Consider the following 143,802-nt stretch of genomic DNA (forward strand, 5'->3'; position numbering starts at 1 on the left):
CCTGAAATCTCTCCTCACTCTTCCCTCTATGGTCCTGGTCTTGATGCAGACAGCAAGAACAGTGCCCTCTGTAGGCCACTGCCGGAAATATATCAGCCTCCTCTATTTACACAGAACAGTGATTTCGTAATCACTGTAACCATCAACCACAGTTGACGAGCTTAAAAAAAATTTTCACACATCAGAATATTTTTCTTTAATAAATTTATTTATTTATTTGTTTTTATTGGGCTGCATTGGGTCTTTGTTGCTGCGCGCAGGCTTCCTCTAGTTGCGCTGAGCAGGGTCTACTCTTGGTTGCGGTGCATGGGCTTCTCACTGCAGTGGCTCCTCTTGTTGCAGAGCCCGGGCTCTAGGCTCACGGGCTCTAGAGCGCAGGCTCAGGAGTTGTGGCGCACGGGCGTAGCTGCTCTGCGGCATGTGGGATCTTCCCGGGCCAGCGATCGAACCCATGTCCCCTGTGTTGGCAGGCGGATTCTTAACCACTGTGCCACCAGGGAAGCCCCAAAATGGTTTTATATCGCATTTAATTGGCATTTGCTGCAGATGGCAATATGGTTTTGTTCTTTTCAGACACTTTACTCCTAGAATCTACACTTTACTCCTAGAATCTACAGTTGCTTGGCGACATAAGCCGATGCTGCCATTGGTTTATTAATTTGCCATTATAAGCCTGCTGCCTTTAGAACTGCAAAATGTTCCTGACAACTTCAACATAGTGGCTATCCGGGGGGCAGCTTCTTCTGACTCCCAGGCTGCAGGAACTTCTTAATCGTAGGGATGTTGCTGATTCTTGTTTTTAATGCCTGAAATGTGAAACAGTAAAATCAGGGTCTCAAGAGCAGTCACAACCTTTAAGAAAAACCAAAACTTTGTCATGAGAGGGCGAAGCTGAGATTGTCAGCTTGTGAGGCCCAGAGTGTTGACTCCAAGTTAATCCTCAATACACATTTCCTGGGTATTCCTGAGAAGGATAATACAATTGCTGGCCTGCTTAGCATTAGTGAAATTTTCTTACTGAAGAATCATTGAGGGACTTCCCTGGTGGTGCAGTGGTTAAGAATCTGCCTGCCAAGGCAGGGGACACTAGTTTGATCCCTGGTCCAAGAAGATCCCACATGCTGCGGAGCAACTAAGCCCGTGTGCCACATCTACTGAGCCTGTGCTCTAGAGCCCACGAGCTGCAACTACTGAGCCCGCATGCTGCAACTACTGAAGCCCGTGCACCTAGAGCTTGTGCTCTGCAACAGGAGAAGCCCCTGCCAGGAGAAGCCCGTGTACTGCAACAAAGACTAGCCCCTGTTCACCACAACTAGAGAAATCCCGTGCTCAGCAACAAAACTCCAATGCAGCCAAAATAAATACATTTAAAAAAGAAAAATTGACACCAGTAGGTAATGCATATTAATAACTCTAGAAATTCGTATTTCTTGAAGTATCAATTCCTGTTCTAGGAATTTATTATAAGGGAATAAGTATGGGTATGAAATAACTATAAGAATGTTACCACAATGAAAAACTAGAAATAACCTATGTTTCTAGGAAAATATAACTGATTATATAAATTATGTTACCTCCCTGCAAGAAATATAAGTCAGCAACTTAAAATGATATTATATATATATAAAAGGAAGGAGGATGATCCCTGTATTGACAGAGAATGCAATGCATTGCATCGTTTAGTTAAAAAAGAAAAAGCCCAGGGCAGAACATAATATACACTATTTTCTGTCTTGTATGAGAAAGTGGGAGGAGGGGAGATAGGTATATATTTATATTTTCTTATATCTGCATAAATAGGAACCCTGGAAGGGTACACAGGAAACCAATAAAAAAGATTATGGGGGTGGGAAGGTGGGAGGGCAGTGGTGAGAATGAGATTCCATAATTAATGCCCTTTTTATATTAGTTCTGATTTTTCAAAAAGATGTGACTCTATTGCTTAATGAAAATAAAAGAAAATAAAATGATATCGCAGAAGAATATTGACATGTAAATAAACACATACATGTGTTGACATGTAAAAAAATGTTAGAAGCAGGCCACAGAACAATATTTAGTATGATGCCATTTGGGAGGAAAATGTAAAATAAGACGTCAGGAAGTCTAAGGCAGAAACATTTGGCTGGTAGGATTATTGTTCTTTTTTTTCTTTCTTTTCTCCTTTTGGTTTATATGAATGCCTTATGTATTTCTTTTTTAATAACTAAAAAATGCTATTCTTAAACTACAAAACCTATGGTCACCTATTAGAGAAAATGTTTGTAAGGAACTGGAATAGAAGCCAGGTAAAGTCTGGCAGTGGCAGGAATCATAGAGAGAGGTCTGAGGATGGGCGACACATCAGGAAAGAGGCAGTGCTGTCTTGTAATAAGGAGGAACAAATCTGACTCCATATTAGATCTGGTCCTTTTCCTGTGCTTAGTCATGCTGGCTTTGCACTTTTTGTAAAAGAATGTTGCCTGTGGCCTGAAATATACAGGATAGCCTATTTTCAGGGCTCTAACCTTTAAGAGTCCATTCATATAGAGATAAAGAGTTGCAGAACAGAGAATAACATTTGTCTTGTTGAAGGTTTACAGGAACATTGTGACCTGACCTACTGGACAGCTGCAAGAACAAAGGATTCCTACACCAGAAAGTTTGCAGCAACTGACCATGCCCCTCCCTCACCTTCCCTTTAAAAGTGCTTTGCTGAAACCCTTTGAGGAGTTCAGGGTTTGGGTGCACAAGCCACCCATCTCCTTGAATGGCCCTGCAGTAAACCTTTTTTTGCTCCAAACTCCCACATTTTGCTTTGTTTGGCCTCACGGTGCATTGGGCACATGAACTTGTGTTTGGTAATACTCTGAGCAGAGGCTCTGAGCAACTGAGGGGCTTCATGGGGACCCCTGGCATCAGGGGGACTTAACAGGGCAGAATGGTGTGGTAGGAGCTGGGGAGGAAAACAACACAAGCAGACCTGTCAGCCTTGCTTCTTCAGTAAAAACACACTCAAAGCACTACAAGAAACGGAAAGCACTAAATGTTTATGCTAGAAATCAAAATAATCTATTCTTTCTCCCTCCATAAGGTTTTACTTCCTAAAAATCCTATCTGAACAGAAATCTCATGTCCTTTCATCACCCTTGGTTTACTCCAATTCTGTTTGGTTGGAGCTTCCATAATTACACTTTGTTTGGGGATCCTGATTAAAATTTCGGTCCAAATGCAGTACAGCTCTAACAGAGCTTCCGTTTTTTCAGATTTCACTCTTTATTCTCATCAGCAGTAGGAAATATCACAGTCCTGGATCCTGGAGGTGGAAGAGGGGACTTGCTGCGCTGTGCACCCCCCTCCCCCAGTTCTCGTCCGCCCCTCCCCCACTGCCTCCTGGGCTGAGGGGATTGGAGGGCCCTGGGAGGCGGGGACTTGGGGGGGGCCATCTTAGATGTCAGCCCTACCCCGCCCTTCTCCCCGCCGTAGGATCCGAGCGCGCAGCTGTCACCGACCCGGAGCCTGTGCCACACCCGCCTCGGCCAAATAGATCCCTGCAGCCTACCTTTTCAAAGACAGGGAAATGCCGGGTTTTAGCTTTCTTCACTATTAAAGCTGGGTTTTCCTCTTTTTCCTCTGGGGGTTAGAACGCAGCCAGCGCCACCATCATAAGGTTCAGGATGCCATGGGCATACATGTAGATCCCGACAAGACAGGTGGACTCTCAGTCGGAGAGGAACCTTTGAGTGTGGGGTTTCCTGATTCGCCACTTTTTTTGGTGCAATTAGATATTGGGGAAATGACTTTTTTTTTTAATTGAGGTAGTTGATTTACAATGTTGTGCTAGTTTCTGGTGATTCCGTTATACATACATATATGTATTTGGGAATCTTATGTGACTCTTTGTGCTCACCGTTTTCCCCCACTTACTTCTGCTCACCCCTCGCACATTCTCAAGGCACGTAGGAGGTTGAAGGATGTAACTCGGGAATCCAGAATGGGATTCCAAGGGACAGGATCATTCCCCTCCCCGCCACCACCTCCAAGCCTTCCCTGGTGCCCAAGGTAGCCCCCAAAGCCCAGGGTTACAATGAAGGAGACCCCACTTTAGATAAACAGGACTGTAATCTGCAATCCTACCTTCCTGCCCAAAAGAAGGAGACTTTTTTTCTGGTCGTTAATAACCAGCCACTACTTCGTGTAAAAGTCTCAGCAAATGTCTGTGTGCCCCATTGATGGCTGTCTCTAGCCAGCCAGCTGCCCTCCCTCACCTCTTAGCCTGGGCTCCACAATATTCTGAATTGGGCTCCCAGGTGAACGATGGAGTCTCAGCAGGACTGCAGTCCCCACCCCAAACCCGCCCAGGAGGAACTAGAATAGCAGAGACAGAGGAGGGGCCCAATATCTTTTACAGTCTCACCCTAGCCAAGAGCCAACTGTTCCCCGGGATTCAGCACTGCAAGACCCTAAGGAGACGGCCAGCTCCTGGGAGGCAGGGATCTTGGCATGGTTCCTCCACCTCCTACAGAAGCAACCCCATGTTATCCCCGACACACAGTGGCTTTTACCTCAGTGAGCCACTTTGAGAGACAAGTTTCTTCATTTGTTAAGATCTCTGTGTTGGATCTGTCATTCTTTCTTTCAACATCAAACATTCATGGAGCTCCTTCTCTGGCTACAGCTGTAGGTTTGGACGCTCCAAGCATACAAAGATAAATAAGATGCAGTTCCTGTCATCGAAAACCTTACAAACCTTCTATCTGGTGATGGGAATATCCACACTACCAAGAGGTAAGTCAGAATGAAATAAGTGTTTAATAAAAGCATAATATAGTATTACAGGAATAGGTATGTATTACAGAATAGATATATATAAATATGTTTGGTTATTTCAGCCCCTCCCTTCCCTGCCCCATGGCATAATAGGTTAAGGGCCTAAACCAAGTCCTTTAGTCCTTTTTCCTTGACCTCTAATGAATTTAAACAAAGATTAGGATAAACCACAGCTTGGTAATACAGAGGACCAAGTTTATGCTTCAAAAAGTAAACCCAATTCTCGCTGTTAAAAAAAGTACATTGTCAAAGCTTAAAAGAACAGGTGCAACGGAAATATTCATTCTGCCCGTGGGAAACGAAGAGCCGGGAACAAAGGAGTTTTTTCTGGATTTCACCCAAAAGGCAAACACTCTGAGAACACAGCTGCTAGAAGAACCAGAACCCAGGGGGTCAAGCTGAGTCTAAACTCACGCCCACCTCTTCAACTCTGCTTTTTGTACTGACCTTGACAGACAGGTTTGTCCTGAATTAAACACACCTGGTTCTCCAAATAGGCTCCGCGCATGAAACTTTAGACCTTGGAAAATGAGACCCCCACCTCTGAAGGCTGTCGAACTTCACCTGGGTGCAGCTTTACCTGAGATGAGCAGGGGTATGCATGGCCCCACCCAGAGCCCCAGGTGCCCAAGGCAAGGTGGACAGAAAGCAGCCATAATGGCATGAAAACCTTTGGATTGTGGGAGTGTGGTCCTTGGGTAACAAACATGCCCTAAATCTTTTTTTTTTCTTTTCCTTTTTTTTTTGTGACCATAAAGTAAGCAATGATTTATTTGATAAAAAATAGAAAGCATAAGCCACAACTTTAAAAAATGCACTTATCAGTATTTAAAACTTTGCTCCTTAAAAGGCATTTTTAAGAAAAAGAAAAGGCAAGCCAAATATTGGGAGAAATTATTTGTAAAGCATATCTGATAAAGGGACTCATCCAGAATATATGAAGAACTCTTAAATATCAATAATAAAAACAAAAATCAACAATTAAAACAGTGGGCCAAAAAAAAAAAAAACAAACCAGTGGGCAAAAATTTGAGCAGATAAAATAAAAAATTTTAAATATCTTTTAGAAAATGTGGAAGAACACGTTATCTGAGTTAGGCTCTGGGTAGCAGGAAAATCAAAGACCTACATCCAAATTTCAGCTCTCCCTCTCATTTGAGCAAGTTTTTTTAACCTCTCTCAGCCTCAGTTTCCTCATAGTTCCTAATTCATTTGTTTAGTGATGGAAATGTGATGTGTGCAAATTGCTGAACATAGTAAGGAATCAAAAAATGGCACGCGCGCGCACACACACACACACACACACAAACACACACTCACCTATCTGTATCTCCAGATTGCAGCAATAGTCACATGTGAGAAAAAAGTCAATTTTGCTTCAAAAAGGAGCTGAAGGCATTCTCTAGAAGTGTGATTTTGGACCAGCAGCACCAGCTGTACCTGGGAACTTGTTAGAAATGTAGAATCTCAGTCCCTGGGCCAGATCTACTGAATCAGAGTCTGCATTTTTCACAAGCTCCCCAGGTGATTCACTTGTACACAGGCAGATCTCAGAGAAATTGTGGGTTCAGTTCCAGACCACAGCAATAAAGTGAATACTGCAATAAAGCGAGTCACTTGACCTTTTTTTGGTTTCCCAGTGCCTGTAAAAGTTATGTTCATACTATACTGTAGTCTATTAAGTGTGAAATAGCATTATGTCTAAAAAAACAATGTACATATATTAATTAGAAAACACTATTGCTAAAAAAAAATTCTGGCCATCACCTGAACCTTCAGCAAGTCATAATCTTCTTGCAGTAGTAACATCAAAGATCACTGATCACCATAACAAATAGAATAATAATGAAAAGTTTCGAAATACCCCAAGAATTACCAAAATGCAGCACAGAGACACAAAGTGAGCAAATGCTGATTGGAAAAATGATGCTGAGACACTTGCTTGAAGCAGTGTTGTCTCAAAACATCCATTTGTAAAAAGCGCAGTATATGCGGAGCACAATAAAACAAGGTGTGCCTGTAACTAAAATCGAGTTTGAGAAACCAGGTCTAGAGTGAGAACCCAACTAAACTACACCTGGGGCTCAGTGTGTGGCCCCAGGTCCTCCCAGGGTCTGCTGGGCAGGCACGAAGTGCAGAATCTGATGTTTAAAAAGCAGGCTGATGGACTTCCCTGGTGGTGCGGTGGTTAAGAATCCGCCTGCCAATGTAGGGGACACGGGTTCGAGCCCTGGTCCGGGAAGATCCCACATGCTGCGGAGCAACTGGGCCCACGTGCCACAACTACTGAAGCCCGTGCAACCTAGAGCCCGTGCTCTGCAACAAGAGAAGTCACCGCAATAAGAAGCCCGCGCACTGCAACGAAGAGTAGTCCCTACTCACCACAACTACAGAGAGCCCTCGCACAGCAACGAAGACCCAACACAGCCAAAAAATAATAAAATAAAATAAATTAACTAAAACAAAAAAGCAGGCTGAGCAAATTGTGATGTGCAGGAGTGTATGAGGCTAAGAACAGAGAAAGGGAAGGGGAGAGGAATTAGGGAGAATTATAAGTACGTTTCCGATGTTGGATCATTTATATTGACCCCCTTTAAAAGAAGAATTCGTAAGATGCGAGGACTCCTCCAATCCCCAGGTTTAACCAAGTACCAGGTGTGTAGGTTCCAGCCTTGGGCAGGTCTGGAAGAGATGTCAGTTTCCTCAACTCTAAAATGAGGAGTTGGTTCAGAATTAGATCATCTTCGTCTCCTCCAGTTTTAACAATCTTTCTGGTCTTATTTCTCTTCCCTTGTATTCATTCGCCCTGTGCTCCTATCTGCTGAACACACAAGTTGGGAAATCAGCCAGTCTTTTGGGGTGAAATTCTACTGATAATGTTAACAGTCATTCTGGATAATTTAGGCAAAACAATGCACATTTTTCTTAATTTCAGTTAGGTAAAAAGCAGGCTTTTATTGAATTTTCTAGATAACGAAAGTTTTAAGGGATTAACTTAAGAAGTTGCCAGTTTTAGCAGATGCTTGGGGCCAAAATACAAGACGCCAATTCTTCTTTTTTTTTTATTGGAGTCAAATTGCTTTACAATGTTGTGCAAGATGCCAATTCTAAATCTGTTATCACTAGAAATATCCTTGACATTTACTCTGGCTTCTCCAATGGATAAGAACTGCCTAGCTTCAAAACAACCAGCAAGATCAAAATCCGTCACCAAGACAAAAAATTCTCCGAGAGAATCCTGTATTCCCCACAGAATTTAAATATGCCAGTTTGGAAAGATGTAGCATTATTCTAGCTTTAAGTGTATAATGTTTCAGAGAAAGAATATGTTAAAGTTGAAAGAACAATATTAACAGCACAACCAAGACTTTCAGTATAGCTTTAACATTACAGCCCATTTCTTAAAAATTAATTTTTAGTGGAATATTGTTGCTTTACATTGTTGTGTTAGTTTCTACTGTACAGCAAAATGAATCAGCTATGCCTATACATATATCCCCTCTTTTTTTGATTTCTTTCCCATTTAAGTCACTACAGAACACTGAGTAGAGTTCCCTGTGCTATACAGTAGGTTCTTGTTAGTTATATATCTTATACATAGTATCAATAGTGTATATATGTCAATCCCAATCTCCCAATTCCTCCCACCCCCACCTTTCCCCCTTGGTATCCATACAATTGTTCACTAGGTCTGTGTCTCTATTTCGGCTCTGCAAATAAGATCATCTATACCATTTTTCTAGATTCCACATATATGCATTAACATACAATATTTATTTTTCTCTTTCTTACTTCACTCTGTTACGACAGTCTCTAGGTCCATCCACGTCTCTACAAATAACCCATTTTCGTTCCTTTTTACGGCTGAGTAATATTCCAGCGTATATATGTACCACATCTTCTTTATCCATTCCTCTGTTGATGGACACTTAGGTTGCTTCAATGTCCTGACTATTGTAAATAGTGCTGCAATGAACATTGGGGTGCATGTGTCTTTTTGAATTATGGTTTTCTCTGCTTATATGCCCAGTAGTGGGATTGCTAGGTCGTATGGTAGTTCTATTTTTAGTTTTTTAAGGACCCTCCATACTGTTCTCCATAATGGCTGTATCAATTTACATGCCCACCAACAATGCATGAGGGTTCCCCTTTCTCCACACCCTCTCCAGCATTTATTGTTTGTAGATTTTTTGATGATGGCCATTCTGACCAGTGTGAGGTGATACTTCACTGTAGTTTTGATTTGTATTTCTCTAATAATTAGTGATGTTGAACATCTTTACATGTGTGTGTTGGTCATCTGCATGTCTTCTTTGGAGAATGTCTATTTAGGTCTTCTGCCCATTTTTTTTTTTTTTTTTTTTTTGCGGTACGGCGGGCCTCTCACTGTTGTGGCCTCTCCCGTTGCAGAGCACAGGCTCCGGACGCGCAGGCTCAGTGGCCATGGCTCACGGGCCCAGCCGCTCCACGGCATGTGGGATCTTCCCGGACCGGGGCACGAACCCGCGTCCCCTGCATCGGCAGGTGGACTCTCAACCACTGCGCCACCAGGGAAGCCCTTCTGCCCATTTTTGATTGGGTTTTTTTTGTTGTTGTTTGTTTGTTTTATATATAACAAACCCACAGCAAACATTATTCTCAATGGTGAAAAACTGAAAGCATTTCCTCTAGGATCAGGAAAAAGACAAGGATGTCCACTCTCACCACTATTATTCAACACAGTTTTGGAAGTCCTAGCCATGGCAATCAGAGAAGAAAAAGAAATAGAAGGAATCCAAATTGGAAAAGAAGAGGTAAAACTGTCACTGTTTGCAGATGACATAATACTATACATAGAAAATCCTAAAGATGCCATCAGAAAACTACTAGAGCTAATCAATGAATTTAGTAAAGTCACAGGATACAAAATTAATACACAGATATCTGTTGCATTCCTATACACTAACAACGAAAGATCAGAAAGAGAAATTAAGGAAACACTCCCATTTACCATTGCAACAAAAAGAATAAAACACCTCGGAATAAACCTACATAAGGAGGCAAAAGGCCTGTATGCAGAAAACTATAAGATACTGATGAAAGGCCACATTTAATTGATTATGAATGATTTCTCTTCTATTTTTCTATTTATGACATATTAGCAAAATACTTATTTGGTTGGATTTGACATATTAATTAGTTGGATTTGACATGCTACCAAAGGGAAAGTATCCTACAGGGAACTAGCCCCCCGGGAAAAAGAGCTCAAGTGTTTATATGGCATTTTTTTTTTTTTTTTTTTGCGGTATGCGGGCCTCTCACTGCTGTGGCCTCTCCCGTTGCGGAGCACAGGCTCCGGACGCACAGGCTCAGCGGCCATGGCCCACGGGCCCAGCCGCTCCGCGGCATGTGGGATCCTCCCGGACCGGGGCACGAACCCGTGTCCCCTGCATCGGCAGGCGGACTCTCAACCACTGCGCCACCAGGGAAGCCCTATATGGCATTTTTAAGACACAAACAACTGAACCCTATTCCAGGGTGGGGAGGGAGTAGGGGTTACTTATGTAATAGGATGGTTAGGGAGGTAGTTCTGTTCCAAGCTCACATGCTAATAAGCCTCTTCTGTGGAGAGCCCTATATTTCAGTTATAGAAATGAAATTTCCTTTCCGTTAGGGTCTAATGGATTGATTCATATTGACATCTCCCCAAGGCTAACAAACTTACTTAAATGAAAAATACAGCTGAGCCGAGAAGGAGACTTCACCCCACGTTGCTTGGAGAATAAACAAAGTGAACCACTACATGGCCCACTGCTGTTTCAAGACTGGAGCAAGTCCTAGAAAAATCTGTGCCTGGACTTGACTTAGATACTCCTGCTTTCAAGTTGGTGCCATCCCCTGGGGAGGCAGGACCCCAGAGGAAGACCCCAGTGTCACATCATTTGGACGGAATCTTCCAAGCATCCGACGAAGGCAGGAGGTTGAGTTTACCCGTTAGGCACCTGGCACAGAGTGGGTGATGCCTGTGTTCTTTCCAACTGTGTCCAAAAACATGAGATTTGGCAGAGGAGGAAAAAAATGTAATGGCTCAAGAATTAATAAATGCTTAAGTTCTACCAAGCATGTTATCAACTGAAGCACCACCTGACTCTTACATACTTAGTTCTGAAATTACATTTAACGTGCAACACGGTGTGGGGGGCATTTTAACGTATGATATTATGCACATTTCATGCACAAGCAATGAAAGTCTTCAAAGGCTTTGTCTAGATGTACATTTGCATCTCGTTTTCATTTATGTATCGACTCGAAAGAAAAAAATATCTCTGCCTTTTATTTGATATAGACAAGTTTAGAAATAATAGTCATTAAGTTAACCATAAAGTTAAAACAACCGCTAACTACAAGTTGCAAATTTGGCCATAAAAACTATCCAACCAAGGCCAAAAAGAGTGGATAAGAACATCACCACTAACCTTAGCTTTTCCTGGCTCTTGTCTTGGGGTGCTGTGGGTGGATTAAGTGAGGGTTTATAACCTTTTCCATTCTAATTGAAATCTCCACCCCCTCAAGGGATTGGCCAATGAGCATTCCAGTTTGTACACACCTCTGGGGCTTCACTTTACATCCCTTGTTTGGGTATTTGATAGAGCATCAGGATACTCAAGTAAGAAGAAAGTAAGATTCCACTAGCTCATTCAACAAATATTTACTAAGTACCACTCTGTGCCAGGTACTGTTTTAGGCCCTGGGTCTACAATGGTAGGCATGACAGACCCAGTGTCATCGGTGGTGCTTACATTCTAGTTGGGGAAGATAGGCAGTATAAATATATAAACAAATAAATGCAGTGTATTCAAAATAATAATGGTAACAATATATCACATGATTATAGCTTATGAATAAATGAGATCTACGACAATAGTGTTATAAGTGGTAGGAGGGATGAATTGGGAATATAGTTATAAGGTACCCGCACTACCCGTGAAGTGGTATAGTGTTATTTCAAAGTGGTCTTAGTGTAGTTGCATAAACATATTGGAAACTTTAGAACAACCACTAAAACTTAAAAACAAACCAAAAAAAACAACTATAATTGACATGCTAAGAGAGGAGAGAAAATGGAATCATATAAAATGCTCAATTAAAACCAGAGAAGCACTGCAAAGTAAAGGAGCTGTTACCGTGGGGGATTACTGGACTGAATGTCAATATTATGACATAGTGTGAGTGTGTTTCGTGTTCGGTAACTGCAATCATTGTTGCTTTTGTTGTGGCCATCCATTTACAATGCTTGGTGTCAGTTTATTTATCTCTTGTAAAAATAAAATACAGTGTGTGTGAAAATAAATAAATAAATAATAATAAAATAAAACCAGAGAAGGCAGAAAAAGAGTGGAAGACAAAAAAAAGGTGGGGGGAGAAACAAAGAACCAGGGCAACAAGTAGAAAACAGCCACAAACATGGTAGAGATTAATGCAACTACATCGATAATCATTTTAAATGTGAATGTCTTAAATACACCAATTTTAAGACAGAGGCTATTGTGAGTGGCTTAAGACCCAATTCTATGTTTTCCATAAGAAACCCACTTTAAATATAAAGACACAGATTGATTAAACAGAGAAGATTGCCGGGGGGTGTCGAGTGCTCTGAAGAAAATAAAATAGGGTGGTGAAAAAGAGGTATGGAGTGTGTGGGGTGAGCTACAGAGTTCGTGATCAGAGGGTTCCCTTAGGTGGGGATGTTGGCGCTAATAGAGCAAGGAGCCCACCATGGAATCTTCTGGAAAGAGGGAACATGAGCAGGTATGAGAGCTGGGGCTGGCGGCTGTTTGCCGCAGACACTGCCCCCTAGAATTCACCTTCTGCTGACCCGTCCCCAGGAGCATGGCACCTCCATGCATCGCCCCGCCCCCCAGGCACCTGGTCCAGAGCGTCAGGCGTTCCCTCGGGCACCCAGTCCGCCAAAGCCCCTCTGAGTGGCTTAGGCTGGGTCCCAGGCTCATTAGGCGCTGCAGGTCCTCCTCTGTCAGACACCAGAGCCCCACACCCGTCCAGCTCCCCCTTTTGTCCCAGACACTGGAGGACCCACGAAGGCGTGCACTTTTACCCCGTTGGCTCAGCTGCTGTGGTGTCTAGCCGGTGAGCCTCGTGGGTGCCCTCTGCTCCGGCTCCTGTCCTCACGGGTCCTCCCTGGTTCATTCCTGAACGCTCAACACACTGACGTCTTTGAGGACAACCATCCGCTGCCTGACCGCCTGCTCTTTCACCGGAGTCCGGTGGCTCGTGAAGATGGGAGGGTGGAGGGTGTTGAGACTAAAGGGTCTGGACCCAAAACCTGGGGGACTCCACCTGTGCAGGATGGGGAAGGGGAGATTGTTTCCAACGTGCAAGTGAACTGCGCAATTTAAGGTCACGTGACCGTGAGCAGAAAGACGTGGGAACCTGTCTTCAGAGGAAGCAGCTTGGCCTGTCCTATTTATTTTCTCTAATCCTCCAATTCAGTGCAGAAGCCAACTTCCTCCCTGGTTGTTTTCTCAAAGAGCCAGCCTTGAGGGCCCTCTTGTGTCTAAGAGAATTAAAACTCCCAAAGCACTGTTTGCATTATGGCTTACAGTCTACACAGCAGGCCCTTGAGTAATAGTATCAGGCAGTGTCCCTGGGTAGCAAAATCCCGCCCAAATAGTCTTAGCTCAAATTTCCTGCCGTCCCATAAAACTCAATGATAGAGACCCCTCGGTGTAATCAAGTCAATGTCTGGTTCCCACGTGTAAATTAATCTCCAAATGAGTGTAAAGCATTTCCCCTCCCTGAAGAGTTGGAAGGAGTAATCCAAAAGCCCGTCCTCACTCAGAAACCAACTGCAGGTTCAGGGAGTGTCCCCCAAACACCCTCAGGTCTGGTAATCTGCTGGAAGTACTCGCAGAACTCACAGAAAACGGTCCTACTCACAGCTTCGGTTTATTACACGGAGAGGATACAGATAGAAATCGGCCCAGGGAAGAGATGCACAGGGCAGAGTCCAGGAGTGTTCCAGGCTCGGAGCGCTCAGAGGTCTTCATTCTGCAGAGCCATGGACAGCGCTAACTCCTCCTGACAAGCATGTGTGACAACAGAATTCTGTCACTGGGGAAGCCCACCCGCGTCTGAGTCCAGAAGTTTACAGGAGCGCCATCGTGTGGGCATGACTGACCGCCCACGTGGCTGATCTGTCTCCAGCCCCTCCAGAGTGGAGCTGACCCCACATGACCCGGAGCCCCTGCCCAACATCATATTGTTGGTGTGGCTCAAAGCCTACACCCGAAATCATATAGTTGTTATCTGGCTGGCCCAGGGCCCCCGGCAAACAGATACTCCTATCGGGCGTGTCTCTGGATAGTAAAATCCCACCAAAATGGTAGGAGAGGTTCCAAGGCTTAGAGATCACCTCCCAGAAGCCAAGGCCAGACCTGTCTCTGGGGAAGGTGAGACTCTTTACTGCATCCCCATCCCCATTTTCTTCTTTTTGTTCTCTTGCTCCCAGGAGGCTGGCGGAAACATCAGCCGGGACCACCAGTGCTCCTCGGGCCCGCCTGGTGGTGCACCTGCTGCCCTGCCTCTGCTCCTTTAGTAGTTCTAAATATTAGAGCGACGACAGAGTGCTTGCATTGTGAAAATATGAAGACAGAGAACAATCTTCACGTCTGCGTTGCATTTTCCTCTAATAAAACCCTGAGGGGCTTGCATTGACTGGGACAGGCATTAAGGATCACCTCGCAACTGTCTGTTTTTCACATCTGGGCAAAAATCCCTCCTGTAGTAAAGAATGAGTGTGTCCACTTAATGAGACGTGGATCAAACACTTGCCTTTTTCCCGTTTTTAAATTCCTAATTATTAGACACTCTTAAAGCGGCAATTCTTTCTTTTCTAAAATTACTTCTGCTGTTGACACATCTATCTTGCCTACTGCGTGGTGAATTTTTTCTAAAGCAAAATATTCTGATCTAGGCCTCTGATCTAAGGTTTTGTCTCCTGGCACCATGCTTGGCACATAACAGGTGCTCAATTAATATTTGAGATGTAAGTCAACACATGTTTAAAGCAGTATTAATAAGCCACACTTTTAGCTCTGAAATGCAAAAAATCAGAAGCCTCCAAATAACCATTTGGGTAGTAAGAGGACAAAAGTTAAATATATTTATATTTTCTTATACTTGTGTCAAATATAACTGGAAGGATTATACAAATGATAATGATGTTTGCCTGTAGGGAGCAGAACCAAAGAAAACTGGGGGGACAGGGCTGAAAAGAACACTTCCAACTGTATAGCCTTTTATACTTTTTTGATATTTGAACCATGTGAATGTATTCCAAACAATTTAATTTAAAAATCTAGCAGCAGGGCAATGAATTGTAAATCCTTTATTTTGGCAAATATCAATGGCATTCATTACTACCATGGATCTATTATTATTATAGCTCAGAGGAGAGTTACTATCTAGTGAATTCCATTGTTATTAGACACTGAAAACAGGAAGAGACTGGAGGGGGTTGAGAATGGGATAAGGAGAGGAGAAAAGAAGCTCAGGGGACAACATGAAGTCCTACCCATCCTTGTTACCAGGAAATGAGTAGACAGAGCAGATCTAACTTAAATGCCAGCCCCTCTAAAAAGGTGTTCAGAAGAGGTCCCGTAACAATCACTCACTGGACAAAAAAGGTTGATGTTTCTAAAAGAGATCTCCTTGACATGAAAGACCAACTTAGGAACAATATACACAGCACCACGACAGAGCTGGATCACGGCAGCCTGGCTTCAATTAAGACACAACTGTGGACACAGCGATTTCTGGGGGACAGCGCTCACTCACAGCCGTGCTGCTGTCCTACGGCATGAAGATGTTGTACACGGTCCTCACGTAGATGTCATCCGGGGGAGGCTTCCTCTTGCTGCCAGGTTCAAGGAATTTCTTAATTGTAGGGATATTACTTATTTTCACTGTGAACTCCTGCAAAGGGAAAACGCAAAAGTTCAAGGCTAAAAGCAAAAGTATTCATTTCTACGAAAATAGGGCGGTGCAAAATGGCCCATCAGTTTGGGGTTAGTAGATGCAAACTATTACATATAGAATGGATAAACAACAAGTTCCTACCGTACAGCACAGGGAACTATATTCAATATCCTGGGATAAACCACAATAGAAAAGAATATAAAAAAGAATGTAATAGATATGTGTATAACTGAGTCATTTTGCTGTACAGCAGAAATGAACACAACACTGTAAATCAACTATGCTTCAATAAAAAAGTAAACAAAAAAAAAAACCCCAAAATGGTCCATCAGAATACATTCAATAAATATTTGCTATAGAGATCCAAATAGAACTGTCATCCAGCACCTGTCTAGGGTCTGATCTCTTGGTATGACCATTCATAATCTCTGCCAACAGTGGCTGGAATCTAGGCCAGGCTCTATACAAATCTCACAGTTCATACCAAGATGTGAACTCTTTTCAGAGACAGAAAAATAAAAAAGAAACTTAGGATAGGAGTATACTTGCTTAAATGAAAAAAGGAAGGATGAAAAAGACATAGGAAGTACCTCAAATGTACTGATCTCAGAAAAAATGCATTTAAATAAAAGTCACTTAAATAAAATTGTTTAAAAAATTCATCAGATAGTACAAGTTACATTTTAAGATTCAGCTGCCTTGACAGTTTTACTCCTATTAACAAATGAATCCTCTTTCTGGCTATGTGTGAAAGATGGCCAGTTGCATTTTTTTGTAGCCTAGGGCTCAGTTATCAGATACCAGATATTCACGTTAACTGTAATGGAAGAAAAAAAATCTTATTTTTCATTCATAAAGTCAAATCTTACCAATTTTCAGTAATTAAGAAGAAAAATCCATTTGATCTGGTGAAAATTCTGAACTATACAAAGAACTGTATATCCATCATATATAAGTATTCTAACAAAATCTTTCAAAATAAAGAGGTCACTTATTTAAAAAGCTACTATTTATTAAATGTCTACTATGTACAAAGCACAGCCTTAATTAAGCAGGCATACAAACATTCATACATATATCACTAATATTAACAAAAACTCTAATAATTATGTCAATTAATTCTATGTAAATATGACAATCTTCTCTTCTTATTACTTATTTGAACTATTTGTATTATGGTATTTGTATTATTTGTGTTATTACCAATAATTAGAAGCTTTTTCCAAAGGATTTATCATTTCAAGATTTACCTGGGGCTTACACATGTCATGTATACTAAAAATTTTGTGACTTTTGACTTTTTTTTCCCCCTTTAATCAATGCAAGAGTGACCCTTTAATTTAATCAGAACTGGTGTTAGATTTTGAAGTCCTTTAATATTGATACTTGACCTGTTCAGGTATTAAATTTGTTTACACAGAAGTACCTGGGATTTAAAAACAAATTGTTAGCATCATGGATGGAAAATATCCACAGGTCCTTGGGTCATTTCAGGGATCTATTGGTATTAAAGTCAAACTTTAAAATGCCCATCTCGGGCTTCCCTGGTGGCGCAGTGGTTGAGAGTCCGCCTGCCGATTCAGGGGACACAGGTTCGTGCCCCGGTCCGGGAGGATCCCACATGCCGCGGAGCGGCTGGGCCCGTGAGCCATGGCCGCTGAGCCTGTGCGTCCGGAGCCTGTGCTCTGAGACGGGAGAGGCCACAGCAGTGAGAAGCCCGCGTACCGCAAAAAAAAAAAAAAAAAAAAAAAGATCTCTGTGCCTGCAAGAAGAAAGGAACAGAGAGCTAAACTATATAATGGCTATTTGCCTTGTTGAAGATTTCTGTTCTCATTTTCTGGGTCTATGTATTTAACCGGTGGTTGCTGTCCTCATTAGTATGTCCAAATGATGTTCACTACACTTGGGAAAAGAATTTTTTTTAAAGTATATGTGTTACTACTCTTTGGAGATTTAGCATGTGTCTCTCTTGGCTTTTGATAACTTGGTCAAAGATGTGTCCATCTGGTCTTTATAGGGGGTTGGCAACCTTTCTCTATAAAGGACCAGTTAGTAAATATTCTAGGCTTTGCAGGCCATATGGTCTGTATCAGAACGACTCACCTCTGCCGTGGTGCACAGAAGCAGCCTTACACAACGCATAAGTGAATGGGCCTGCCTTTGTGCCAATGAAATGTATTTACGGACACTGAAATTCGAACTTCACATAATTTCATGTGTCAGGAAGTATCACTATTCTTTTGATAGTTTTTCAACCATTTAAAAATGTAAAAACCACTCTTAGCTCAAGAGTGATACAAAAACACGTGGCAGGCCTGATTTGGCCCAAGGGGCCAACCCACCAGCACAGAAGAAAGCCCATTGCATTTGGAGATAAAAGGCTAAGATTCTAGACAAAGTTGATATACCCATTAACGAGGCCATCAGGCTACTGACGTCTTTACCCTGGGTCTCTATTTCTTCATATGTATTCAATATATTGAAGGCATTGGATGAAACTTGCTTTTTAAAGCCCTTTTCTGCTTCTAAATTCTATGATCGATCCTGCAAGAATAACATCGAAACATAAACTGAGTCACGCACAGAAGTCTGTCCTTGGAATCTGAGGAAGAAGAATGGTGAGAATTCTCTGGGGTGATGTTTAGGGTGCCTCTTATTAGCTCTCAGAATTCAGACTCCAAAATTTCCAATTTGAGACCATGTTATTTCTGAGAAAGGGAGCCACACCCTGATGACGAGGCTGTTTTTGACGGTGACTCTCGGGTCCTCCCGTCAGCACATACAGCACAAGCAGATGAGCAGCCCCTGGTCCCTACAACTACGTCTACAGCAGGTCCCTACTGGCAAACTGTGTATGGAGTTTGTTGCAAGAGTGTAGTCATGCAACAATACCGAGGGACAACTTCTTTCACACGTAAACGATCTTTCAGCTCTAAGGGTCTGGGAACCAGAAAACCAATTTCAAGTCTGCACCTTCATTTCATTTTACTAACTAGAACCTAAAAGAATTACACACACACATGTGCACACACACACATACACAGCCTACCAAACAACAGATATCGAAGGAAGGCCTAAGAGTTCTGGGCCAATCTTCTCAAACGTTGTTTTATATACCTGGAGGTGAGGAAACGCAGACAGGATATTAGGAATTTTCTCTTCTAGAGCCAAAATGGTCTGGAGTAGAATTATGTCTGCAAGGCTCAGCTGATTACCAACAAGAAACCTTTGTCCATGACCCCGTAAAACCTGCAGGGTATAAACATTTTACATTGGTTATAATACTTGAGATGGAGAAAATGATGAAGCTGTGGAATCAGTGCAGTATCTGAGAAGGGCTGAAACTACAACCTTGTCCTTTTATCCTTTTACGAATAACATCAACTAAGAAGAAGTTCCCTATATGAGAGGGAGAGAGCAAAAAAGGTGTAGAAATGAAAGCATCCTTAAGTATCTGCTTTACATCAGAATGAGACCCTAAAAAAGGGAAGGAACTATTAATTCTAGATTTAGCATCCAGGGCTTTAAAAGGATACCTCTATTCCATAAATGTATCTACAGAAAAGAATTAGCCCTGATACATTCAGGGGAAGTGATGTAAGACGTAAGCCACTGGTCCTGTCCAAGGAGTCTCATCTCATTTGCCAGTTCTGTGTTTCTGTGTGTCAGGACTCACAGTCATAAACTAGACATGACAGTAAAAAAGCAGGCTTCCTTTCACATCTTCTAAGACAGGGAACATTAAAAGAATGAGAGTTCATCCTGACTCCCATTTTGAGAGTAACACAGGTGCAGAGATTCATAGGCATAGACGGTGATCGGGAAGGGGCAAGGAACAGTGGTAGAACAGGGAAGATGCGCTTTGCGGATGCCCATGAGTGTGAGTATGTGTTTACGTGTGTGTGACAAGGACCCTAATATGACTCCAAATCAAACAGAGTTACTGGAGCCAGACAGGGAGAGGACGAAGAGTCCAGAGTTGCAGTCCTGGCTCCTGACTTAGGCATGTCACCCAGTCTCTCTGTGATTCTATTTCATTATGGGTAAAAAGAAGGTGACAATTATTTAGCTCATATGTTCGGTGGAGCCCTGACACAGTCTGGGCCACAGGGACAGAGGAACTGGCAGTGACCCTTCTCCAAGGCACCTGTTCCTCCCTCGTCCCAGCACATTTCTGCATCATCGTATTTTACATTCACAAACTGCCTATGGGCAAGATGCCACGAAACCAGGCTTCCCTGGTGGCACAGTGGTTGAGAGTCGGCCTGCCGATGCAGGGGACACGGGTTCGTGCCCCGGTCCGGGAAGATCCCATATGCCGCGGAGCGGCTGGGCCCGTGAGCCATGGCCGCTGAGCCTGCGCGTCCGGAGCCTGTTGCTATGCAACGGGAGAGGCCACAACAGTGAGAGACCCGCGAACCGCAAAAAAAAAAAAAAAAAAAAAAAAACTAAACAAAAAAGAGGCTACGAAACCAAGGACAGAAACACTCAGAAAATATCTCTCCTCCTTCTTACATCTAATTCCACATCAATGGCCAGAGGAAGTCTGCCAATTCCAGATTTTCACATTCTCTTGGTTTTTAACTAAAGCATTTAAAATAGTCCCTCTGAGTTGAGGAAAAGAGAGGAGGAGTTTGAAGCTCAGAAAAACAGATACGGTAATGAGACAAGAAATAACAAAAGAGAAAACAAAAAGAGCACAGGGAAGAGAAATAGAACAGCAATGGTTCTTCTCTTTATACCAAACTATCAGGTAGGATGATGAAAGAATGAATGAAGTAGGTGGTTTCTTCTCTTCTGTATCGTGCACGAGGTGGCACCTGGCTAATGTAAGCAATGACAAAGCACACATGGGTGAGCCCATCTTTTCCCCAGAAAACATGGAAGACTCTGGAAGAGTCTGGGAGGCTCCAAGACATCCTGGCTTTGTGCCGATGGCACCTCTGAGCCCTCAGGAGTCCAGGAGGTTGGTCTAGCAGGGCTCAGCTTTACTCCGCCTGAGTAGAAAGGGGTGTTTGTGGTCTGGTGATGCCGTGTTCACAGGCTTCACTGCCACCTACCTTTTCGAACACAGGAAAGTATCTGATTATAGCCTTCTGGGCCATGTTCACCACTTCCTTTTGCTGATCGTCTGGTTTGAGGAAAGGATGCATGATAATCAGTTCCAGAAGATCCAGGGTCCCCTCCACATACATGTCAATCCTTCAAAACACAAAAGAGCGTTTTCTCAGTCACCCCTCTCTTTGAACTCATTGGCTTCCACAACTAAGCATCTAGAGTGTTTTTCTCTTAAGGCTCTGGCAACTTAAGCACCAAGAAGCATTCATCTCCACCTGTCCCTTTAGAGCCAAGATGCAAAGTCAATTCTAGCTGCGATTCAGAAAAATCTTTCAGAAAAACCTGTCACGCATCTCAAAGCACAAGAGGCACGAATGTCCTCTCTCCTGGCCCCTACTCCGCCGCCCTCACTCCAGCACCCGGGCTTGGGGCGGGTGGAGCTTCACATTTGTAAAAATAGTGGGTTTTATAGGATGCTTGGTGTGTACCAGGCACGGTGCTAAACACTCTCTATCCGATATTTCACTGAATCCTATGGCATTATGAGGAATATGCTGTTATTATCCCCACCACACTGGAAACTCATCAGGACACTGGAGCGTAACGCTTTGCCCTGGGTCATGATCCAGGAGGTACAGGGACCAGGCTCTGAGTTCAAATTATCATCCAGTGCACAGTATCCTGGGCCTTGAATGTCATAGCAGCTTTCTATTCCTAATACTCAGCGATAATACATTTGCAAGAAAGGTAAAAAAAAAAAAAACTATCAAAGCATTTAAACATGTTGAAACCTACACCACACCCCAGACACAGGCTCTAATATCTGAACTCAATTCCTTTCTCTCATTTTACTCAGACTCTCTGTACTGATTTTCTAACTGGTCTTGACATTTCTGGGGCTTTGTTCCCTGTTCCCACTAACGATACAGGACATGAAGTGGACGGGTGTGCTGTAGAGGACGACTAATCGGTTAAGCATCGGTAAGTGGACAAGTGAGAACACGCCAGAGGGGCCACAGTACAGGGTTCTCTCCTTGAGATCTTTGCCGAAGAGATGGTGCTTGTCTGCTATATAGTGGAGGATGCTCCGGGTCTGCACTAGCTTCATCCCATCAATTTCAACCATTGGCACTTGTTGGAACAGCAGGTGGTTACCTGGGAATGGAAGCCCAGAGTTAGAAGTGATCTCTTCCCTGCACCCCCATCAAAACATGCTCTGCTGAATGAAAAGGGACAGTGGGATCACAGCCTTAGTGTAAAGCTCCCCCAACTTCATTCAGGGGTGCAGATTTAGCCATAAAACAAGCCCGAAAACTAGCATTGATCCAAATCTTCCCTTTTGACTTGCACCCCAGGAAAAACACCTAGCTCCAGTGACAAAGGGTAGGGGAGACGTAGTGAAGACGTTGTTTTAGAGGTGCGCTGGCCAATACAGTAGCCAGTAAGCAGCGTGTGTATAGTTAAACCTAAATTTAAGTTAATCAATTTTTTGGTGTGTGGCTGCAATGCACAGCTTACAGGATCTTAGTTCCCTGACCAGGGATTGAACCTGGGCCCACAACGGTGAAAGCCCAGAATCCTAACCACTAGGCCACCAGGGAACTCTAAATTAATCAAACTTTTGAAAAATTTAAAACTCACTTTGTTAGTCGCCCTGGACACATTACAAGTGCTCAAAAGCCACATGTGGCTGGTGGCTCCTGCGCTGGCCATTGTAGAACAGAACATTCCCATCGCTCTAGAATGTTCTATGACTGCACTGCTTTGACAATCTGATCATGAAACCCAAGTCACCAGCTGATACTCATGTACAGGCGTCCACTACCACAGTCCACCTACCACCGAGTACGCTGTCACTGGTCAAAAAGTAACCCATTGCTTTCTTCAAGAAGCCTGTCTCAAACACTTTCCCCACACCAAACGTCGGGGAGAGTTGCAAGTATAGCATACGGCCCAGCCCTGGGGGGGCTCAAGGCTTGGGGGTGCATGCAGGTCGAGGGGAGATATGTACTCAGCACAGGCCTAGTGACGCCAGGCAGTGTCACTCATGACGGGGGCATCACAGCTCTGCAGAGCTGGTCCCTCTCCGAGGAGCCTTGAGTTGGGCCTCAGGATCCTGCTGATGGCCGGGAGGGAGGATGCTTACAGGGGCCTGGGTGTGGAGGGGGAGGTGTGACCAGGAGTTAAAAGGGGGCCTTTCACTGATGTCACACCTGTTTGTACTTATTTCAGAAAGCAGCCCAGTGTAAATGGTGACTTTTACCTGCGTACTTCAAGCAGGTGCAGATGCCTCAGGTAATTCAGAGGAGGTGGAAAATGAGGAGGGAGGGGATGAGGGAGAGGAAGAAAGGGGGGGAAAGGTAGAGGAGGGCGGGGGAGGAGACAGAGATGGAGAAGGGCTGCCCACTGGGACAGAGGGAGGAACTGGCTCCTTCCCTTTCGCCAGCTTGTATAGAACTACTGAATACAAAGAGACTGCCTGGCAATTTCGGCTACTGTTTCCTCTTGCTTGTCTGGTTTTAGGATACTGGTCTGGATTCTTACTGCAGCAGTATCTTTGCCCTTCCACGTAAATATGGGTTCTTAGAAAAGAAAATCAGCATTACCGACAGTAATACATTTTGATACTCACCATCCTGCAACTTCTGCAACTGTTCTTTTGTTTCTAAAAAGTCTTCATCAAACTAAATTCAAAAAGACACCCCCCCCAAAAAAAGAAGCGAAATGTCATTCCAGGTTCAGGACTGAAAATACCAAGTTAAACTGCCTCAGAAGCAGAGAGAAAGAGCATACTCAGTACCCACATCTTGTTTCTAAATATCACTGGACTCCCAGAAGCAAAGGTTGACTCTGTTATGTCAGAAAGTGAGGACGTACTCAAAGACTAACGGGTATGTCAAAAGCAAAGGCATGCGGGACCCTACCCGAGGGATTCTCTAGCCACATCTGGGACAATTTAAATATCGAAAAGAGTGATATCAGTTATGGATTAGAACACAATAAAAAAATCCCTGTGTCCATAAATGATGATTCTAAAAAAAAAAAGGGAGAAGAAAAGCTCTCTTTTACAGAATTAGCACTAATTAATGTAGAATTATTCCTAATTAATGATAAAATTAGAAAATCACCAATTTTCACCCTATAATGTAATAACTGATTCTGATAAGGATCATAATGGATGCTGAAATCATTGGGTCATGGGGCATAGAATATTCACACAATCTCAAAGTGTCACCCCACAAGTTCCTTATTATGACAAAGAAAAAACACCTCTGCAGATCTGGAGATCCCACCATCCAACTAACCAAGTGGTCAAACTCAGCTCCCCACTGGGGGACATCCTGAGATATCACGTGCTCCCTGCTGTGACACAGTGAGGACACTGCACCACTGCAGAAAGAGCTCGCCAACCGATTTCACTTGGATCAAACTGCAAGGTGAAAATGGGGCATATCCAGGATGTGGGACACTCTGTAACATAAATGGCCTGTTTTGTTTCTAAGCTCCTCCAGGATGTGCAAGGTTTGGAAACTGGTCTGGGGAATTTTCTGCCTCTGCTGTTCCCACTCTGTGGTCCTCACCACTTGTCTGGCTCCCGTTTCCTAGCCATCTATCCTCTTCCCGACCAAAAGCATGAATTCTGCTCTCAAGGGCAAACCTTTATTTAAAAGGGAATCGACTTTAGCCAGGTAGCCCTCTTCTGATAATTCTTTATGTCATTTGGCCTCCAAGTCACATAACTGATCCCTTACGTCTGTTGGCAGAAATTCATGCAAGACAGTCAATTCCTCCTTCACACATTCCTTTTCTGTTAAGTGAAGGGTAGGGAAGAAACGAACAAAATGCAGGCTCTGTTCTATTGATAGATGAAAAGAGACTAGAGAAATAACCACCAAATATCTGAATCTTGATTAGATCCTGGATGGGGGAGGGGCAGTTACAACTGCTAAATAGTTAAATAACAGTTACATAGACTTTTGGGGGACGAGAGGGAACTTCTGAATATGAATTGTATATTAGATGTTGTAAAGTTAGTGTTAACTTTCTTAGTTGTGACAATGATATTGCAGTTATTAGGACAATTATTTCTTTCTTTCTTAACAGGGAGATACATGCTGATGTCTGTAACTTACTTTCAAGTGATTAAGAATAAATAAAGCAGAGAGAGAAGAGGGAAGGAAGCAAACATGGCAAAATGTTAACAACTGGTCAATTTAGTTAGAAGGTGTCCATTGTACTATTACAACTTTTCTGTAGGTTTTCAAGTTTTCAAACTAAAAGGCTGGGTGGGGCGGGGAAAAACACTGAAAAGTTTCTTTTCTTGTGATAGATAAAACTCGTGCTAATGTACTGATGCCCTTCACATGCCCACTGTGTCCCCAGATGGTTCCCCACCAGCATCTCTCCCTGTGCTGCCCCATCATCCCAGGAGGGGCAGAGCTGACAGCATAGACATGGCCATTCTCTCTTCCGCCTCAACGGGCATCAGGATGTGTAGGCATGGCTTCTCCTACTCCCAGGGTCCTCCCGTGTGAGGAGGGGGCCTCAGTGCCCCTAGAGGCACTCCATCTGTGGCCCACGAAGCAGTAACTTCAGGGCAAGAATGTTCTGGGCATTTGTCCAAATGCCCAGCTGGTCAGGTGTGATGTTGGTGGTGTTCCCTCTGCACCACGGCTCTCACACTTTTATGACCACAATCATTTATAAAGCACATGGGAAAGTGTGTGTGTGTGTCTCTAGGCTCATCCCTCAGAGATTCACATCCAGTAGTTGGGAGAGACCAGAAATGTACATTTTAAAAAAACGAGTCCTTCCAAGCAACATGGATGGACCTAGAGATTAACATACTAAGCAAAGTAAGTCAGACAGAGAAAGACAAATATCATATGATATCACTTATATGTGGAATCTAAAAAAAAATGACACAAATGAACTTATTTACAAAACAGAAACGGACTCATACACATAGAAAACAAACTTATGGCTACCAGGGGGGAAAGGGGGTGGGGGAGGGATAAATTAGGAGTTTGGGATTAACAGATACACACTACTATATATAAAATAGATAAACAAAAGGACCTACTGTACAGCACAGGGAACTATATTCAATATCTTGTTATAAGCTATAATGGAAAATAATGTGCAAGATGTATATAACTGGATCACTTTGCTGTACACCCGAAATCAACTATACTTTAATTTAAAAAAACTTTTCTTTTAATTCCTTCCAAATTTTTCCGATTCTGGTTTTTGACTTCTGGGAACACGTAGCAAAATGCATGCTCTCTCTCACTAGAGAAGCTCTCTTCAGTCAAACTTTATAAAACTTGGTCTGTAAGAAGAATCTAGCACCGGAACAGGAGATTAGAGGGTAGGAGAGGCAGGAAGGGAAAAAGTCCCCAGGCAGAGCTTGGAGGAGCTGGCGACTGTCTGGCTGCTGCTCCGGGCTGTAAGTAAGGACAGACAGACAGCGTGTGGCTTCCATCCACGCCATCAGCCGTCTCTGTGCCCTGATGGGGTGCCGTTCCCGCTGGGATCCCTGGAGAAGCGCCCGCGTCCACACCACGCGCTCCCTCTTCGCACGCCCCCTTCTTCTAAGTGAACTGCCTAGAAGTCCGGAATGAGGAGCTTGTGGCCTTCACATCTTCTCTTTTACTGTTCATCCCCCTCTCCACAAGGAGGATCTGACCAGGTTCGGGGGGGGGGTTGTCTTTGGGCACACGAAGCTCCAAGCAGCCGAGAAGCAGCATCCGGCACAGAGCAAGGTCTGAGGACTCGAACCGCGCGTGAGATGGAAGACGCCGACGCCCTGAATTAGGCCAGGCTGTCTCTCGGCAGGTGCGAGGTACCTAGTTACTGGGATGCGTGTGCTTTACACATCAGCCTCTAACCGGCATCGTGACCCTGGGAATCATGAACTCACCCAGCGGCTGCCAGCCTGGCCCTCCTGTTTCAGATCTGTCTGAGCACAAATGTAGCTGAAAATGTCACTGGGCACAGAAAGGAGAGGGACCCCTGGTACCACCTTTTGGGAATTGTTCCTGCAAACCACGTGGTCAGCCCTCGTGAAGGAGGCCAGTCTAGCTCCCTCCACCCTGGTCAGAGGAGTGGGCTTGAGATCCACGCTGGGCTAATTATTGTACCCCACCTGCCTGCCTGGTTGAGGGTAGGTAGATCACATGACCCATGTTCCTTTTTGTTTTTCTTACTTAGGGTTGGGTTTCTATGACTGTAGCCAAGAATGCTGACTCACAGCAGAGCAGGAGGGGCAGAATGAAGCTAGGGAAGAGGAGCTTTGACAAGGGATTCTAGTACATACACATATAAGACACCCTCTTCAAAACCTATTAGATAATTGCAAACTCAGAAGCATACAGGGGTTAGACAGGTGACAGGTGATCAAAGGATCAAGAATTGTTCCGCTTTCCTCTTAACACAATTAGAAAATATGTCCTGAGACAATAGGGAATGATGGGGACTGTGCAGGCTAGAAAGGTCCATCTCTAGGGACCGTCCCTACTCAGAAGCAGCAGTTGCTGCCCTATGGAAATGAGGCCCCAGGATCATCAGATCTTCCAACTTCTCAAGAGAAGTCAGAAATCAGAATTTGTATATAAAAATGATATCGATTAATTTAGAAAACTGTAAAAACACTGTGTGGTGAGTTATAACGATAGGTAAGGAAACCAAAACCAAACCAAACCAACCATAAGAAACAAAACCCCAAACCCATCAACCCTCATTTGTCACCTCTGGAGGCTGCTAGGGTAACGACTCATTATTCTGAAAACTGATAAAAGTGGCAGAATCAAGCATCTATCCTGCTTTTCTTATTTGAAATGTACTTCGAGGTAATTAAGTAATCAGTGAACAATTACTCTTTATAAGAGTATCACAGTTAGTAAATGTAGGTGAAATGATAGAAATAGAAAAATCACCATTTTGTAACCTCTAACAATGGTGATGATCAAGGCTGCAAACGACACTTGAAAGGGTGACGGAGGAAACTTCATAGTGTGTGGAACAGGCTAAGGTCACAGGAACACACTGATCAAACTCAGCAACGCTGGAAACGAGACAGGCAGACGTCATGCACCCCGGATGTCGCACAAGAGAAATATGATCGCAGTATCACCTCTGCCGCAGTCTGGCAGGAAAAAAAAAATAGAGATAGAAAGAAAAAAAGGAGCCTGGAGTTGATCAGACTTCTGGATCCAACTAGTAGTTTACAGGAAATATAGAGAATAGAACATGTTAAAATGAGAGTAAAGCCGCCAAATCCAGAATGAGGGGCATTCTAAACGCAGTTTCTTCCACAAATGGCACCAGAAACAAATGCAGACACTTGGCGCCCAGATCTTGGCTGCTAATACCATTTTCTGATAAAAGGGACTAGGGCTCTTGGAGAAGTACTAGGGCTAGGGCAAGGAAAATACAAGATTAGCCTGGAGCATGTTGGAGTGTCAGAAAGTGAGAAAATGTTGAAGGAAAAAGAAAAAGTAAAAAGGGCTACATGGAAAGGACACCAGAGCCAACCTGAAAGAGCCTCAGTGGCCAAAGGTGGAACTATGTGAGCAACAAAAGAAAGTATTATTGAATTTTAATCGAAAGGATAAAATAAATATACTTAAATTCATGCTGATATAAACAAATGATGGAATAAATAAATAAATGGGGGGGGGACAAATCTTCCTTACATAAGAATTCTAAACGCAGATACCAGGAGGTAGAGCTTAATTCCCATCCTTGGGAGTGTGGGCTGAATTTAATGATTCTCTTCCAAAGAACAGAGGGAAAATTAGTTGATGAATGAAGGAGCCAAGTGACCAGGCTTAACTGCACCAGTGACGACTCATGATGTCCTGTAACCCCTCATATGATGTAATAAGAAGGACACTTCACTCCGTGGTCTTCTTTCCTCAAACTCGGTCTAATCATGAGAAAAACATCAGACAAACCCAAAATGTGGAGGATTCTACAAAAAACCTGACCAATACTTTTCAAGACTGTCAAGGTGGTGAAATAAAGGAAAGACTAAGAAACTGTCACAGATGGAGGAAAGCGAAGGAAACATGATGACTAAATACAATGTTGGATCCTGGAACAGTAAAAGGACATTAGTGGAAAAACCAATCAGATTTGAATAAAGTCTGTAGTTTGTTATGCACCAGTGTTAATTTCTTGGTTTTGATGTGGTTAGGTAAGATGTTTTCATTAAGGGAGACAGAGACAGTTACATGGGAACACTCTGCACTATCTTTAGAACTTTTCTATTAATCTGAAATTATTTCAAAATGCACAGTTTATTTTTTTTAATGCAGAGGAAATGTTAGATTTTTTTAAATACTGAAAGAAACGTAATCAAATGCAATGTGTGGACCTGATTTAGATCCAGACTGAAACAAGGCCTGTTTGAGACAATCAGATTGTTAGCTGATAATAAGGAACTGTTGTTAATTTTGTTGGGTGCAATAATGCTATTGTGGTTATGTTTTAAAATGCTCATCTTTTAGAGAGCAAAACTGAAGTACTCACAGATGAAACGTAAAATATTCCCAACAAAGCAAGCAGAGGGGAGGAGATAGGTGAAACAAGATTAGCATAAAGCTGATGGTTGTTGAAGCTGAGTGACAGGTACATGGATCTCATGGCAATGTCCTATCTTTGCTCGTATTTGAAAATTTCCATAAACAAGAAGCTACAAGAACAGAACAAAAACAAGACCAAAACCACTGTGGGCCAAAGCATACAGGAAGGAATGCAGACAAGATAGGAAGGCTGCCAGTCTGAAGCCACTGGAATAAATACGAAATTCACCTAGAGATTCTATATTCACAAAAGTTCTGGCTGTTAACTGGCAAATTGCAGGTTCGTTCCTTTTCTCCTCATTAATAAATATTTACTGGTGGTAGATCAGAAGCCAATGATTAAAGCTGAAAGTTAAATACAATTTCATCAACTACACTCCATTTATAAAGAGAAAAAGTCTTGAGGGGAAGGACTCTTCTGACTCACTGAAGCAGGTCTGTAATATTAGTGGGAGAGGACAGGGCTCCGCCATTGACGTTTCCCTCAAGTCTCAACGTTGTAGGACAAATCTGTGCAGAAACAGCATATAGGTAGGGTACCTCGACTCCAGCGGCAGCTAAAACCCATCGCACGGATTCCATGCGGCCTCGTCCATTTGGATAGTGGAGTTTGGGCTTCGTAGCCATCATGGCCTTTCAGGTTTTCTGAAAAACAAACGCAGCAGCTCCTCGCAAAAGAACAGCCTCAATTTCGAGTCCTCAGCCCAGAGCTCAGGCGCTAAATGAATATTCAGGATTTTGGCACAGAAAACTGTTTGGGGGGTTTTGTGGTGGTTGGAAGGGAAGGGATTTTGTTTCCGTTTTTTTAATTGCGTTTTCCCTCACTCAATAAAAACAGACCACCATTTTAAAACTTAAAAAAAACAAAACACTTGGCTTTCATACCGTTTCATATCGTTACGATTTATTACTCTGGATCTTGGGAAGCTGGGGCCATTTGCTGTAAAGACATCTATCTGTACTAGCAGCACGGGACTTCACAGAATCAGAACATCGTATACTTTGACCTTGAAATTCTGTGATTTCCCAAATTCGGCCTTTACAGTCCAGACGCCAAGGGCCGCGGAGGAGACGTACACACCCGTGGAACCTCTGCAAAAATTCACTTTCACACGCATCAGATTTGAGCCTCACAGCAACAGGGAGGTGGGGAGGCCGAGGATTACTACTGTCCGCAAGACTCGCGTCGGTGGGCAGGCCCGCGGTGGCGGCCCCGGATCCTGCACGCCCCCGCCCCGCCCGGACACGGGCCCCCAGACCCGGGTGCGCCCAGGCCACCGATCGGCGGCCGAGATAGGCTCCCGGCGCTCCGCGTGGCCGCTCAGCCCGTGAGGCCCGCCCCGGGGACCATCCGACCCTGCCTTCCACCCAGGGTTGCCGACTCCACAGAGCGGGTTAATCATGATACGCACACCGAGCCAAACAAGACCCCCACCCCAGCCCAGGGGCCCCCGTCTGCCCAGATGGGGGCGGGGGCGCAAAGGACCGGGGCAGGAAGACAGGAATAGGATGAATGCGGGGTGGTTCCGGGATGGAGAGAGAGTGAGAAGCTCGGAGCCAGGAGAAACAAGACGAGGGGAAAGGGCAGGTGGGGGCGGCAGAAGGGAGACAGACCTGGGTCCGCTCGGAGTGACCAGAACCGCACAAAGCGCCCAGCAAGCGGTCTGCAGCCAGGGAACCCGTGGGCCGCCCGAGGCGCTCTCGGTGGGCGAGGCTCCGGAGGATTTCACCAATAGACACGGCACTATTTAGCATGCCCCTCCCACCTGCAAGGCATGCTGGATAATGTGAAAACAACCCCAAATTAAGCCCGTTTTAGCACCAATTTTAGCAATTTTAGGGATTAAGTGATCATTTAAGTGTTAGTTAGGTTAAGACTTTAAAGTGACTTTTAGAGATCCGACTAGACAAACAAGTAGACCTATGCAAAAAGTTAAAAATCTCTTCAGGTTTATATACCGTATGCTCTGGTGTGTTCTTTCGGATGTGAGGGCGATCTGGCTGCGACATCTGTCACCCCATTGATCGCCAGGGTTGATTCGGCTGATCTGGCTGGCTAGGCGGGTGTCCCCTTCCTCCCTCACCGCTCCATGTGCGTCCCTCCCGAAGCTGCGCGCTCGGTCGAAGAGGACGACCTTCCCCGATAGAGGAGGACCGTTCTTCGGTCAAGGGTATACGAGTAGCTGCGCTCCCCTGCTAGAACCTCCAAACAAGCTCTCAAGGTCCATTTGTAGGAGAACGTAGGGTAGTCAAGCTTCCAAGACTCCAGACACATCCAAATGAGGCGCTGCACGTGGCAGTCTGCCTTCCTTTTGACAATGTTTTTAAAAAAGGACCAAGTAATTCATACAAAAGAGGTGTTTTTGAAAAGTAAGCGAAGTTTTATATATAGCTATGTAACACAACTCATTTTTGAAAAGTAAGCGAAGTTTTATATATAGCTATGTAACACAACTCATTTTTGAAAAGTAAGCAAAGTTCCATATATAGCTATGTAACAACTCATTATTAAATGTGTGATTATATAATTTATATATAATTTATATTTATATAAATTATATATTCATTTATATATATCATATACACATATATTTTCTATATATTTTATATATATATTATATATATTTATATATATTTATATATACATATATTTTTTTCTCCTCTCCCTCCTTCTTTCTTCCTTGACCCAGTGAATCGTCTTGAGCTTCTCCTTCATTTTGTACACTTTCGACAAAACTGCTTTAAGCCACAGGTTAAACATAGCACCTTCTTGGATGGAAGGAAGTGGGGGCCTTGGGGTAGAGGTATCAACGGGGCTAAAAAAGTAATTTGGCTGGTAGATAAGTTAGAACTTTAAAATATTTTAAAACCGTCAAGGTTAGTATAGAAAAACTCACATGAATTTTAAAGTTAAAAATATATGCCTCCAAAAGGCCTTCAGAACTCTCTCTTGCTTCTAGAGGCAGCTTCTGCTATTTCTCAGGCTATAGATGTTGTTGATTATTGTTTTCACCCAGGAGGGGTTTTTGAGAGTACCTGGCTTGAGAAGCCTGTGCTGCTGATCAATTACAGCAAATAACAAGATCAGATTTTATTTTCCATAGATTTCTCTGGCAGAAACGTGGAGGATGAATTGGGACTGTGTGGGGTGGGGAAAGAGAGACCTGTTAAATGTCCGAGTGAATTATAGTAGCATCAAAAATTTGAAGAAGATGGGTAAGAAAAGGTGAAATATTAATGAGGTGGAAAGGAGAAAGAGAAAAGGTCGAGAATGATGCCCCCCCTCCAAACACACACACATACACACACACACACACACACACACACACACACACACACTTCCTTTTCCACCTTCCTTGTTTATTTTTCATAACATTTATTGTCATCTAACATAGTGTATTTTTAATTTATTTTGTTATCTGTCTGAAATTTTGATAGAATATATATTCCAAGAGGTTAGGGGTTTTCATATTTTTTACAATATACTTTTGTATATCCTGCTCTTAGAATAATGCTTAGCACAGAGAAGGCGTTCAGAGAACACTTGTTGAAAGAATGAATGAATGAATGAATGAATGGACGATACCTTGGTTCTAGCTCCATAAAGGTTTGGGGGAAATAATCATGAGTAGGTTTGTCTTTCATTCCTGCGAGCCGTACAACTGGAAATGTCCACTAGACAGTTGAAGAGGCCGGTGGGAGGTTGGGGTGAGCAGATGTAAGCTGTTATATTCAGAATGGATAACAACAAGGTCCTACTGTGTAGCACAGAGAACTATATTCAATGTCCTGTGATAAACCATAATGGAAAAGAATACTAAAGAAAGAATTATATATATGTATAACTGAAGAACTTTGCTGTATAGCAGAAATTAACACATTGTGAATCAACTATATTTCCATAAAAAAATAAAAATAAAATAAAAAAAGAGGCCAGTGACAACTCAGAAGAGAGGACTGAGATGGATTAACTTGCCAGCAAAAGGGTGAGTTTATCCAGAGAAAATATGTAAAGTAAGAAGAAAAAACAAGAACAGCTGGGCACACCAAGAGTCAGGAAAGTCACTTTCAAATACGAAAAGCAATATGTGTTCAATTTCATTTTTCTAACTCTGACCTAACACAGAGATTACTCAAGTTGACATAGGTAGGAAGCCATATATATTTCTTTTTTTTTTTTAAGTGAAAGGAGGTTTACTCAGAGAAATACACACTCCACAGACAGTGTGGGCCATCTTGGAAGGTGAGACAGGCAGAAGCCATATTTTCCAAACCTGCTGAAGGTGGTCATACTTTATCAATTTTTTCAACCCACCTTTCTACAAAGATTCGCTTTCATTGAACTAGGTAGGACAAGCATTATTATAAACGTTGTTGATCAGCCAAACCTTTATCTCCATTTTCTTATTTCTAATTGGTTGAACCATATCAAATTGTTGGTATTTTACTAATTTTTTCTAACTTACAAAAATGGACACTTCATACGTCCAACCTAATAAATTAGGGGTCATATCATCCTAGTAATCTTGTTTACTCGAAAGAGAAACTAAGGCAGTGTCATAAGACTCTCATTAAACAAGCTTGTGGAGAAATTAAAAACTCCTGTTATTTTAATTCTGCTATTCTACAACAGGTATGCTTAGGTCATTCTGCTCCTTGGAAGCCCCTGAAATCATTCTATTCTTGGAGACCCTTGGAGTTGCTCTCAGCCTGGGACAGTCTTACTCATGGTGTCTTTCTACCTACCTGATATATATCAATATATTCAGAGGCCCTGGGAACTCATCTCAGTCTTTGACCCTTCCCCCATCCAGGTCCGTGGATGTTCTGATGGCGAAGGGCACATCACCTACGGATTCACCAATACAAGGTTAATTGGTAAATCATGTTCCCTCAAAATTCTTTTAAGGTTTCAAAGAATGTTTGGGAGAAGAATTTCCTGTGGAATTCTGTATGGAATTCATGAAGTTATGAGTTTCTTTTGAAGGTTTATATTGTACATGTGAGTGTACTATGAAAGCTAGAAAAACGCAAGGTAGGTATTAATCATGATGAAATCAGCAACAAGAAATTGTTTTGACCTGCTTTTTTTTTTTTTCAAATATTCCTACTCACCTAACTTGCTAAAAGCTAGATTTAAAAAGCCTCCACATTGCAAGATAATGCTTCCTACTGCTAGTCTAAGTGTATGCTTTCAATTTCACAGCAGTAACACTATATTAAGCGTTAAGGAGAAGTTACAGAATATCAAAATTCCAAATTAGGAAATAGTAATGTTACTGTTTGATGGGAGAACATACAAACAAAAACAGAACACTCAAATCAATTTTTCTTAAACTGTAACTTTATTTGGAGCAGAATTTTCCTTAAGTAAAGTTAACGTTTTTAAACACCTTAGGACAAACTATTCAAAAAAGGAACATTTTATTTCAGAAGGGGTTTGAGTAAGTGGTTTTCTGTCTTCCTACCTTCCCATCATATGAATATTTGCTTTATAATTAAATATATTCTTAGTTACTCCCTTGTAATCAAACCAGGAGACTAAATTGCTGTCAGCATTGAAATATCCACATCAGAAGACTGTTCAGGTCATTTTAAATTCACATTAGCACAGTGACTATAAGAAACTGATAATACAGATTAACGTGATATTTGCCCCCAGTTTGTCTTCTATGGGTTTCCATGAGAAGGTCCTCACAATAAATTATATAAAATACAGTACTTTGGTTGGAAATTGTAAAAAATAATTCTAAAAATTAACCACATATATTAAACAAACAAGTTGCTACAGTATGCTTTAAATGATATAAAATAATTAGTATGTCAAACATTTTCTTATAAACACATTGCTTTGGATCATACATTGAGCTGAAACATACAGCCCGCATTCTTTTTCTCTCCTAAATGGCCCAGGACAATGGCTTGATGCCACCTCGTGAAAAAACATGGTGCCTGTGAACTCCAACAGTACCGGTAATTCGTACTTAAAAACAAAACGATTCTTGCGTTACGTGGGTTGCCTTGACTGTATTCAACTTTTGATGACTCCAGATGATGACATAGCGTCAGTTTATTAGACGTATATAGTCCTTTAGGCAAGAGATGTGTCTAAAAAATTGCTTAAAAATCAGTTTTCTTCCTATTTAAATCATACATGAGCTGGGTGAGGGCTTAGTAATCAATGGCAGCTTATTGTCAAATTAACAATCACACCAAGAGTAGCTTTTATGCCCATGCAACTTTCCCTGCAGTTCACACACATACCCTTTGGCATACCACTGTCACTGAAACTTTGGGCACTGTACCATTTCCTGACGTCCCAGAAAGCTTTCTGCCTGGAAATGAGGTACAGACGTGGATAGGTACAGTTAAACTCATCACTCTTCTTGGTGTCTTGCAGTAGATTTTGTAAGTCTATAGTCACTAAAAATATAGGCAACAGGTAGCATTTCATTTTCACTTAACAAAATAATGGTGACTATTTGCTTCTATAGTAAACAGCTTGTATGCTCAATTTATCCTTTACCCGTTTCAGGGTGGGGGGGAAAAGAGAACTTTATAGGATTTTGCTAGTTCTTTAGAATTGACATTGTTTTTTCAGCCTTCTAGTTTGCTCAATGCAGCGTCAGCTACTTGACTTGCAAATGAATAAACATGTTTTCCTTCCCAAGGGAAGTTGTTTGCTGATAAACAAATGAAAGTGGAAGAAGAAGAAAAGTGACATATTTTCCGAATTTGGGCCCTACAAACGTAATAGAAAAACAATTTTATAATGTGTAATAACCAGGTAACTGGGTTTTTCAATTAAAAAAAATGTAATGACCTTAACATAAGCTAGAGGGCCAAGAATATGGTATTCACAATCCATCCGGTTCTCTAGGGGGTATTTACAATTTAAAACCAGCTTTCCAGCAAGCTGTGTAAGCTTTCAGATTAATTTACTTTTTATACATAATACAGAAAGGGGAAATAAATATTAACCTCATAGTAAAGGACTCATCTCTGAAAACACATTTTCTGCTGCTTGAGATAATGAGAATATAATACAGAAATGAATTCAGCTTCAAGTTGTGCTTACATATACATCTTTATTTCCTGAAGCTTTGCTGCCAGTTTGTTAACAGGAAAATATTACCTCTCAAATCCACGTCCATCGTGTGCTTTTCTCATGCCCCCAGCGATCATGGCGCTTGGTCAGGTATATTTTTGAGCCAGACTCTCCAAAGCACAAATTACTCCCTGATTTTAGGTGAGGGCCCCTTGGGAACCATCCTGATTTGTTCAAGCTGCAACATATTATGAATACGTCAAAGCAAAAATTTACCAACTTATTAGGTTGAACCATATCAAGGTGCCGATATTCATTTTAACCGACAAAGATGACAATTTCATTGGCTCAACTTGCTATATCCTGGAACCAAATGACAGTGACTTGAGCCCTGCGAGAAGGTGAGTCAATATACTCAGGAGACTATGTCGCGTTTACAGACGGTGACCTTCTCTCTTGCCTTTCAGGCGACCATGAGTGGAGGCGAGCGTGCCCACAGAGGTGGATCAGAGTGGACGTTCTGTCTTTTTCTGTCTCCAAACTAGCTTTGTCATTTTCAAAATTGCTGTAAACATTCCTCTCAATGGAACAGCCTCTGCCCACCATATAGAGTTCTCACTGTTGAAAGAAACTACACAAGGGTTAAGAGTTCTTTGAATGTGGCACGTGACAGACACTGACATCATGGTAGCTGTGACTTTCCAGACCAGTGGGACCTCTGCTATTTATCCTTCCTGCTCCCCAGATTGCCATGAAAACCGAGCTAAATGCAACATTCTGAGGGTTAGGATAATAAAAAATCTTCTGCTGCTTGAAACTTAGCTTTTGGATCATGTATCTTGGCAGGGATATAGTTTAAGTGACCGTGTTAACCTTTATGTGGAGAACATTTTGGCTTGAAAAGCTTCCTTTTTGTGGGTACTTATACAAGTTGATTTCAAAAATGGAAGAAAATAGAATATCATGGCATAGCTTGGTTTCAGCTGGATATCTCCAACCACCAAAAAGGGTGTTATAAACATTTCTAAAAATATTTACTTAGAGTTCTTTCATCTGGGGAGTAAAAAGAAAACAAAGTGAATTATGTAATAGTACTTTTAGAACAGCACAGCGGTATCAAAAAGTCAAACCAATAACACGGTATTGAGAACAGCAGATGGTCAGTTTTCTGGTGCTGAGGTCAGTCCAAAAAAGCCTAAAGTACCGAATATGCCACATTTAAAATTTAACCACTTCACAAATATCTGCACACACTGAGGGAAAAAGCCTTTATCGTGTAGCCTTAAATTGCACCCCTGTTGCAATACTGCATCATTATTATTCTATTTTTAAAAATCTGTATAAAATATTATCTGGAACCCCAAAGGAAAATCAATTAATCTTTAAAAACTTCCTTACAAAGTTGACTGTATAAAATGCTAAAACATAATCCATATATACAAAATGCTGCTGTTTAAGAAAATAATGGGACCCAGTTTTAGAATAAAATAACTTTGTACAAAAAAGGTACTGCATTCAAATCAATATTAAAAAAAAACAAACTTTAAAAATGAATATTGAAATGTCTCAGTTCAGAAGAATAACTATAAAGTGTTTGCTTTTCCACCATCTGAAAGTCTCTTGCAGGTAGAACACCAGCTGGCTGAGGGAGAGTGTCCTGCTGTCCCCTACAAAGGGCTTCGTGACAGTCATCGCCGAGATGCATACTTAGCAGCCCAGTCCGTCCGGCCATGCACGGGCTGGGCAGCCGGAGGCCGGGGCAGCGAGCCGGGAGTGCTTCTAGGTTGGGTGTGGAAAAAAGGTCGCCCAGGATGAGGTCTCACAGCCTTCAGGGAAGAATAACCTGCAATGAAAGAAAAAGGTGGGTCTGACTGATACGGGACCCATGCAAACAAAGTGCAGCAAAGAGCATCCTGGTGACAAAAATATTAGCAAAGAAGAGTTGAAGAGCAGCCGCCTTTTCAGGGTCCTCCCTCCCAGTTAAGGACAACCCCATTCTATAGTGGTCAGGCCAGAATTACTGGTGTCATCCCTGACCCTTCTCTTTTTCTCAGATCCCACTTGTAATTTTCAGCAAATCCTATTGGCTCTACCTTCCAAACCTACCCAAAACCTGGCCCAGGTCAACCATCACCACAGGCCCAGGCCAGCCTCATTCCTCACCTGGATAATCGTGACAGCCTCCTGGTTGGTTTCCCTACTTCCACCCTGCTCGCCCTTTCAGTCTAGTGACAACAGGGCTTGAGTGAGCCTGGAGATAGAAGTCAGATCCCCTCACTGCCCAGCTCAGAACCCTCCGGGGGCTTCCATGTGGCTCAGAGTCATGACGACGTGCTTACAGTGACCTGTGGGGGGCGCCCCCCATCACCTCTCTGACCTCCTCCTCCTGCTACCCTCCTCTTGTTCACACCATTCCTGCACTCCGCCTCCCTGCTGTTCCTTGCATCTACCAGGCCCATCCTACCTGGAGGCCCAGGCACTAAGAGCCTGCATTATAGGGCTTTCTTGCTCACCTCCTGTAGATCTTTACCCGATGGTTCCTTTGCAGTGAGGTCTTCTTTGGCTGCCCTGTGTAAAATGCATCTGCACCCCACACTCCCTACTCCCTGCTTTAGTTTCCCCTTAGCACTTCAGGAGCATCTTATTTGGTCTACTTATTGTCTGTAGAGTACAAGTTCCAGGAGGACAGGGAGTTTTGTGTCTCCTTCACTCGTGGACCCTAGGCCTACATGGTCCAGCACAAAGCAGCTGTTTGATAACTGTTTGTTGAATCAATTCATGAATAATAATAATCTGAAATAGAACTTACCAGGGGAAGGGTCAGGTATAGGTGCCACGTGGACCCTCTGCACAGTAGAACCGATTTCTTTTTTCAGAAAGGAAGGGATATAGTTTCCAGCCAGTCCACTAGAACTTGTTGAGGTGGAACCAACTGATTTGCAAAAGGAAAAGCTTGTTACTGCCAAGACATGCACAGGACACCAATGGGGGTAAAGGACAGCGGGGCAGGACAATAGAGAACCAGGTTTTGACTTTCAGGGGAAAAGAATTAGGATAAAAACAGTGAATTCCAAGCAGAGCATTCCACCACACTATGCTGCTGGAAACGCTGGGGGATGGCGCGAGAGTGTGCAAGACGGTGCTGACCCTGTAGCCTGTACCCACAAGGAGGCTGGTAGGTTGGTTTGCTTAAAAAAAGGGGGAAATTTGGAATTTTCTGTTTGTAATAATAAGTTTAAGCTGTTCTGGAATTTTCTTTTTCTGCTCCATAATATACAAGAGTTAGCCTTCCATGTCAGTATATACAAATTCCAGAATATGGTTAAACCATAGCTCATTTAACCATTCTCTTACTGATCAGCATACAGGTTATGTTAATTATTTAGCTATTATAAGTAATTCTATGCTAAGTATTCTTGTCCAGAACCAGAAAATTAATCCTTATTAAAATATATTAAATATGTTCACTTTTTATGTCATTTCTGTCTTGAGACAGTTTTAAGGGCAGGAACTGGGTGCTATTCATCTTAGTGTTCCAGGCGGTTCATGGACAGCCTTACATATAGCAAGTAATCAATACGTATCAGATGGGTGAATGTGTATCTATAATCAAGGTGCACACGGAATAATGAAGAATGTTATACAAATGGAAGTTATATCCATTCGGAAGAGCTCATGAGGGGGAGAGCTGCTCTCTGTCTTCACAACACAGAGCATTCTTGGCAATTGCTCAAGGCAGAGCGGGAGCAAGGGTCTGAGCTCATGTGTGAGGAGCTGTGCTGGTCAGCCGGAGCACATTTTGCAATTTTGGTGACTAGACAGATAAGAAAAATGGGAAGAGAATTTGAACAAGGAAATCACAGAAGGAAAAAGACGTAGAGTCAGTAAACACAAGAGAAGATGCTCAACCCTCATTAGTCAATGGGGCATGCGGGTTGAAGCCACAGTAAGATGCCATTGCACACCCTCAGATGAGCACCCGTTGACAATCTCAACAGTACCAAGAGGCATCAAGGGCAGAGCACAACTCCCACACCCTGCTGGACAGCAGCTGGGCAAAGTCCAAGATGAACACAGCCTTTAAGCTAACACATTTACGTCATACCCAGAAACCTCACACATGCACACCACCTATAGGGGGCATCAATGTTCACTCCGGTGCTCTAACTGTGAAAACTGTCAACAACTTCCATGTTGGTCAAGAAGAGAAGGAATGAATAAATTATGTTCTAAGTGTCCATCAACAGACGAATGGATAAAGAAGACGTGGTATAGATATACAATGGAATACTACTCAGCCATAAGAAAGAACAAAATTTTGCCGTTTGCAGCAATATGGATGGACTTGGAGGTCATTATACTAAGTGAAATAAATCAGATAAAGACAAATACCGTACGATATAACTTATATGTGGAATCTAAAACATATTAACAAAGAAACAAAATTGAGTTATTTGTAGTGAGGTGGATGGACTTAGAGTCTGTCATACAGAGTGAAGTACGTCAGAAAGAGAAAAACAAATACCATATGCTAACACATATATATGGAATTAAAAAAAAACGGTTATGAAGAATCTAGGGGAAGGGCAGGAATAAAGATGCAGACGTAGAGAATGGACTTGAGGACATGTGGAGGGGGAAGGGTAAGCTGGGATGAAGTGAAAGAGTGGCATGGACTTATATACACTACCAAATGTAAAATAGCTAGCTAGTGGGAAGCAGCCGCATAGCACAGGGAGATAAGCTCGGTGCTCTGTGACCACCTAGAGGGTTGGGATAGGGAGGGTGGGAGGGAGACGCAAGAGGGAGGGGATATGGGGATATATGTATACGTATAGCTGATTCACTTTGTTATAAAGCAGAAACTAACACACCATTGTAAAGCAATTATACTCCAATAAAGATGTTTAAAAAAATATTAACAAACTAATGAATATAACAAAAGAAAAGCAGACAGATATAGAGAACTAGTGGTTGCCAGTGAGGAGAGGGAAGGGAGGAGGGGCAGTATACGGGTAGGAGATTAAGAGGTATAAGCTATTAGGTATAAAATAAGCTACTATGGATATATTGCACAGCACGGGTAATATAGCTAATATTTTATAATAACTATAAGTGGAGCATAACCTTTAAAGATTGTGAATCACTATAGTGCACACCTGTAGCTTATATAATATTGAACAGCAGCTATACTTGAATTAAAAAAATTATATTCTAGTATGAATAATAAATCGTGGTATCATACACATATATATTGTATATGTAATACTATACATAATGTGATATATATTCTATGGGTGTAAAATTGCTGCATACGTAATATAATTATTAAAATGAGTGGAGAGCCAGGACTATATGCATATAAATTTTAAAACATGCGAAACCATACTAGGTATTTCTTGTATACTAAAAACAAAGCATGGGGCTTTCCTGGTGGCGCAGTGGTTGAGAGTCTGCCTGCCGATGCAGGGGACATGGGTTCGTGCCCTGGTCCGGGAAGATCCCACATGCTGCGGAGCGGCTGGGCCCGTGAGCCATGGCCGCTGAGCCTGTGCGTCCGGAGCCTGTGCTCCGCGACGGGAGAGGCCACAACTGTGAGAGGCCCGCGTACCACAAAAAAAAAAAAAAAAAAATACATGAACACGTAATGGACAAAGGCAGAGAGAAGAGAAGCCCAGATGTTTACTTGGCATGTGGAAGGCGAAGCAGCCCACAGCAGGGGAAGCTGTCTACTGGGCACGGGGTGTGTCTGCCTGGAGGACTTCTGAAATTCATCTGTCTATTATAAAAAGAGTAGGCAGGGGCTTCCAAACCGTCCACCTTCCAACCAGAAGGGGTTCTGATGCCCCGGGCTAAGGCTGGGCCATCAGACAGAAGGGAGAAGCCAGAGCAAGGCAGACCCAGTGAAGTGTGGCCCTGGAGGTCGCCCACCACAGAGCAGGGCCTCGGAATCCAGACCCGTAAGACTGTTTTTCCCTTGCACCAGGGAAGACTGCTCTCGTCCCCTGCTACTCTTGACGGCGGAGCCGGAGGGAACTGGCGGAGTCCCCAAGGCCTGCTGCCAGGTGAGAGAGGGCAGCACGGGCCTGGAAAAGAGGCCCAGGGTTTTCACGCCAGAGAGGCCCTCGTGGTTCCACGGCTTGTCACCCTGCCACATCCAGAGAATCTGCTTCTCATCATTTAGGGGTTAATCATCATTACTCACCTGAATTTATTTTGCTGATCACTGATACCATCCCTGAAGATTTTCCAGACAAACCAGAACTAGACCATGGGTTAGATGGAATAAAATCCTTTCCTGGATTCGGGAGTATGCCGTTTCTTATATTTATTCCTAATAGGGAAGAAATGTTTTTCAAATGCAAAATTTATATTTAATCTTGCATCACATGTCACAGATGAAACGAATGCAGAATCCAATTTGTCAAAGACTTCCCGTGTTTCAACAATCAAAGCAAAAACTGACCATGATGATGTCATCAGATAGGTGGCAGAGGAAAGATGCCATCTTCGGGGTGAGTGTGCTGTCTCACTGGTGGGTGGCCTGACAGACCTCAACTTCTACCAACAGATCTGTCCACGTCTGATGTCTTGACCACCTGGTGCAGTCCTGGGCTTCTGGGTCCCCTGGCCTTCCTACTCATCTGCCTTCGCAGACCACTGCCTTTCTGTCAGCTGCCCAAGTTCTTCTCTTGTCCCTCTACACCCCCAAGCCCAGCTCTGCAGCCCTCTGCTCTCCTCTTTCTGAATTCTGAGGTTCCATCCTCTCAACCTGACATGGACTATTGGAGGTGACTCTGGTCTGTACCAATGACCCTCACCGACTCCCTCACGCCCAAGGCTGCCTTGACCTCAACTGCAAGCAAACCACTGCCCCCCCCGGACCACCCACTTCCCACTCCTACCAGGCCTTGAAGGTAGCTTTCAGAACAGAAAACCTCAATTCATCCTTTACCCTTCTTCATCCCCTAGAGCCCAAAAGAAATAACTCTCTCTGCCTGTGCTCACTGCAGCTGGAATCTTTGCCCCCCCCCCCATACCCTGTCATCTGGGAAGTGGCAGGCCAGTCTCCTAAGGCCACAGTGCCAAGCCTGATGAGGTCTGGCAGTATTTCGGAGGCCTGTTCCCAGTCAAGAGTGGGGAACCAGTGCATCAGCAGGGCCTCCATTCCCCGCCCTAGGTCTCCACCCTGGGTCTGAGCACCACTGTCCCCACCTGGACAACAGCGACAGCTTGTGGGCCCCTCACCCATGCAGCACACAGATGTCAAAAAAAGCACGTCAGTCCACCAGCTACGACCCTTCAAAAGCTTCCAGTGGCTCATGAAATAAAATCCAAATTTCTTATAAGACACCCAAAGATGCCTCACGCGTCTAACACCTCATCCTCTCTGACGGGGCTCGGGCCCTATGCTGGCCTCTCACGAGCCAAGCCCTTTCCTGCCTGCAGGCCTCTGTGCTGGCTGTTCCCTCTGCTCAGCATGTCTCTGCGCACCTGGAGTTCTTTCCCAATCGCTGGGGCCCAGGTCGGAGTCGCTTGCTCAGAGAGGCCTTCCCCGACCACTCTGTCTAAAGTACTGCCTCTGCCCCCATTTCATCACCCTTAACGCCAGTTGTCACCATCTGTGGCTATGGTGTGTCCATTTATTTAGGGACTGTCTCCCACCACTAGAAAATACGAGGGTGAGGATACTGTCTACAGGCTGCTGGCTAAAGTCACTGCATAGCCTGTGATGTGAATGGAGGCCCTAGAGGGGGGCAGCCTAGTGGCCCCTCCTGGCTATTGTGTCCACCAGATTCTCAGTGCCCAGCATGGGACGCTGTGCAATATGGATTTACTGATGGAATGAATTTGAGAATGAACGGTTGGCTAACACTGTACGCTTAGAATACGGAGAATGCGAAGAGAGGTCTGGGTACCCTCCAACTACAATGTTTTCACTTAACCCCTGTGGTACAGCCACATGGGGTGACTAAGCTCCCATCTGCTTTCCTGAGAAAACACACAGGGCTGGTAGTTTCTGGAGAGACCTTGGGCAAGCTGCCTGGTTCTTCCTGGTTACTCCTTCCCTGGGGACTGGACCCGGTTTCCTCTACCAAATTTCTTATCTTAGGCAACTACAGAAGATAAGAATGTGAAGCCTGGGAATTCCCTGATGGTCCAGTGGTTAGGACTCCGCACTTCCACTGGTCAGGGAACTAAGATCCCGCATGCCATGTGGCCAAAAAAAAAAGAAAGAAAGAACGTGAAGCCTGGGCTTCAGCTAGTATTTCTATGGTGGTCCCACCAGTTCGGAAGAGAAGCCCCAAGCACTTGCAATCCAAAACAGGATCTTTGTGAACACGTGATTCCAGGGACACGATTTCTTATCAGTGATCAGAGCAGAGGCAGGAATGTTTATTACCAGGCAGGTACCGGGAGTGCTTCAGGTAGTGCTGCTTGGCCGCCGACCTCAAGGTGGGCGTGTCGCACCGGGGATAGGATGTCTGGGTTGGGGCACTATTTCCGGTGCCCACGGGCTCTGAGGGCTTCAGGTCCAGAACACTCTCAAATCTGAGTGGGGAGAAGATGGTTTCGGTCAGCACGAGCTGGGCAGCTCATCGGACGTAAAGATGACCTCACAGACCCCAGGTGCAGTCCGTGAACAGACAGGAGCCCACACTTGCCTGCACAGAGTCTCATCGCTCTGTCTCTTCTTGTTTTTCAGGTCAATCCTGGTGAACGATGGGCTGAAGTCCGAGTCATCTAAGTCAGCCCAGCCATCAGAATCCTTTGCTAACCTGGAAACGAGACCCCACCTTCTCCTACTCTTTGGCTTGATCTCACCATTTTTGTGCTCCAGGCCAGTGAGAATTCTCTGTGTATACAAGGAGAGGGGGGAAAAAAGCAATACTTGGCATTAACGGAGCTCACCCACGAGTAATCCCCATTCTGAACTTTCTCGGTTATGTAAAGGAGGGTTCTGGGGCGTTTCTTTCCCCAATATGCAATATACTGTTTATTGGAAAGGACAACGGTGGAAAACACAGTCCCGGACCTGTGTCATTCATCCTGCACAGATTACATCAGTTTTCATTCAATGGGGACGCTAAGCTGTGTAAGATAAGGATTTAAAAAAAGAAATTTAAGGTACTTCTCACGTATGAGGAAAGTGGCTGGATGCTGAAACAGGGCTCATCTCTGAAAGAGTTAGTGTGATTGACACTGTCCTAAATAGAATGTAAGAGAATATAGCTAAAGTGTCAGTCACCTGCTCTTTTATAGAAAACAATGCAATTAATGCCTTCTTTGCCTTCTCAGTAGACCTGGATCCTATTTAACTGCAGAATTAGCTACAGTAAGAAATTTCCAAACACCCACTGCTGCTGCAGGGGGGCGGGGGTAAAGGGGACAGTCTGGAGACACCATCCCTGTAACCTCATGCTGCCCTAGTCGGGAGCCGGCACTCACTGAGTGAATGCTAGTCGACAGGTAAAGTATTATTTTTGCATAAAGGTGTTAGAAGATCAGACTCTCAGACAGCACTATAAGGCTAATGGAAACCAGACTCCTGTGTCAGATTATTATCTTATTGACTAACACTCACTGTTTCCTTTGGAACAGCAAGAGGAAAAGGAAGAGCTGGGCTCCATCAGCAGCCTGGCATTACCAGCATCGACTGACGGCACCGATAGGAATAATGATCTACAAATATTAGTGGGGCACTTGATGATTTTCAAAACATCTTCACAAGCAGCAGGACCTTTGATCCCCATGAACAGCCCTGTCTGGTGGGCAAGGATCCTCCTTTTCCAGACTAGGACACTGAGTCCACAGGGGTCGATAATAACAATGACTAGCGCTCTCCTTATCCACCCGTTTCACAGACGAGGGGGCGAGGAGCAGAGGCCAGGTACCCTGCACAGGGTCACAAAGCTATGAAACAGCAGAGCCGAGATGCGAGACCCTAGTGATCTGGGGCCGCGTCCAGCCTTCGGCCACCACCCCACGGCCAGGCCCCCAGGCATGGCACTGTAATTCACAGGCAGAGCCAGAACTTGAACTTAGACCTTTAACTCCAAAGCCAAGGCTCTTTTCACAATTCCATGATATTGCAAAGACAGATCTATGATAATTAGACCTTATCTGCTGAAAAAGAAAATATTTCACTCAGTAAGTAGGGTCAGAGGAGGGACAGGCCAGACACAGGGCTCTTGAGCGAATCTTCCTGCTTACTGCCTGGGGATGCTTGGCGTGGAGGGATGGCAAGAGCAAAGGGCTTGGCTTGTCCTCTGGGAGGTGATCCGTCCTGGAAGCCTCGGCTTTGTAGGGGTATGTGAGATGCTGAGGGGGTTGGCTGGCTTGCTGCTGTCTCAAAGAAATGCGCGTGTGTGGCTTGGTTGGGGGCTGGGCAGGAGGGACCGGCTTTATGTGAGGCGGTGGGGCTGCCTTTTCCAGACCGTCCTTCTGTGGTCTTCCTGAATCCTGAAGGCTCTGTGTGGTGCTGCCCAGGGGGTGCCCAACCTGGAAGTAAGGATATCGAAGCGCCTGGAACGACACATAAGGCTGTTTTAGGAGAAGAATCTGGCCAGGAAGGTTGACACCATTCAGGGTTGCTGGCTAGATGTCACGAAACCGGTTTACTACAGTTGCTTAGCCCAAACCAATTATAAAACAGCAACCTGAATCTGTAACACCCTTTGTGAATTTCCTTGTCTAAAATAGTGTAAAATATACGGACTGGTTGCCACACTCAAATTACTTGGGTAAAGCACCCAGGTTCACTGCTATGCCCTTTGCTACTTCTGCCAGTATCCTGGCTTTGTAACTTATTTGCTGTGTGTCTTAAATATAATATTTCACCGTTCTGAGCCCATTTCTTCAGTCCATAGAAAGAAAAAAAATAAAATGGAGAGAGCCAAGTATAATGATCCAGGAGGACTCTGAAAAATCAAATATAAAATAAGCAGGTACAGATAAACAACAAGGGTTTACTGTATAGCACAGGGAACCATGGCCAGTATCTTGTAATAATCTGTAATGGAAAAGAAATGTATATAAAACTATCACTTTGCTGTACACCTGAAATTAACACAATATTGTAAATCAACTATACTTCAACTAAAAAAATAAATAAAATAAGCAGGTGCATGTGCTTTAACACCAGAAACGCCAAGAGTGTAATGCATGCTACAGTTAAACCTTGCCCATCAAGATAATCACGCTCTCTGGATCACCGAGGGATAAATCTTAAAGTGCTGGGTTTGCAAGTCTTTCTGAAATATTCCCTAGTCTTTTTGAGTGGAAGTCATTGAATACAACATAACCTTTCTCGATCAATCTGGGACATAGCTATAAACACCTGTAATGATAGTAAGTGTAGATACAGAGGCAAATAACATGGATACTCCCATAGTGGTCCTGGACCCTGATATCTAACTCGGAAAGTCTTCTCTGTAGTCCCAGGTATTTTTGCAAGTCTCAGCTGACTTGGGGGTATTTTTAGCTTTTCTGATACTATGCTTAAAAGTACACATTCCTCTCTTGGTTCCTGGGTTCCTTACAGAATCTTTTTCTTTTCATCTCTAAAAAACTTTACATTGTAAAAAACTGGGTTCATCAGAAAGCTTCCTTCCTGCCCTGAAACCATTTGTTTCTCCAACCTTCTTGAGCCACCCAGGGTCTTGGCGGTTCCTTCTTTGAGCCACTGGACAGCTGCTTTTCTCCCATTCCTTAATCCCCCCAGCCGTCAGCTCTCAGCTCTCACAAATTCTAACGTCATGTCGGCCCGATCTTCAAGTGCCCCTGTCACTGTCGCTCAGCCAAATCACTGACTCTGATTAGAACTGGTCACCTTTTTGATTCTCTGAGCAGTGGGATTATCAATGAGACAAGCTGAGAAGGGGCCAGGTACAACTACCACAAAAAGAAGCTGGCAGGAGGCCTGGCGGTGTTTGAAGCCCATGGCACTACATGTCTCTTTTGGGTGTACTTTATAATCTAAGTCAAAGTGGCCTTGGGGGAGGGCGGATTGGGAAAACAGGAGGTATGGAATTGGGAAAACAGAAGATGTGTCATCCACGTGACAGAACTGCCATTGATAGCACACTATCTGTACTAGTTACTGGTAGAGTTATTAAGGCAAATCACTTAAGCTTTCTTTTCTTTTTTTTTTTTGCAAATCACTTATACTTCCTGAGATTCAGTTTTCTCATTTATAGAATGAAAACAGTAACACCTATCTCATGGAGACTTCACAGCGTTAAAATCACATAAAAACATACTAAAGCATGTGCAAACTATAAAGTGCTATAAAATGCTAATTACATTTATTATCCTAGCTCTCTCTCTCTCTGTCATCTGTAAAATGAGTGATTTGGATCTTACAAGATATTTTCACTTTGAAACTGCCTTTCAACAACCAGTACTGCCTTATAAACAAACTGCTACATCATCTTAACTCATAGAGAATATATTTGAAAACATCTGCCAAAGACAGGTGGATATATGTTTATTTTCATTTTCACGTATACGGTGATATATGACGTGAATTGTACGGCAATCTTCAAAGCAACTATATTGTTTACACCTGAACTACTTTAGACACAGACAGTTTCAAACTATTTTAAGTTCTTATACCTTATATAGTTCACCATTAGTGGTATTCAATACTAGTTTTCACACATAATGCCTAATAAAATACTTCCCATGAGATTTATAGGAATTATTCACAGTTAGACATGAACTTCGAGAGAAACGCATCTGAAGAAAATGGAAGGAAACCTGACTAGCTGTTGGCCGTTTCTTGGGATCCCACTGCAGCATGTCTCTCAGGAGATGAACTGCTTCGCTGCTGGCATTTGGAATCAGGGTCTTCAAGTTATTGGGCACACAGTGGGGCCAGCGGAAGTTCATAGCACTCGACAGTTGGTAGCCTTCAGGCCAGTCAGTCTGAAAGAAGGAAAAGGTAGAAAATCTTGCTCAGCCAATCGCTGTGATCGGACTTTATAATCTGGCGTGTATGACGTGTCACTGCCACGTCCATACTAACTATGGTGGTGGTGGCACTGTGGGTACTGAAATGCAGGAGGATGCTAACAGAGAACAGGAAGACTGGGGAACAGTGGGAAAGACACTGGATTTGCCATGAACTTTTTTTTTTTTGGCTGAATCGCGTGGCTTGCAGGATCTTAGTTCCCTGACCAGGGATTGAACTTGGGCCACGGCAGTGAAAGCGCCAAGTCCTAACTACTGGACTGCCAGGGAAATCCCCATTCCAACTTATTTTATAACTTTAACACAAGACAGTTCACCTCTTGAGATTTGGGGGTTGAACCAAATTAGTATTTTCCCAATTGCGTTCCATGAGGCATAGGTTTTAGAAACTGCTAATGAGATTTTTTTGGGGGAAAAAATAAAACAAAACACCTTGTTCTTGGTCAAATAAACTTGTGAAAGCCTCCATATTACTATATCCCCATCTTGGTGAGTCAAAGTACAAACACTTAGAAACCCAGCAGTCAGGATAGCTACTAGTCTCAAGTCCTCCACTTTTTCATGCATCAGACCTACGGGGCACTCAGCGCTGGAGCGAATGACGGAAGGTGCTGAGCAATCAGTCTTTAAGATCCCTGTTAGCTCCAACAAACTCCTGTTTTATATGACACATTCTGATGTAATTGCTTTTTATTTTTTTAAAGTGAAGTGGCAGAATATATAGCTTGTATCATTCATTCACTTAGAATAGTTGCCGAGGGCCTCCTATATACTTAATGTTGTTGGGTAACCAAAAAATAATCCAATATAAATCCTGTCCTTAAGGATATTATGGTCCGAAAGAGAAAATAAGACATTTATTTTAAAAGCACAGTAATACAAAATAAAAAGTAACAAAGGTCACAAGAGAAGTAGAGATACAGTCATCCAGAGGAGGGACAGATTCCAGCAGGAGAGTCTGGAAATCTTGAAGAGGTGGCACTAATGATTCCGTCAGATAATTTTTCTTTTTTTGCGGTACGCAGGCCTCTCACTGTTGTGGCCTCTCCCGTTGCGGAGCACAGGCTCCGGACGCGCAGGCTCAGCGGCTATGGCTCACGGGCCCAGCAGCTCCGCAGCACTTGGGATCTTCCCGGACTGGGGCACGAACCCGTGTCCCCTGCATCAGCAGGCAGACTCTCAACCACTGCGCCACCAGGGAAGCCCCCGTCAGATAATTAAAAAAAATTTTTTTGAGGGTCTGGTTTGTACCAGCAATGGTGCTAGAATGTGTGAAATAAATGCAAAAAGAAACACGAGACAAATCTGTTCCCTGAGTGAGCTTATGGTCCAGGAAACAGATTATGTACACATGATATATTAATAACACAGAACACAGCTGAACATGAAGAGATTAGAGGAATAGGGAGGAGAAAGAGTACGAGGGTCTTGGAAGAAGAGTGGGATTGGGGCACATGAGACATGCACTTGGCAGAAGCGGGAGATTCTAGAGCACAGAGCCAGGAGGGGTGCAAGTGGCGGATAAGGGATTAGAGTTAGGGGGCTGGGCAGTAGATATTTTTAGGAGGGGAGGACAGTACCAGAGCTGTTCTTTAGGGGAATAAGTCTGGCCACAGACTGGAAGAAACGCTGGAGGGAAAAGACTTGAAGGCAGAAAGACTGGGGAGGTGCCCCCCTCCCCAGTCACAGGCAGGGCTTCAGTCTGAGATACCGGCTGGAGATAGCAGGATCTATGGGCCAACTGCTTGGATAAAGGGAAAGGGGAGCAAGGGAGAGAGGAAGAAGGTAAAACTGAAACTCAGCCTCAAGGCTAGGCTCTGGGATGTGATGGGACCACAGGCAGAAGTGGGGAATGAGCGAAGGAGGCTGGTTGGGGCGAAACAAAAAGCAGTCTGGGGCTCCCCTCGTGGCGCAGTGGTTGAGAGTCCGCCTGCCGATGCAGGGGACGCGGGTTCGTGCCCCGGTCCGGGAGGATCCCGCATGCCGCGGAGCGGCTGGGCCCGTGAGCCATGGCTGCTGAGCCTGCGTGTCCGGAGCCTGTGCTCCGCAATGGGAGAGGCCACAACAGTGAGAGGCCCGTGTAAGCAGTCTGGGTCAGACGTGCTGAGTTGGAGGTAAGGGTGAGGGTGTCAGGGAAACATCCCAGAGAAAGATGTAAATTTGTGACCAGAGTTATAAAGGAAAGGGGGAGGGCTACAGATCACATTAGGAGACGTCTGCACGGATAAGAGTTGTAGCCATGAGAACGCAGAAGCTCTGCAAGGGAGCGGAGAGGACGCGGGCAGAAAAGCAGAGGAAGCCAGGACGTCTTCCACTGCAGGGTAGGAGAAGGGCGTGGAGGACTACCCAGGGCGAGGAAGATCCAGAACGAGCCGGTGCTGCCCAGGGCGGGGGGCAGGGAACACAGGAAGCTGCAGCTTTGTCCCACAGGCCTTTGTCCCACCTCATTACCTTTTTGGGTGTCCCCAGCACTTGGCAGATTTTGAAGATTGTGTCGATCTCACTGGCCCCGGGGAAGAGTGGCCGGAGGGTGTACACCTCTGCCATGATGCAGCCCACGGCCCAGATGTCGATGGGGGAGCTATAGTTTGTGGACCGCAGGAGCACCTCCGGGGCCCGGTACCTGCAAGACCAAGGAGAAGCTAGTTCCACACCTGCCGGTCAGAAGCAAACTAAACACACACTCAGCTCCTCAGAGCGTTTCTGTATTTCTGTTTTCTGTCTAGTTCAGGGCGGTGCACGGACTCATCAAGCAACAGCTGTAGCTGCAGCGTAAAGCTGGACTCCTCTGCTTCACAGCGTTTTCTATGGAGCATTTCTTGACAGGCCTCTGCTCTATAGCATTTTCGAGAAATACAGACAGTAAGAGAGAAGAGGAAAAGAGCGAGTGAGAGAGGAGGGAAAAGGAGCGAGAGAGAATATAGAACTAGTCGTCTGTAGGCTCTTCTTGGTCATGGCCAACTGCTTAAATCAAATTCTTAGGGCCTGAAAGTTTTAATAACACCAACTGGCTGATTTTCAGACAGGTCTTTGGAGAATCTTTCACACAACTCTTTTAGGAAAAGGTCTTCTGGAAGCTCTATATACAGAATATTATTTAGATTATGGAAAAGCACAAGGGACTTCCTTTTTAAAAAAGTTTTTTATTGAAGTATATTCGATTTACAGTGTGTGTTAGTGTCTGTTGTACAACAAAGTGATTCAGATACATATATTCTTTTTCAGATTCTTTTCCATTATAGTTTATTACAAGATATTGAATATAGTTCCCTGTTGGACTTCCTTCTAAAATTGTTTACAACACAAGCTTTTTTAAAAAAAAATAAATTTATTTATTTTTATTTTATTTATTTTTGGTTGCGTTGGGTCTTTGTTACCACGCATGGGTTTTCTCTAGTTGCGGTGAGCAGGGGCTACTCTTTGTTGTGGTGTGTGGGCGTCTCACTGCGGTGGCTTCTCTTGTTGCGGAGCACGGGCTCTAGGCGTGCGGGCTTCAGTAGTTGTGGCTCAGGGCTCTAGAGCACAGGCTCAGTAGTTGTGGCGCACGGGCTTAGTTGCTCCACAGCATGTGGGATCTTCCCGGGTCAGGGCTCAAACCCGTGTCCCCTGCACTGGCAGGCAGATTTTTAACCACTGTGCCACCAGGGAAGCCCCTGTAATAGCAGCTTTTAGGCTTGTACAATGCCAACATTCCTACACATATGTGTTTCAAATGGTGTTCTTAGTGGAAAATTAGTATTTGTGACAATAATATTATCCTCAGTATAATCACATGGTCTTTAAATGGTCTTTAAAAATAAGAAATGCAGGGCGTCCTTGGTGGCGCAGTGGTTGAGAGTCCGCCTGCCGATTCAGGGGACGCGGGTTCGTGCCCCGGTCCGGGAAGATCTCACATGCCGCGGAGCGGCTGGGCCCGTGAGCCATGGCCACCGAGCCTGCGCGGACGGAGCCTGTGCTCCGCAACGGGAGAGGCCACAGCAGTGAGAGGCCCGCGTACCGCAAAAAAAAATAAGAAATGCAAACATTAATATTATCCTCAGTATAATGGTATATTTTTAAAGAAGTGCAATTAAATCCTTTGAGGAAGATGGTACTCACCATCTGGTAGATACATAGTCTGTGTATGGAGGTCTTGATCGGATTTCTCGGGCCAATCCAAAGTCTGCAATTTTCACGAGTTCGGGTCCCATACAGAGGAGGTTCTCCGGCTTTAAGTCCCGATGGAAGAAGCCTGCGGAGGTGGTGGAGAAGGAATTCAGAGGCAAGATCGTGCCTGCATTACTCTTTGCAGCTGTATTGCTCTTTTCATGACAGTGATAGTCTGGTATGACACTGAAGGCTCTGTACATTCATCCCAATGGTAATGCAGAGCCCTTTGGACCATTCATCTCCCCTTGACAAATATAAAAATGTCGAATCATTCAAAAGTTGATCTTCATAATTTTTTTCCAAGAGAGCAAACTTCTTTTAAAATATCAAAACTCCATTATGGGCTGAGATAACTTGGCAAAAAGAAATTGTCACTCAAAGAAAAAAATATCATGCCTACCTTGCCCCAGTCAGCCAGAAAGAATTTGAGATTAAAACCATTTCAAAAGACAAGTCTTATGGCTACTGAGAGTTTACAGCACAGCAAAAACACAATCACATTTTTGGTTTAAGAAACAAGGGATTTATGAATAGGACCTACTCGTATATGAGATTCTGGTGTGTGTTGCAACAAATGTTTAAATGTCAAATACTGATGACTTTGCCCAGTAAAGAAGCGCAGGGGTGCATCTGTAATTCGCATTGTGAAAGGCAGAGCTAACTCACGGGATGGGAAGCCTGTCTCAGCTACCGCAGGGCTTTGGGGGTACATGTAGGAGAGACTCAAACACCCACTGATCAGTATCACATGCCTCTGAAGACCCCAAACCTTCCTCTTGCAGAGAGTACCACTGACAGACATCATTCTACCTGAGTCTAAGTCTCAATGGGTCATCAAAACCGGAACTACAACTGTGCCAGCGCTGCTGATGGGGTTACTGGTTACCTGCCACCATCACCAATGTTGTGAAGCTGGATTCTACGAGCGCATTTACGGGAGGAAGGAAGAGCTCTCACTGAAGACGCCGGCTATTCCTCACCCACCTCTGTGCCGATGTGCTCAAGGCTGCATCTCTAACGTGCCTGCTCAATCCTCTCCAGACCTGTGTCTCTGATGGGACAGCAGCTGATGTCACTGTCACCCTTGCACTGACCTGTCCCAAACCACTCTTCTCCTCTCCCAAATTCTCTCTCCTTCTTGAACGTTTGATATGACATCCAGGTAGCTTGTAGTTATGCTGGATCCATCTGTCCCCAGACAGTAGTGGAGCTGTGTCACATTTTCCATCAAAATACCTCCTATCTGTCCTTTCTGCCCAGCAGTTATGAGAATGGGATCTTTTGCCAGTGCATCCAGCAAGGCTCCCATGGCCCCTAAAACATATGACCTGCGAGACCGATGGTCTCTCTTCCTAAACACTCAGAGCATCAAAAGCATGAAAAAGAGAGATGGCAGACATCATTTTCTTACCGAACAGATGGGAAAAGTGAGTCGTGGGGGTAGCGGGGGATGAATTAGTCACAATCCTACCAAGAAGTGTGTCAGAGCTCTCGCCCTATCCGGCTCTGTTCTGTCCCTGTCGATCCAGACAGCCAAATCTTGATTTGTGGTGCTGGGCCTCTCAAGTCCACATTCACCCTGTCTCTCCTCTTAGACTCCCTTTTTCTCCTCTAGTTGGGCTACACTGTTGTTTCCAAACGTAAGTGGCATTTCTCTGATAATGAAATGTCCTCCACCCCCAGGCCCCACTGCAACTCCCCCTGCCACCATCTATATAACACCCACTCAACAAACCTGCATCTTCTTCCTGTTCAGTTCATCCTATCACATCAACTATACTCAGATACAAGCATCATTCTTGGACTCCAGACCTCGGACCTTGCTTCCACCCAGGTCACGCTCCAGTACACACTGACCACCTCCTCCCATCGGTCAAGCTTTATCCTTTCCCTGCTAACTCATCTTTAATCCTACTTCCACAGAGAACATGGGCACTAATGAAATGAGGAGAGAGAAGCTTCTGGTTCCCCATTTATCCCTCTAAGCAGCTTTCCTTTCTATGGCTCATACTTCAGGCCCAATATAAACTATCAGAGGGAAAATGGCTAGGAAAAAAAGTTGAACTGCAAACAGACTCTTTAAAAGTGACAGATGAAAACTGTATTTGTCAGTTGACATATGTCACCTGTTATACTGTATTCGAGGATAAGCCTTTATAACTAGGAAGCATTTGTGAATATGTCTGTAGAATATCTGGCCCTCTGTTCTTTTCATTACTGAATAATAGCAATAATTATTATCAGCCTTATACCCATGGGTTCTATTCCTTGGTAATTTAAGGTATAAGACCCTCTTGTCATGTACCTTTACTTTTCATCTCTATTTTAACAAAGCATCACGATTTTATCACTATGAGAGGAAACGCTGCACAGTGGTTAAGTGTGTAGACCGATCGGGTTGCCTGATTTCAAATCTGGCTGGAAAATCACTTAACCTCTCTGTGCTTCACTTTCCTCCTCTGTAAAATGGTGAAATAACAGCATCTACCTCATGGGTTTGTTTTGCAGGATTCAGCGTGTTAATATTTGTAGAGCTTTCAGTGCAGCGCTTGGCACATCTGCACCTTGCAAGAGCTTGTCACTGTTAGTAGTACGAATCCTCTCATTTTATCTTCCCCACAACCTGGCAAGGGGGACAGGCAGACACGGCTCCATTTGTTGCAGATAAGAATTAAGGCTCGCGAGGCCGGTGACTGCCCACCCCCCCTCACCCCCCCCGGGGCCCCCCCGCCTGTGAGGAGGTGGCACTAAGTTCTGATCTGACTCCTGGCTGGGCACGTGTTCTGCTGATGTGTGCACTCAGGCTTGTAACAATGAGCCCACGTCACCCTCTGAGCTTCTGATTCACAGTGGAAACCCTTATTGCTGGGTTATTCAGAGATCAGGCAACAGCAAAGTGCTGTTAACACAGAATCTTCCTGTTCGAAACTGTTTGGCTTTCAGAACACAGGAACAGACCTCCAATTTAATTTCAGGGTACCCCATGCCAGTCGAATAACAGAGGGATTTTCTCTTCCATCCTGGCAGAAAATGCGTTGTGCTTCGTTTTTTTATTAACAACCCTTGGGCAAGAAAAACATCAAGCCACAAAGAAGGCTTTCTCCCCTCCACATTCTGTTCATGAGGAATCTGATAGGAATATATGGAAATAACCAGAGAATACTTAAACATTATGAATTTCTGTAGCACAACTTCCTGCTAGGGAAGTTGTAATTTCACAGGTATTACTGAATTTAAACCTACAGTGCTTTTATCAATAAGGCCAGGAGGACAGCAACACATAGAAAGGCCAAGGGCTGACTCAAGGTCACGCACAGCAAGACAGTGGTGAAACGTGGTAGCAGAGAACCACCTCTTGGGGCCAAACATTGTCCTTTAAGCCACCTAAGGCATTCTGGATTTCCTGCATGGATATTTGTAAGGGCAGGGCAAGGATGAAACACGGTTTGCATTAATTATTTAATTCCTGCAAAGTATATCTGCTTTGGCATTGCTCGATCAGCACCAAGTGGAGCTGAGTTTTCATTCCCTGTGGGGGGGAAGTAGTCACTGACATGAACCATGGCCATGGCAACCACCTGCAGCTCTGTTCTCTGCTCCCAAAGGAGTCCACTCCCAGGGACAGAATGCACCTTCTCACAGTGAGAACCAGACAACAGGGAAGAGCCTGACACTCACAAGACAAATCTGCAAAGTGCTTTTGATTATTTCTCTTCCGTGACTGGAGGAAAAGAACAACATTAAGCTCCAAAGTTAAGTCAACACCGTATGAAAACCATTCAAAGCTTTCAAAAATCATTTATCAATGAAAATGAGATAGAACCTGCAAAATGAATATCCATCCCACCTCCAACTACTATCACCACTTTCTTCACTTCTTGTTCTCTGTTCTCTGTGAGAAGAGACAGGTTTTTCTAGAGAAGTGTAGCAAACGGGCACAGATACGGGAGCTAATCTCCGCTCTACCGCTTTAATGCAGTGGGGTCTTTGGCAGGTCTTTAAACCTCCCTGAACCTCAGTTTCCTCTTCTTTGAAAGGAATAGATACCATCTGTCCTCTCTACCTGAGAAACTGGCAAGGAAACAAATAAGGTAACGGATGAAATAATATTAAGCTCAGACTGGGACTGGCACTTAGCTGGGGGAGAGTGTCCACAAGAATCTTAGGGAGAAGCATGGTGCTGGGGTTAGAAAAGCGAAGGAGGTCTGACCGTCCTAAACTGAGCTTTCCCTTCCACCATTTCTGAACACAATCGGAGTATGTAAGGTGTGCAAGGAAGACTGACAGTGCAGAGTTTCAAAGAGGTGTTTTGACACAATAATTTAGGGATGCTAAATTACTGGATACGAATATGTACTCTGTGTGTGTGTGCATACATGTGCATTTGTGGGTATTGGGGGGAGAGTGTATGTGTAGGTGCACATGTGCATGTGTACACGCAGATGTGTGCGTGTGTATGCCCAAGTATGGGTGCGTGTGTGTGCGTGCGCGTCTGCGTTGATTTGATGGGATTTGGTAGAGACCTGGATAAAAGGATACAAGTTCTTTCTGGCAACAACTATCTGAGTCTCACAAAAAGCAACAAAAAGGAAAGGAAGAGAAAGCCAACACGTATCAACTTTCTTATAGATCCACCATGCCGTTCCCAGTACTGAGCAAAGAGCCCCAGTAACTGAGACACTATGACGGGTCCCTATGTGAAAACTTCTGGTTGGCCTTTCTCTTTGGAGAATCCCTTTGATTTCTCACTATTTCTTTTTCCTGGGCTCTCAAATCTAGTAAGTGCCTCTTCTCCTCCTACTTGTCCCTAATGACACCATACCAGAAGTTTTCAGCATTTTGCAGACTCATACCATCCCTTGGGAAATTCTTGTGGCAAAAGTGCTCCTTCTACCCGTGTCAGTGGAATCAGAGATACCTTTTACTGAAAACTTTTTACTAGAATTGGTTCACGGGCTTGCATATCACTCTCGAATTATTCAGCACATGCCCGCAGCTTCCAAGAACTTGTACAGACAGCCTCTGTTTGGCCTCTACATGTGATGGTTGCTTAGGGGTCACAGAGCAGGCTGGGAAGGGTCCCAGACGTACCATGCAGCACAGTGTCTTTTCCCCTCACTGCCAATTTGCGTCAAATCTGAACTGACTGTATCATCAAAGGGCTTCCGCCCAGTTTCCTTATTGGGTAATGAAACTCATTTGTTGGTGCAATATTTGCAATGGCAATGATACCCTTAGACTGGGAGGGAACAGATTTCTGTCTGTGCAAGATCAGCTTGCCATCTGTCTGTATGTCAAAGCAACCTCAAATGGCCTTCTGAGGGACTCCTGGCTCCCCTGGTGGACACGTCCATCCCGAGGCTCTGCGTTCATGAGAACATATCGACCCAACCCAAGTTGGGTCTGTGGCCAGTTAGTAACCCAAACTAGTAATGCCTCAGGACTGCTGGAAATATAACCTCAAATGCATTGCTACTCAATACTGTTCAAAAGTTCAGCTAAGAACAATAGTGATGGAGGATTTCCTGAAGGGTATGTGACCATCCATACCTCTGGATGCCTTAAATCTCTCCCTGGACTCACCAGACCATCCCCAGAGTGGATCATACTGGGCCCCAGTAGGACCATTTTCTCTGATCAGGTGATGTAATTGGCCTATATTGAGGAAGATGACCTGAAACTGTCCCATGTAACTTGTCACTGTGTTTACCATAAAGTCATGTTACATAAGGATCCATGACAGAAACCTCTCTGGTATCAGTACCAAGAAAAGTTCTGCTTCTCTTGGGCAACTGAACTGTTTTTACCTTGGAGGGACCATGTAGGTTGTAATTGGTCGTGTTTCACGTTCTGCATTGTCTGACAGCAAACTCAGGCTCACATCTGTAGCCTGCTTCTTCTACTTAAGTAAAACTTGCTGACATGTATTTTGTCGATTGACCTCACCCCGGCTATGTCCGTGCCTTGTTTTGCCTTTTTCTTTGCTTATTTTAAGTGTATTTTATTTTCCTGGATTGCATAGATCTTGTTAGACCACTTTGTACCCTTCTGAACAAGCTGAAATTGAAATACATTAAAAAAATGAAAAGCCACAGCAAAGCAGTGTTAGTTAGTAGGTTAAACATCATATGTGAAGCTTCTATGAATTCTAATCGTAGGTTCCTGATTAATACACCAGTTAATGGTCAGGAATAACTCTTAGATCTGTAACTAACAAGCTTCATGTTAAAGCCTAATGAATAAGAACACACAGACATGATAAATAATGAGGGAAATTCAGAAATCAAGCTACAGAAGATAACATATTCCAAAATCCATTGGCAGCCTCTCAACTCTTCAATTTTTTCTGAGAGTCGATTACAAAAGACACTGATGCTTCCTACATCTTCTACCTGATGACAGCATTTCACTGCTATTCCAAAGCACAAAACTCCAAATCACCTACCGTGTTTGTGAATAAATGCAAGTCCTTGCAATATCTGATACATGATATTTCTTATTGCAGATTCAGGAAACAACTTATTTCTGTATAGGGCAGAGGAAAAAAAGTTATAAGTCTAGATTTATGAAATTTGTTAATGAAAACAAAGCCCCTGTTTTCATGTTCTTTTGGTTATACAGTAAGAATTTAAGAAAACACTTGCTGACATGCTAATTTGACTAGATCCTCTGATAATAAAGATCAAAGAAAAACAACTGCTTATCCATGTAAGAGAGCCTACCTTATAAGCACCAAATCAGTTATGTTACAAAAAAGCAACGATCAAACATTTAATAACAAACAAAAAAATTCCCTCCAAGGTATCATATAAAAGTCTCCTCTCTCCATAATATAATTAAAGCTTAAAAATTTTTGATGGGGAAAATCTGAGGTCTTTCAGATGAAGGGCTTATGAGATGCAGTGGATAGTGACATTTTCCCTGGTTGCGCAAACCACACAGCTTCTCTGCTGTTATTGACAACGGAAACGATATTTGTTCACTGAAATCACTCAGAAGGATGCTCAGAATGGCATTCAACTGCCACCAGGAAAATGTGCCCAAGAGGTTCCACATGGTTTACTTGTCAAGTCCAAAATGACCATCAGAGGTAAGTTTTTTTAATTAGTTTCTTTGTCTTCCCAGCATGCGAGCCCTGTGCACTGTAGTGAGAAAGGCACTGAAAGGAACCTGGAAGTTCCGATGGATGGCTCAGAATGAATGAAGCTGCTACACCCCTCACTTGTGGTCACTCTGCCCATACAGTCCTGTTGGGAAGGAGAGCTGCAGAGTATCTGTTAAATCTCTGAGCCTGTTAGGGTGAATAACCCATTAAGACATTCAAGACGGCTGCACTGAAAGCAGCTTCTCTGCCGTTATCACAGGGCCTCCAAAGCAGGAATGCAGATGGGGCCCCTCATCTCATGGGCAGCTTTAAACAGCCAAGGCCAAGCAGCGTGACCACAATAAACAAAAGCAGAAAGAAAACACATCCACGTTGCAACATTTATTTCTAAGATCATGATGACCACACTGTACCTTTCTTTAATGAGTTGGTAAAGATTTTCCTTCATGTACTCAAAGATAAAATAAAGATGATCATTTTCCCTGATAACTTCTTTTAATTTTACTACATTGGCATGGTTGAGCTTCTTTAAAGACTGAAAGGCGAAGAAGAAAAACAAAAAATTAGAGCAAGTCTGTTGTTGAAAAAAGTAATTCCACATATACTTAGGGAGAAACACCTAATTCCAGAACCACAGAGTGCCACAATTCATTTGTTATTGACAACGTGTTAATAAATGGTATTTCTCTGAAGTTGGTATTAACTTTATGTAGAAAAACTATTTCAATTAACTGACGAGGAGGTAAGAACTTGACCATAACTGGAACTCCTGGCTGTCCCCAGGACCAGGCAGTGGGCCAGGGCTATTTTAGGTGCACTCCCTCCAGGTGATGGAATTCACGCCATGAAAGTGGCCAGAGGGGAATCCATTGAGGCTTTGATTGATCTGATACTGAAGAGGCAGCCGCTGGGAGCTGAGATCACCAGGCAGCAGTCTGCAGACACTCTGAACAGGAAATTGCTCAGACAGAGGCTGGCAGCCTGATTCTCCCAACTTTCTTCTGACACGTGTGTGTCCATGGGACGCATAGTGCTCCTTACAAGGTGAGTGTTAAAGGAGGAGAAGAAGGAGGGGAGAAGGAGGAGAAATCTCATGGGAAAGATCCTGAGGTGAGATGGGAGAGACACCTCTGCTTCCAAGAACAGCAAAGGTAAAAAAGTCAAGCGGGGCATGAGGAACAGAGGGTGGCTCAGAAAATGGTAAGTGACCCTCTGATTATTCCCCATGCGCATGTACGGTTTTCCTCCTCCTGGAACATACACGTGAGTGCAGCCATGCGCAAGCTATTTTCTGTTTGCATCACTAGCTCTGTCCACGGTGAACAAATACACTTTCATGTTGGTGAGCAGTAATCCAGTTCATGTGTGACAGCCGGACACCCAACTGTGGGTTTGCTCACCAGGTGATCAGAATTTGATAGACCGTCTCCTTCAAGAATGCCTCAAGGGGTCACCGTGGCAGGGGGTTGAGCCCTTTCATTCAAAAAGCCTCTTCCTCATAGAGACGTGAGTCCGATAATAATAAATTGTAAAGTGCTCTTTATCTTTGAATTTCCTTCAAAGGAACATTCCTTCTATAAAACAAACAGAATGTCTGAAGATGAAAGTGTTAACATGAGTGTCCAAATCTGGAAGGACACTCAGTAACGACACACCCAAGGGATCAGAGCTGGGGAATGTGCAATATGACCGAGTTGCTTCAAGCAGCTGGGAAGAGAGAGGAAATATGGCCAGTGAATGAGAACAAAATAAGACTCTTCTGGAACCTCTTCCCTGAAAGACAAGCTTTTGCCAAGCGCCTCTCTGGCAGGAAATAAGTAGCTGTTTTGGCCAAATGGCCAAATCCTTCCAGAATGACCCAACAGGCTGATTACTTTTTCTAGCTGGGTTGGATTTCTGGTTCTCCATGAGTAGCAAGCATTGCCTAACTTGTAAGCATTCACCAGACTCTCATGGACTGCAGGCGTCTTTCCTGCTTGTTTGCTTAAAATGCACCAGCAGCAATGGCTGAGGTGTCCAGTGGATGAGCAGCAGAATGAACAGGACAGATTCATTCAGAGGAAAATGAAGTCGTTTTCAAAGCTTTGCAAGAAGAGAATTCTAGGCAAGGAGGAGGATACCGTCTGCCGCAAGTGTGTTTTGAGCAAGAATTACCGGCCCAGGTCTAAGTGGCTCCAGCTCTCGTTTCTCAGTGAGGCTCAGGGGCAAGTTAAAGTCTATATCAGTTTAATAGAAAAAGAATTAATTTAAAACATGAATTAATTTTGTGGAGGACTTCACGTGATTCATTTTCAAGAGGTATATTTCCAGAAAGAAGGCATCTTGGGTTGGCTTGGGAAAGGCTTCCAAAAAGATGTAGAGGCAGGACAGTCATATCAGGCAGAGAGGGAGCACATCAGGGCGATGCTTCAAGGAGGAGTAATCTGCAAGCTCTGAGTGGTCGGTGAGCGTCCCATACACGAGACTTGAAGGAAGAATCAGGCTTGGACAAACTCGGTGGGAGGGCAAGGGCACGTCAGGAGGGAGCCCCTCAGAGATTGGGTGTGGGAGCAAGTGGCCACCCAGTGTCGGAGGGATGAGAACTGCCCGGATGCCAGGTGGACGCCCACTGAAGTCTTCTGACAGACCCTGAGCTTGAGACCAAGCTTCGCTGCCTAGAGCTGTGTTTCCCTCCAGCAAATTACGGAATCTCTGGGCCTCAGCTGTGCCCATCGGGAAATTCAAGATACTAAGACTTTCCTCATCAGGTGGTTGTGGGGATGAAATAAGACAGAGCACATAAGGTGCTGCCTGGCCCATAACAGCTGCTCAGTAAATGGTAGATGGTGTGTGAGTGAACAGCTGAGTGCTAGGGAGATGAGAGGTGTGGAGAGTGGGGAGCACAGGCCACTGCAATGAGCTATGGTTTCTGAGTGCAGGGGTAGATGATCATTAACACAAGAGGGAGAAAATATAAGCACTGAGGGAGGCAGACATTCTAGAAAATTCAGACGCTGGTGTCCACTAAGCAGTTGGATATATGGGACTGAAGCAGGGGTCAGCAAACTTTTCTGTCAAGGGACAGAGAGTAAATATTTTGGGCTTTCTAGGTCATATGGTCCCTGCTGTAACTCCTTAGCTTTGTCAGTGTAGTGTGAAATCAGCCACAGATAATATATAAACAAATGGACATGGCTGCGTTCCAACATTTTTTTTTTTTTTTTTTTACAAAAACAGGCAGTGGGCTATTTACTGACCCCTGGTCTAAATGCATAAGAAAGATAAAAGATGTGATGGGGCTGCTGAAGCAAGGGGAAATGAATAAAATCACCCAGGAGGAGAAGCCAGAGCAAAGGAGAAAATTGCTGAGAAGAGAATGTGAGGAATTATCCATACGTAAAGGGTGAAATCATAGAACCACTGGTGAAAGGCAAGAAGAGGTAGAAGAGGTGGGTCAAAGCAGAGTCCCAGAGACCTGGGAAAGGAGAGGAGGAAGTGGTCCACAGACAAGAAAATGTCTGACAAAATGATCCGGGACTTTTTTTTTTTAATCTTTTGGCCACGCCGCACAGCATGTGGGATCTTATTTCTCCGACTAGGGATTGAACCTGCGCCCCCTCTGTTGGCAGCGCAGAGTCTTAACCACTGGACCGCCAGGGAAGTCCCAATGATCCTGGACTTGACAGCTGGTGGCTTTTAGGAGAGCAACTTCCGTAGAGTTGCAGAGGTGAATGCCTGATTCAGTTAAGTGGAAAGTCAGTGGTGGGAGGAAGTGACAGCGGAGGGGGTGCTCTGGAAGGTAAGGTCCGGAAGGGGAAGGGGTGGGAGCTCCAGGGGAGGGAGGGCTGAGCCTGGTTAGACAGAACGGTGGGCACATTGATGGACTGAAGACAAGGAGCCAGTGGAAAGGAGTTTAAAGATATGGGAAGGTTTATAATAGCCAAAGGTGTCCCAGTGTCCATCGATGGATGAATGGATAAACAATATATAGTAGATCCATACAATGGAATGTTAATCAGCCTTAAAAAGGAAGGAAATCCTGACACATGGATGAATTTAGAAGACATTCTGCTAAGTGAATTAAGCCAGTCACAAAAATGACAAATACTGTATGATTGCGCTTGTATGAGGTACCTAGTGCAGTCGACAGATAGAATGTAGAATGGTGCTGTCCAGGGGCTGGGAGGAGGGATTCACGGGGAATTATTGTTTAATGGACATAGAGTTTCAGTTTTGCAAGATAAAAAGAGTCCTGGAGATGGGCCATTCTGATGGGTGTACAACATTATGTATGTACTTAATACCACTGAGCTGTACCATTTTTAGGTCAAATACGCAATTCTATATCTATTTTGAGTCCTTTGGGTTCTAGCACAGGACACCTTTATCGCTGTTCTAACAATCTGGACTATTTCTCTGATTATCTACCTGGCAACCTGCCACTTTCCTTTGAGTTGTTGTTAACCTTAATGCATAGGCATTGTTTGCAGAAAATGTGCAGAGGAGCCTTCTCCAGAGATGGCTACAAAATGTCATCGTTACATATGTTCAACTTCTGGATGGTATGACAGATTTTCTAATGTTGTCCAGTTTGCTATGTAAACAAAACTGTGCAAAGCTTTAAAAAAATGGTCAAAAGGTAAGTACTATGTATATTTCATCACCATTTGAAAGAAAAGAGACGCTAGTGAGAAACTAGTGAAAGTTGAATAAATCTGTGGTTTAGTTAACAGCACTATTACCAAGGTTTAAAAAGAAGTACATGCACACACACCAAAAAACTAAAAAAAAAAGTGCACACACATAAATAGCACAGCAGTCTTCTCCTCTCAGCTGTCAGCTGCATTATGTTATCATCTGCCTCCTTTTTCAACATCAGTGAAACAATTCAAACTGTATCAACTATAAATCAATGCATGTATAAAGCTATTTTCATCAACCATACCATAAATCATCCCTTTGTGTATTAATAAATACCTTGACCTCCCGAAGGTTCATGCATTCCTCCCAGGAATAAAACTTTCTTTTCATTCTAAAAGAGAAGAAAGAAACAAATAGCACGTTTATTCCCAGTAACTGGCTATGCTTTATCTTAAAAAAAAATGTTTTCGTTCTGAACCTAATGAACAGTGCTTAAAGTGGGTTCCAATTTCTACCAGATACTATACTATCCAAAACAGCATTTTATTTAAAAACCTGGCAGTGCAATCAATCCTCCAGCACAAAATTTCCCAGCAGAGTTAGCACGAGGGCATTGCAAAGAGGCCTGGACTGCTGTCTTGCTCTGTCACTAATTAGCTAACCCTGCCCTGGAGGAAAACCCCCCAGGCTTATTTTATCTGGACCAGAGCTGTCCAATCGAACTTTCTGTATTGGTGGAAATGTTCTGTACTGTCCAGTACGGTAGACACAGGTGACTACTGAGCACCTGGCGTGAGGCTAGGGCAACACAGAAACCGAACTGTTAATTTAAATTTTAAATTTAAATGATATATGATTACTTGCCACCATGTTGGACGGCACAGGGATGGACACTCCGGTACAGGGGGTGGCAAACTATGGCCCACGGGCCAATTCCACCCGACCATCTGATTTTATAGAGCCCATGGGACAAGAATGCATTTATACTTTTAAATGGTTGGGAAAAACAAAGCAAAAGAAAATAATAATTGTGACATGTGAAAATGATCTGAAATTCCAGTTTCAGTTTCCATAAATGAAGTTTGGCTGGAACACAATCACACTCATTTGCTTCCATATGATACATGGCTGCTTTCCCACTACAACAGCAGAGCTGGGTTATGACAGAGACCACATGGCCTGCAAAGCCTAAAGCATTTACTGTCTGGCCCTTTGCAGGAAAAGTGTGCCAACCCCTGGTCCAGAGCCTGAGGGGAGAGACAGACAGCCTGGTGAGCTGGCCAGAAATCTAAGGGTTCTCTCTTTCATGGCCCTTCAACCACATCATCTCATTTGAATCTTATAGCAGCACCATGAGCTAGATGGGATGGGTGGAAACTAAGAAACAGAGAAGTTATGCCATTTCACCAGGGTCTCATTGCTGGCTAGTAACAGATCAACTCTCATCTCTCTCCCTCACTCTGAGAGTCTGTCCCAATGTCACACTGTCTCCCAGCTGAGTGACCATGTCCTTTATTCATGCCCCAGATATATTTTAGCCCCTGCTACACGTGGCAGAGGCCCAGGCACTGGAGATACAATGATGGGCAAGACGTTGCTCATGGAACCGACCTCGGAGCAGGAAGGCAGGTCATCCATCGACTTCTGTGCTGAGTGCCATGCAGGGAAGGGACAGGGCACCATGAAAGTGGACCCCAACGTGACCTAATCTTGTCTAGGGTATCAGGAAACAGCCTTCCAGTGAAGTGGTATTTCAACCAAGACCTGAAGGACCAGGAGAATTTGGCCTGGTCGGAGGCATGCGGTAGTGAGTAGCATGGGAAGACAGAGGGCAGAAAGGTATCTGGTGAGTTCAAGAAGCCAAAAGGCCAGTGTGGCCAGGACAAAGCAGGCAAGGGAGTAGTGGGAGGAAATGCAGCCAAAGAAAACAGGCAGGGGCCAAGTGAAGCAGCAAGTTGTAAAATTGGGGGCTTGACCCTAAAACTGATAGGAAGACATTAAAAGCTCTTCGTTTGGGATCCCTGAAAGCAGAGCCTGAGGCAAGGACTTGGATGCAGGGAGTTGATTTGGGAGGTGATTCCAGGAACCCAGGGCAAGGAGCAGGGAACCTGAGAACAGAGAGGGGGGAAACCCATGAAAGGACACATTACAGAGCTGACACTGCAGTGGGCAATGGGGGCTCAGTCCTGCTGGGGACCTTCTGTGGACCAAGCAGGAGCACCTTGGTTGAGTCTCCCACGTGCACCTGAGGTGGGATACTGGTGGCGGGCACATCACTGCACACCTCAGCATGCTGAAGTCAGGTGGGACAAAGGGACATAATGGGGCAGAAAAGAAGGTTTGGTACAATTGATTTTTGACAATTAGTCTCACGTGTTTAATATAATCCCTTCAGGCTGGAATGGACAGGGGTAAGAATGCAAGCCAGGAACCCTAGAGAGGAAAGTATTCTAGAGGCAGAGGAGGTAAATGATAATGAGTTGAATGGGAGGTTAGCAGTGGGGAATTGGAGAAGTAGGTGGATCAGATAAATATCTGGTAGTTAGAGTCTATAGGACCAGACGACCAGTGCTGGGGCACAGGGAGGGGTTTCGGGGGACTCCCAGGCTTTGCGGGGATGGAAATGTGTCATTTATCAAGATAGGCATTATATGCTGGATGTAAGTTCAGTTTTGGGTATGATGAGTGTGAAGTGTCTTCAGGGCATCCAAATGGAGATGTTGAGAAGGCAACTGGATATAGATGGGTGTGGCAGGCAGACTCTAAAATGGTCCCCAAAGCCCCCCATCTCCTGGTATTCACAAACTGGCATAACCCCCCTTCTTTCAATGACCTGCTTCTAACCAATAGAATACAGCAGTTTGAGAGGATACCCCTTCTGTGATTAGTTTACAAATGCAGTAAGATGTCACTTCCATCTTGGTTGAAGACTCTCAGTGCCTTCTTGATTTCCACGTCTTGATGGAGCAAGTTGCCATGTTGTGAGCTGCTCTTTGGAGAGGCCCACATAGCAAGGGACTGAGGGCAGCCTCCAGCCAAGAGCCAGCAGAGGACTAAGGCCCTCAGTCCAACAACTCCCAAGGTACTGAATGCTGCCCACAGTCATGTGAGTGAGCTTGGAAGTGGGTCCTTCCCCAGTCCAGCCTTCAGATGAGATCCCAGCACCAGCTAGCAGCTTGACTGCAGCCTCATGAGAGACCCCAAAGCAGAGAACTCAGCTAAGCCAGGCCCAGACTCCTGACCCACAGAAACTGTGAGATAGTTGTCTTAAACCACAATTTTGGGGGGTAAACGGTTATGCAGCAACAGATAACTAATACAATGGGTCTGGACTCGGATTGCAAAGGGCGAGTGGGGTGGGGGGAGCAAAACCGTAGTCACCAGACTATCACACGTGTAAAGGATCCAAAATAACATTTCATTTCTCAGTTTCAGTTTCCTTTCCTATAAAGTATTTCTTTTTTTTTTTCTTTGCAGTATGCGGGCCTCTCACTGTTGTGGCCTTTCCCATTGCGGAGCACAGGCTCCAGACGCGCAGGCTCAGTGGCCATGGCTCACGGGCCCAGCCGCTCCGCGGCATGTGGGATCTTCCCAGACCGGGGCATGAACCCGTGTCCCCTGCATCAGCAGGCGGACTCTCAACCACTGCGCCACCAGGGAAGCGCCCTATAAAGTATTTCTTAATCTGCTTGTTACTACCTCCCCATATGAGAAGATCCTTGGAACAAGTACTAGAGCTGTACGCCAAGTAGTGCGTCTAACTTGGGGATGTGTTTAAGACTCTAACACGAGCATCCCAGAGTTCACAGTCATCTAACCCACAGCAATCAATGTCTGAGATTCTTCTCCATGCCTCCCCTGTAGAAACTTTTCACAGATGAAGAATGGAGAGCATAGAGTTAAAACTATGTTGACGATGTGTCACTGAGGATGGATTCGTGAGCATGAAGGATAAAACTTACTTTTTAATAGCAATCAGTTCCCCAGACTCGATGCTTCTTCCCAGCAGGACGGAACCATAGGTTCCATCCCCGAGTTGCTTGATGGTTGTGTATCTATTCATGGTGTGCCCGCTCAGGCCGGACACTCATCTCAGGGCCAAGGCGGATCAGTCCTGCAGCCGCAGCAGACCTCCCCGGAGTGTAACCAGATTTTCCTATGGCAGCACCAGCACAAGGTATTCAATAGAACGTGACTATCTCCCAAATACATATTTTCAAAGATGAGTCTTCTGCCTGTAGAGAAAAATGAAAGACAAGAATAAATGTTAATGTACATTCTATGTCTGTCTAAATCAGGGGCCAGCTGTAACCCCCAGTCTGCCACCTGTTTTTTTGTAAATAAAGTTTTATTGGAACACAGTCATGCCCACTCACTTGCATACTGTCTGCAGCTGCTTTCACGCTACACAGCAGAGTAGGTGTGACACAGACTGTATGGCCCACAAAGCCTAAGGGATATATTATTGTACCCTTTACAAAAAAAAAAAAAGTTTGTTAACCTCTGGTCTAAATAATGCTCTTTTCCAATGTTTTATAAAATGAGACACAGCGTTCTTGGAAAGTGATTTTATCACTGACTCAGAAATGAATCAGCTGCAATTTGATGCCTTTCTGCTGACTAACCACTGTAGGCAAACACGACATGATAACTACGGTCGATGGAAATTGCTGAGCTACAAGAATCCATGCTAAATATACTGTGTTCTGTGTAATTCAGCTACAATTAACAACGTAAACGTACAAAGGCCAAGAAATGCTTAAATTAAGGTTCTCCTGATATAGAACTTACATGTGCTCCATGAACTGTTTGTGGCTAGGCAACAACAGTATTTTATTAATATTATTTTTATTACTAGATATTCAGAAACTAAGCAAAGAACTAGTAATTTTTTAAGGCCTGCATGTAGGGTGTGTCTCTTTTAAAGTCCTTCAGTTGTGTTCTTTAAAAAGATAAGTCATGGGACTTCCCTGGTGGAACAGTGGTTAAGAATCTGCCTGCCAATGCAGGGAACACGGATTCGAGCCCCGGTCCGGGAAGATCCCACATGCGGCCGAGCAACTAAGCCCGTGCGCCACAACTACCGAGCCCGCGAGCCACAACTACTGAAGCCCACGTGCCACAACTACTGAAGCCCACGTGCCTAGAGCCCATGCTCCACAACAAGAAAAGCCACCACAATGAGAAGCCCACATATGTGAGGAAAAGTAGCCCCTGCTCGCTGCAACTAGAGAAAGCCCGCACGCAGCAACGAAGACCCAATGCAGCCCAAAACAAATAAATTTATAAAGAAAAAGATAAGTCATTGATTTTTCATTTATGAAATTGAGAGTCATTCAGTCTGCCTATAATGAAGAAAATGCAGTACATAACTTAAGTGATTGCAATGCCTTTAGGCAAACATTAAAAAATGTAAATGCTTAAATAAGAACACTAAAGACATTAAAAAAATACATCTGTCAAAGTAATAATCTGAAAAATCAAAAGATCAGAAAAGAATGATAGAATAAGTGACATTCTGCATCTAAATCCAGTCAATGCAGCTTCTCCTTCCAGAAGAATTCCAGTCAATAAATGTAGAAGGAAAGAGGGAAATAAGAAATTCGCTATTAGGCAAACGTCACAATTTATTGCAGACAAGATTCGCCGATGGATGCAAATATTGGTTGATGAACGTTTGAGGAGAAACAGGCTATCCGCATAGTTTCAAAGTATCTTTGGGAATTCCCTGGCCGCCCTTTCACTTACCAGGCCCAGTTTCTTCGATCCCTCATTGGGGAACTAAGATACAAGCCAAATGGAGCAGCCCAAAAAACAAAGTATCTTTAAGACATTCATTAATGTCAAAGGGAAAGATGGTAACTCTATAGGCAGAAATCTAACAGAAACCTCCTTACCCAAGTGATCAAGTTCAACATCAACATGACTAAGACATACGACACCATGTACCCTGTATGTGATGCTCTGAGGAGGGCACACCATCACCCCTGTGGTGTTCCGTCAAAAATGCAGAACCTCAATCCACTCATGAGAAGACGTCAAACTCAAAATGAGGGACATGCTACAAAAAACTGACCGATACTCTTCAAAAGTGTCAAGATCATAAAAGGCAAGGACAGAATGAGGAACTGTCACAGATTGGAGGCAAAGAAGGAGACATGACAACTAAACACAATGTGAGAACCTGAATAAGATCCCAGAACAGATAAGAGACATTAGTGGAAAAGTTGGTGAAATCTGAATAAGGTCATAGTTTAGTTAACAGCACTGTGCCCATGCTAACTTCCTGAGTTTGATCATTGTCCTATGGTTATAGAAGATGTTAATATTAGGGTAAGCTGGGTGAAGAATCGCTAAGAACTGTCTGTACTATTTTTGTAACATTTCTGAAAGTCTAAAATTAGTTCAAAATTAAGAAGTAATTCTAGTCTATGTTTTTGTGAAGGCTTTGCATGACCTTGAGAAACCTTAAGAACTGTAAAGGTGGGCTTCCCTGGTGGCGCAGTGGTTGACAGTCCGCCTGCCGATGCAGAAGACACGGGTTCGTGCCCCGGTCCGGGAAGATCCCACATGCCGCAGAGCGGCTGGGCCCGTGAGCCATGGCCGCTGAGCCTGCGCGTCCGGAGCCTGTGCTCCGCAACAGGAGAGGCCACAACAGTGAGAGGCCCGCGTACCCCGGGAAAAAAAAAAAAAAAAAAAAAAAAGAACTGTAAAGGTTATTCCTGATTTCACCATATTCTACCATATAACTGGAAAACCTTTTAGAGATCAAGCCTACCTGCTCCTCTCCCACTCATTCCCATTTCCCCCATAGAACCATTTTAAGGCCCCTGGTTTGAAGAGCATTTTCCTTCTTTTGAAGCTCTACAGGATCAGACAACTTACAACTTCCTTCAGCAGCTCTTTACAGTGATAGATTCCATTGCTGATTAATAAATATTTATAAAGCACTTCCTGTGTGACAGACCCTATGTTAATATCTGGGGATACAAAGACCAATAAAATACGGTCCTTTTTTTTTTTTTTTAAGATCTTAGAGTCTCATGGCAGAGGATGAGAGTGGGTGGATGCCTACTCATGAATATGCACTAAGATATTTCATGTACACTGAGGGTACAGGATGTGGGGAGGGGTTAAGGAGAAAGCCCCCTGGCTTCTAACTTGGTTGATTCCACTGGGGCTCAGGAGGGCAGTAAGAAGAGTCTTCATAAAAGACTGAGTCTTGAAGGAAAAAGAAAAGTAGGTGTTTTGTAAGGTAGGGGATTCTAGCATTCCAAGGAGCAGAAAAGAAGGCACAGGGGCTTGAATCTGGGGTGGAGAGGAAGGTGGGAGCTTGGAACTGGAAAGAGTTAACCCCAGAAGTTTGCTTGTTGAGAGCCTCAAATGACATTTCAAAAAACATAAGGCTTTGACTGGATCCTATACTAAAGGAGAAGAAAACACTATAAAGGTCATTAATGGAAACAGTTAGGATATGGATGCTAGATTAAAGTACTGTATCTGTATTAAATTTACTAAAGTTGATGCCTGTCCTGTGGTTGTGAAACAGCATAGTCTTATTCTAAGAAAATACACCCTGAAGGATTTGTAAGCAAAGGGCCATAATATATGCAATTTATTCTCAAGTGGTAAAACAAAAATTGTGTGTGTGTGTGTGTGTGTGTGTGTGTGTGTGTAGAGAGAGAGAGAGAGAGAGAGAGAGAGAGAGAGAGAACACACAATGGGGTAAAATGTTAACACAAGGTAAATTGGGGAAAAGGGGTATGGGTCTTCTTTGTACTGTTCTTGCAACTCTGTATGTTTGAATTATTCTAGACTAAAAGTCTAAAAAATTCTCAAAATGGTAGAGGAAGGAAATCTTTAAAAAGGTAATACATATCTTAAGCATTAAACACTTTAATGTAGATTTACTTAATAAAACCTAGTATGAACTTGCTCATAAGACAGAACACATCATACATCATGGCTCCTCCACTTCACGATTTGTGCATTGTGGACTGTTTTGGATTCAAGGTGTGTCTCAGCATAACATAGAAAGAGCATTTGGGCCACAACATAAGCAATTTTGGGCTCTGTGTTTGTTTCCCCTCTTTTTCTTTCTAATATTTGTCTCCATCTATTTTTGATATGACATATGATTTCTGCATCATTCATAATTTCATTTTCCAACAAATTAAAATTCCCAAATCATTGTTGTATGTCATCTTCCTTAAAAAAAAAAATCACTGGAACTTTGATCTGTCAAAAATCAGCTAACTCATAAATTATATGCTTTATTTATTTATTTTTTTAAAGTAGGCTTTGACCTAGAGACAATGGGAAGTCAATTAAGGTGTTTTTTAAAATAAAGTTATTTAGTTATTTGTTTGTTTGTTTGTTTATTTATTTGGCTGTGTTGGGTCTTCATTTCTGTGCGAGGGCTTTCTCTAGTTGCGGCGAGCGGGGACCAGTCTTCATCGCGGTGCGCAGGCCTCTCACTGTCGCGGCCTCTCTTGTTGCGGAGCACAGGCTCCAGATGCGCAGGCTCAGTAGGTGTGGCTCACGGGCCCAGTTGCTCCGCGGCATGTGGGATCTTCCCAGACTAGGGCTCGAACCCATGTCCCCTGCATTGGCAGGCAGATCCTCAACCACTGCGCCACCAGGGTTTTTTTTTAACAAGAAAATAACATGATCAGATTTGCATTTTGTAATCCAGTTAGAGTATTTTTCTTAACGTCCAACCGAAACCTGCCTATTCTAATTTAAGCTAATTTCCTCAAGCTTTGTTTTTTTTGTGTGTGAATATAAAGAAACTATCTCACGAAAATGTGATGTACATCAAATTAGTAATCAAATGTGTATCTCTCAACCTCCTCTTGCTGTAATTACACAACCTTTCCTCATAGGACCTGTTTTCCACTCCTTTAATTATCTTTGGCATTCATCTCTGAAACCTCACACATTTCTCCATGTCTTTGATGAACTGTGGCAACCAAAACTTAATAACGATCTACATTCCAGTAGCCTGTGGGCTCTCCCCCACTTTTTTTTCAATGGCATTATATATAATAATAATAATTCATATCTATCAATTATTAACCATAGAAGCCTTTCTCTGATAGTTAGTTCCTCATCTACTAAAACTGCATAATTGGGACAATGTCTTCATAGATGATCACTGAGGAAAAGCTATCTTGAAAAAATGAAGAACTTTACTGAAATCATGGTAGAGTGGGTCATTCATTCAGTATACAGTCACCCTACGATTCCTCCTTGTTACTGTCTGTCACATTATCATAGAACAAAGTTCAATTTCTCTGGCAAGATTTGACCCTCACCAACACGTGGCGGTTGCTTTTCAATTTTATTTCAGGTAATTACATACCGACTGTAAAATGGATCAGACTAGAGTCTCTCTCTTCAGGCACTGAAGTCAGGTTGACAATTTTATTCAAACTTTACCAAGAGGCCAAGCACTATGCAAAGCTTCTGGGGCACATTATGGGTAAGAGAAGGGTCCTTCCTTTAAATAACTCCTAATCAACACAAACATGGAAAACGTAGGAAACACTATAAGCCCATGGTAGAGAGAACAACAAACTCTTGGGAGGAGGGAGGGATCAGACACCCGCTCAGAGAAGAGGTAATATTGAGGTTTGAAGAATGAGCAAAGTTTTATTACACAGAAAAGGGAGAGAAAGGAATTCCAGATGGAGGAAACTCTGCAAAAGGTTGGTGGGTATAAGAGCTTGGCATGTTCACGAGAGCTTACGGTTCCTACACTGGGTGAACGACAGAATCACCTGGGGAAATTTTAACAAATACTGATGCCCGGGCCCCACCTCTAAGAGTCAGGTCGAGGTTGGGGACTGAGTTTTGATAATTTAGAAAGCCCTCCAGGGACTGTAATGTGCAACCCCACTGTGAAGTACAGGGCTAGGACATAAAAGCCACGGAGGGCAGTAAGGAAGTGCAGGGAATGGCTAGAAACTTAGGGTGGGACCCAGCTGTGAGGGCGTACGTCTGTCATGCAGGAGTTTGGTTTTTACCCTGCCACACGGGAGAGCTCTCTGGGGCTTTTAAGCAGGGAAATGACATGAGGGAGACCACCCACCCCGGACTATTCAAACTGATGTTAGAATAGAGAGACTAGACAGAGGGTACTGCAATAGTCAGGTGAAATATGTGTAAGGCCTGAACAAAGGCACCAGACAGGATGAATGTTATAGAGAGTAGGAGACACAATGGGTTCTGTTTTCTAAGGTGTTGAATTTGAGATATGTACAAAACCTCTCACTGGAGATGCTCTAAGGTTGCTTTATTTTTTTTCCCCCAAAGATAGTGCACTATTGGAGTTCTTATTAGGAGGACAGCATTCAGACAATGCTAATACCACGCACAGCTCTGGGGTACTCACAGAACACTACATGGATGGTGTCTACTGGAGTTTTGCAACGTGGCAGCTGCGGATCCGGAACAAGGGACATGACAATCTCAACATACACCTGAATTACTGTTCAACTCTGGGTGACAAACTTCAAGAAAGATATTCAAGAACATAATAAGGGGCCTAAATGAAAGCACGAGAAGAGTAGTTGAAGAAACAGAGAATACATGAAGAAAAAGGGACTTAGGAAGCCGTGGTGATTGTTTCAAGGGTCCAAAGGAGTATCAGAGAGGAGGCTTAGTTACACTATATACAGATCTAGAGAACAGAACCATGACAACTATCTGAGCTTTCTGTTCTCTAGTGAATTATTTCCTAAACTAAAAACAAGGAAGTGGTATTATTCAAACTAGCATTAGACAAAAAGTAGCATTCAACCCATAGTCAACTCTGAGCATATCCTAGCAGGAAGTGGTTACTGACTTTTGAGATCAGTATTGTTCAGTTGTTCACCATTTTCGCGGTGGCCTGAATATGATGACTCATGTTATACTCTGAAAGGAAAGGACAAAAACTCACTGCTGCTCTGGGAAAACAGCAGGGTGATGGACAACGCACTAGGAAAAAGAAGGGCGATATGACAGATGCCGCTGCTGATCTACCCCACAGCAATGTTCCTCTTGCTGCTTAGTTTATACAGCTCTGATTTTATTCACGATTCAGTACAATCAGGGACGGCAGCCACCTACTACAGCCCCAGGGCATGAACAGTGCTCCGTTGAAGCCAAGCCAGACAATTCTATTGTACTTCCTTCCCACTGAATACCGTTTAGGAGCGGGACTACGCAACCAGACTACGCAACCAGACGGAAAGGAAAGTGAGCTGGTGAGGGAAGAGAAGGGCCTCTGGGAGGGAATCTACTCTTTGATAGAGACAGCTGACAAAGAGGTTGCCCCGTGTTTCTGCCTTGAACATGGTTGTATAAAGCTGTAATATTCAGAGCTGAGGCGGTCTTCTGGTGATTATGAGACGTCAGCTCTCAAGATGAGAATCCCAACTGCTGAGGATGGATTAAGAGAAAGAAGCTGAATCCTGGATGACATCACTGGGCTGCTGCATGATCCCTGAAAATATCTGCTTTAGGTTTCTTGTTATATGATCTAATCCAAAGTCTTTGTTGCTGAAGCCACCATCCGATATTCTGTCAAGGACAACTGAAAGCATTCCTCTGGAACACACACAGTGACCAGGGAATGGTCCTTGGGGTAAGTTGCTGGCAGGGCACAGATGGCCAGAGTGCTACAGTTGTACAAGCAAGAAGTCACCATGTGGACCACTAGCCAAAAATCTCAAGGAAGGCTTAGGGCCACTGATCCCTAAATAATGGCTAATTTCTCTCGTCAAGGACACGTCATTTACTGATCCATGCATCACTGGCAAAACCAATTAAAAAAATTTTTCCTTACTAACAGTATTAGTTTTCCACAGCTGCTGTTCACGAATTACCATAAACTTGGTAGCTTAAAACAGCAGAAATGTATTCTCTCACGTTTCTGGAGGCCAGAGTCCAGAACCAGTATCACTGGGTCGAGATCAAGGTATTGGCACCTCCTCCAGAGGTACTGGCTCACTTCCTCCTTGTCTCTTCCAGCGTCTGGTGGCTGTTGGTGTTCCTTGGCTCATGGCCACATCACTCCAGTCTCTGCCTCTGTGGTCACACTGACTCCTCTCTGTGTCAAATCTCCCTCTGCTTCTCACTTATGAGGACTAGTGTTTCCATTTAGGGCCCACTAAACCTATCTCCATTTAGAGATAGGTAGGTTTATCTCCCCATCTCAGATTTCTTAACTTAATCACATCTACAAGTCTATTTTGCCAAATAAGGAAAAATTCACAGGTTCCAGGGACTAGAACCTGATATCTTCAGGGGATAGATACCACCATCCAATGAAACCTCCCAAAGACTCCCACAGTCATCTGAGCTACGGCAGCTGTGGTTTCTAGTCATACAAAGTTGAGTGTCTTAGGAATGAAATCAAGAATCTAATGCTTAGTTACCCAATGAACAAAGGCAGTCCTTTTTGAACGATAGAGAGTATTTCTCTTTAACTCTACAAAGCAGACAAGACTTCACAATTCTGGCTGAAATCTCAGTAGATGACATTAGCATATGGAGATTCCACCCTGTGTGGACGGGGTGGGGGGGGGGGTTGCAAACAGGCAGCCTGAGGATGCAATTCACAGATATGCTTTGAGTTTATATTTAAAAATGGGAACTTTCATATAAATATCGAGATTTGGGGTAGCTCCAGAAAAACTGAAGAGCTAATAACACAAGGTCCTTTGTCCTCCATGGGAATAAAAGCTAGACGAGGGTGGTCACTGGCCTTTTAGGCCAAGCGTGAGCCCTCTATCCCGCCACTGTCCCCAACCTCCCTGTGTCCCTAAAATGAATGTTGTGTCAGTTGCTAATTTTTTTTTCTTAGTTGCCATTTATTTTTGCACCTTCACGGCCACTTGTTTTACTAGAAGAAAAATATTTCTCTATCCCTCTGCCTATATCAAAAGTAACAAAGGAAAAAGCCTGGGAAAAAACCTCATGCGAAGAAAAACTGGAGGGAAAGAAAAACTGTTGTTCTCTTTTTAAAAGAGAAGAGCAACTCCTTACTGTTTAACAAGCACATAACCAGCTTCCCTGATTCTTTTACATTTCCTCCTCTGCCCCTGAGAGCATCTGAGTTCACAGCCCCTGGTATAGACGGTCACTACTGCCTGTGAAGTGAATGGGGTGTAACAGCCCATCCATTAACTTGGGGAATCAGCTAACATGTTAATGGGCAGTACTTCTAAATACCACTCAGACTCCAAGAATGATCTTGGATAATCACTCACTATAACCAATCCACATGTAGCTGACTAATATATCAAATAAGCCAAAAAGGTAATAATAATAATAATTTCAGAACTTACTATGTATACCGTACTGTTATAAGTGCTTTGCATATATTAATCCATTCAGTCCTCACATCGGCACCAGGTAGGTACTATTATTATTACCCCTATTTTACAGATAAGGAATCTGAGACACCAGCTACTTGTTCAAGGTTATGCAATTAGTAAGTGTTGGCAGTGAGATAGGAACCTGGGCCGACTGCACCAAACTTAAGGGAGAGATTGCAAAAGATCCAAAGGTTATGAAATCTTTTGAGGATCTGAGAACGAGAGGAATTAAAAGAAGTACTTTGTAGCTCGAAGTCCAAATATGGAAACCAGTGATGTGGCCATGCTCTAGTTGGCCTCATTTTACAATCGAACTTCAGGGGACCGAGCGGGGACCTTGCCAGCAGCCACTGCCTACAGGGGAGGCAAGTGACTGCGGGCAAAGAGGAACTGAGTCCCAGTTTCCACTTGGCACAGAGCACCTGTGACTCGGAGCATCTCCTGGTCCTCGGGTTAATTTCTGTGAGGTGAGGGCACGGGACTTAATGAAGCAAGGTGGTTTCCTGCTCCGTTATTCTGTGGTTCTGTGACTCTCTGGGTCAGGAATCAAGCTGGCATTTGTCTAAGAAAAAAAACAGATCAACGTTTCCACCTTTCCCATCACCTGCACAAAAGCCAGCAAAGAGCAGACAGTGCCCCAGAGGGACCCTGTGTGCTATACATCATCTCTCTTCCAGAGCAGGAAGTGTCTCACTGTCTCAGCCAGACCCCAAAGCTCAGAATCTACTCCTTTTCCTCCCTCCGAGTCCAGCTCAAACATCACCTTTCCAGGACCTCCTGTCCCAACCTGCACAGACACAGCCAACGGCTCTCTCCCCAAGAGGCCACAGTGCCCTGTCCCCACCTCCTCAGTGGTCAATGACACGCAGGCCTGTCCCGGACAGTCACCATGCTTCTTTCATCTCTGCTCTTCTACCTCATGCTCCGCCTATACTAGCAGGTACTCATGGTTTGAATGGTCAAAACATGAATTTTAGTCTTTGCTGTGTATCTTCTGTGCCACCCTTGGTAAGTATCTCGAAACAGAATTCTTCTGTTTCTTCCTGTGCAAAGTCATGGTACTCAGATTGTTTGCCCTGAGCAGAAATGTTCTGAAGTTCTGAAATGGGAGAATAGTAAACACTGCAGAAAGGCTAAAGCCGGCAGGCTGCCTGGGCCCTCCCACCATGGTGCTGGAATTACTGGGTCTCAAAGAATCACAGAAAGGTCCCCACAGTGTCGTCAGATCAGGCCTTCGGCTTCTGGGTTAGGCTGTACCCAACTCACAGAGCAGCACAGCTGTATTTCGCTTTCAAAGCGTTCCAGACAAACTTTGAAATGAATGCTATGGTTTTTCTGGCTAGGTGACATTGCGGAAACCTTCCTGCGGTCTGTCCCAAATCCCTCCCCTCGGCTCAGTCCTCAGTAGGGCAGATCATCTGCTCACGGCCGGGGTCTCACACTGGGTGCCCTGTTCATTCCCAACCTGGGAAACCAACCAGGCACAGGGTGGTCAAAGCTAAAGAGTCATTGAATAAATGCCACAATTACTCATTTTTTTAAGATAGGAGACAGAAAATTGTACGCAAAAGTGGGCATCTCTGTGAGTCGTGGTTTACCAGCACCACTTCCACCATTCGGACCTGTGTGAAGAGCTTTTCTCCCTGAGCCTTGATCGTTTTCCACTGAAAAGATGCCATTGCTTTCACCTGTCCGCATCGGAAAACTAGATCATGTGCAAAATCACTCAATGGCCCTTCTCCTGGCATTTGTGAGTTCCATTTTACCTTAACTAGCATGAATTCTAGGTTCGAACATTTCATAACTTTACAAGAGTAAAGTTAATATTGTTACATTTCTTTTAAAAAGGTACTAAAAATAGTACATCTGTATTTCTAATTTTTCTCTCTGGGACCTAATTCTTCTGCCCACATACATTTTAGCAAGAATGTCCTTTAAATATTTTGCCTCTTGGACCAGTGTTTTTTTCTGCTTTGGGGACAGCAGCTACAATGCCAAAAGAGCCTCCTTTATTGTGGAACGTGCTTTGCCTTTCCTGTGACAAGGAGCACATTAAAGATGCTTCTGGCTACTGCCTTAATTGGAAGGATGGGAGAAGAGGATCCGTTACCTGGGCTGCCCTCTTCTACTCCCCAGAGACTGTTTCATGCCCTGACCTCCCTCACATCCTTCAACCCCAGCTTCTGAAAGGAGAATTCATGCACCAAGTCCTAAATCCCAGGAGAAGGGTCTACCACTTCCCATCACTTCTCCCACAAAGGGCGCTGTGCCCCGAACCTAAAGTAAAGTCTTCCATTGCTTGTAGATTAGTTCTAAACTAGGACCCATCATTCTATGTGGTCTGTGGGCTGTGAAGAACTGAAGGGAAAGGAAATATTGAAGACCTAGAGGAAGAATAACTTTCCTCTGACTCGTGGGAAACTGCGGATGAGTTGGGGTGACAGTCCCCCAGCCCCAGTTGCTCACCTGATTGCCACCCTCTGTTCTAAGGGTGGGCAAGGGAGGGCGAGGTGAAGATGAGGGAGTGAATCAGAACATGTCACACATTCAAGCGCTACTCAAATATCACAGCACGTTTAACTCAGGGCTGATCTCATGCAGCGTAAGATGCTTCACCACCATGTGTAACAACAAACAAATCAATAAAACATATCGAGGACATAAAGGCTTAACATAAAAATAAAATAGAGTAGGTGTCAGCAAATGTTTTCTGCGAAGGGCCGGTAAATACGTTAGGCTGTGAGGGTGACAGGGTTCTGGCATAGCTATTCAAATCCTCTGCTGTAGCACAAAAGCAGCCACAGATGACACGGAAACAAACGGGCACGGCTGCATCCCGGTACAAGTCTATTTACAAAAACAGGCAGCCGGCAGGACATGCCTGCAGGGCATGATGTGTGGACCCCCGAAACACAGGAAACTCATGCAGGTAGAGCACTTTAGCCCTTTCCACATAATCCTCATGTACCTGTGGGTCACAGGGTTACGTATACGTGTATCCTGAGAATATAAGCTTTCCGTGGGCAGAAATTTTGTTATGTTCACAACTGTATTCCCAGCAACCAGACAAGGACCTGGCGCCCGGTTGGCCCAAATAGATGCTCCAAATAAAGATGAGCTGAATGAATAAATTAATGAATGAGTAACTTATGGGTTTATAAAGGGTCACTTTGTTAATTTTCCTATACCATCAACCCCACTCCTACTGCCATCCCTCATAGATTCTCTGCAAAACTGAACAGCTCTATGGAGACGAGGGCACAAAAATTATGAATCCTTCCAAAAGCTTTTATAACAATTTAGGAAAACATTTGCTTTTTAACAGCTAAGCTGACAGGTAGGAGGATATGGGGAGGGGGAAGGGTAAGCTGTGACAAAGCGAGAGAGAGGCATGGACATATATACACTACCAAACATAAAATAGATAGCTAGTGGGAAGCAGCCGCATAGCACAGGGAGATAAGCTCAGTGCTTTGTGACCGCCTGGAGGGGTGGGATAGGGAGGGTGGGAGGGAGGGAGACGCAAGAGGGAAGAGATATGGGAACATATGTATATGTATAGCTGACTCACCTTGTTATAAAGCAGAAACTAACACACCATTGTAAAGCCATTATACTCCAATAAAGATGTAATAAATAAATAAATATTTACTATTAAAAAAAAAAAGGTAGGCATATATAACCTACTTTTTTCTCACTCAGTTTCGTCTGAGTTAAATCAATCATCAGTAAATTCATTTTCAAAGCACAGGCAGTGTCCGAGAGGACGGAACCATTAACTATTGTCTTCTCGGAGCTACAAACTCATGCAGATAGTAACTTTCATGATATTGTGAAATATGTAGTTGGACATTACACCACTACTCCTTTATCTTCTTGGTTCTGGGCCATTATCTTTTATATTAACCACGAGAGCAGTCACATGTTATCAGCACTTTATCATAGACCACACTACACCTATAGAAAGATAAAAAATGACTCACATTGAGCTTTGCTCACAAATACGTGGCTCTCACAAGCCCTTGGCCATCACTGTACACTTATCAAGTGGCTACTAAGAGCATGGTGGAAATAACACTATTGTGTTATTTTATTTTAAAAACAGTATTTTTTTTTTTTTTAAGTTTTTTTTTTTTTTTTTTTTTTTTTTGCATTACGCGGGCCTCTCACTGTTGTGGCTTCTCCCGTTGCGGAGCACAGGCTCCGGACGCGCAGGCTCAGCGGCCATGGCTCACGGGCCCAGCCGCTCTATGGCATGTGGGATCCTCCCAAACCGGGGCACGAACCCGTGTCCCCTGCATCGGCAGGCGGACTCTCAACCATTGCGCCACCAGGGAAGCCCTTAAAAACAGTATTTTTTAAATTAAAAAAACTGAGGATGACAAACAAAATCTAGGAAAAATGTAAAGTAAGATAATATATAACCTAATGCTAATTAGCATAGATTGAATGCTCAGTTTAATAGGACCTAAGCTGAACACGGGCATAGTATAATATTGAGGAAACCTGACTATAGAATCAGATTTTTTTCCCTATAAGGGACCTGAATGATCACCCCCCAACACCCTCACTTTACAGCTGAGATGCTGTGGCCCAACGGACAGAATTCTTGATACCTTCAGGGCAGCAGAGTTTTAAATATGTGAATATAAGAGATGTTTTCATAGTCGATTAAAGATGTAACAAATGCTCCCACTTCCCCTTCCTCAAAAAGTACATGAAGGTATTGCTAATCCTGAAACTACATAGAAAAAAAAAAAGTGGCAGCTCTCCAGAGACGTGCTTTCTTCAAACTCTGAGACAGCTTCAGAAGTCAGTGCTCCCAGGATTTGACGCCAGCTTCACAGGTGAGTCCAAACCCAGGCACTTCTTTCTACGGAGGTTTCGACTTTCAAAGCACAGTGAGCCAGGCACTTAAAGTGCAAGGACGCTTCCGTTTCCTTGAAAGGAATCAAGAAAGGAAGCTCTCCGCCTGGATTGTTGAGCAGTAGGATTTTCCGAGCATCAGACAGCACGTCACGAGGAGCAGAGAGAGTGAGCGTGAATTCCACATCAACCTTGGTTACCATCTCGAGGGGACCCTCCACTGCTTCTTCTACTTCTCTGGCTACAAGTAAAGATGCCTCTGATTTCTTCCTTCCATAACTTAGCATTTTAATGCAATCTGCCCCAGGAATTGATTTACTTCAGCAAATTGTTTTTACCAGGTAATTTTCTTGAACACACAGGTGTACTAATAGGGAAGTTCAAACTGTTTCAAGGAGAGCACAGCCACAACCTAGGACACGGTTACACTGTAGATATGCGTGTAAGTCATCTGGCGCACGCCTCTGCACGTTCTCCGGGTCACCTACAGCAACCACAAACACCGAGGCCCACAGATAGGAGGTTTCTGATGCTCTAGTTACAGGCCTTTCTCAGAAGGCCATGGTCAAGCAAGAGAGCCGATGAGACAATTTACAGTTAAGACACTATTCACAGGCTGACAGATCAACATACACAGAAAGGTCACTGTGCCCAGAATTCTGCCAAGAAATTGCTAGGCAACACGTCCTGCCATAAATACATACACTCACACATACCCTCACAAGCAGAAAAACAGAAGTGCTACGTACAACTCCAACTCAGCAAGATCCTGCAAAATGAAACGGAGGAGCTTGCCGCAAAGAAGCAGTGAAAAAAGAAAATTTAAAGGCAGTCGTGTTCCTGGCAAGGTTCAGACGGAAAAACAGCAACAGATCCCAGAAGCAGAGCTGTCACCAGGAATAAGCTAAGCTCAAGCTGTTTTAAGTAAGGGCAGGATAACACTTACTAAGGATGCTGCGTGGTTGCCATCCCCTGGGCCTCCAGACCCAGCCATGACTTGACTCCAAGTCAGCTGACAAACATCTACCAAATATTTGCTACGTGTTCAGGGCTCTCCCAGTCACTGGAGGGATGAGCAGATTTTTGTCAGGTGTGTTCCAGGTGCTGTTCAGGCACCAAGACCATCTCCACGCCGCAGCCAGGTGGGGAGGCATTTCCCCTATTTTACACGCGAGGACTAATGCTTGGAGAATCCATAAGGCCACATGAGTACCGAGGAGTGAGGCCCCGACCTCAATTCTGCCTGACTTCAAAGCCCACAACCCCCCATGACCATGCAGAGAATATGGCTCCTGCCCTAAAGAGGGTTAAAATAACCTAAACCAATGAGAGATCAATATAAGCCCTCGGGCTTCCGTGGTGGCGCAGTGGTTAAGAATCCACCTGCCAATGCAGGGATCAGGCTCGAGCCCTGGGCCGGGAAGATCCCACATGCCGCGGAGCAACTAAGCCCGTGCGCCACAGCTACTGATCCTGTGCTCTAGAGCCCGCGAGCCACAACTACTGAAGCCCACGCACCTAGAGCCGCTGCTCCACAACAAGAGAAGCCACCGCAATGAGAAGCCCGCGCACCACAACGAAGGGTAGCCCCGGCTTGTCCGCAACTAGAGAAAGCCGCATGCAGCAACAAAGACCTAACTCAGCCAAAAACAAACAAACAACAACAACCAAAAAAAAACCAAGCCCTCAGTGCCAGTGTCAAAGTCAAACTTAAAAGAAACAAGTATCTGGAGACTTGCAAGAGAGAGAAGAGAAATGAATAGTTAGAGAAGATGTTATAGAAGAAGTGAGGACTTAGCTTCCTCCTCTGAGGAAGGGTAAGATTTGCACAGGAGATGGGGGAGAGGGGTGAGGGTTTCTAGGACAGCGATCTGAGCAGGAACCATCCTGGCCCCCTTAGTAGAGCAGGCTCGAAAGAAGACCACACCCATAGAGTGCGAAGATGTATGCTGAACTGAAAATAGAATTTAGATAGGAGGCGTGAGGCCTGATTATGAAAGGCCTTAAAAATCAGGCAAATTGTTTTAGACTTGAGATAGTTGAGAAGGGAGAGGACCTGAGGGCTGCAAGGCAAGGAGAGACGTGAGGAACTGATAGTTTTAAAAGACTAGATGGACAAGAAGATGAAGAAACCAGAAGGTGTGTCTCATTCATTCATTCACCCATTCCATCCATCCATCCACTCATTCAGCAAACATTCAATGAGGACTTACTAAGAGCCAGCTGTGGGGCTAGCTCAGAGGCTGCCCCAGTCTGCAGGAGAGGAGGCGTGAGCCTCTGGATTAGAATATGGAGGGAGGGCCCTCTATAAATCACATGTCAAAGGTCTTCATGACTCATTGATAGCAAGGATGAAGGAAATGAAGGAAAAGACTGTTGAAGAGAATTCCAAAAGGTTCAAGACTGACAGGATTTCCACCATTACTGGGAACCTCAAAAAACAATGAGATGAAAACAATGAAAGTAGAAAAAGAGCTTTGATGATGCGAAACAGTCAACAAATAAAACCCCCAAAGCCCGGTTTCTTTATCCTGGTAGCCTGCTTACACACAGTCTGTAGGTAAGAAACTTCAGTGAGAAAAAAGCATTTCTTTGTGACTAAATGCTGAGTTCCCTTGGCTAGGACAGACCTCTGCCCACTCAAACAAGCTCCATCAGCCCTCCAACACATCCTTCCATCATCTGAAACTAAACTGGTCTCACTTAGAAACGTGGTTGTCCGCTCTTGCCCTGCCACCAGTTTTGACTCTGGAGAAGGGGACAAGGTAAAGTGGACAGGCAGGGTCACCGTAAGGGCTGGACCTTAGGGAAGCAGGCAGTGGTACAGGGTATCATTTTAAATAAAGGATCCCACCACTGCTCTTATTTCTACACCCAAAATGACTGGTCCTCAAATAGACAGGAAGGCCAAATTCTTTACCAAATTGCAGTGCTTTGTTCAGAAACTATTTCAAATGTGCATATTTATGAATACATTAACTCTTAGCACAGCTAACATATGGTTGAGGCACAAATTCCTCTTAATAATTTATATGTTAGCTACACAAATTTAAAGCTCATTTTAATTTTATATTCAGCAATAGTACAGTTCACTTTGGGGGCACATCCTGAAAGCCCACTCACTGGAAAATGTGAGAAATGAAAACTGTACTTATCAAACTGCTACAAAGAGTGCTCCAAGCAAAAATAGAAAACAAGTGCCAATACCTTAGAGAAGTCTAGCTCTGGATGCAAAATGCAGGGTGATATTTTCTCAGTATAATTCAGCTTTAGCAAAAGCAGCTCTTTATTTAGTTATAAGTGGAAACGAATACTCTTTTCTGCAGAATAAGGCATTCAACTACTTTTTAATTTAAAAGTAAAGCCCTCAATGCTAGTGTCAAAGTCAAACTTTCAAAGGTGCATTAGAAAAGAAACAGTGGTTCTGTAAAGTCCTTCAGCATCCCTCTCATAACGTCTACTCTGATTAGTAAGAAAGAAATCAGAGCAGAAAGAAACCCAGTGAAAAATGGTTGCACATAAATGTGTGAGGATTTCTTGCTCAGACCTCTTGCGGGACAGCCAAAGGCCTAGTCAGGAAAATTCCGAAAGCAAGTCCTCCATATCCTACCAATGGGGCTTCAAATCGGGCCGGGATCTTTCCCTTCTTTAACGCCAAAAGGTAAACATACACCAAAATCTTCCAGACTCCGGGGAAGCGGGAGTTTTTCTGCCAAGAGGGAGAGACCCACAGGACCGCGGAGAGAAACTACAGCCCGAGAGCCTCTCCCTCGCCTTCCGATCCTTCGCGGGGCCACGGCACTGGGGGCCCTCGCAGCTCCGGTCCATCACCCCGAGTGACAGATCACCCGGCAGAAGCCCCTAATCCGCACCCCACTTACCGGCGCCGCGAGCACAGGCGGGGGCCCGCGCCTGCGGGGAGCGTGGCTTCTCGGAGGGCGGGCGCCGAACTGGCCTGGGAGCGGGAGCAGGGCGACCCGCGCTAGGACGGGCCGAGGGGTCCGCGGAGGGACGCCCGGGGGCGCCGCCGAGGGGCGCGGGCCGCGCCGCGCATGGTGAGCGGCTGGGCACCCGGCTGCTCTCCAGCCTCCGGCAGGAAAACAAACAAAAGGCAGGGAGGCTTCTGGTGGGGACGACCGGCCTCTTTCCCTGGGAAAAGTTACCCTGCAGCTCCCCTCGCAGGCCCCGCGCGTCCCTGCACCGCGGCCGGGCCGCCGGGGGGCGCCGAGCCGCGCGCTCCGCTCTCCACCCGGGGCCTGCTGGAGCCCAGGGTCCCTGAGGCCCCCGCCGACCGCCAACGGGCCCTCCAGCTCCACACGCTCGCCTTACTGCAGATCGACTGCCTCGGGCATCAGAATGGAGAAGTGCAGGCTGAGGATGCACGTTCGGAGGACATCTCATTACAGGTGATCGAGGTGAACACACTTGCCTGGCTTTAAAAAACGTAACTGCAGTGCCACCGAAAGTGGTTGAAGAGGGCAAATCGCGTCATATCTATTTTACCATAATAAAAAATATTTAAAATAAAAACCAGACTGCCTGTTAGCATCCATTTGAACTTCAAGAGTTTCTATATTGTGAGCAACTTTAGTTTGGAAGACTGGATTGTTAGGTGGGGAACAGACTAGATAATGGTCTACAGAGTCGTCCTCTGTGTGTTGACTAGTTCTACGAAGTCTTAACACTTAACACTTTTTAAACACTGTCACTTGTGTCGTTAGTTATATTGCGGAGGTAAATCATCCTATCAGGATTGGCCCTGAACCACTTTGAAAAAAGAAATTGCTTCGAGGTCCTCGATTTAAATTCACATAACTGCCCCAAGCCGAGGGTGCTTTAGTTGGAGGCATCAGAATCGCCGGGATAGCTTGTGAAAACAGATTGCTGGGCCCTCTCCCCAGAATTTTGGTGCTGATGCTACTGGTCAGGGAAATCACACTGTCCTAAGCAACAGTTTTAATTAATAAAACAGTAATCCTTTCACACACTGTGGATCTTTCTCTGAGTTTAAATTCCCCAGCTCATATCAATTTTCTCTCACTATCTTTGTTTTTGAATTCTAATAACTGAGAAGATTGTTTTTTCTAGGAAGAATTTATGCAAAAGGCCTGAATCCCTCTTTCTTCTTGCTTCTGTTTAAGAAACCTACAAGATACAGGACAAACTTCCTTAGACTTCCTGTCTCAAATGGGAAAGGGTCATCTGGCCACTTGGCAAACGTATAACATTTATCTACCTTCATGTTTACCTATATAACACCCAAACCATATGGCAAATGAAAATTGAACGTCATTGTCAATGAAAAGATAGGGAGACAGGAGGCAGCCTGACAAATCATATACTACTCCCAGAAAAAGTGATTTTTAAAGTATTTAAAATGATCAGTTTTAGTCAAGTTCAGTTGTCCAAGCAACTGGCAAATGGACTGTCTTGATCTACCTTTAACAAGGGTCCATTGGGCTAGTAAGTGGCTTAGGTCCATAGTCCTAGCCTCGGGAAAATTATAACCACGTATTATATAATATGATGAGATAATACAACACTGTAAAGAAGCCTAGTGGATACAGTGGATACTGACCTAAAATTGAAAATTAGTAGCTATGAAACATAACAGCGTTTTAATAAAATAGGTGCTCAATTTATTGATAAAAATACGAATTATTATTTTATTAAACTTTTTTGTTTATTTACTAGAATAATAGAAATCATCTGTGCTAACTGACTAAGCATTCAACAAGTTTAATGAAACAGACTCGTTCTGAAAATATTTCAATACCCCATTCCTCATTTGCAAAACTGATCTTTTGTATTCATTAGTCACATATAACATTTTCTTCTATTATAAATCCATACATCTAATCTTTCTCCTGATTTAAATTTCAAAATACAATTTAAAAGAGGTCATTGGGAGGAAAATCATCCTTAACAGACCTAAGCCCTAGTCTCTTTTAAAAACTGAAAACTAGTAAATTTTTAGTCCCCGTTAAACAAGAATGTACTTTTTATAGGTAGCTGACTTAGGATGCAAATGAAAAACCCATCGGAAGGGTGGATTCTAATATTATAAGACAGCAGTTGGGGCTTCCTTATTGTAGCTCACCATTCTGCACCCCTCCCATTTTTTTTCGCCTCTATTTTCTGAAGAAGAATGTACTGCATTACTAAGATCTAAATAAATACAATAAAAGAAAATAATGGATAAGAGATTTAAACTATTGTGAACTCGTGAGAACCACGAGTAGGATCTTGGAAACCTGATGACTATTAGTACCCCACACCTAGTAGAAACTTTAGAAACTACATAAATGTTTGCTGAATGAAGGTAAGAAGCCCCAAGACTAGGTTTACACAGAGCAGAGAGCATGCAAAATTCAGTATTTAAAACAATGTAAAGTGTGGGAAAATAATACACTGCCTGACAAACAAGAGTGCCTTCTGCGGAAATGAAATCAGGTGTTTGGGCTGTAAGAAGTGGGGTCCGGACGGCAAGTGAGGGCTGGTGCTCTACGCGGAACGGCGGACTACAAATCCCAGGGCGCTGCCGGATCCGTCTCCGCAGGACTCGGGGTTCGGCGCCGTAGAGCCGCAACGTCCTCCCGCGTTGCATGATGGGATCTGTAGTGAGACGGGCGTTGGGGGGGGCTGTTTTCTCTCCTGCCGCTACTCTCCTGAGCGCCTCTTTTTCTCAACCTCCAGGACCGTGTCTTTAAAAAGTTTAGTCGTTATAACAGCCTGTGACGATAGTGGAATTTAAATGTCTCCCTGCAATCCCGGAGTGGGACTCTAACCACAGTCGCCGAGGATCGTGTAGTGACCGTCCCGGGCACCCAATTCGATGCCTTCGGGCCGCTTGCCTTAGGGTCTCAACTCTAAATTTGAGTTAAGTCCTGTTCAAGTTTGCGTAAGTTCACTGAGCCGAATACTAGGCTGAGTTTGGCCTTCGGCACCCCGGGCTGACCTCACCCGGGCTGTCCCTCGCGCACACAGAAATTGCACGCCCCTAGCCCTCCACAGGGAAGTGCGCGGGCAGCGGAGCAGGGCAGCCCACGCGGGCGGCGGCGGGTCAGCACTGCGCATGCTCGCTGCGCCGGCGCAGGTTTCCGCGGCGGGGGTGCATCTACGCTGCGGCGTCCGGGGTCTCCAGCAGGGTCGAGGCTCCGGTGCGCGCACAGTCCTCGGCTTCGGCGGGCCCCAGGCGTCCCTGCGCTCCGCGAGTCCCCGGCCGCCGCCCCAGCGCGCCGCGATCTGGCCCTCTGCCCTGCGAAAATGGCTGCCGTACGCCGGGCCCGCAGTTACTGCCGCTGCCTGGTGCGCTTCTCCGACCGAGAACTCTGTTAAGTCCCGTTGCAGCGGACGGCAGGAGTAGACACCGGACTCCCGGGGCACCTCCTCGCGGGGGCGGTGCCGAGGGGGCGCCGAGAGCCCCTCGGCCGCGGTCGGCTGGCCCGCCAGCATGGTAAACCGCCGAGGAGCTCGGGCGGGCGGCGGGCGGGACGGCCCGGGCCTGCGGGGAGCCCCGGGGGACGTGGAGAGGGTGAACCTGCGAGGGTTGGGGGCTGCACGGCTACCACCATACTGGGGCCCTGGCCTGAGGGTGGCGGACAGTGCTAGTCCTGCCCGCTCCCCGGGGTTCCTTCCTGCCGAGCCCCTAGCTGGGTCTCCAGGTGAGCAGAGCGGGTTTGCTGGACGGCCGAGAATAACGCCTCTCGGCCTGCTGAGGCATTGAACCGATCTCGTCCCTTTAATAAAAGCGAGCGTAGATTGAGGCGAGCCGTCGCAACATCTGAAAGCGGGAGGGAGCCTTGGCAAGTGGAGACACTTGTTGATCGCCGCCCCCCGCCCCTCCAAAACAAAAAGCCTGCCCATGGAGCCGCCGTTCTGACCCCTTAAGGAGTCCTGGGTTTAGGAGACGCCCGCCCCAGGACGCGGCAGTTCCTGGGGCAGGGTTTTGGCTGGCGGTCCTGGTGGCTTGGGGTTGGAGGGATTTTGTCTCATTTCACAGCAGTGAGGGCCCAAGCAGCGTCAGTGCGGTCCAAATGGAGGAACGGAGCAAAGCTCCATAAATTGACAAAGCAGATTCCATGGGGCTATTGCGTGTTGGCGTATGTAGTCTCTGCCCCATGCTGCTTTGCTTTGTCTTCAAATAAATTGTCGTTCCGAGAAACTAATCTCTGGCTAAAGTTGAGTGATTGAAGAGTGAAATGATCCCAAACTCATTAGCTTATAGTAGACACCCAAGTGTTTATTGAATACACGAATGGTTGAATGAACTTATTTTATGAAGTCAATTTGGTGAATAGAAAAACACTAATTGACTATGCTTTTAAACTTTCAGAAATAGTTCTCTGACCAGGATTAAGCACTTAACTTTCTGTATTTCATTAGTCCCATGTGTAAAACAGTAAAAGGATGAACACATGAGCTACTCTAGTGAAAGGTGATGTTAGGTCCAACTCAGTTATGAAAAACAAAGTGAAAATTTCTTGATGACAGCCAAAGACCTACTTATTTCAAGTGGTATTTGAGTTGAAGAGCATATGGTAAAACCCCAAATTTGATGGTTCTTGTTATTGTCACCATACTGTCAAAATCAAAGTCTTAGTGGATGAGAGCTCTGTTAACACAGCCCAGGGGAGAAGATGCTGTCTGTATTATAGGCTTCCTGTCTCCTTACCTCATCCTTGAGATACGCATTATATATCCTCATGGCATTTTATTTGTTAATTCATTTTTTGGAGCACTTCTTATCAGCCTGGCATAGTGCCAGACCTCAGATCTTGATGCCAATGCACTAATTTCTAGCGAAAGAGACGAAATCTCAATACAAGCCTTAAGTGCTGTGATACCAGCACAAGTGTAATGGGAAAACCAAAGAGGCAAGTGAAAGGATCAGAATTTGTTTCCTACTGGGATAATCCCTGAGCTGAATCATGAAGGATGAGTAGCAAGTAGCCAAGTGGAAGAGGATGCAGGCATTCCAGATGCAGAGAGCAAAGCAGCGTGTGCCAAAGCGCGGGGCTGGAGAGAGCAGGGGGAGCTCTTGAAGTCATTTTGGTGGGGCTGTTGGGCTAGAGGTAGAGGCTGAATTACTGAGATACCCCAGGGACCAAGGTCCCCTTCCATTAGCTGTCCTTAGAGTTTATAGTAATAAAGCAGACCCTTATTTGAGAAGAGAGAGAAATACACTTGTTAGATCTATAAACTCAAACCCTTTTATTGTGTAATTTCCCATTACTGATGATCTGAGTAGGAAAAGCTCTCAGCTTAAAGAGACTTAAAAAAATGTATTTGACAGTGCGTTGATGCTCAGATTTTCCAGTTTTCTGGAAGTTCATCCGAGGCTCAGCCTTTCTCTTTTATTTCTCCACTGATTTAGCCTTTCCAGGGTGCCAAGCACTTTACCACGTACTAACTAATTCACATCTCACAGGCACCTCTGTTGTAAGTCTGGTTGCCAGAGATAAGATAGGGAGCCAGGCTTGTTTGTGTTGTGCTATGAAGTAGTGCAAGTATATCTGGTTGCTGTGCTCAAAGATAGGTGTTAATACAGACATTTTAGTCCTGGGAACAAATTACAACCCCAATTGGCAGTTGTAAAACTTACCGTGTTTGGAATGAGTGAAGTTAAATAGATTTTATTATTTTTATTTCTAACTAACCTTCAAAGTCACTTCCCTGATTGCCACATTTCTTTATGGGACTGAACACTTGAAGTGTTGAGCAAGTCTTATTTGCTAACAAGTGTGTTAGGTTATAGACCACACCTAGGCAACATTTCGTTTTCACTGGAACATAGGATCCAGTTTTATTTAGCAAACATTTATGGAGAATAAAAGGTTAAAATGGACGGAAACTGACCTGAGGCTTCTGTTAAGTCCCAAGCCGTGCACAGTAGTTCCAGCCCAGCTTTATTCCACTTTAAGTCAATCCAATATATGAAAATCTGGATTTATAAAAAAAAAAAAAAAAATGGAAGGAGCTTCTTTACAAAAACCTTCACTCTTACATGTCTTTGATTTGAGTGAGCTTTTCTAGTACATTTAAAATATTATTAGACTAAAGTCATTCACACATTAATAACATTCCAGTTTGTGTAAAGAAGGGACAACCATATGTGGGCTCTATATGGTCTTAAGAGATCCATGAAACAAAAACTATTTGAACTCTATACCACCAACTGTTATTTTCTGAAGCAAAGTTGTTCTTTTTAACCACCTACCAAAACATTTTAAGCTGGAGCCCAGTGAAGTTGTTTATTCTACACTATTAAAAAATTAAAGTGTCAGACTTTTCTGACTGGAATCATTTAACTTACCTGTGAAGAAGATATTTAGGGAGAGGCAGCTGTGTGTTTCACTGGGCAGGTAGCTGAATAGGAAATGTAGGTTACCAGGGAAACTGTGTTTGCTTATTCCTGAGCGTCGTTTGCTTTCCCCCACTCAGGCAGAAGCTGAGGAAGATTGTCATTCCGACGCTGTCAGGGCAGGAGATGAGGATGAAAACGAACGCCCTGCTGAGACAGATTTGCAGGCATGTTTCTTCCTTTGTGCATTTCGTTCTTATTCTGTTGCTTTCCATACATAAGCAGGAGTTGGTCATAATTATGAAGATTCATAGGTTCTTATTTGCATTGAATGTAGCTGTATCTTCATACCGGTTTTTAGAATACTTAAGTTATGACTATGTTATAGATTTCTTTTTCTGTAAAAAGGAATATCAGTAATTGCTGCTGTGTAATTCAATATGTGGGTTTAAAGTGTTCAAACCAAGGCATAAGCATGACTAAAACCCATCACCTTAAAGAAAAAGATTGACAGATTTGACCTCCTAAAAGTTTAAAACCCATATATAGCAAAAGACCTCCTAAATCAAAAGAAATAATTAACTGGAAAAACTATTTACCATCTAGGGGAAGAGGATTAATATCTCTGATACAGATGTAACATCCTTATAAAAGTAGTAACAACATAGGATAGAAAGATAGGAGTGGATAACTAATGGAAAAAATTAATATAAATATTTATGAAACATTAGAAGAGATAATCAGCCTCACTAATAATTTTTTAAAAATACAAATTAAGGGCTTCCCTGGTGGCGCAGTGGTTGAGAGTCCGCCTGCTGATGCAGGGGACATGGGTTCGTGCCTCGGTCCGGGAAGATCCCACATGCCGCGGAGCGGCTGGGCTCGTGAGCCATGGCCGCTGAGCCTGCGCGTCCAGAGCCTGTGCTCCGCAATGAGAGGCCCGCGTACCGCAAATAAATAAATAAATAAATATTAAAAAAAAAAAAATACAAATTAAGGGCTTCCCTGGTGGCGCAGTGGTTGAGCGTCCGCCTGACGATGCAGGGGACGCGGGTTCGTGCCCCGGTCCAGGAAGATCCCACATGCCGCGGAGCGGCTGGGCCCGTGAGCCGTGGCCGCTGAGCCTGCGCGTCCAGAGCCTGTGCTCCGCAGTGGGAGAGGCCACAACAGTGAGAGGCCCGCGTACCACAAAAAAAAACAAAAACAGAAACAACAAATTAAATCAGCAAAGAATTTTTTTTTTAAAAAAGATCAGATTAGTGAATAATGCCTATTGCTGTCCAGGCTCTGAGAACACTCACGCAGTATACATGAAAGCATAAGTTGCTACAGCTTTTTTGCAGGGAAGATTAGCAATATGGATCAAAATGAAAAACATACATTCCCTTTGAACCAGCAATCCTACTTCTAGGAAATTAATCCTAAGGAAATAATAGGGGAAGTGAGTAAATATACACATACAAAAAAGTTTATTGTAGCATTGTTTATATGGAAAAATGGAGTACAACCTAAATATCCATCACTTGTGTTAAGTAATGATGCATCCATACAGAAATATTCTGCAGCCGTTTAAAAGGATAGGGTAGAGCTTTGTGCATCGAAATAGAAAACTATTCATTGTAGTTAGTTAAGTGCTTCTTACTGAATTTGTAATCTTTAGAATACTTGTGCGTTTGGAGTGCACCATCTAGTAGGCGTTAAGAGTGCTGCTAGGACTTCCCTGGCGGTCCAGTGGTTAAGACTCCGCGCTTCCAATGCAGGGGGCTCGGGTTCGATCCCTGGTCAGGGAACTAAGATCCCACATGCTTAAGTCAGAGGTATATGTGTTACATTCGTAATAGGAAGGTGGGAGTCAAAGCAGTGTGCAGAATGTAGAGAAAAATTATTAAAAGCTTTCATGTTTTAAATCTGTACTCTTTTTTTAAAAAGCCAGCACTAATATATACAATCCAATTACCAATGTCCTTTGGGGGGAAGGGCATCCCAGGTTGGGTTCCCAGAAAGCAGACTCCGAGGTGGGTGTAAGAGGTTTATTAAGCACTGCTCTTGGAGTCAGCACCTGTGCCAGGGAGGCAGGGAGGGAAGCCTGAGGGGGTTGGGGGAGCTGGACTGCTCTGCAGTCTCAGTGGACCAGCTCAGTTAATCCTGCGGAAGTTCCGAGGACTTCCTCAGAGCGGGGGAAGAATGACCTTTCAGAGCGGGGTCTTTGATCACTCTCGTTGATCAGTCGTTGGGTGGGGAGCACTTGGGAAGGGGTGTGGTCTCCCTGAGGCCCTACTTCAGGGCGAGGGCTGAGGGCTGTTCTTCTGTGGCACTCCTAGCAGTTCCTAATGGGGGGGTCTGGGCAGCACAGCAGAGCCCGCCACAGAGGGGGTTTCACTTTTTCTATGTTTAGATTCTTTTTAATGATATGTGTTAGAAAAAATAATTACTTTTAAAAAAGAGAAAGGTAATTAAAAGAAAGACTTGGGGCTCGCATACAGGATTTTGAGGTGATGTATTCCAAGGGAAGAAATGTTTGAAAGCATCTAAGTTCAGTCCCTAAGTGATGGCTTACATTTTCGATTCCAATTAAAATTTGATTTTCTCATACCATTAGATTTCTCCTGTATAGAGAATCTTATTTTAGGCAAAATTTCACAATTTCTTCAAAGTCTTAAGCAAAAAATTATCTTGGAGGATAACAGGTATTTAATGGTAGTATTCAGTAATTTAATAATTTAAAGACAGTGTTTTCTTATCTTAGCATATGTGTATGTGTGGACATCGGTGTTGGACCTATTGACAGATTGTTCCAGAGTTGAGCTCCTCTTCCTTGGGGGGTCCTGAAACATTCTTCTTCCCTCAGGCACAACTCCAGAGGTTCCGAGCTCAGTGGATGTTTGAACTTGCCCCAGGTGGAGGCTCGAGCAGTTTAGAATCTCGACCTTGGAGAGCAACGAGAGGCTCTTCACTGAGAGCAGCAGACACCAGAGGAAAGCAGGAGCTGGCAAAAGAAGAAAAGTTAAGTGTTAGGGGCGTTGTACTTGGAAAGATGGTGACAAGTGTGCCAGGGTGTCCATCCCTCACCACTTTTTGTAGGCCTTTGGATGACACATTACTCCTTCTTTGCTGCAGGTATACAGTCTTGCCGGAACTCTTTGGTAATATACACCCCTGAGATTCACCTGGTCTAAAAGACAGATGCCTCTGAATCTGTTTAACAGAAGCCCGAAAGGGGAAAAAATTGGTTTAAATGTTAACACCTTCCCAAAGGTCATAATGCAATATTTTGTTATATTTTGAGTTGAACAGATTTATAGTGATGCAGTAATTACTTCCTTATCCTGGAAAATTTTGAATGCTTTCTAATGGTTCACCTCTTTCCTAGTGCTTGTTCACACAAAGTACACTCAACCCACCATTTCAGTTTTCACAACATTTGTCCCTCTGTGTCCGGGGATGCTCACCTTCCTTGTATGAAACGGTGTAGCATTTGCGTGTAACCACGCACATCCTCCAGTATACTTTAAATCATCTCTAGATTACTTGTAATACCTAGTACAATGTAAATGCTCTGTAAATAGTTGTAAGTACAGTGTAAATGCTGAGTAAATAGTTACCATTGCGCAGCAAATTCAAGTCTTGCTTTTCAGAACTTTGTGGAACTCTTTTCAGATATTTTTGATCTGCAGTTGGTTGAATCCGAGGATGCAGAGAGAGGGATGTGGAGGGCTGACTGTATCCTGTTACTCCACAGGGGTTGTCATCTTCATACCATCAGACCCAAGTTTTTCTTTACAAAAATTTGCCGTTTAATAATCGACATTACCATGATAACTAAAAACTTTCATATTTGTTTTGTTTCATTTTAATTTTGAAATAATCACAGATTCATAGCACACGGGAGTCCTGTGCACCCTTCCCATCCTCCCTTGACGGTGACACCTTCCGTAGCTAGACTTCTAGGAAGTAGACCTTGGTACAGTCCACAGAGCTTATTCAGGTTTCCAAGCACTTCACTGTCTGTATGTGTATAAATAGTTCTCTGCAATTAGCCGTGTAGCTTCATGTAACCATCACCACAATCAAGATACAGAACTGTTTTGTCACCACAGGGCTCCCTCTTGCTACCTTGATAGTTATACGCTCTCTTGCCCACCTCCTCCCCAGCCATTCCTAACCACTGGCAGCCCCTATGCTGGCCTCCATTTCTATAATTTTGATATTCAAAAAGTGTTGTTTAATTCCTTTGAGGTCTGTCCCAGTTGTTGTATGTGTCAGTAGTTTGTTGCTTTTTACCGCTTAGTCGTGTTGCATGGTGTTCACGTACCCCACTTTGTTTGACCACTCACCTGCCGAGGGACATTTGGGTTTTTTCCAGTTTGGGGCTATTATTACTAGAACTGCTATGAATATTCATATGCAGGTTTTTGCATGAACATGAGTTTTCGTCTCTCTGGCCTAAGAGTGCAATTGCTAAGTTGTATGGTAAGTGCATCTTTGATTAAAAGAAACTGCAAACTGTTTTCCAGAGCGTCTGCACCATTTTCCCTCCAGCAGTGTATGATTTATCCAGTGTCTTCACATCCCCGTCACCATTTAGAGTTGTCATTACTTTTTTTTTTTTTTTGCGGTCCGCGGGCCTCTCACTGCTGTGGCCTCTCCCGTTGCGGAGCACAGGCTCCGGACGCGCAGGCTCAGCGGCCATGGCTCACGGGCCCAGCCGCTCCGTGGCATGTGGGATCTTCCCAGACTGGGGCACGAACCCGTGTCCCCTGCATCGGCAGGCGGACTCTCAACCACTGCGCCACCAGGGAAGCCCATGTCATTACTTTTTAATTTTAGCCATTCTGATAGCTGTGTAGTGATACCTTCTTGTGATTTTAATTTGTATCTCCCCAATGGCTAATGATGTTGAATATCTTTCCATGTGCTGTTTCCTGTCTTTATACGCCCCTCAGTGAAATACCTGTTTGTCTTTTCTGATTGGATTGCTCATGTTTTTACTGTTGGGTTTTGAGAGTTCTTTATGTATTCCAAATACAAGTCCTTTGTTGAATATGTGGCTTGTAAATTCTTTCACTTTGTAGCTTGTCTTTTCATCCTTTTTTTTTTTTTTTTTGCGGTACGCGGGCCCCTCACTGTTGTGGCCTCTCCCACTGCGGAGCACAGGCTCTGGATGCGCAGGCTCAGCGGCCATGGCTCACAGGCCCAGCCGCTCCGCGGCACGTGGGATCCTCCCGGACCGGGGCACGAACCCGCGTCCCCTGCATCGGCAGGCGGACTCTCAACCACTGTGCCACCAGGGAAACCCTTTTCATCCTCTTTACAGGAAATTTCACAGAGCAAAAGTTTTAATTTTGATGAGGTTTAATTTATCAGTTTTTCCTTTTATAGATTGTGCTTTTGGTGTCAAGTATAAGAACTCCTCGCCCAAGTCTCCCAGATTTTCTTTCTTTTTTTTCCTAAAAGTTTTTAAAGTTTCACTTTTAAGTCCTTGATCCATTTTCGAGTCCCTTTTTATGTAAGCTATGAAGTTGAGGTTGACATTCATTGTTTTGCCTGTGGATGTCTAACTGCTGTAGCACCATTTGTTGAAAAGGCTATCCTTCTACCACCCACGCTCACTTTTAGTACAGATTTTCAGAAATTGTTTTTCACTGTTTATTTTTATAGGCTCGAGAACTCTTCCTAAAAGCAGTAGAAGAAGAACAAAATGGAGCTCTCTATGAAGGTAAAAACTCAGGTCCCAGGATCATCTTGTCTTGACAGTTTTGAATAAGAACTCTTTGCTATTCACCAATTTTTTAAAAGATAAGAATATATTTATACAGAACATCAGTCTCTATATTTGATATTGATTTTTAAAAAATAAAAATTGTATTTTTATATAACCTGTCTCTCTCCAAAAAATATTGCTGAGAAACATCTCATATTGGTAGGATTAGTCAAATAACCTTTTTCTACATTTGGGGTTTAGTATTTATTCTTCATTATTAAAGTCTTAAAAATACTGTTGCTTATTGAAAAATAGCAGGATATGCCATTGAAAAAATAGGATATGCGCCTTTTATAGGTGAACGTTATTTCAGAGGAGGAGACTATGAAGGGTAGATGGAGGAACATGTACATGCTTTCTAAATTCTAATGTACATTTTAGAGAAGGAATACTCTTCAGCCTTATTGTCTCTTATTAGGCCAGTAGAAATGTGTAAGTAAACCAAGTGGTGGGGCTGTTTACCAGATTAGGTTTGTAATTAGGCTTTCATTTCCTGATAGAAAAGCTGTTAATTGGGGCATGGAAAAAAATGCTAGCACTTGAGTGGTTCGAAAATGCCCCCCAAATAACATTTTCAAAATTACTGCATTTATTTGCAAGTTTCTTCTAGGGGTATTTTCACTCTGAGATATGAAAAGGGCCCAAATGGTGGTATCCTGCCACAGTCTTGATTAGCCTGTGAGGTTCCTGTGTCCACGTAGTTTACAGTCACTCACCCAGAGCAGCAGAACACGGCAGAGTGGACTGAACTGAGTGGGCTTCATCTGTGGGGAAAGAACTAGTCGGCTTCTGCAGCCCCAAGTTCTGTGGTATGTCTCTGTGGGAGAGACTGCTCAGTGTTCTAGTTCTAAACCTCCTGGCCAGCAGATGGATTTAAAACAGGTTTTATAGGTTACTTAGCTAAATAAGAGGCAGCTGGACTAAAGGAAGTTAGATTTGAAGAATAAATTCCAGAAAACCCTTCTCCTTATTCTACTCAGGAGGAAACGTTTTATTTTCTGCATCCTAGGAAGAAGTTTGCTTAAAGGTGTTTTTGTTGGGGCTGCAGCAGTGGCATTTTCAAAGCACAGAGAAAGACAGCCACATATAAGATCATTTCTGACAATATGTGAGAGGCAGAGGGAAAAGATGGGCTAAAAGATAAGAGTAAAATGCAACATCTTAAGTTTCTGTAACGTGAGAGCTTTAGAAAAAGATTATTTCTGACTAGTAGGGTTTGGAAATAAGTTTGCTGACTGCGACTGTTGCATGTAGAAAAAGGGAATTTGGCTGTTTGTAAAGAAAGTTACCAAATTAAACCACAGTTAGGGTAATCAAAGGAAATGACAAAAATGTGTGGTCGTAGCTAATTTAGCTTTATTTTTTCTTTTAGCCATCAAGTTTTATCGTAGGGCTATGCAGCTTGTACCTGATATAGAGTTCAAGATTACTTATACCCGGTCTCCAGATGGTGATGGCGTTGGAAACAGCTAGTGCGTACATAATTTGATAGACAGTAATATATAGAGTTTGTTAAAGTTAAGCGTCTTTGCCCTGTTGACTCTTAACATGATAATGATAAGAAGACGGTGCTAATTCTGTTGTTATATAGTCTTTAATATAAAGACTTGTTTATAAAGTTGTAGAAATTTTTTAATTAGGGAAATTTTAAGAGTAAAATATAGAAATGCATATTTTAAACAGGTGTAACAAAAATTAGGTGATGAAAGAGTTTTTTTTTTAAATAAAAGCAGTGATTACTGAAAGGAGTAAATTAAAGGACACATTTCAACTTTCTGAAACATATAAAGTCAAAACTATTAAAACGTGATCAGGGCAAGCCTGAAAAATGTTAATGGTTGAAATTGGGTACATAGTGTTTTATTACACTAGTCTTTCTCCTTTTCTATCCGTTTGAAATAATACATTTTTTAAAAGGCTTTTTATTAGGAAAATGCTGGACTCTAACCAGACTTTGTTGTAGATAGAATACTGTTAAGACTGTAACATTTGTTTAAAAACACGGGCAAGACATAAGCGCTCCTAAAAAAAACCAAAGAAACTGTGTTTCATTGTACAGATGCCATTGGCATCACAGTCATGGAGTAGCATTGACTGTTTATATGGACAGAGACCAAGAGAATATATTTTTAAGCGAATACTTTTGAAGCTGTGTGTAAAACAATTATAAAATTGTATTGGCTTAACCCCTCTCTCTCCCAAAGCTTATAGTAGAAGGGAAGGGAGTCTGTCCCCACAAAAGGATGTCAGGTTTAAAATGAGCAGTACATAGAAAAATAGAATTTTGGTGATGAGATATTATATTAGTTCTGCCATGAAACAATTAAGAGGTTACCTTTATCGATAACTTAGCGCTGATCGCCAGTGCTGTTTAACTGCTTATGGTATTAACACTTAAGCTTTGGCTAAGCCGTATTAAAAAAATCCTGATGAAGTCAGCATTTATTGTCTGTTTGGGGCTAATAATATTGTTCACTAAATTAGATTTAATAACGTGAGGTAGTTCATACTCAAAAGGACTCATTGGGGCTTTTTCTAAACCTTCTTTGAATTTGGGTAGAGTCCTTTAGACCCAGCTCTGAGCCAGTTTGATAGACGCCAAGGGCTGTTGAGAAAGGTTGTATTAAAACATTAAAGGAACATTTCTTTCTCTCCCGTCCTGTTACACAAACCCAGATGCTATGAAAGTTGTTTAAGGGTACAGTGTATTTTCTTAACAGACTTAACAGGCCCTAAAAGCCTCTGCTATTTTTTTTGCCTTCTGTAAAAAGCTGGTAGCATAGCCCTGCAGTCCATCTAGCCTCAGCCGCATGTGCCCTTTGTTGTCTTATAATAAGCCCTTCCTGGTTTTCTAACTGCATCCTCATCCAACCTTTTTGTAAGTCTGACCATTTTTAAGGTTACTGTTAGCAAAAATGGAAAGCTGTATATTTTTCTAGAACTCTAACTATGTATTTGTTCATACTGATAAATTATTTGTGGACCCAGCTTTTTAAAATTACATATTTTCCTCTCTAAAGGTAGGGTGATAAGGCACATACGTTAGAAAACCCTTGGTAAGTAAGCACCTCAGATAACATTTGTATGTTTTATTTTTATCCAGTTACAATGGATTGTGGTCACTTAAAAGGATATATTTACATAAGATTTTTAAAAATCATTTGAAAGTATCTTTTTACTAATTCATGAAATCTCTATTTGCCATAAAACTAATTAATTAAATCTCAACACCTGTATCCAAAAATTTAAATTCTTTCTCTGTGGGAATTAAAATTGCTGAAGCTTTTTTCTTCAAAAAGTTGGTATGGTACTCCTTTGCAAGGCAGGGTAACCATTTATCATATTAAAAAAAAAAGTAGTAAGAAGTTTGCTTTTGGATGACTTTTTCTAAAGCAGATTTTGAAAGTACTGTGGAAAATCATTTTCTAAGCTGTGTTGTGTAGACTGTGGCACTGCGTTCACTCACCTCCCTTATTTTCTCAGCATCGAAGATACCGATGATGACAGCAAGATGGCAGACCTCCTGTCCTACTTCCAGCAGCAGCTCACGTTTCAGGAGTCTGTGCTCAAACTGTGTCAGCCCGAACTTGAGAGCAGTCAGACTCACATATCAGGTGTGACTTCGTGGTCGTTATAACTCAGTGAGAAATACTTTTCCTTAGATTTACGTTTTCCAAACCTAACAAGGTCAGATAGCTTGTCAGACAGTTGCTCTAGTTCAAAGTATGGTGGGAGATCTAATTTGTGCATACTGATAAGCTTTTCAAGATCCGAAGTAGAGTGGAGTTTGTAGCACAGTTGTTAAAGGGTGCCATTCTTGGGCTTCCCTGGTGGCGCAGTGGTTGAGAGTCCGCCTGCCGATGCAGGGGACGCGGGTTCGTGCCCCGGTCCGGGAAGATCCCACATGCCGCGGAGCGGCTGGGCCCGTGAGCCATGGCCGCTGAGCCTGCGCGTCCGGAGCCTGTGCTCCGCAACGGGAGAGGCCACAACAGTGAGAGGCCCGCGTACCGCAAAAAAAAAAAAAAAAAAAAAGTGTGCCATTCTTTTTTCAGTGATGCTCTGCGAGGGTGAATGTGTGAGTTGGGGCGGCCCTCAGGAAACCGGAGGAACAATGGCACCATCAGGCACTTCAGCCAGGTTGGACGGTAGTCCTGAGATGGGCTGAATGTTTAAAAATTGATGGGGTTTTTTTCTTTTCATATGTTAAATGTTGTTTACTTAGCTATGGGACTTTCCAGAGGAGGACAACTGAAAATTTCCAAGGAGATGGAAGTCATTTTTTAATGTTAACAAATGCATACGCACGCATACATACTAGACTATTTTTCTAACATATCCATTTTTATGTATCTTGATGATGAAATGATCTTCCAAGGGAAAGGGGTACTTTATAAAAATACCTTTGGATCTGTTCAATACTGAAAAAACAAAGATATTTTGTGTCTTGATGTTAGGAGCCATTTTTACTTCTGGGTAGTTAAATATACTTGTGCTGTAGCTCTGAGCAGTACTGAAGGTGCGGTTTATAAAATTTAAGGAATACATAAAGATATCTGCAGGGAGAACGTGACAGCAGAGTGATGTATAGGAAGGAGAGTCACTGAGAGGATAGTTTCCTTTGCAGCGCTGCCGATGGAGGTCCTGATGTACATCTTCCGATGGGTGGTGTCGAGCGACCTGGACCTCAGATCGTTAGAGCAGTTGTCACAGGTGTGCAGAGGATTCTATATCTGTGCCAGGTACTTACTGTTTTTTTTTTTAAGCAACTCTGGCAGTGGTGAAAAACATATCAACAAAGTGAAAAGACAACCAATGGACTGGGAATAAATATTTGCAAACCATATATCTGATAAGAGGTTGATATCCAAAAGGTATAAAGAACTCATACAACTCAATTGCAAAAAACCCCAAATCTAATTAAAAAATGGGCAAAGGACCTGAATAGATGTTTTCCCAAAGAAGATGTACAAATGGCTAACAGGTACATGAAAAGTTGCTCAACATCATTAGTCATTAGGGAAATGCAAATCAAAACCACAGTGAGATATTAGCTCATGCCTGTTTGAATGGCCATCATCAAAAAGACGAGATAAATGTGGATGTAGAGGAAAGGAAACCCTTTCACACTGTTGGTGGGATTATGAATTGGTATAGCTACTACGGAAAACAGTATGGAGGTTCTTCAAAAAATTAAAAATAGATCTACCATATGATCCAGCAGTTCCACTTCTGAATATATATCCAAAGGAAACAAAAACACTAACTCTGAAACATATCTGCACCCCATGTTCATAGAAGCATTATTTACAATAGCCAAGACATGGAAGCAACCTAAGTGTCCGTGGATGGATGAATGGATAAAGAACATGTGGTATATATAAACAATGGAATATTATTGAGCCATGAAAAATGCAGAAATCCTACCATTTGTGACAACATGGATGGACTCTAAAGGCATTATGTTAGGTGAAATAAGTCAGAGAAAGACAAATGCTGCATGATCTTACTTACATGTGGCATCTGCATAGAAAAGGAGAATAGACTTGTGGTTACCAGAGGTGGGGGAGGGAGGAAGGTGGTCAGAAGGTACAAATAAGTACTAGGGATGTACTGTGCAACATGGTGACTATGGTTACCATCGCCATATGATAGAGAGTTGTTAAGAGAGTAGACCCTAGGAGTTCTCATCACAGGAGACCTTTTCTTCTTATTGTGTCTGTATGAGATGATGGGTGTTCACTAAACCTATTGTGGCTTATTTCACAATAGATGTAAATCAGACCATTGTGCTGTACACCTTAAATTTTTACAGTGATGTGTGTCAAATATTTTTCAGTAAAATTGGGAAAAGAGCTATACTTTTAAAATCTGGTTATGTGAAGAATAATCATAGTTTAGTGTAACTTTATTTAAGACAGGTAATCCTTTATGAATGTCTTATATAAAAATAAATACTTTATCCTTAGCATCTAGAACTTTTTTTATAACTTTATGTAGTTCTTAAAATTCAGATGCCTTGTTTTTAAATAACCTAATTTCATTTGGAGTCTTGTGTTTTGGGTAAAACATTTGAATTACTTCAAAGCCTTTGGGTTTTTTTTTGGTGATTCTGTGTGCATTTCTGTTTAACAAGTACCTATCAAGCACCTAGTGGATTGACCCAGCCTTTTGAAATTGGGGTCTCTAGCACTGTTATTCCATTAACTTTCCTTTTAATTACACATGAGAAAACAAAAAGGGAATTAAGAAAATAAATTTTCAGGGGTAGGATAAAATTTGGTTATAAAAGTATTTGTTAAAAGAAAAAAATTTAAATACGTTGCAATGTAAATTTGGGCGGTTTATCTCTTTTTGCAGTCTGGCTTCAATATAAGTAATTCCTACGTCTTTAAAACGGAATGTTTTCAGTTAAAGATAGCGTTAAAGATGGCGTTAAAATTATTTTGAGTTGTATTAGAACCATGTCAGTTGCGTCGCTTTTTGCAGTAATCCCATGATAAAGTCTTGTTAGGGTTAGGGTTGGTGCTGTCTTCGTAACTGACCTCCAGTCTGACTGTTTCGCTGTTTCTCCGAGTACCATTCTGGCTCAGCCACCATTAGGCCTGGTCTGGATTATGGCATTGGCATCTTGTGTGGTCTCTGGGCTTCCGCTCTTACATACCGGGAGCACATTCTCCGTAGACCACCAGTCACCTTTTAAAAGCATCAGTCATGCTCAGAACCCTCCAGTGGCCTCCACTTCACTCAAAGGGCCACTCCCGCCTGTAGACCACTACGTCACCTGCCCCTGCCCGCCTCTTCACGCACGTAGTCTGCACTTCACCCAGTCACTCTGCTGCAGCCGCATGATCCTTCTCGCTCCTTGTTGAACGTGCTGGCCACACTCCAGCCCTTGGGCCTTGCATGCTGTGGCTTCTGCCAGGATACCCTTCCTCGTCACCGTAGACACCTGCCCAGAAAAAAATAGTCTCTGTTTCCCCACCACCATCGTCCTGGTCCTTTTACTCTGCTTTGTTTCTTTTTGTACTGAGCACACTACCTAAAACTTTTCTCTCGTTTTCTTCTCTTTTGTTTGCTTTCCCTGTAAAAGAGCAGGGCCTTTGCCCTGTCCGTCAGTCTGTCCCCAGTGCCCAGGACAGTGCCTGGCCGGCACTCAACCAATATTGCCGAATAGAAGATGGCTGGTGGCAGGAATGCTTCTCATGTCTGAGTGTGGATAGGGACTCACCTGTTATATGTACTGATGTTGTGCTTTTATTACCTAGAGATCCTGAAATATGGCGTTTGGCGTGCTTGAAAGTTTGGGGCAGAAGCTGTATTAAACTTGTTGCATATACATCCTGGAGAGAGATGTTTTTAGAAAGGCCACGTGTTCGGTTTGATGGTAAGTTGAACTGTTTAGAGCAATGGTGACCTGTTGTGCTGATTTTGAGAAATACACAGTCTTAATTTTCTATAACAGAACAGAGTACTATAAGTATATTTAAAGGAAACCACAATAAAAACAAAACTGGGAACATGTTACATGGTTGTAAAAGTTTTTTATTATGTTCTTTTTAAAAAACCTGTTTCTTTTTATAGGCGTGTATATCAGTAAAACCACATATATTCGTCAAGGGGAACAGTCTCTTGATGGTTTCTATAGAGCCTGGCACCAAGTGGAATATTACAGGTACAACTGTAGTAAACTGAGTGAGTGAAAAATTCTCTCTCTCCAAGTATTGGTTCGTTAGTTATTGGACATCTGTTCTTTGTGGCTTTTGCATTTATCCACAAAATGGCCCTCAGTATTTTCATCCGGTGTTATAACAGGAACTGCACTCAAAGAACCAGTAGGTTAAGATAAATCAGTTAATTCCTCCTGGGCTCTAAACCTAAGAATCACTATGAAGTCACTTTAGAGCTCCTCCGTGTCTTCTGCCTTGTCAGGTAGCTTGTGCTGTTACTCAGGCTTATTGTTCACCAGATACTAGTGTCACCGAGAAACGAGTAAGCTATGGTAACTGCCCTGTAATAGCATTGGGCCTCGCTTTCGTTTGACATTAGTTAGTGCTTTGGGGAAAAACACACAAATGCTTTGGTTCTCTTCTGCTGGCCTCACAGGTCATGTTTGTGTCAATGATGTTTTGCCACTTCTTTGGCCCACGGTATTTCCATTCTGGTTTCACAGCCATGAGTAAATAGGTTTCGGTACCAGTGAATAAGGATGTGTTTTCTATTTGCATGTGGTGTTTTGGTGTTTTCCTTGTTCCACAGGTACATAAGGTTCTTCCCAGATGGCCACGTGATGATGCTGACCACCCCTGAGGAGCCCCAGTCCATTGTTCCGCGTTTAAGAACCAGGAATACCAGGTAGTGTCTTTCTGTAGTTTTCTATCCAGTCCAAATTTTAGGTGGTAACTCGCAGATTATGTAACTTAATACTGGATTAAAGAAGCAGTCATCTGGGGCACTTGTGAAAAGTACCAATCCCGGGAATTCCCTGGCAGTCCATTGGTTAGGACTTAGCAGTTTCACTGCTGAGGGCCCAGGTTCAATCCCTGGTTGGGGAACTAGGACCCCACAAGCTGTATGCAGCACGGCCAAAAGAAAAAAAAAAACACAACTGATCCCTGGGCCTCTCCGCAGAGATGTCCCTCCGCAGGTCTGGGGCCTCGGAGACTAGACTTACTCACATCCTAGCTGATTGCCCTCAGGCAAGTTGAATAAACACTTCTAACTAACCTATTACCTTCTCGATTACTTAAATAAATACACATTACGGATTAATAGATTTAAAGTGTTGGGTTTTTTTTAATTTTTAGAACTGATGCAATTCTACTGGGTCATTATCGCTTGTCACAAGATATAGACAATCAGACGAAAGTATTTGCTGTGATAACTAAGAAGAAAGAAGAAGTGAGTATGCAAGGTGGAATTGGCAGTTTTCCTTTTAATTTTCTTACCCTGCTCATTCAAGCATTCTTGATTAGAAAGGTTAAAAAATACCGTTTCGTAATTTATACAATATGGGTGTTGACTTACAGCATATCTCTGAGGAGAGCTGGAGGGTTTCTAAAACACAGTTATTTTTTATTGGATCAACTTATTTGTTCTTCTCCAAGTTTCCTCTTCTGGTCCAGGTTTCTTACGCATGAAAACGTAAAGCCAAAGTAACTATTAGTTATTCCTGTGAAATAACTAGTACAGTTATATATGACTATGTTTTTGCTTTTCTCCTTTTGAATCCTAGGAGATTTTCTTCCTAAACGGACTCATAGAGATAATTCTTTCACAAGGATATTTTTAGAATTTCAGTTTGTACTGGAAATAAGCTGAAGTGAGATAATTTCCTTCTTCCTTTTCTTACAAAAGGAAAAAAAAAATGCCGAGTAAATACGATGGCTGAATTATTACATTCCAGAGTGTTTTAAATTCGCTTAACAGATTAAGGGGCTAATTTTTTTCACAGCTTTTCCCCATGTGCCTTTTTTCAGTCCTGGTTGAAAACGCTAATGTGTACTCAAGAAGTCAGTTGTGAGGTAGTTAGAATAAATACTTGCCTGGTGCTTTTATAATTAATATAGCTCTTGAATGAAGTTTCTCTTGTGTTAAACACCCCCTCCCTCCCACCCCCAGCACCATGTATGGGAATAGTTAGGGCGGGTTTCATCTGTGAGTCCTGTGGCCCTCCGCTGTGGCTTCTCTGGCTCCCTCTGGCTCCCGGAATCGGGGGGCAACAGCCTGAGGGGCAGAGTTGCTTGCTGTCACTGTGACCTTGGCCGTGAGTTTACTGAGGTCAGAGCTGGGGAGTCGTGAGGCCCTAGCTGTTTAGATTTTATCTAATAAGAGAGTTTAGGGACTCCCATGCTGATGACCAGTTTTCTCTGCAGAATATGACTCAGTGAAGCCGTGCATAGTGGCGACATTCTGGTGTTTTTAGCAGTATTTACAGAAGTGTGATTCCAGTGAACCTTGTCACATCTATTTCTCCGTTGACTTTTACTGTTATTGCAAAGGATCAGTTATACTCAGTGTTTTTTCTACAGCCTTCACCAGTTTATCACTTGCCCTCTTTAAAAATTCCCAAGTGTTTTCGAGTAGAAGGAAATACTAGGCTTAGAGATGGGAGACAGGAACTTTAGTTCGCATCTCTGACACTGGCCCTGGGCTGCCCGCCCTGGGTCCTCATCCTGTCGGCCATCAAACGGCAGCGATGCGGTCGCACGTCACACCTGGGGATGTTGTGATGACTGACTGAGATGGTGATGATGGAGGGAAGAGCCTTCTGCGTTTAGAGTCCTTCGTGTATTTCCAGGCACTCGTACACATTCTCAGTCGATAACCAAAATAGCTGTTCACTATGTGCAGATAGTGTGTAACTTAACATGCTTCTGAGGTGTAGCACCATCCATCTCTCTGTCTCTGTCAGTGAAGTGAGGCCTCACTGTTGCTCATGCACCTCTCTTCTTTTACAGAAACCACTTGACTATAAATACAGATATTTTCGCCGTGTCCCTGTACAAGAAGCCGATCAGAATTTTCACGTGGGGCTTCAGCTGTGTTCCAGTGGCCACCAGACGTTCAACAAACTCATCTGGATACATCATTCTTGTCATATTACTTACAAGTAGGCGAATGCAGTAAAAATCCCAAGGTTACAGACTAGATATGTCCTTCCTGTTCAGTTGAGGGACTCAGATAGGGTTTGATTCCTCAGAGTGAACGTTCGATTACAGAGCAAAACCACAGCATAATAATCCTGCAGACGAAGGAAACGGCCAACTGGAGAAAACCTAAAAGTGGACCAGGAAGTGGAGCGTTCCGAGCTCCTGCCCACTGCCCATGGTGATGCGGGTGGGCACCGACCCTGTGGGGTTGAGAGCAGCTTCCGTGCGTGGATGGTGCCTGGTCACTGAGCTGTCCGTGCGTGACTTCATTCGTTGGCTTACTCAAGGCAGTTGTAAAGCACCGAGACCTTTTTTCTTCTCCCATGTTTCAGTCTGATCATTTTTCACCTTATTTCCATTTGGTTTATCCCCAGGGATTATACCCAGATTTAAAATAAGTTGTAGTTAGGAAAGTAAGTCTGCTGAAAAGATTTCGTGTGTTCCAAAGCCAAATCTCTTAGTGGTTCCTATTTAAAGTTCTTTGTCCTATGAGTTAGGATTTGCTTGTATGAAATAATTAATGAACAGATGAGAATGTGTGAGAAAGGAACAGTGCAGAAATGAGTCAAGTAAAAAAAAGGAATTAGGAAAGTGAAATGTCAGTTCACGTGGATACAGATCTTAGCTGTTGTTAGGTTTGAAGGAACACCGGTGTGTGCCCGAGGGTCTGCGTGCCAGTTGAAATCAGAATTCTGAGAGGCAGGTTGTGAGGTCAGCTTCCATTAGCCTCTTTCACAACCTTGACTCCGTTGTTGAAAACTTCCTCTGTCACGTTTCCATCTTACAAATAACTTCCCACTCATCTGGGAGGTCCTGACAGCTGAGAAAGAGCATTTTTCTCTCTTCTCATCCTTACCTCCTGGTCCTACTATCTTCTTTTTGCTTCTCTGAGTAATTTGTGAAGTGGAATCTTTTTTTTTTTCTTTTCAAAGAAAGAAACCAAACCCAGAAGTAGGACAAAGCAAATGAAAAGCATCACATCTTAAGAGAAAAAAGTGACGTCATTTGTAACTGCTAATGATCACGTTGACGTCCCTATAATAATATCTATAAAGTCACTTGAATTTTATGTTTTTGTTTATTTCTCCTTTTTTGTTTTATTTCTCCTTTTTTGTTTTTAGGAGAAAATTAAAAGCTGTGGTAATGTAACTCATCACCTGCTTCCCCTCCAACCTGAAATTGTGCTGTTGATCATGCAAATATGAACTCATTAAATTCTCTTCTAGGATTATAATTCTTTCTAAAATACATTTTAACAAGAGCTTTACAAAGTCTATAGCCTTTGACTTAGAAATTCTGCTCTTAGGGATCTGTTTTGTTTTGTTCATATTCAAAAATATCACAACATCATTTTTAATTGCCAAATATTGAAACAGCCTACATCTCCAGCAAAAGGAGAATTTAGTAAATGTGGTATAAGCAGACAGTGAAATATTATGTAGCCACAAAAATGGCTTCTGAAGAGTATTTAATGACGTGAGGAAATGCTTATGTCATAATGTTTTAAAAAGGCAGGATGACAAGTAGAGTATGATTTCAGCAGTAAAGTTTGATAGCAAGGTTGAAGTGCCTGGAAGAAATGCTTCATGAGGCTGTATCTGGGTGATGGGGTGATGAGTGATTTTTCTTTACATTTTTCTAAATTTTTCAAATTTTCTATAATACACTATATTATTTAGAATTGACTGAGATGAATTAAATTTAAAAAAGGCTAAAGCCTAAAATAAACTCCTCCCCCCCACCACCGCCCCAAAAAAGGCAAGGATTTCAAATGAGTTGATATCTCCTGGTAACGAGTGGTTCTGTGCTTTCTTTCCAGATCAACTGGAGAGACTGCGGTCACAGCTTTCGAGATCGACAAGATGTACACGCCCCTGCTGTTTGCCAGGGTGAGAAGCTACACTGCCTTCTCCGAGAGGCCCCTGTAGCCCTCACGTCCACCCCTGCCGCGATGCATGGATAAAAGTATATAGAGAAACAGAGCACCTAAGTTATAAATGTACATATATTATATATATATGGAATTGGAACTTATTTTACATTGTTGGAGTTCTTTCAAGAAGAGTATAAATTGATTATTTTTTTTATGTAAAGAGAGAGTTGATTCTTGGGGAGTTTGTTTTGAAATTATTATAAGTTACAGTACATTTATGTTGTGAAAAACCACATGGGATTTAAATCGTGCCCTTTTTCAAGCAGATTTCTGAGCAGATTCTGTCACATAGGTCGTCTTCTGACTGATCAGCCCAGTATTTAAATGCGTCAGGGGAGCACCCCACGGGATCAGCATTTATTTCACGCGTGACGTAGTGTCTCTCACTAAAGGCTCAAAATGTGAACACCTGTTCTGGATTTGTTTGAAACTTTGACCAATAAAGATCATAAATAAATGTTTCTTTCAAGAAAATGTATTTGGACAGCCTTTTAAAAATGTCAGAATGATAAACAATCCTAAGGTAGCCAGTGAAGGCTTACGAATGAATGAGCGCCTCTTTCGTCTTGGTCTTCATACACAGCCACAGACTATAGTATCTGTACACTGACCCTACCCAGGCCCCCTACAGATACGTGACATTAGGTGAGAAAGGGTGACTCCCTCGGGGCCAGAACTTGTCAACAAGCTCAGCCAATCTTCTTTGTTCATAAAAGAGCAGGAGTGGATCATATAAACCCAGTCCTAACTCTCTCCAGAACCAAAGTTGGGAGAGGGCCAGCCGCCAAGTGAACTGTACGTTACTGCCCCGGCGGCAACGCTATGAGTAATTTCAGAGTTTGCGTTTGGCACATCTCTACCAGATTCAGGTTCGGTTTTGGTGATTCAAATACAGCTAGAGTCGAGTACCTGTGTACTTTCAGAAGAAAACACCTGCAGCCAGGATTGCTTTCAAGTTCATAGTGACATTAAAAGATGCTTCGGGGACTCAGCTGGTGGTGCAGTGGTTAAGAATCCACCTGCCAATGCGGGGGACATGGGTTCGATCCCTGGTCCAGGAAGATCCCACATGCCCCGGAGCAGCTAAGCCCGTGCGCCACAGCTACTGAAGTCGGCATGCCTAGAGCCCGTTAGCCACAACTACTGCAGCCCGTGCGCCTAGAGCCCGTGCTCCGCAACGAGAAGGCACCGTGGTGAGAAGCACACACACTGCAACGAAGAGTAGCCCCCACTCACCGCAACTAGAGAAAGCCCGCGTGCAGCAACGAAGACCCGACGCAGCCGAGAAAAAAAAGATGCTTCGTAAGTTCCCACAGTTCAATGTGGGGCAGGCCTTTTAAAAAGCTAATATACGTTATGTTAAAGATGAAAACCGGACTTCCCTGGCGGTCCAGTGGTTAAGACTTCACGCTTCCAATGCAGGGGGTGCAGGTTCAAACCCTGGTCAGGGAACTAAGATCCTACGTGATGCGTGGTGCAGCCAAAAAAGATGAAAACCCCCCATCCGGTGTGTGTTTAGGAAGAAAAAGTTCCATTTAGTTTGGCTTTTTGCAGCAATCTGAGAAATGAGAAATGTGGGCATGTCACAGGAAAGTGTAAGCCGGTGGATGCCGTGTGCCATGCTCAACCTCACTGGGATGGGTGAGCCAAGACCGGAGCTAATTAACTCCCACTTAATCTTAGACTCAGCACCTCTGTGACACATTCCTTGATTCCACCAGCAAGTGTCCCTTTTCTGCGTTTTCAAAACACCCCACGTTCCCGCCATCCCAGCAGGTATCACACTTCTAATTTTTGTACATGTCAGTGTCCCTCGATAAAACTGGGTTCTTTTAGGGCAGGGGCTCTTTCTCTTCAATTCCTGATCCCAAAGCACCTCTGTGCTGTGAACATTAACCCCTAGGAAGCAGCAGACATTCCACGGGTCTTTCAACACTACCTTTATTTTTATTTTTTAAATTAGAGTATCGTTGATTTACAATGTTGTTAGTTTCCGCCGTACAGCAAAGTGAATCGGCCATATATATATACATATATGCACTCTCTTCTAGACTCCATTCCCATATAGGTCATCACAGAGCACCGAATAGTGCTCCTGTGCTATGCAGTAGGTTCTCATTAGTTATCTTTTATATATAGTAGTCAACACTACGTTTCTTCTCTCAAATGAATGAACTATGCTTTTGCCACTAGGTGACGCTCTTGTCCCACTCTTTTAAAGTTTGCCTCTTTTTCTCGTCAGTGTGAGGGAGGGAGCTGGTTTTCACACTCGCAGGAAAATGGGGCGTTCCACGGCCCTCTGATTGGCCTTCAAAGCTGCACGTGATAGGAACTAATACAAGGTGTGTATCCAAAATGAGATGCCACCCTGACCACAGAGCCCTGACTCCTGCCTGCTGAACTCCTCAATTACCAGCCGGAAGCCCGGTCTTCTTGGCCAGTGTTTATCTGGCCGGCTTGTCTCGGCTGCAGGAGGAAACTGAATATCCTGTTTGGAATGAACAGAAAAGGGCTCCTGGGATGAGTCAACTGGGGTCGGGTGAGGAGGTAGACAAGATGGAAAGGGGAACAAGAGAGACCAGCCTTTCCCCTTTTGACACACACGCGGCCTGATTTATTATAACTATTGCATACTTTGGGAGGCCCCGAGCCCTACTTCCCAGTCTTCTGCCCAGTACAGATATTTGCTGCATCACCCCTAAATCCACTCGAAGCTTCCATATCTGCACCTTCTGCCTGTGACTCCAATAGACATTTAGTCGTGGAATTGAGATTCATAAAAGCTTGCAAGACTGATCCAAGATTTGACTGACAGCAGATGCTGCGTGTGTGTGCACGCAGCAGATTGAGGGGGAAGAGTGGAAATTTCATCAGCACAGGCTTCTTTCTGACAACATGGATTTCTGTGCAGACTAACTTTTCCTTGAACCCTGGAAATACACTCAATCCAATATATTGTGCGCAGGCCAAAGGGGCAGTAAGTTGAAACCTGCTATGGAAGCAAAGTGACTGTATAGTCAGGTTATTGTCAAAATCAGGACACTTTTTAGGGGAAAGAGGAGTATGTTTTGTAATTACACTGAGACAACCAGCATAACACGAGACTGTCCTGGGCAAGCGGGGATGGATGGTCACTACATACCAGGCATTGCCAAGGCCCTACAACCAGCTTTTCATCAGATTTCACTTGAATGAGGTTATTTGTTCGATCTATTTTTCTTCCTCTTGACAGGAAAGAAGAAAACGCCTTTGGTTTCCTAGTGTGTGAAGTGACTGCTTTGGGCCCTGCTAATTTCCCTCAGAACGTCACCAAGTCTGACTTGGCTGATGGAGACTTTGGTGCGAGGCATCACCGACAGCATGAAAAGGTGCTGATTTCTACTCTTTGTTAGTTTCGACTTTTCTCATGTCTGTTCTTGATTCATTCTCACATCTGTGGCTGGGATTCTGTTCAGAATCCCAGGTACCTGAGGACAGTTGCCAAGAGACGTCTTCTTTTTGCCTTATGACTTTCATTCCCTCCAAGTGTGGGGCTAGAAGCCAAGTTTCCTGCCTCGTGCCTTCTTTGTTCTCATCTGTGGACACCTACTCTGCGTGATCATCTAGAGGAGTGGGTTTATTTGGAGCACTGTGACAAGGTGTGGTTCAAAGACCATCAACTGGATCAAAGGACCTGCGCTCAGAGCGCCTAGCACAGAGCCTGATGAATCGTAGGTGCTCGGTAAATGTGAGCCAACACCCAGTCAGACCGTCCTCAATGCAGGGCCGGGGAGCAGTGGAGGGGCGGCCTCTGTGGCCTTCTCGACCAGCAACGTGTCAGAGGAGGAGTTCCTTGCCTGGGGCTCCCAAGTCAAGCCTCCAGCAATAGGCGCTTGTACCGTTCGGAGCAAGTGGGAGCTACAAACACTGGGGCTTCTCTAGATTGAGGGTCTTTAGGCTAAGCTTCCTTCAGACCTAAGATGATTCCTTTGAGTCCCTGGAATCTGAGTAGGAAGGAAAGGATCTTATTCCTCCAGATGTGAAGGAGTAAGATTTTCCCCTAACTCAGAACTTGAAGGGAGAAGTAAGGAAATTGCGTAAAAGGGTAGAAACACGCTGGACTTTGGAGCTGGATAGCTGTGGGTTTGAACATCCACCCTTACCAGCACTTATTATCGTAGTCAAATTCACTTCAACACCTGGAGACTTATTTGCAAACTAGGCATAATGGTAACTAGCTGCAGGGTTGCCATGACAGCAAAATACTACATATCTTAAGCCCTGGCACAAAATAGGCTTTTATAAATGGAAACTATTATCACCTAGGATTATCTAACAGAACAGTAACACTCAGGTAGGTGGGGGAAATAGCTCTATGACTGGGAGCCCCCAGAAAGAAGATCCTAACATCATAAATCTTGAAAGAGAAAAAAGCCCTAAGACTATACCTGTGACCTATCTCAACTGGGCAGTTTATATCAGAAATCCTCTTATCCTGGGGCAAGTCAGATTATGTCAAATCTATGACTGGACTTGATCGATTGGTAGGGATTGCCTGAAGTGCAGTTGAGAAAGATTCTGATGCTGAGTCTGAACTCAGGGAAGCATGCCAGAATTGATTGATTAATGATGCCTGCCCTGGGTGCAGGACTGGGGTGGCACATAATTACCCTCTGTTCCTCACTGACCAATGCATAAGACTGCTCTTAACACAGGCAAGGGTCTGGACATCAAGAGCAGCGGTCTGGCTTTAGGTAGCTCAGGGGAAATAAATGGAAGGCAGTGATGCTCTAAAGGCTGATATAAAAGGAAAGGTGTGGAAGATCATGGGAAATCCTTGATAGTATGTTGGACAAATTTCAATGACTTCCTAAATCTAACCAGGAGCAGCCCAAAAGGGGTAGCCAGAAGTGCCTGAGAAATTACCTGAAAGAGTCAAGAGAAAATTACACGTTTAGTGCCCATGACTATACCAGCTGACATCACGCAATGCTGCACGGCCCTCCTCTCTGTGGTAGGGTCCGCAGGGGGCCACAAATGAGTCACAGTGGGCCAGGCGGGTAGACAGTTGCTAGCGGGTCCCTGTGTGGCTTGCCTGAAAGGGAATCAGCTACTAGGCTCCTGTTGACTGTCTCCTTGAAGCCAGATCTTCCCATGTTTAAAGAGAAGCTGGTTTGTGTGTGAAATGTCCATATTTTTAAAATTTGGATCAAATTAAAAAGACACACACATGCTATACAGGCCAAACAAAAGCCATCTGCAGGATGAATGAAATCAGCCAGTGTTTGACCTCCAGGGTCTAGGCTAAATCCAAAATCATGAGCTTTGCACTCTAGGCTCGGCATGACTAGACAATGACCTACCTTTCCAGTGGTCCTTCCTGCTCATGCCTTCAGCTAGCCACGAGTGGTTCTGGTTCCCAGGACACCTGAGGCACCTCCCTGCCCCTGCATCTTTGCTCTGCTGGCTCTGGAATTCCTTTTCTCCCAGCTCCTCCAGCTCTACCTTGAAAGTTCTACTCCTCTTTCTGGAAGTCTTCCCTGATTTGCCCCCAGCCAACGAATAATTAAATAATTACAAACAATCTACTCCCGCTGGACACTCTCAAAGTGTTATATTTCATCTCTTTGTTTTAATTTCTATTATTCTGACATGCCCTACCCATCAGAAGGCTTAGGAGAAAAGTGTTTTTTAATTAATTAATTAAAAGAAGAAAAAGATCGGGGCCATAAAAAGAGCACATCTTGCAGGGTCACTAAGAGCCCAAAGCAAGCTGCCCAGCCCACATCTCGTCTATGTCCTGATGATGGGCTTGGCCCAAGAAACCGGAAGCCAAAGAGAGAGACAGCTTCAGGTTTCTGCTTATAGGACAATTACTCAGCCATGCAGACTATGTCAGGCTTTGATGGCTTCTGCGAAATGCCAAGCATTTCTAAGGAAGCTATCATTAAAGTCAGCCTTTTGATCTCTATTCATCCAAAGCACGTTTCCACATCCCCGCCAAGAATTCTTCACATTAGCCCAGAGTGCTGTGTCTCCATCCTATGGTTAAGCCCTGGCAGCTTTTGCTACCACAGCACCAATAAAATGCAGCAGGAGAAGCCACGGTGACTCTGATGAAGCAGTCTGCTGGAGATAGCATGGCGACCAATGCACAAAGGCGCGTGTGTTTGTGTGGGAACCTTGGGGACGCTGTGGAGTATTGTGGAGGTGGGGTGGCTTTGCCAGGCCCTCATGGTGGCACCTCAGTGAGTGTCACTGGATGTTGTGGGTGCCCAGCTGCAGCCCTGAGCCCTCTCAGCACTGAGTGACAGGTGTAACTCAGATGTGACTTAAGCTCACCTGCTTGGGTGTCAGGGACGGTCAATCATGCTAGCAGTTTGCCCTGAAGTCTACCTTGCCTGCTGTGTGCCACATCCCCAGAACTTATTTGTACACTTTGACCAACATCTCCCAGTTCCCCACCCCCTTGAAGGCTCATTCTCTTAACTAACCCTTACTCTGCACTGTCTCCTGGGTGTCCTTCTGAGTTACTTAACATCTCGGAGTTCAGTTTTCTTGTTTGTGGAACAAAGACAATCACACTTTCTACATCATTGTTTTGAGGATTAAATAAGGTAGTGTATAGATTGGCACAACTTCTGGCACATTCTATGCTCTCAATAGCAAGTCTCAGGGCAGCCCCATCAACAGAAGAATGGATAAAGATGATGTGAGAGATCACACACACACACGCGCGCACACACACACAAACACACAAACACACACACACACACACACAGCGGAATACTACTCAGCCATAAAAAAGAAGGAAATTTTGCCATTGGCAGCAACCTGGATGGAGTTGGAGGGCAGTATGCTAAGTGAAATAAGTCAGAGAAAGACAAACACTGTGTGACGTCACTTACACGTGGAATCTAAAAATACAACAAACCAGTGAATACAACAAAAAAGAAGCAGCCTCACAGATACAGAGAACAAACTAGTAGTTACCAGTGGAGGGGGAGGGGCACTACAGGGGTGAGGGAGTGGGAGGTACAAACTATTGGGTGTAAGACAGACTGAAGGATGTATCGACATGGAGAATGCAGCCAATATTTTGTAATAACTATAAATGGAGTGTAACATTTAAAATTGTATAAAAAAATAAAAATTATTTTTTAAAGTCTCAGCGTATTTAACCTTCTCTCCCAGCCTTCATGAACAGCTTTCAGCATCTCAGGATGGAGTCTCAACAGCTCATAGACTTGAGTTCCTCAAAGGATGTTTTCCATTTGCCTTATAACCAGAACAAAACCAAATGGTTCCAAGAAGTGGGAGAAGTCCAGTCCGTGGAAGGTCTGTTGAGGACATATGAAGAGCCTGAACAGACAGGGAACTAGGCACAAGCTCTTTCCTCTCTCAGGGTAAAGAGGACAGTGTTCTGTGCCATTGTTTGCACAAGGAGAAAATTGCTGGTATGAGGTCACACAAAAGGAACTTGAAGGAATGAGAACTCCCAGGCTGTACATCTCAGCCTGCGTCAGCCCGAAGAACCCTGTGTCTCCTGGTTAGTGCCGACTCTTGTATTTTATTTTGTACCAAAAGGAACACAAGTTCTCTGTGACAGTTAGATAAACAACCCCAAGGCTTAGCAGAGGATGCTTAGATTTCCAAAATAATTTTTTTCTTAGCAAGGCAAAGGAAGCTAGAAAAAGAAAAAAGTCAGGTATGTTTCTTCTCTCCTGATGAAGAAAAAAAACTGCTCTGGAGGAATCCTCCAGATATTTGCAGGATGAGAGGATAAACCATTGAAATCACCCTGGGCCAAAAGCCTCCTGTTCTCATAGGACAATGCTCCCATTTTGTTTTGTTTTGTTTTTGTTGTTTTCTGCGGTGCGTGGGCCCTTCACTGTTGTGGCCTCTCCCGTTGCGGAGCACAGGCTCCGGACGCGCAGGCTCAGCGGCCATGGCTCACGGGCCCAGCCGCTCCGCGGCATGTGGGATCTTCCCGGACCGGAGCACGAACCCGCGTCCCCTGCATCGGCAGGCGGACTCTCAACCACTGAGCCACCAGGGAAGCCAATGCTCCCATTTTAAGGGAGGGATTCTGGTCAGAAAATGGAGAATGATTCTTTCTATTTGGAACAGAATGAGAATTGGGGAGTTGGTTCTGGTTTTAAAATTCATTCCATCCTCTTTTCCTCAGTCACCACGTGCAATTATTTATCCTCCATTCCATCTCCCCCAACCCTCCCCTCACCCACTCTTTTTTTTTTATTGAAGTACAGTTGGCTTACAGTGTTGTGTCAGTCGCTGCTGTACAGCAAAATGACAGCCACACACACATATATTCTTTTTTAAACATTCTTTTCCATTACGGTTCATTCCAGGAGATTAGATGTCGCTCCCTGTGCTATACAGTAGGACCTTGTTGTTTATCCATTCTAAATGTAATAGTTTGCACCTACCACACCCAAACACCTAGTCCAACCCTCTCCCTGCCCCCATCCCCCTTGACAAGCACAAGTCTCATCTCTACGTCTCCCTCACCCACTCCTGAAGTCTCCTCATCTCACTCATGCTGTGAGCTTGGGGGCACCCAGCTGGCCACCAAGACAGTCAGCTTCCAACCAAGTCCTAATGTCCAGGCCCAGTTTAACTTTGATCCCTACTGGTAGGGCTGGTGGACAAGAGGCAGCGATGGCTGTTAAGGCACCATCTGGAGTCAAGGCCACTTAGAGGCAGGCAACACCTAAACAAAATGCCGTCCGCTAAAAGAATTAAAGTGGAGTGTGGGGAAAGGGCTCGGGAGTGGGGAGGGATGGGTAGAGATGGCTGTTATCCGTCAGAAGTCTGGTGGTGCTATCTGATGTTTCAAGCTATGTACATGTTCTTGCTTTGATAAATATCAAGACTGTCGTTTTCTAGAGAAAAAGGTTTGGGAGGGCAGAGTGCCTAGCTTAGTAGATGTGAAATGTTTGAAATATCCAGAAAGCCTTGGACCAAATAGAAACTAAAGTTCCCACCCACGCAGTGGCTGTTCCTTGACACTTTCTTGAGGTGCAGCGGGAGCCTCCCAGACCCAGGAGACTCCTCCACGCCCATGGCTTCATCCCACAGCCTGCTCCACCCTAAGCCTGTCCTTTCCTTTTTTGGCCTTTTGAATATTCAACAGAGCCTAATTTAAAGGCCTTTCTTTGTAATCGCTGTGGCTGCCAGACGGTCCCTAATCTAAAAAGTACTTTGGATTCTGTCCAAAAGTTTGAAATCCCACGTATTGTGGTCAGTGCAAATGTTAGGTTGTTTTGACAACTGCATCTTAAGAGTAAGGACTAGCATTTTCAGGGTCCTTCGCTTGGCTTTCTGACTTACACAGACTTGGATGCCTGGCTGTATGTAAGGCTTTTAATATTTTTCAACTGAAGACCTAATATTTTTTCCTTGTCCTCAGGGAACAGTAAGGCATCCTTGAAATGACCTGAATTCAAAGCACTTGATGAAATTACTATGCTGATTATGTTCTGAAGGAAAGAATTTCTCTTCTCTGCAAAGATACAAACACATGCTGGATAAGCTTTTGTTTGGGAAGCTGTAAAGGAGATTCATGTCTGTTCAGATATTTGCACAAGTGACCTTTAAACTTTGTTCAAACCCTCAGATCCAATGGTTATAGGTCTCTAATCGGTTGTTTATACTCAAGGACCATGCAGGGTGGGGAGATGCAAACTCCTGGGGCTCTCCGAGGGGAGGTGAATTACATCAGACACTTTTTATCAGACAAAATTCCTAGAATTTTGAGCCCAAATGTTTAGCAAGCAGAGACACCTGTCTTAGAGCATGGAGGAAAGGCATTTCAGGTGCAAATAAATAAATTTAATGCATCAATGAAAATAACAAAGTACAGCTATACACAACAATATGATGATTCTTCTGGACACAATGTTGAGCAGAAAAAGCAGATATGAGTGAATTTGCACTTGATGGTGGCCAGACTGCTGTGTTCTTGTGAGAATTTACTGAGCTTAGGCTATGACCGTGCACTCTTTTGTATGTACATTATAGTTCAATACGTTTTTAACAGTACACCATGTGACTCTATTTGTTAGGTTCTCCCCAAAAAGCCAAAATCAAACTATTGATGTATCTTTTTGAATTACAGTTTTGTCCTGGTATATTCCCAGGAGTGGCATTGCTGGATCATATGGTAATTCTATTTTTAGTTTTCTGAGGAACCTCCATACCGTTTTCCACACTGACTGTACCAGTTTACATTCCCACCAACAGTGTAGGAGGGTTCCCTTTTCTCCACACCCTCTCCAGCATTTATTGTTTGTAGACTTTTTCATGATGGACATTCTGACCCATGTGAGGTGATACTGGGGACCTTCTGAAATGCAAGCTCTATATCTTGGCCTGGATGGTGCTTATACAAGCATTTGCTTTATAACTCTGCTAAACTGAATATATAAGTTTATATACTTAGACAAAATAATTTACTAGATTCAAATCAATCTAAATTTTTATCAGTAGGGGACTAAATTAATTATAATATAGTCATTTAATGTATTACAAACCATTAAAAATGAGGTAGCTGTGGTCCTTTATCTTTATAAGGATCTGATGTCCAAATTGTGTCCGAAAATGACAAAAGTCATGTTAGAAATGAATCTAGTATGATACCACTTACATATATAGCAGTCCCCCTCTTATCCATGGTTTTGCTTTCTGTGCTTTCAATTACCTGTGGTCAACTGCAGTCTGAAATATTAAATGGAAACTTCCAGAAATAAGCAATTCATAAGTTTTAAATTGCGCACTGAGTCGCGTGATGAACTCTTGCTCCGTCTGGCTCCTTCCCACCCAGTACAAGAATCATCCCTCTGTCCAAGGCCTCCACACTGTATATGCTCCCCAACAGTCACCTGATGGCCGTCTCAGTTATCAGATCAACTGTTGCAGTATCACAGTCCTGTGTTCAAGTAACCCTTATTTTACTTGATAATGGTCCCAAAGTGCAAGAGTAATGATGCTGGCAATTCAGATATTCTTACTGAACGTAATTTACAAATTAAACTTTGCCATCAGTATGTATGTATATATAGGAAAAAACATAGCATATATAGGGTTCAGTACTATCCATGGTTTCAGGCATCCACTGGTCTTGGAAGGCACCCCCCCAACGGATAAGTGGGGGACTACTGTATGCAGAAAATATCTCTAATCTTTGGAAAACAGACAAGAAACTAGTCGATGCCTTAAGACGGAGACTAGGAAGCAATCTTGTATCATGTGCATTTGTCACCATTCAAATAGAAAAGAGCATTTATTTTGAAAATGTTTGCTGATTGTACGGTTCTTGCCAGATTCTATGTCTAGGCTCACCTTTTTGTAAAGTACTTCAGCAAAAAAGAGGTACTGGCATTCAAATATAGCTGCCTGACCATGGCCATGTTCATTACACAAGGACTCTTCCAATCAAACATTTCTCAAGCACATATTTTGAGCCTGGTGCTGTTAGGCACTGTAAAAATAAAGGTAAATGGGACGAAACTGGAGCTCTCGTGGAGGACAGTGAGGAGGAAGAAGAAGGAAAGGAGACCATTTGGTGCCACTGGAAAGTCTCTTCGTGCAGCTGTTCAATTCTGCCGCTCTTTGTGTTCAGGAAATGCGGTTGGGTCATAGCCCGTGTCTTGACGAGTCTTAGAACTCAACTAGAGGACACATGTTTCATAAACCAACCCCACAAGTTTCATACTAGACAAAGTACTATTACTTCAGTGGTAGCATCTTCGTCTTTCTGTTCCTCTGAAACTCTTTCACTCTCTCCGTTCCTTCATTCTGTTTCCAAGAAGGCATAGATGAGATCCTGGGCCTTTCACGTCTGCTCTGTTTGAGATGATTCCAAGGACATTGAAAATGCAACAGATAATGCAGTTGAGGTGCTGAGAACCCCAAATATTGTGGAGAAAAAAAATAGCCGAGGACATTTCCTGCCACAGATGGGACAAATTTTCAATTCTCCCTGAGGAGTACTCTAGCACTCCTGAAAACTGTCCTAGTACTCTAGCACTCCTGAGGAGTACTCTAGTACTCCCGAGGAGTATTCCAATATTCTAGTACTCCTGAGGAGTACTCTAGTACTTCTAGTACCCCTATAGTACTAGAAAGGAGGAGGACAGGCCAACAGATCACTTGTGTGAAGAGAGAAGTCTTGCCTTCTGCTCGTTGTCATGATTCTGATTTATCTGTGGTTACCTTTTGAAAACCATTTCCTAAAGAAATTCTTTCAGCCATTTCCCAAAACAGCTTTTTAAGTGGCTATAAAAGATTTCGGTCATTTTTCTCCCCTGGTTTTACTGAGATATAATTTTATTGAGATATCACTGACATATAACCTTGTATAAGTTTAAGGTGTACAACATAATGGCCTGATATATGTATATAGTGCAAAATGTTTACCACAATAAGTGGTTGATATCCATCGCCACACAGTTATATTTTTTCCTTGTAATGAGAACTTTTAAGATCCATTCTCTTAACTTTCAAATATACAATACGGTGTTGTTAACCATAGTCACCACGCTGTACATTACATCTCCAGAACTTATTTATCTAAAACTGGAAGTTTCTACCTTTTGATCACTTTCACCCAGTTCTCCCACCCATCACCCTCCACCTCTGGCAACCACAAATCTGATCTCTATTTCTATGAATTCGGGTTTTTAAATTTTCCACGTGTAAGCGAGTTCATACAGTATTTGTCTTTCCTTCTCTGATTTATTTCACTTAGCATAATGCCCTCAAGGTCCATCCGTGTTGTTGTAAATGACGTGATTCCTGTTTTTTATGGCTCAATAGTATTTCATTGTGTGTACATATACACACCACATTGTCTTTATCCATTCATCTGTCTTAGGTTGTTTCCACGTCTTGGCTATTGTAAATAATGCTGCAATGAACATGGTGGCGCAGATAACTCTTCGGGATAGTGATTTCATTTCCTTCAGATATATACCTAGAAGTGGGATTGCTGGATCATATGGTAGTTCTACTTTTAATTTTTTGAGGAACCTCCATACTGTTTGCCGCAGAGGCTGCACGAAATGACATTTCCACCAGCAGTGCACAAGTCTCCCGATTTGGATCATCTTAAAGGACAGAGGTTTAGAAGCATTTCGTTGTTGCAGTGATCCAAACCCATGTACCTCATTTCTTCATCAAAATCCCATTTGCTGCTCTTGCCAGGCAGAGAATATTGATGATGGGGCTGAGAGGTGTAGGTGAGGAGAAAGGGGTCTTCCTGAGGTGAATGGCAAGTGGTGGAAGGGTGGTAGCTGTTAAAATCCACATGCACCTTCTCTTCATAAAGTTCACCCCCTTGATTTGGCCAGAAGGGGTGACAGCTAGTTTTGGGTGCTGGTGGTTCCATGGGAATCTGCTGGAGAAAGGGTTCTGGAGAGCTCTGGGAAGGGGAGAAGTCGTAAGGCCAGCTGGTCAGAGGAAAAGGGTAACTGGGACAACTGTTGTCATTGGAAGGATTTCTCCCCAAAGCAACATTCTTATTCCATGTTTGCAGATCACTGTAATCAGAGAAGGCTCCAGAGACAGGAGGCTGAAGCAGGTCCTGGCTGCTGGAGACCCGACTATTGGACAAATTGCATTTCTCGTAGAGCTGAGTGGGGCCCAAGGTGGGAGTGGGGTCTCTGGGGTCAGAGGTTCTCCCCAAACCATAACTCTCAGAGAAGGATGAGCCATCATTCAGTGCCTTCGGCTGGGGAGCGTTACCTATTAAATGTCCACTGTAACTACCAGGCAATTGGACACCTTCCTGGAAAGACCAAGTTAAACTTTCCCAACTTTGTGTTTCACCTGGAAGAGGCTGGAAAGGAAAGAGAAAACTCATGTTAATAAGTTAAACTGACCTAACTACCCCAGGCACCCACGAGTGACCCTGCACAAATAAGTGCTCTGCAGATTTTCTTCATTCCTTGCATACTTGAAGCACGAACACACACAGGGCTTTGCACAAGCACCCAAGGCCTGGAAGAACTAAAGGCTGCTGCCATTTCTGTTTGGAATCTGACCAACCAGGAAGGAACGAATTGCCCTTTACTCAGACAGGAGTGTGTTTAAAATGTTTCCCCGCAAACGCAAGTCTGATATCCTAACTGACTCTGTGAGAAACTTGTAAGGGGCTACTTAAGAAAAATGAAACTTTATCTTCAAAGCTTTACCTTATCCTCAGTATAACTCTCAGGGGAACCACATTTCCCTCCTTGACGTTTCTATTTTTTAGTGCTGTGTGGATTCCATGAGACCAGGGCTTATTTCTTTTCTCAAGAGACTTTGAACTCATTTTGTTAAGCTGTAGATCTCTGGAATACGAGGTGGTCAATTTATTTTTACCAATGGAGAAAGTAAATTGTCCTCCAGTTAATCGCAAGGAAAGAATCTGGTTGAGAATTAAGTTATCCTCTTATTTATGTAAAGCTATCGACCGATGGGGCTGGAAAGACTGTGACCAGGTAGGGTGAGTGGGAGGAAATACCCTTCAACTTCTCCCAGGGCTGGGAGATGGGATAAGACCAGTCGTTGGGATTCAGGGGCTCCTATTTCCCTACAAAAGACTCAAATTACAATTTTTTTTCTTAAGGTACTTTAGAGCCTCCAGGGATGGACTGGCTTCATTTCTGTACTCCTGAAATGTGGAACATTGGACAGTAGGAAAAGTATAGGAATTAGTAACACTATTAAGCAGACAAACCCACAAACCTACAGTATGACACCCATAAAGCCATGAGCTTCACATCACAGTTTGACTGTGGGAAGAAGCCTCCAGCCCCACATCCCTGGATGAGCACTGTTTTCAGAAACTGCCTGGTTATTTCATCTTGGTGGAGTGCGCTGAGGAAATCATCTGCTTTAGGGAAGAATGAAAAAGCACGAGGCTCATGTTTTGTGCAGATCATTTCATTTCGGTTCTATCAGAAATACAGAGGGCCAAACATAGGTTAAGTACTAATTCGAGTCTCTTTTTAATTGTAGTAGGGAAGACGATTCTGAAATGCTATGGACTTTACAGTTGAGGGCGTGCTACGAAGATGGTAGAAATGAAGAGGAACCCCGCAGATTCAGTTTCTTTGGCAGATGCTGACTCACAGGTGAGCCTGAAGGTATGTGATTTTCGGCTTCATTCGTAGGTAAGGGACAGGGAAATCTACTGCCGCCACCACAGGGGTGGCAAGTCGTCGCACGTTTCGAAGGTGCATGGGGCAAGGTTACCTTTATCTGTGGGCCCTGCTTCATCTTCGAGGAGACAGAGGACGACGCGGAGTGCGCTTTCTTCATTGCTCTTCTGGCCTCGGCTTCCAGTTTGGTTTCTGGCTTTGGATGGTCATGCTCTCCCTTGGACTTAGAGGAGACGAAGCAGTGAAATAAATAACTAGATGCGCTTCACGGTGCGTAAAGCTTTATCCTGCGCCCTGCCATCGGACTGGGTATTGCTGCAGTTGACTACTAAGACAAGATTGGAGCAACCTTTTTTTTGTTTTAATTAATTTTTATTGGAGTATAGCGGCTTTACAATGTTGTGTTAGTTTCTACTGTACAGCAAAGTGAATCAGCTATATGTATATATATATCTCCCCACTTTTCTGGATTTCCTTCCCATTTAGGTCACCACAGGGCATTGAGTAGATTTCCCTGTGCTATACAATCGGTTCTAATTAGTTATCTACTTTATACATAGTATCAATAGTATAAAAAATAGTGTATATATGTCAATATATATGGGAGATATGTATATGGAGATATATGTATCTCCCAATTCATCCCAGCACCCGCCCTTTCCCCCTCGGTGGAGCATCCTTTTAAGATGCTCCCAAGCCCCCCAGGCACGCTCCTGCTTGCCCACCTGCCTTTGCTGATGATGCTCCTTCCTTGCGTGGTGTCTCTCCCCAGCCTGGCCAAGTCACATTCATAGTGATGACAAGTAATGCTGATTACATAATTCTCCCTGAACCTTCGGCGCAAGGCTGTGAGGGCTATACCATTATCATCCTTCTCAGGAGGCATGGAGGGGTTATACCACCTGGGAAACCTCCCCTAGTACGTGCGGGAGCTAGGATTCAAAGTGTGCCAGAGCCAGCCAGGCTGAAAGCCAACTGTTGGCCATTCAGGAATTTGTGAGCTGGTTGTAAAAACAGCTTGACACTTTGCTGTACACCTGAAACTAACACAACATTGTAAATCAACTATACTCCAATAACATTAAAATTAAAAAATATATATTGATGAAGAAACCAAATTAACAAAGAGAAAAAGGGAAAGAAAATTTCAGCTCATCTTGCACACTTCTACCAAAGAAATCTTTCCAGAGAACCTCTGTCAAGCTTAATATCTTCTATTCTCTTTTACCTTCAATATTAATTTTTAATGTGCTTTGCCATGAAACTCCATGTTCAATCTTATGATCGTATAAGTAGTATGAAAGAATATATAGTAAAATAATTAGCTTTTTCAAACAAACAAACAAACAAACAAACAAAAAAAACCGGCTTGATATCAGCCATGATGGGAATTGTTATATCCCAGAAACTGGCAAACCCTACACATCAGAACATTTTCTTTTCAGAGACAGGTTTAGCACGGACTCAAACCCAGGCAGTCCAACTGTCAGAGGCCACTGTTTCTACCACCTCCCCCATGAGGACTTCTTAACACATTTTACAGAAAACTGGGGCTTAGGGGCGTAAAGCAATGTGTCCATGTTTACAGAGCTGGGTCTGTGGAAGGCCAGTGCTTGCCTAAGCAGATTACTGACCGCAGCACCCCCTTCAGAGCCTGAGGCAGGGGCAGCCACCCCTGTCCTGGCCTCCAGCCCCTGACTCCTGTCTCAAGGTTTGGGGTACAGATGTTTGCTCGCCCAGAGGGTCCCCCAGGAAGAGTGCAGGCTCCCCTCCACCTGTGCATTTCCTGGAGGAAACTCCTGCTGGTGCTCTGTGAAGAGTTCGTGAATTAAAGAGAAATGGAATCTCTAACTCAAATCCAACCTGGAAAAATATGAAGCGTCCGTCGTGCCTCCAGAAGTTAGTGACAGGAAAGCCCCCGTGGCCTCGGCAGGGAACGAGCTTCAGGGGCCCATCGCAGTTGGGACAGCGTTTCCCTACAAAGGAGCAGAGGAAGGTGACTTAGGAAGGTGACCTAAGTCTGTGCGGCCCTGCCGATTTCAGATTCCTGGATGGCAGAGAATCCACCTGGGTACAGTTTTATAGGCTTTCGTACACTGGGCATGACCCCTGAGCCTAGGAGGCCAGACCACCAAAGCAGCACAGGTCACTTTCACACATGGTAGAGGAAGCAGTTGCCTACAGAGCGAGATATTTTACAGGACAGGGGAGAGCTCCTTTGAGCAAAAAAAAAAAAAAAAAAAAAATCCCTCCCTCCTTATTTACTGATACTTGAAATTCTTTGTAGAGAAGCAGAAAAAAATTCTTTCACTTCACAATTAGAACTAAGGGTCAAGGAACAAAACCACATGACGGAGAGAACGCAGCTACTAAATTTTCACTAAAGTGGAAATGACTGATACCAGATCCTGCCCTGAGAGCAAGTTCTGAAAACAAATTACAAGGAAAGAACATGAAGTAACTTGAGGTCTGAAGTGGGCAAGGCACAGGGAATGCCAAATGCATCTATTTCACAATCTGATGAATATGATAAAAAACAAAATGAAGAATTATCTCAGCGTGTGATTATGGATGAACCTAAATGGCATGAAATTGAGTCTAACCTCAGTGTCAGTCCCGGCTCCCACTCTAGATCAAAGCACTCATTGAGATCATTTTGGGGACCCCATTCCCCAAGATGTGAGGTGGCAAGCGTGATACACAACTTTCTCTTAAACTTTAGGTGGGTGTGCTGGTGAATTAATGTTAGTTCCCTAAGTGATGTGTCTTCCTTTTAACAGAGGCCCCGAGTCAGGCGTCTTAACCCGAGGGAGGTTAATGGTGGGTGCCCTGGGCGTGGCAGATCTTTGGCACGGATACCGGAGCCCAGGGAGCTGGCTGGCTTTCCTTAAGATAACCTAAAGGACCGGGCTTGGTCTCCACCACCCTCCAGTGCGAAGGATGGGCCCTTGGGAGGTGCGGGGACGGACGTCGTGGCCCCTCGGGGCAGGAGCCCCACTCACTCTGCTGCTTCTGCCGGGCCTTGTCGCAGATGGCAGGCCTCAGGTAGACCTTGCGGCCCTCCGCGACTAGGCAGTCGCGGCTGCAGACCACCACGCCCAGGCAGGACTTCTTGAGGATGCGGGAGTTGTGATTGTTGGTGTTGCGCATGGCCCAGCTGCTCATGTGCCGCTGCGCATTCCTGTCCTCCGAGCTGTAGATGTGCTTCTCGTAGGCATCTGGCCATTCCTGGAACCAGTCCGTCTTTTTCACATTCTGATGAAAACACAAAGAATATGATTATAGTTTCAGCTGGAAAACAGCACTGTGCTTAAAGCTGCTTTTGGCGCTTGAGAGCTGGGCACGAGAGCTTTAGCAAGGACCAAACTGGATTTCACTCTGCCGTGAGGGTCTGAGCACACGCAGCACAGCCGCGAGCACGTGATTCCTGGGTCCACCCAACATCTGCTCCCTGGACCAGAGTGAGTTGTGATGCCGCCCCTCTCCCCCGATTGCTGTTTCTCTAGCCTTTGGTGATAAGAGTGAGGACCGTTTCACTGAGAATGTTGGAGGGTGAAGTAACATGATTGTGCTCTTGCACAATGAAGAGGACAGCACTGGGGCAGGGCAGTGAGATAATGTCTCTCGCCGGGCGGTGGTTACCTTGTTGGGAAAGCGGAGGGTTTATACGAAGCCACCTGAGATACGCGGTGGAAGGCTGGAGTGCCGCTTTCTCCCCCGTGGAGATTTTCTCCCCTTTGCTCTACACTCATGTTCATGCGCCTCAAACAGGGCAGAGGAGTGAGGAAGAGTTTACTTTGACTGGAAACGTCTGTGTTCTTGCCCAGGACGGGCACAATTCCCTGCCCATGAATAGCTAACTAAACTCTCCTTTGAGTGGGCAGAGACACAGGATACTCGCTCCTTATAGCATAAGTTATTTAGCTTTCTGTGTCTCAGTTTCTTTATCTGCATAATAGAGATAACTAACTAGACCTGCCTACCTCAAGCGGGTCTGAGAATTAAATAGGATAATATATAAAAATTACTTAGCACAGCACCTAGCCTGGAGGGAGCTCAGAATAAATGTTAGTCACTGAAGTTGTGGCTCAAAAGGATGTGGCGTTTGACAGATTCTTAGGGTGAGAATCATTAAGGGGTCTCAGTAGTCAAACGTAGGCTGTGCCCACCCCCGTGGCTTCCAGAGCCTTGGTATAAGAACATTTTCAGCAAGAAGATTATAGAAAATTATGGTAGAAGATTCTAGAAGCTCCAGGAAGAGAGATCAGGGTGCCTCTGCTTTGCTTCCCCAACAAGAAGACACAGCATAGGATATGAGAAAGGAAAGACAAGACGTTTGAGAAGGAAAAAAAGCAAACATCATTAGGATGGAAAAGCTACTCAGGGAAGTCGGTGTCTCTTCAGTTAGATTTCAAGTTTAGAACATGCCAAAGAACTTTGTAATGTGAGACTCGGGGCCGGTGACTGTCTCTGAAGCCGAATTTTGCTATTCTCTAAAATGGGGACATTGATAAAACATGCTTCACAAAAGTACTGTGGAGAGCAGATGTGCTGTGAACTGTAAATTTTATATAATTAATGATAGTTGTCATTTTACGGAACTTCATGGGAACTGAGGTGGGTCTGAGGAAATAGAAATGAGAGGTTTTATGTACATGAGAGTTAGTACTAGTTAATAGCGAAGAGTTGTGGTCTGAAAACTAGGGCCATGGTCCTAATCCAGCCCAATGCCTGTTTTCATAAATCAAGTTTTATTGGAACCCAGCCGTGTTCGTTCAAGTGTTGTCTGCGGATACATTTACACACCATGGCAGAGTCCAGTAGTCGCAGCCGAGACTGTATGGTCCACAAGGCCTAAAATATTTCCTATCTGGCCCTTCACAGAGAGCTTACCAGCCCCTGGTAAGAGCACAGCCTGTGAAGGCCCTGGGTGAGGGCTTTACAATAGTTCCTTCCCTCTCAGGGCTCCACTTCCTGCTCTGTGAGATGGAGGTCACAGGACCACCTGCCTGGCAGGGATGCTGTGAAGAAAGACTGAACGAGTTAGCACACACAGAGCATTCAAAACAGTGCCTGCTATTCACAACAGCCAAGACATGGAAGCAACCTAAGTGTCCATTGACAGATGAATGGATGAAGGAGATGCAGTATATCTATGCAATGGAATATTACTCAGCCATAAAAAAGAATGAAATAATGTCATTTGCAGCAACAAGGATGGACCCAGATATTATCATACTAAGTGAAGAAAGTCAGAAAAAGGCAAATACCATATGATATCACCTATACATGGAATCTAAAAAAAAAAAAAAAGATACAAATGAACTTATTTACAAAACAGAAATAGACTTACAGACATAGAAAACAAACTTACGGTTACCAAAGGGGGCGGTGGTGGCTAAACTAGGAGTTTGGGATTAGCAGATATAAACTACCATATATATAATAAACAGCAAGCTCCTACTGTATATCACAGGGGACTATATTCAATATCTTGTAATAAACTATAGTGGAAAAGAAAACAAAAACAGGGACTTCCCTGGTGGCCCAGTGGTAAAGGATCCGTCTTCCAATGCAGGGTACGCGGGTTAGATCCCTGGTCGGGGAACTACGATGCGCCTCCGTGAGAGAGCCCGTGTGCCGCAGTACAGAGCCCACATAACCTGGAGCCTGCGTGCCGCAACTAGAGAGAGAAAACCCACATGCTACCACTAGAGAGAGAAAACCCACATGCTACAACTAGAGAGAAGCCTGTGCGCTGCAACGAAAGATCTCACGTGCCTCAACGAAGATCCTGCGTGCCACAACTAAGACCCGACGCAGCCAAAAATATAAATTAAATAAATAAATTAAATAAATAAATATTTTTTAGAAAAACAGTGTTTGGCATAGGGAACTGTATTCAATATCCTATAATAAACCATAATGGAAAAGAATATGAAAAAGAATACATATATATGTATATATATGAATCACTTTGCTGCATACCAGACACTACATTGTAAATCAACCATACTTCAATTTCTAAAAACAAAATAAAATAAAACCAGTGCCTGGCACACAGCAAGCTCCACATCAGTGTTAGCTGTTACTCTGTCGGATCTGGGGCCACACACACCAGCCAGTATGATTGTGAGGGCCACCAGCTTTTAGGACAGAGATGACCCCCAGAGAGGTCACTTCATGCTCGACAGGAATCCAAGCCCCTATAAAACAAAAGCTTAATTGGTGCAGATCTTGTTAGTGACCTTTCTCAGAGCAGTGACAATGCCCCTCCGCTGCTGCCCTGTAGCGTGGGAAGGGAATGCTGCTCGAAAAGGGCAGGAAGAAGGGGGATGGCATCCGGAGGAGTCCCCTCTGGTCCATCGGGCAATTACAGTCGAGTGTCTAGGAAAGAGGCCTGGCCAGGCCAAGATGCTGAATGAGCTGTTTTTTCCAGTTCTTTCCCTCTCTCCCCGACTTCCCTGGTAATTCTGAGCTGGACAAGACTCAATGCCCGGGGTGAGGAGGAGACCTCAGGCAACCCCGCAGGCAGCCCTGTCTCCTTCCTCCACCCGCTTCTCTTCTCTTCCTTCTGACCTAAAGCTCTAAACAGTGCTCTCTTGTCTTCTGCCACAGAAATGCTACAGAAAACATAATATTTTATCTTCTGAAATAATAAAAATGTAGGTTAAAATGTTAAACTATGAACCTTTAGCAATTTGGACTGTGGATTTGAATTCTTCAAATACAAAGCACAGTTGTCAGGGCAGCAGAGAAAAGGGTGAGGTGGACTTGAAGGAAAGCTGAGATTTTCATGTTTTAAAGGTGAGGGGCCCCTTCAGTCTGGTCAGTGGCATAGATTCCACCAACCAGGAGGAATGACAGTGTCTGTGAGAGCGGCTCAAACACTCCAGTTAAAGCCAGTACTCCCTGCCTGTGGAGGAAGAAATGAGTTCCACTGTCTTTTTTCTCTCTCTCAGGTTAATATATATTTTGATCTCCCTTTGAGGTTTCCTCTTTGATGGATTATTTAGAAATATATTGTTTAGTTTCCATGTATCTACAGATTTTCCTGTTGCCTTTTGCTATTAATTTCTAGTTTGCATCCATTGTAGTTGGAGAACACATTCTGTGTTTTTGATTATTTTAGCATTGTTGAGGTTTGTTTTAAAGCCCACAAAACGTTCTACATTCCAAGGTCTGTTAAGCATTTTTTTTCAACAGCTCCTCCACTGGTACCCTAGTTTTCCAGTTCCATTAATAATGCAGTAATAAGATTGACAAAGTATGACCTCAAGAAAATTACTTAAGAGTAAGTGTATTTACATCAAGATATTCTCTTGGCTATTTATTTATGACCAGTCTTTTAACCTGGATACTTAGTGAGATTTTTGACATTTTTGGACATTTTTGGACATTGCAGCTATGAGAAAACCCAGATTCCAGTGATGCAAAGGAACCCAGGTGTCAACTGAATGATAAGGAACTCTGAAAAGCTCCCAGGTTTAAGGCACCAGAGAGTAAACGTTTAAAAGGAAGAATAATTGTTTCTTAATCTTGTTTAGCAAATCCCCACAAAACATTTTTTTCTTTTCAGATCTTCTGTTTATTTTAATTTCTAACTTTTCATGAGTAACTCTTTGTTTTTCCTCTTGGTTAAGAAGTTTATAATTTAAAGGGAATATTCTTAAGGTCTCCAACACGTAAATATAACAAATTTATATTTTATAATCTCATGAGCAGTATCATTGGGGGTTTAATGAATATTTCTGTGCCTTATGTATGCAATTTCTTTCCCTAAGAGACTTAATCCTCTAACTCACTCAAAATCTTTGAAACTCGATGCTAGGAGTCCCCAACCCCCAGGCTGTGAACCGGTACTGGTCCTTGGCCTGTTAGGAACCGGGCCGCACAGGACGAGGTGAGAGGCCGGCGAGTGAGCAAAGCTTCATCTGCCGCTTCCCATCACTCGCCATCGCTCACATTACTACCTGAACTATATCCCCACCCGCCCCCCGCCCCCCACCCCCCACCCCTGTCCATGGAAAAATTGTCTTCCACAAAACCGGTCCCTGGTGCCAAAAGGGTTGGGGACCGCTGCCCTATGCAATCAGAGCACCCTTCATCCTCCCTTCATTCTAATTTATTTAACTACTTGAAGTTTTAATAGGGTAACTTAAGAATTAAATATACACTATTACATAAAACTAATGAATTAAAATCAAAATTCTGAAATAAGGTATCAAAAATATTTACATTATCATGTTATTATATTAAATTTGATTTTTCCCTTGGAAAATAATCTATTCTAATGTAAAGCAATTATCTGCCAGGTTTTCTTTAATAAGAATAGCTTATTAATTCCTTGTAAATAAATGTCTCCAAATAAAACCGGGCTAGCAAACAGATACACGTTTAAACAAACCAGAGAGAGGAAAAAATTAGATGTTACTTATGGAATACAGAAAAAAAAATTCCTCCAGCACTTTGATTTACCTTCAACTTTTCAGGAACTTATCTCTCCCAGTCAACTGGAAACCCAACTCCAATGGTTTTCGAAGGGAGAAATTCATCAACAAAATGCTTTTGAGTTAAGCATTACTCCTTTGACTAATCTTGCAATTTCCTACCTTTGTTAAAGGGTCAAGATGCAGGAGAAAAAGTTCCTTATTTGTTCAGATAACACTAAGGTGGGACAGAGTGCCCCAGCTTTCAAATTCTGTTACCCCCTCTTTTCTCTTCTCCCTTTCCTTTCCAACTCCACCCAGCTAAGCAAGGGACCTCCTGGGCACCCAGGGAGAGTCTCTGTTACCACCCCCATGACCCCAGAAGCACAGGGTAGCAGAAGAATTCTGGTCCCAAAAGTGGGGGGACCCAATGACCATGGGGTCCATATACGTGGAACTGTCCCAGGGAGTTCAAATGACCTTGAGATCAAGGACAATGCTGGACAAAGAGGACAAAGTTACGAGTGTCCCCGTCGGACCAACAACAAAGTGACCTGATCGTGCAGTCAGATAATAATTGACCAGAAATCCAGAATCTGGTTTACCCCTTAGCTCCCCAGCGCCAAGACACATCTGATTACAACTAGCTTGTTCTGATCACATTTAACCATACAAATTCACAGTACAAGTTCAAAGATTCACCTCTGCTCCTAAGATCGAGGCAAAGGAAATTGTACTGGTTAAAATCACGGTCCGGGAATGAACTCATCAGAGACGTGGCCTCTTTGGGGTTGATTCTTCAGGCTGCAGGTGGCCCTGTATTTATGTTTAGCCTATGTATAGTTTTAGGTTTTCTCTGCAAAAAGTATACTTAAACCTTGGAATTGTGTGAGTTAATGGCTTGGTGTGGCTTTGGTGATGGGTTTCATCTGGAAACTGCTCATGTTCATGAACAGAGTGATTCGGGGTGTTTGTCTGCTGTGGGGCTATTGCAACACTTTGTGCTTCTGTTCAGAGAACCTGGCAGGTGCTGGGAGCAGAGTGGCTGCTTCCATCTCCCTGCTCAGTGGGTACTATTTAGGAGAACAAGGAATTGGTTTTCTTCCTGATTTTCAACCAGGAAAAAAATAAATAAATTTCTTAGGGGTTCATGGCTCCCAAGTATTAACAATCAGTATTAATAAGAAGTATTCCTGTAATGAACCATGTAGTGAACATTTTTAATAAAGGTAAGACTAACCCAACCCCAGACATTTGCTGCTTGGACCAAGCAAATCCTAAAGCAATTATACTTGAACTTTGAAAATGCAAATGTAGTTTAATGGAATAGGAAGGGAAAGCAAAATTAGTGTACTACATTGGTCTGGAATAAAGAGGCTTTTATCAATGATGGTTTTGAGTAAGTTAAGTGCCTCAGTTCTGGGCTGACTCTGTGGAGGCTGGATAAAGGAGAAGCGGTATCAAAATAACCAGAAGCTAGACAAGTGATCAGAAACGAGTGAATGAAGGTTTATAAAGACATACATGCAGCTTAAAGCAGGGAGAAGAACACATGAAACAAATCCACGGAGGGATGATTTAGTGAGAGCAAGAGACCATCCAAGCCCTAGATCTGATCACGATGCTTTCCAGCTCAACAAGCCTAACGGCTTCCCACTGCCTTTAAAAAAAAAAAAACTGAATTGGGACTTCCCCAGTGGTCCAGTAGCTAAGGCTCCGTGCTCCCAATGCAGGGGGCCCAGGTTCCATCCCTGATCAAGGAACTATATCCCACATGCGGCAACTAAGAGTTTGTATGCCACAAAGAAGATTGAAGATCCCGTGCGCCACAACTAAGACCTGGGACAGCCAAATAATTAAATAATTTTTTTAAAAAGAATGCTTTAAAAAAATTTTAAAAATAAAATAAAATAAAATAACTGAATCATCTTAGGATAGCCTGCGTCCAAACCACCTTTCACGCCGGTAGCCTCCCAGATCCCCTTGCTGTCTGTGTACAGCTTCCCCATATGTAGCCTTTGAACAGTCTTCAAAGTGCTCTACTCTGCCTGGATTTTCTTATCTTCACCTGCCCTAATCCTCTCACCTTTTACAATGTATGTGTCCAGAGAGCCTTTTGCCAGATGTTACGCCTTGCTCCCCATGCCTGAGTCATGCTGAATTACATACGTCCTCTTTCAGCGCCTCCGGCATTTTTCTACACAGCATCGATTCTCTGTTTGGACACTGGTATTGCTTCACTGGCCCAGAAGATCATGAGCCCTTCCGTGAAAGTTAGCATAGCTTAACGGCCCCTGTATCCCTGAGCCTGCTATGGTGTCTGGCACATCCCCGGCACTCAAAAATCTCTGCTATCCTGATAAGGATGTCATTGTTCACTGTTGCCAAAAGTTAACCCATAGATCGTGATCTATCGGGGATGTATAAAGGGCTATGGAGTTCCCAGGACCAAAAGATGCAGTGAGCGCTCTTGTAACCATCTCAAAACTTGAAGCAGGGGGGTGCATTAATAAGAAAGGAATTTGTCTACAAGCTACAGGAATTTGCAGGAATCCTGGCAAGAATATAAAAATATGAACAATAAACTGTAAATTCTTTGTATGGGTGGGAAAAAGAATGAAATTGGGGAAATGTATAATAGTAATAAGCCAGTGCATGTTATTATAGATGTAATCCTTTAGAACATATGTTTTAATGCTCGAACAGATGGTCTGAGGCACACTCATCACCCAAGGGGCTCCATGAAAAAAGGGCTCTGTAGTCAAAACTATGATAGGGCAACAATGCCAACAACTTCCTCTTGGGAGAGCGGCCAGTGCAGTAAGAAAGGCACCATGTTGGCAGTAGAGAAATTGGCGGTCCAGTGGTTAGGACTCCGCGCTTCCACTGCAGGGGGCACGGGTTCGATCCCTGGTCAGAACTAAGATCCTGCATGATGCACAGTGTGGCCAAAAAAAAATTGGCTTAACTTCATTGAACTTAGTCCTTTTCTTCCTTCGCAGCATCCATTAAAATTCCTTGTAACTTACACACTATTGGGGAACACATTTGTTCTAAACAGCTTAGACATTTAAGAAAGGTATCTAAGGAATTACTATTTTCATTTTACAGAGGAGGTAATGAAGACTTAAGAAAATAGATTGGTTTAGAGTCACACAGATAAACCATAGAGCCAATCATTTGTGAATTTCGTATTTGTTGTTTGTGTTTAACACGTACCAGGCCCCGTGGTTGGCACCCGGCCCCCATTCTAGGGTGCAGGCCGTCTTCCAAATCTCAGGCCACCGAATCCTAGACTCTTAGAACTGAAAGGGTCCATAAGAGACTATTTAGTGCAAGCACTTCATTATCAGAAGAGGAAAGGGAGCCTCAGAAAAGCTAAACCACCCCGTGAAATTCTACAAATAAAAAGAGGCAGAACTGGAATTCAAAGCCAGGACTTGGTCTCCTAGCCCTGTTCTCACCATACACCACTCTGCCTTCAGAAACACTCTTGAAGTATAAAATCTACTGTGCTTGGAAATCCTTCCAAGACCTTTTATTTTTCACCTCAACTAGGTCTTGATACGATTCCAAAGCCAGCGTAAACCCAGATGAGGATGGTGTTGACTCTGCTCAGAAAATACTAAGGAATATTTTGCTCTTTTAATCATTTCCCTGGCATATTTAACGAATTGAAGGGCACTTACCTATTTCCACGAACAATCAAACTTTTTCTACGAACTAAAAATGATACACTTCCAAAATTGAATGTGTATTTTTATTGTAAATGTCTCATTTTAATGTCTTGGGTAGCTGAGAATGCTTGAGTTTTGGAAAATTCATGTTGGAACATGAACTTTTATGAGCCCTGAGATCCCCTCCAGGGAAGTGTTTCTTCCTTTTGTCTACAGATTTGATGAAAGATATGAATCCTCTGTCCCAGAAAAAATAAACGTTAGTACAGTGTTGCCCGCCATTTCAGAGGGTTCTTAGACCCCATTAAAGCTCCTACTCTACGATGTGACTTTGCAAAATCGTCTATGTACCTGCTTCCTTCAACTCTTGTTTTTGAGGATGTCCATCTTCTCTATTTGAGAGCTGCAGTCATGAATTAGGAATATGGGTCCCTGAGCCAGGAGTAATTAAAATTTACCTTAAAGTTTCCTCTAAAACAGCTACAACTATTGTAAACCAATTACAAGCAACTACAAAGATAGATCCTTAAAATAGATATTTACATGATTGAGCTGTAGTGTATTGAACCATCCTTAAATGGATGGAAAGTAGGGCATACTTGGTGCTTCCCAGCTTTTCTAAGACCTACCCAGAGATAATACGGGAGGAGATTTAAGGGTAAACATAAAAAGAAACAGAAGAAACACTTGGGGGACTTCCCTGGTGGTCCAGCAGTTAAGACTGCGCTTCCATGGCAGGGGGCACAGGTTCAATCCCTGGTCAGAGAAATAAGATCCCGCATACCACAGGGCTTGGCAAAAAAAAAAAAAAAAATCTATAAAGAAACACTTCACTAGAGTGAAATTTGGAATGATCTGGAAGCCTTCATTAGAGTGAAATCTGGAATGATTATAAATCAAGACTGTGGCATCTCCATTCCCTCTCCCATCTCCATTCCCTCTCCCCTCTCAAACTTCTTGTTCTCCAGAATCAGGCAGATGAGCTTGACCTTTCACTGGATGGTACTGGTGGTCTCCCAGTCTTAGCTTTCCCAGCCACCTTTCCCAACAATTTCCAGTGAAAACATTCTTCACTGGAACATTCTTCACTGGAAGAAAGGCCAAAAAGGGAGGTCAAGAAAGTCAGTTTTAAACAACTAATGTTGGGAATTCCCTGTCAGTCCAGTGGTTAGGACTCGGTGCTTTCACTGCCGGGGTTCAGTCCCTGGTTGGGGAACTAAGATCCCGCATGCCATGTGGCGTGGCCAAAAAAAAAAAAAAATTAAAACAACTAATGTTTTCCACCAAATTAAGAGTTTAAAATGTCAATTGCTGGGACTTCCCAGGTGGTCCAGTGGTAAGGAATCTGCCTTCCAATGCACGGGTTGTGGGTTCAATCCCTGGTCAGGGAACTAAGATCCCACGTGTCTTGGGGCAAGTAAGCCTGCGCACCACAACTACTGAGCCCGCGAGCCTCAACTAGAGAGCCTGTGTACCGCAAACTACACAGCCCACATGCTCTGGAGCCCTTGCACCACAACTTAGAGAAAACCCACATGCCACAACTAGAGAGAAGCCCTCGCACCACAACGAAAAGCCCCATGCAATGCGCCGCACCTAAGACCCGAGGCAGCCAAAAAAAAAAAAAAAAAAAAGTCAGTTGCCAAAGATAAAGCAAAGAAAACATGAAATGAAAGTCACTCGGTAGTTGGAGAGGAGCCCCATGTCTGTGGACTGTGTACTAGTTACAAAAGGTCTAGAAGAGCACTCTCACCGGGACATTCCAGTGACAGATTTAGGTTAAATCCATGACTATAGCAAATAAGGTAGTATGGGAGCCTGTGCATTACAGAGGGTCGATCTATGGACAAACACATTAGCGTGGATTTTGTTTTACTAGCTAGCAGGCGGGTGCCATGTGAGCCAAGCCAACTTTGAAAGAGAATGGAAGTAACATTTTCTTTGCTTCTGTCTGTAACCGGGTGAGTCTGGTTGGTAAGGGCTTGCTCAATTCATAGATCTTAGCACCTCCTCTCAAAAGTCCTCAGTCAGATGTCCAGCCGAAGCCCTGGAGGAGAAGTGTTTACCCAACTGGGACCCTCACCAAGTTCCTTCCAGGTCTTAGCAAGTTACCGGTCAAGGCTTCACAGCCAAATTCTGAAGCCAGTGTTAAAGCAAGTACATACCTGTGGCAGTTTCATATCATTAATATCCCAGCTTAACGTCTCTTTGTCCTCAGAATCAACGTTCTCAAGTTCCATGATAAAGTCGGGTCGCCCACAGGTTTCCGTCTGTCCAACTGCCCTCAGGAGTGCTTGAGAATTTTGCTCTCAAAGGCTCTTAACACAGTTGGATTAGTCCGCCCAGGCAGTTTAGACCAGTAGACTGTCTTCTGACACTAAAAAATAAATGACAGTAATACTGACCATTAAAGTGATAAAAATCAGTGCTCGTCTGCCAGAAAAGCCTGTTTCATTGATATTTTGGCAAGCACCAACATACAAACAAAACCAAAATGTAGGAGCCCTTAGTGACCTTGCTGAAATAAAGCTTGACCTTGGGAAATCAAAAGGAGATCATCACTTTCACTCTCAGATTTAGGCTTCCTTCCTCATTGCTAGCCCCAAGCAGGAAGGCCTTAGTAAGGACTGTTGTCACCTGTAGCCAATGGTTAAAACCTTATCCTCCGTGTACCTGTGTTGGGGCAGGAGGGATAACTGGCTTAGAGTTGTTTCCATGGATACACCTTCATAAATTAGCTAACCTGGGGTGTGTTACAAGAGGGGAACATCACAACCAGATGTGTCTAGAAGTCTTTTTTAAAATCTCAATTTCCATAGAGATGAACAATCCAGTATGTATTTTATAGCTTCAAATATCATCAAACGATAGACTCCTCTAAAACCTTGGCGATATTGACATTTCAAACCTGATAACTTTGTGGTGGAGGTTACCCTGTGCATTGTAGGATGTTCAGTAGCATCCTTGGTCTCTGCCCATTAGGTGTCAGTAGCAACCCACCCCTCCTTGTTAAAAAATATCTCCAGACATTGCCAAATGTCCCCTGGGGGTAAAAACTGTTTGAGAACTATTGCTCTAAAATAGTGTTTCTCAACTTTGTTTAATTCAAAGCACCCTTCAAGACTTTCTGGCTTTATCTTTAGCAATCTCACTCTTCCCTGCCCCCTACAAGAAAATTCTGTCTGACTTTACTCTGATTAAATTGTATTGTATAAACAATAGATGTTCAAAAATGTTTGTGCAAACTGTGTTTTTTGTCCACCATGAGAAATACTAGTTTCTAGTTATAATTGGTTAAAGGGGATTTACCCCCCACCAAAAAAAAAGAAAGAAAGAAAGAAAAGAAAAAGAAAAGAAAAGGAAAAAAAAAAGAAGGAAAGAAATTTAAAGGGTTCAAGTCTGGGGGAAAAAAAAGACAATCATTTTGAGATGAAATGTGCTTGTTAGCAGAATATGAAGTAAAACACGTTTACGTGTGTGACATTTCCATTCACTGGTGCGCTAGTAAAAACAAGGGCCATGGGCTTCCCTGGTGGCGCAGTGGTTGAGAGTCTGCCTGCCGATGCAGGGGACACGGGTTCGTGCCCCGGTCCGGGAAGATCCCACATGCCGCGGAGCGGCTGGGCCCGTGAGCCATGGCCGCTGAGCCTGCGCGTCCGGAGCCTGTGCTCCGCAACGGGAGAGGGAGAGGCCACAACAGTGAGAGGCACGCGTACCGCAAAAAAAAAAAAAAAAAAAAGTAGTAAAAAACAAGGGCCATAATGATGTTACATAGAACTACTTAAAAGTCACTCAAACCCCAAGTTAGTTTAATAGTCTCAACCTTAGGAAGTCCCATGCACTCTGCTCCTCAGTTACTTAGCTTTATGTAACCTTAATACTTGTCACTCACTGAGATGTACTGAGGGCAAGTGTATGGATATAGAAGACTGTTGACCTGAACATGTAAATGAAGTTCTTGGCCACTAAATAACAATCTAATAGGAGTCTCTTCCTTCCCTAATGCACCTACCCACACTCACCTACAACTTAGTGGTCCAAGACTCAAAAAGATGAAACCCCTGCCCCCCAGTTCAAACACTGATGTGCAAGATTAAATCCCCATTGAGTTTTAAATCAAATTCTATGTTTGGCAAATAAACACTAAGTTACTGAAGAAATGACGCCATAGACTTAAACAAGTATGTTAGACGCAAATATCAAGGATAAATGTGATAACAACGGTTTTATGTACTTCTTTAACATTAACAACAGTGACTTGGATGGTCTAAAATTTGTTACAGCTAACTGGAACAGGTTGACCTTTTTAAAAAACCTTGAATAACAAGATTCACATTTCAAA

The 143,802-nt window shown here is 43.7% G+C and overlaps 4 protein-coding genes across 12 annotated transcripts in view; 1 reads left to right on the top strand and 3 right to left on the bottom strand.

The window, feature by feature from the left end:
• Positions 1–220: 220 nt before the first annotated feature.
• On the bottom strand, positions 221–31,159 carry GSTA4 (glutathione S-transferase alpha 4). 6 transcript variants are annotated; one of them, XR_007469832.1, is made up of 10 exons: positions 31,044–31,159; positions 29,970–30,074; positions 23,474–23,525; positions 21,864–21,996; positions 20,844–20,985; positions 18,901–19,032; positions 15,643–15,780; positions 10,514–10,826; positions 10,349–10,422; positions 4,773–7,623 (listed from the first exon to the last, which is right to left on the bottom strand). XR_007469832.1 is itself a non-coding variant. In XM_033416281.2 (8 exons), exons 2-7 carry the CDS (start codon positions 30,057–30,059, stop codon positions 15,658–15,660), a joined length of 672 nt encoding a protein of 223 aa, XP_033272172.1. In that variant the 5' UTR covers positions 30,060–30,074; positions 31,044–31,159; the 3' UTR covers positions 221–806; positions 15,643–15,657. The 6 variants fall into 6 exon arrangements, 5 of the variants coding, with proteins under 5 accessions (XP_033272172.1, XP_033272173.1, XP_033272171.1 ...); XM_033416281.2 differs by lacking the exons at positions 4,773–7,623; positions 10,349–10,422; positions 10,514–10,826 and adding an exon at positions 221–806; XM_033416282.2 differs by lacking the exons at positions 4,773–7,623; positions 10,349–10,422; positions 10,514–10,826 and adding an exon at positions 13,729–13,854.
• A 3,596-nt stretch (positions 31,160–34,755) lies between these two features.
• Positions 34,756–87,697, bottom strand: CILK1 (ciliogenesis associated kinase 1). 2 transcript variants are annotated; one of them, XM_004285613.4, is made up of 14 exons: positions 87,441–87,697; positions 69,289–69,557; positions 65,663–65,717; positions 61,120–61,241; positions 60,047–60,126; positions 53,551–53,683; positions 51,904–52,075; positions 49,240–49,407; positions 46,693–47,004; positions 45,144–45,334; positions 44,882–45,030; positions 42,683–42,811; positions 39,287–39,409; positions 34,756–38,320 (listed from the first exon to the last, which is right to left on the bottom strand). In XM_004285613.4, exons 2-14 carry the CDS (start codon positions 69,387–69,389, stop codon positions 38,166–38,168), a joined length of 1,890 nt encoding a protein of 629 aa, XP_004285661.1. In that variant the 5' UTR covers positions 69,390–69,557; positions 87,441–87,697; the 3' UTR covers positions 34,756–38,165. The 2 variants fall into 2 exon arrangements, with proteins under 2 accessions (XP_004285661.1, XP_033272180.1); XM_033416289.2 differs by having other exon boundaries at positions 69,289–69,561.
• Positions 87,698–90,781: 3,084 nt separating this feature from the next.
• Positions 90,782–112,683, top strand: FBXO9 (F-box protein 9). Of its 2 annotated transcripts, XM_049693539.1 has the most exons (13): positions 90,782–91,015; positions 94,003–94,089; positions 96,711–96,864; positions 99,519–99,578; positions 100,996–101,095; positions 103,107–103,237; positions 104,248–104,362; positions 106,889–107,007; positions 107,205–107,295; positions 107,880–107,975; positions 108,428–108,521; positions 110,081–110,232; positions 112,092–112,683. In XM_049693539.1, exons 1-13 carry the CDS (start codon positions 91,013–91,015, stop codon positions 112,198–112,200), a joined length of 1,311 nt encoding a protein of 436 aa, XP_049549496.1. In that variant the 5' UTR covers positions 90,782–91,012; the 3' UTR covers positions 112,201–112,683. The 2 variants fall into 2 exon arrangements, with proteins under 2 accessions (XP_049549496.1, XP_049549497.1); XM_049693540.1 differs by lacking the exon at positions 96,711–96,864 and having other exon boundaries at positions 99,521–99,578; positions 104,236–104,362.
• Positions 112,684–124,524: 11,841 nt separating this feature from the next.
• GCM1 (glial cells missing transcription factor 1) overlaps positions 124,525–143,802 on the bottom strand; it is a 20,014-nt gene continuing 736 nt past the window's right edge. The window contains exons 2-7 of one of the 2 annotated variants that reach the window (XM_004285615.1): positions 143,483–143,583; positions 141,626–141,837; positions 130,357–130,609; positions 129,218–129,330; positions 127,449–127,577; positions 124,525–126,045 (exon numbers count right to left, since the gene is read on the bottom strand). In XM_004285615.1, the coding sequence (XP_004285663.1) occupies positions 125,311–126,045; positions 127,449–127,577; positions 129,218–129,330; positions 130,357–130,609; positions 141,626–141,700 (1,305 nt within the window). In that variant the 5' untranslated portion in view covers positions 141,701–141,837; positions 143,483–143,583 and the 3' untranslated portion in view covers positions 124,525–125,310. The remainder of the gene's footprint in view (positions 126,046–127,448; positions 127,578–129,217; positions 129,331–130,356; positions 130,610–141,625; positions 141,838–143,482; positions 143,584–143,802) is intronic. The other variant, XM_004285614.1, reaches the window with a different exon arrangement.

Source organism: Orcinus orca, chromosome 10, assembly GCF_937001465.1.
Source record: "Orcinus orca chromosome 10, mOrcOrc1.1, whole genome shotgun sequence".
NCBI classification, from domain to species: Eukaryota; Metazoa; Chordata; class Mammalia; order Artiodactyla; family Delphinidae; genus Orcinus; species Orcinus orca.

Coding starts and splice junctions, on each gene's coding strand:
- GSTA4 (XM_033416281.2), bottom strand. CDS start 30,059: ATGATGGCTACGAAGCCCAAACTCCACTATCCAAATGGACGAGGCCGC. Junction 23,526..29,969: donor TAGCTGCCGCTGGAGTCGAG/GTACCCTACCTA, acceptor TTTTGAATTTAG/TTTGATGAAGACTTTTTAGA. Junction 20,986..21,863: donor GATCTCAAGGAGAGAACCCT/GTACTGTGGCCC, acceptor TGTGTTTTGAAG/GATTGACATGTATGTGGAGG.
- CILK1 (XM_004285613.4), bottom strand. CDS start 69,389: ATGAATAGATACACAACCATCAAGCAACTCGGGGATGGAACCTATGGT. Junction 47,005..49,239: donor AACGGCCAACAGCTAGTCAG/GTTTCCTTCCAT, acceptor GTGTCGTTCCAG/GCGCTTCGATATCCTTACTT. Junction 38,321..39,286: donor TATACCTGACCCTTCCCCTG/GTAAGTTCTATT, acceptor CTTTCATTGCAG/GTTATTCTTCCCTGAAGGCT.
- FBXO9 (XM_049693539.1), top strand. Junction 94,090..96,710: donor CTGCTGAGACAGATTTGCAG/GCATGTTTCTTC, acceptor TTCTTCCCTCAG/GCACAACTCCAGAGGTTCCG. Junction 110,233..112,091: donor TCTTGTCATATTACTTACAA/GTAGGCGAATGC, acceptor CTTTCTTTCCAG/ATCAACTGGAGAGACTGCGG.